Source organism: Bos grunniens, chromosome 11 (genome assembly GCF_055505025.1).
Source record: "Bos grunniens cultivar Pamir isolate PY7600 chromosome 11, Bosgru_T2T1.0, whole genome shotgun sequence".
Taxonomy (NCBI): Eukaryota; Metazoa; Chordata; class Mammalia; order Artiodactyla; family Bovidae; genus Bos; species Bos grunniens.
The window spans coordinates 42,484,352-42,628,530 of NC_141175.1; the positions used below are offsets into that span (position 1 = coordinate 42,484,352).

General features: G+C 40.1%; 1 protein-coding gene across 6 annotated transcripts; it reads right to left on the minus strand.

Annotated features, from left to right (window-relative positions):
* Positions 1–19,495: 19,495 nt before the first annotated feature.
* Positions 19,496–92,834, minus strand: LOC147362998 (uncharacterized). 6 transcript variants are annotated; one of them, XM_086323655.1, is made up of 6 exons: positions 92,686–92,834; positions 65,488–65,600; positions 24,216–24,241; positions 23,075–23,134; positions 21,615–21,663; positions 19,496–19,886 (listed from the first exon to the last, which is right to left on the minus strand). In XM_086323655.1, exons 1-5 carry the CDS (start codon positions 92,801–92,803, stop codon positions 21,630–21,632), a joined length of 351 nt encoding a protein of 116 aa, XP_086179781.1. In that variant the 5' UTR covers positions 92,804–92,834; the 3' UTR covers positions 19,496–19,886; positions 21,615–21,629. The 6 variants fall into 6 exon arrangements, 2 of the variants coding, with proteins under 2 accessions (XP_086179781.1, XP_086179780.1); XR_015135859.1 differs by lacking the exons at positions 19,496–19,886; positions 92,686–92,834 and adding exons at positions 20,228–20,813; positions 84,649–84,767; XM_086323654.1 differs by lacking the exon at positions 19,496–19,886 and adding an exon at positions 20,228–20,813.
* Positions 92,835–144,179: the final 51,345 nt, after the last annotated feature.

The window sequence follows — 144,179 nt, forward strand, 5'->3', positions numbered from 1 at the left end:
CTGATAATCCTATGTGTAGGGCGGCAAAGGAGACACAAAAATAAAAAAAACAGACTTTTGGACTCAGTGGGAGAAGGAGAGGGTGGGGTAATTTGAGAGAATAACATTGAAACATATACATTACCATATGTAAAATAGACAGCCAGTGAAAGTCTAATGTATGGCTCAGGGCACCCAAAGCTGGTGCCCTGTAACAGTCTGGAGGGATGGGGTTGGGAGGGAGGTGGGAAGGTGATTCAGGACAGAGGGGACACATTTATGACCATGGCTGATTAATATTGATGTATGTAAAAAACCATCACAATATTGTATCATCCAATTCAAATAAATTAATTAATTAAAAAGAAAAAACAAGCCCCCTCCCTTTTTTTTGTGGGGCAGAACCCCATAGGTTTTCCAGTGGAGTCTGCACTGTTGCATCACTTGTTTCTATGTTTAAGGTTTGGTGTTTTTTTTCTTTTTTTGATGTGGAGCATTTTAAAAATCTTTATTGAATTTGTTACAATACTGTTTCTGTTTTATGTTTTGTTTTTTGGCTGAAAGGCATATGGGATCTTAGCTCCTTGACCAGGGATTGAACCCACAGCCCATACACTGGAAGGTAAAGTATTACCCACTGGACTGTCAAGGAAGTCCCATCACTTGTTCTTAATGGTCCCTTTTCATCTCTCTGATCACTGAGCATCAACAGAAAGTCAGGTTCAACAGACAAGCTTGCAAAGTAGCAAGTTCCAGAGTCACAGATTCACAACTTATTGGTGATTGAGACTTCAAAGGCCCCTGACAAACTGGGATGCCTGGACCTGACTCTATTGGACTGATTAAAGACGGAGGCAGTAAATGACTTCTTGCCAGGCTTGCTTTCTCTTTTTTCCTGCACTTAAATGACTTGCCCTTTTGGAGTGCCAGTACTAAGACCCCAAAATTAAAGCATATGATTGGCTTTGCATCTTATTAGAGTAGCATCATAACCCAGGCCCAATTATCTATGCTTTTTTCAATAACTACTTGTAAAGTACTTTTAAAATTTCTTACTTGATACTGGTCTAAATCACATTGGTAAATTAATCATTATGCCTGTGATGACAAGCATTCGCAAAATCAAGTAAGCTATTCATTAGCCTCCCTCTGTCCTTCTTCCTAAAATTTCCTACAAATTCCATCAACATTTTTGTGAATGTTTAAGACGGTTGAAATTCCAGGTTCCAGACTGCACCTGTTAATATTATCAGCAGTCTTTGAGAAACAGGTTTCCAGTGGGATACAGGCTTCCCAAAGATGGATGCATATCAAAGAGATGCAGACATAGAGAATGGATGTGTGGACACATTAGAGAAGAGGAAGTTGAGACGAATTTGGAAGAGTACAGTTGACATCTGTACACTACAGTGTGTAGAATAGATAGCCAGTGGGAACATGCTAAAAAGCACAAGGAGCTCAGCTCAGTGCTCTGCGATGACCTAGAGGGATGGGCTAGGGGGAGCGGAAGGGACGTTCAAGAGGGAGAGGATATATGTATATAGATAGTTGATTCACTTCATTGCACAGAGGATACTAACACAACATTATAAAGCAATTATAATCTAATTTTGAAAAACCTAAAAAAAAAAAAAAAAAAGATTTAAGTACATAAGTTCAGCATCCCAGATGCTGTGTTGGGTAACAGCCACACACAGTCTTCCCTATATAAGCATTATACAATTAACTTGAGGCCCCTAAAATTGAAAGTCGCTCAGTCGTGTTCATTTCTTTGTGACCCCCATGGACTGTAGCCTGCCAAGTTACTCCGTCCATGGAATTCTCCAGGCAAGAATACTGGAGTAGGTTGCCATTCCCTTCTCCAGGATATCTTCCCAATCCAGGGATTGAACCAGGGTCTCCTGTATTGGCAGGGAAATTCTTTACTGTCTGAGCCACCAGGGAAGCCCTATGATACCATAAACTTAAACTCCTTCACTAATGACCTCTAAGATTTCTCAGTAACAAATGACACCATCTTTGGAGAGCTGCTAAACATCTGGAACCCTGAGCTTCCCCAATATTCCCTCCAAAATTTAGTGCATTTTTTCTGATTCTAGGCAATTCCTTATTGGTCTCCTCCAATCTTCCCTCTCCCAGGTTTCAACCACAAAGTACCAAACCTACAAGGCATGAAACTTCTACTGATCCTATGAGAGAGTCCCTTTTCATTTGTTTTGTTTTCAGACGTAACTCTATATTTGATTATCTCACATTTATCAGTTTGCCAAGCGTACATGTGTTTGCAATGAAGAGTGGAGGTAAGAAGATCAAAGATACTCAAGTAAAGAGAGGCTGATCTGACATGGATAAACTCTATCATATGGCCATATGTTTTGTCTTTCCCAACAATGTGCCATGTGGACTTACTATTAAATACTTTCAGGGTAAAAAACATAATTTTGAAACAAAAGCATATGAACAGCTAGTGCTTAGCATGGAGACTGACATACAGTAGGTACATAATACTCAATAAATTTATCAGTGTCAGAATATTTGACCAAAATTGTAGCCCAAACTTACATGCTATTTTATCCAAAGAAGTAGTTACCAAACTGTTTTAATGGCATTCCTAACGCATACACGTTTGAGCGTGCAACACAGTGTGCACAACTAGACAAATATGATTTGTTTTTTATAAAGCATCAGTTCAGTTCAGTTCGGTTCAGTCACTCAGTCGTGTCCGACTCTTTGCAACCTCATGAATCACAGCACGCCAGACCTCTCTGTCCATCACCAACTCCCGGAGTTTATCCAAACTCATGTCCATTGAGTTGGTGATGCCATCCAGCCATCTCATCCTCTGTCATCCCCTTCTCCTCCTGCCCCCAATCCCTCCCAGCATCAGGGTCTTTTCCAGTGAGTCAACTCTTCGCATGAGGTGGCCAAAGTTTTGGAGTTTCAGCTTCAGCATCAGTTCTTCCAATGAACACCCAGGACTGATCTCCTTCAGAATGGACTGGTTGGATCTCCTTGCAGTCCAAGGGACTCTCAAGAGTCTTCTCCAACACCACAGTTCAAAAGCATCAATTCTTCGGTGCTCAGCTTTCTTCCCAGTCCAACTCTCACATCCATGTGTGACCACTGGAAAAACCATAGCCTTGACTAGACAGACCTTTGTTGGCAAAGTAATATCTCTGCTTTTTAATATGCTATCTAGGTTGGTCATACTTCCAAGGAGTAAGCGTCTTTTAATTTCATGGCTGCAGTCACCATCTGCAGTGATTTTGAAGCCCAAAAAAATAAAGTCTGACACCGTTTCCACTGTTTCCCCATCTATTTCCCATGAAGTGGTGGGACCGGATGCCCTGATCTTCGTTTTCTGAATGTTGAGCTTTAAGCCAACTTTTTCACTCTCCTCTTTCACTTTCATCAAGACACTCTTTAGTTCCTCTTCACTTTCTGCCATAAGGGTGGTGTCATCTGCATATCTGAGGTTATTGATATTTCTCCTGGCAATCTGGATTCCAGCTTGTGTTTCTTCCAGCCCAGCATTTCTCATGATGTACTCTGCATATAAGTTAAATAAGCAGGGTGTCAATATACAGCCTTGATGTACTCCTTTCCTATTTGGAACCAGTTTGTTGTTCCATGTCCAGTTCTAACTGTTGCTTCCTGACCTGCATATAGGTTTCTCAAGAGGCAGGTCAGGTGGTCTGATATTCTCATTTCTTGAAGAATTTTCCACAGTTTATTGTGATCCACACAGTCAAAGGCTTTGGCATAGTCAATAAAGCAGAAATAGATGTTTTCTTGCTTTTTGCATGATTCAGCGGATGTTGGCAATTTGATCTCTGGTTCCTCTGCCTTTTCTAAAACCAGCTTGTACATCTGGAAGTTCATGGTTCACGTATTACTGAAGCCTGGCTTGGAGAATTTTGAGCATTACTTTACTAGCGTGCATTTGTGTGGTAATTTGAGCATTCTTTGGCATTGCTTTTCTTTGGGATTGGAATGAAAACTGACCTTTTCCAGTCCTGTGGCCATTGCTGAGTTTTCCAAATTTGCTGGCATATTGAGTGCAGCACTTTCACAGCGTCATCTTTCAGGATTTGAAATAGCTCAACTGGAATTTCATCACCTTGACTAGCTTCGTTCATACTGATGCTTTCTAAGGCCCACTTGACTTCACATTCCAGGATGTCTGGCTCTACGTGAATGATCACACCATCGTGATTATCTGAGTCATGAAGCTCTTTTTTGTACAGTCCTTCTGTGTGTTCTTGCCACGTCTTTTTAATATCTTCTGCTTCTGTTAGGTCCATACCATTTTTGTCTTTTATCGAGCCCATCTTTGCATGAAATGTTCCCTTGGTATCTCCAATTTTCTTGAGGGGATCTCTAGTCTTTCCCATTCTGTTGTTTTCCTCTATTTCTTTGCATTGATTGCTGAGGAAGGCTTTCTTATCTCTCCTTACTATTCTTTGGAACTCTGCATTCAGATGCTTATATCTTTCATTTTCTCCTTTGCTTTTCACTTCTCTTCTTTTCACAGCTATTTGTAAGGCCTCAGAGTAACAAAAGTGGAATGGAGTTTTTTAAATATATAAATAGAAGTTCTAGTATTGGAACCAAGATATTAATCATCTGAAATAGATGGGAATATCATGCTAGTATTTGAGACTCAAAATTCAACTTTGGAATTTCTAAATCAATGAGGAGATGTACATCAGAAATCTAAAGTGTCAAATTGACTAAACATGTTATATTTTGTTTGAGGGCAGTTTTAAAGATAGCACTTATATTACGAGGATGTCTAGGTTTCTAGAAAGTTGCCTCTAACAAAACAATAAACACTAAGATAATATTGAGAAGTCTTAATTTAGGATGAACTCAGAAAATGACAACTTTTCTCTATTTTTCTCCAGGGGGTTCAGCTCTTTAAGTCATTAATTTTTTTTTATGAACCAGAAAATTTTAAAAATTAAAAGTTTTTTTTTTAATTCAGTAGTTTTCAAGTATAAGTCACACCAGTTTTTAATCTTCCTTCAGGATGGAATTCCTGGAGAAAGAAATGGCAACCCACTACAGTATTTTTGCCTGAAGAACTCCATGGATAGAGGACCCTGGCGGGCTACAGTCCACGGGGTCACAAAAAATCAGACACAACTTAGCCACTGAAAAACAGCAAAAAGCAAAGTAAAATTGGTGGACAACATGAATACATAGAAGAAGTAAGATATCAAAAAGAGAGGAAAATAATACACTGTCATATGCCATTGGGCTGATGACTAGCAATCATTTCCAAAGCCAAATCTCTTAGAGGTCCATTACCCAAATAGTTCAGAACTTCATAGAATTTCTTTAGAACGAGAAGCACCTTCAAAATTATTGATCCAACTCCCCCTTTCTACAGAGGAACCCAGTTCCTAAGCAGTTCATGCACACATCTAGTGGTAGAACCAGGACTACAGCTCACATGCTTGATTCTCGTTTAATTCACTGTGCCATGTTGCCTAAATAGTGACTTGATAAAAAATAAATATGTGCTTAACCACACATCTTTTGTGGCAGGCACTTTTCCAAGTGCTTCATAAGTTCTAGCTTCATTATCCCAATGACTCTATTAGTTGGACTCTATTATTTTATTTTTTCCATTGCAGTGATTATTTCTTGATCAGTTTTATTGAGGTGTAATTGGCCAGTAGAATTATAAGATATTTAAAGGGTATATGATGATTTGCCATAGATATGCATTGTGAAATGATTCCCATCACCAAGTTAATTCACACATTTGTCAAATTAGGTTACAGTACTATCGCCTCTGGTAGAGATTAAGACACTTAAGTGCAAGGAGCTTAAGTAATTTGTCAAATATGACACGACAAGTGAGAAAGTTTGGCTATTTACTACTTACCTCATTACTTCCTTATGAGAAAAAGAAAGGAATGTTTCAAAATCACACCCAAGTCAAAATTAAATAAAAATGAGGTATCAGAATAGCTATTTTCATTGGCTAACATATTGCAGAATTACTTTTTTTTCCTTTCTGGCCGAATTGAATAATTTCATTCTCTCCCTATTCAGCAAGCATTTCATGGGAACTTTTGTGTTTCCTGCTACCATACCGGAACCATGAGGACTCAGAGTGAAACATGCTGGCAGACTAACCTTGGAAGGAGCCTTATTCTACTAATAAAGGCTGAGAAGAACATGATCACAAAAAAGACAAACAAGCTAAGCTGGGGCAGAGCAAGCCCAGAGTGTAGTGGAAAGCCATGGCCCTGTTCCATTGAATTAGAGCAAGCAAGTCAATACCGTCAGGTGATAGTAAGACTTGATAAACCTCTCTATTTTCCTCTTCTTCATCACTAGAGGAAGCTATGGTGATGCAGGAACAGGCACAGGTGAAATACTGTCATTATCAGAGATTCAGACAGACCACCATCCTGGCTCCCTCAGGGGAAAAAATATGGAAGCATGGTTTTCTCTTGTGGGAAGAGTGTTACCTCTGATCTACTTCTGTTAAGGTTTTGAGAATATATTATATCCATGGACCAATGCCAAAATTCTATCCTTGGTTTTCAGCTATGAACCTCAAACCTTGATATAAATAATTGAGGTAGGGTTCAAGGTTCTCTTATTAACTATTCATATATTCTACAACTTGAATTAGTGACTTGAGCAGTGGCTGTGCAACACTGGAACAGCAAGTGGCGGCTGTGAGCAGCACTGGAGCGGCGAGCTGTAGGGAGGAAATACCCCACATCTGAGGTCAGGAGCTGGGCATAAGGGGATACTTCACATCCAAGGTCAGAGAAACCCCAGTAAGATGGTAGGCACTGAGAGAGAGGATCAGAGGGCAGACAGACAGAAACCACAATCACAGAAAACTAACCAATCTAATCACATGGACCACAGCCTTGTCCAACGCAATGAAACTATGAGCCATGCCATGTAGGGCCACCCAAGACAGACGGGTCATGGTGGAGAATTCTGACAAAATGTGGTCCACTGGTGAAGGGAATGGCAAACCACTTCAGTACTCTTGTCTTGAGAACTCCATGAACAGTATGAAAAGGCCAAAAGATAGGACAATGAAAGATGAACTCCCCAGGTCAGTAGGTGCCCAAAATGCTACTGGAGACCCATGGAGAAATAACAACAGAAAGAATAAAGAGACAGAGTCAAAGCAAAATCAACACCCAGTTGTCAATGTGACTGGTGATAGAAGCAAGGTCTGATGCTGTAAAGAGCGATAGTGCATAGGAACCTGAAATGTTAGGTCCATGAATCAAGGCAAGTTAGAAGTGGTCAAACAGGAGATGGCAAGAGTAAATGTTGACATTTTAGGAATCAGGGAACTAAAATGGACTGGAATGGGTGAATTTAACTCAGATAACCATTATATCTACTACTATGGGCAAGAATCCCTTAGAAAAAATGGAGTAGCCATCATAATCAACAAAAGAGTCTGAAATGCAGTACTTAGATGCAATCTCAACAACAGAATGATCTCTGTTCATTTCCAAGGCAAACCATTCAACATCACAGTAATCCAAGTCTATGCCCTGACCATAATGCTGAAGAAGCTGAAATTGAATGGTTCTATGAAGACCTACAAGACCTTCTGGAACTAACAGCCCCAAAAGATGTCCTTTGCATTATAGGGGACTGGAATGCAAAACTAAGAAATCAAGAAACACCTGGAGTAACAGGCAAATTTGGCCTTGGAGAACAGAATGAAGCAGGGCAAAGGCTCATAGATTTAAGCCAAGAGAATGCATTGATCATAGCAAACGCCCTCTTCCAACAACACAAGAGAAGAATCTACACATGGACATCACCAGAAGGTCAACACTGAAACCAGACTGATTATATTCTTTGCAGCCAAAGATGGAGAAGCTCTATACAGTCAGCAAAAACAAGACCAGGAGCTGACTGTGGCTCAGATCATGAACTCCTTATTGCCAAATTCAGACTTAAATTGAAGAAAGTAGGGAAAACCACTAGACCATTCAGATATGACCTAAATCAAATCCCTTATGATTATACAGTAGAACTGGGAAATAGATTTAAGGAATTAGATCTGATAGAGTACCTGATGAACTATGGATGGAGGTTCATGACATTGTACAGGTGACAGGGATTAAGACCATTTCCAAGAAAAAGAAATGCAAAAAAACCCCCAAAATGGCTGTCCAAGGAGGCCTCATAAACAGCTGTGAAAAGAAGAGAAGCAAAAAACAAAGGAGAAAGGAAAGATATACCCATCTGAATGCAGAGTTCCAAAGAATAGCAAGGAGAGATAAGAAAGCCTTCCTCATTGATCAATGCAAAGAAATAGAGGAAAACAGCAGAATGGGAAAGACTAGAGAGCTCTTCAAGAAAATTAGAGATACCAAGGGAACATTTCATGCAAAGATGGGCTTGATAAAGAACAGAAATTGTATGGACCTAACTGAAGCAGAAGATATTAAGAGGAGATGGCAATAATACACAGAAAAACTGTACAAAAAGATCTTCATGACCCAGATGATCATGATCGTGTGATCATGACCCAGATGATGACAATGGTGTGAGCACTCATCTAGAGTCAGACATCCTGGAATGTGAAGTCAAGTGGGCCTTAGGAAGCACCACTGCGAACAAAGCTATTCAGGGTGATGGAAATCCAGTTGAGCTATTTCAAATCCTAAAAAATGAAGCTGTGAAAGTGTTGCACTCAATATATCAGCAAATTTGGAAAACTCAGCAGTGGCCACAGGGCTGGAAAAATGTCAGTTTTCATTCCAATCCCAAAGAAAGGCAATGCCAAAAAATGCTCAAACTACCCCACAATTGCACTCATCTCACACACTAGCAAAGAAGTGCTCAAAATTCTCCAAGCCAGGCTTCAAAAGTATGTGAACCGTGAACTTCCAGATGTTCAAGCTGGTTTTAGGAAAGGCAGAGGAACGAGAGATCAAGTTGCCAACATCTGCTGGATCATGGAAAAAGCAAGAGAGTTCCAGAAAACATCTACTTCTGCTTTACTGACTATGCCAAAGCCTTTGACTGTGTGGATCACAACAAACTGTGGAAAATTCTTCAAGAGATGAGAATACCAGACCACCTGACCTGACTCTTGAGAAACCTGTATGCAGGTCAGGACTCAACAGTTAGAACTGGACATGGAACAATAAACTGGTTCCAAATAGGAAAGGAGTACATCAAGGCTGCATATTGTCACCCTGCTTTTTTAACTTATATGCAGAGTACATCATGAGAAACATTTGGGCTGGTGGAAGCACAAGCTGGAATTAAGATTGCCGGGAGAAATATCAATAACCTCAGATATGCAGAAGACACCATCCTTATGGCAGGAAGTGAAGAACTAAAAAGCCTCTTGATGAAAATGAAAGAGGAGAGTGAAAAAGTTGGCTTAAAGCTCAACATTCAGAAAACGAAGATCATGGCATCTGGTCCCATCACTTCATGGGAAATAGATGGGGAAACAGTGGAAACAGTGTCAGACTTTATTTTGGGGGGCTCCAAAATCACTGCAGATGGTGACTGCAGCCATGAAATTGAAGGACGCTTACTCCTTGGAAGGAAAGTTATGACCAACCTAAACAGCATATTCAAAAGCAGAGACATTACTTGTCAACAAAGGTCCATCTAGCCAAGTATGGATGTGAGAGTTGGACTATAAAGAAAGCTGAGTCCCAAAGAACTGATGCTTTTGAACTGTGGTGTTGGACAAGACTTTTGAGAGTCCCTTGGACTGCAAGGAGATCCAACCAGTCCATCCTAAAGGAGATCAGTCTTGAGTGTTCATTGGAAGGACTGATATTGAAGCTGAAACTCCAATACTTTGGCTACCTGATGAGAAGTGACTCATTGGAAAAGACCCTGATGCTGGGAAAGATGGAAGGCGGGAGAAGAAGGGGATGACAGAGGATGAGATGGTTGGATGGCACCACTGACTTGATGGACATGAGTTTGAGTAATCTCCAGGAGTTGGTGATGGACAGGGAGGCCAGGTGTGCTGCAGTCCATGAGGTCACAAAGAGTCGGACATGACACAGTGATTGAACTGAACTGAACTGATAGCTTGAATTTAAGAACTGTGACAATTTCACAGGAAGATGTTAGCCTTCTCTTGGTTTCTAGAAGCCAGAAGGGATAAGAAAGTGGAGACAGAATTATATGTGGAGCTTAGAAAACAAAGCACCAAAGATTCTCATGGCCCTCTAGACCCTAGGCTGCCTGGAGTATTAACACCAAGGAAGACATCTTTATCCTTAGGTGGACACTGAAATTCAGAAAACTAAAAGCTGTCTACAGCAGCAGTGCAGCATGATAGAGTGTGCATGCATGCTCAGTCATGTCTGACTCTTTGGGACCCCATGGACTGTAGCCTGCTAGGCTCTTCTGTCTGTGGAATTTTCCAGGCAAGAATACTGGAGTGGGTTGCCATTTCCTACTCCAGGGGATCTTCCGGACCATAGGACTGAACTCCTGTCTCTTGCATCTCCTGCACTGGCAGGTGGATTCTTTACCAGTGCGCCACCTGGGAAGCCTAATGTAATGCGTGTCTGTTTATATATATATATATATTCATGCTTTACACATAGAAAAAGATTTTTGCCACCAAGAACAAAACTTAGAATCTCTGATAGCTGCCTATTTCTGAAGCTGTTGGGTATATTTAATTGCTGTTCTTGCTTTTTCCCCACTCAAAGGGAGATCAAAACATCTGAGTATTGATTAAGGCTTTAATTGTTACTCCAAACCATTCATCTTTTAGTGGGGAAACAAGAATTCATGGGGACTGAGAAACTTACCTGCCTGCATTGAAACCACTGCCTTCCAGGGCATCAGGCTGCCTTCCATAACATAAGCCAAACGGCTAGCATATGTGTGGCTTTGAGTAAGATGAGAATGAGTAAAAATGGATATTCCATTCACTGCATCTCTCAAGAACTATTAATATGAAAAGGAATTAGAAATTTTCTTTTATTATAAAAGGATACTGAGAATATTGAGCCCCGGAAAGATCAAGTATCTATTCAAGTTCACGGTACATGCAATGAATAGTACAGCTGGGGAAAATTTGAACTTGGAGTGTTCCCTCCAATTCAACAGTCCATGCTCTGTCTACTATACATACTTATTCTGATGGGTACCCTTTTGGTTTTTCACATCAGACATACATCCGGGGCATGTTTTCCTTTTTCAATCACATCTTTAATGAATTAAATGGAATTTACCTCGTTTTATTTTATTAAGATTATCTGAAAGATTTAGCCTCTGTTTTTGAGTAGGCATGTTAAAACACTTATATATGCTTAAAATATTCCTTGATATTTATATTCCTTAAAATACTAAGAAGGTTAAAGTGTATACAAAGTATTTTGAAGTGCACTGTCACTACCATGCTTGTTGATGACCCTCTGATGGTAGTTATTTGCTGTGTCTGGTTACAGTGTTGCTTGCAACTATGAGCAGTGAGGAAGACACATCTCTGAAGAATCTTGACCTATACAGTACTGAGGAAATGACTCAAGGCTCCAGGATGCCATCCATAATCACCGCTTTTGAAACCAAAGTTGCAAAATCTGAGGGTGGCACTACTAGTGAAATTCCACTGTCACATCTGCCTACGTGACACTATCAGTCCAGAGCTGGATCTCACAGCCTGGCTCTGAGCAATAGCACTAGTATAAACAAGAGCTTTGATGCCTCATAGATTCAGAAAGGTTAAAGAACAGTATCAGATTACCTAGATCCTTCTTCCCTACTTTAGACAAGCATTCGTCATATTAAAAGAAGGTTAATTCATTATTTGTTTCCAGCAAATTTCCTGATAAATTTCATGAAGGACACTGCTAAATAAGACTCTGATCTGTAAGAAACATTGTCCAAACATCTTCTGTCAGAATGAGATAAGATTTTCCTCAGTGTTAAATGCAGAAAATATTGGAAAATAAAATAAATTCCCCTTCCTTCAATCAACTAGAACAATAGTTTTGAAACTGTTTAAGATCCCAGCAGTGGGGACAGTAGCTCAAGAACCACTGGGAAGAGATTGGAGGAAGGACTCTGGGTCTCCCAGCACCTCTGAAGAGAGCAGAGTCATCTACACTTATATTTAATGTTCTACATGAAATTTATTTTGAAAAATGAATGTGGGAGGAAGGAAGGATGAATAAGCAGAGCACAGATTTTTTTTAGGGCAGTGAAACTACTCTGTATGATACTATGATGATAGATCTATGTCATTATTCATCTGTCCGAACTCATGGAATATACAGCACCCAGAGTGAGTCCTAAGTAAACCATGGACTTTGGGTGATAATGATGTTGTTGTGGATAATAATATAGGTTCATCAGTTGAAGCACTCTGGAGTGGGATGTTGATAATGGGAAAGGTTATGTATGTGTAGGGGTAGGATGTATACAAGAAATCTCTGTATCTTCCCCTCAATTTTGCTGTGAACCTAAAACTGCTCTGGACAATAATATCTATCAATAAAAAATAATAATGCTGTGAACTCCTAATATGCTTTGGAATTTTCACCCCCTAAGCAGTTAAACTACTTTTCTCATGCCTGGAATCTCTCCTTTAATGTACTTAGTTAGCACTGTCCTATATTCACACCCCTTATGAGAAAGCAGATGTTGTGCTGGCATATGGTGCCCACTCATAAATTTCTGTAACCTTTCCCTGGTAGACAAATCATAAGCAATGATGGGTTCCAGTGACCGGCCTTCTTAGCTTTCCCTGAGGAGCTCAGGAGCTCTGGTCCCATTTGTTCACCTCGGGTGGGTGAGCCAGTGCCATGGGCATCCGTCCACTGACAGCAGGCCTGTCTGCTGCTGATGGAGGCAGGGAGAAGACAGCAGGCTGGATCAGGCTCTGGGAGCTGCACTCAGCCTTCCACCTGGTAAAGCCAGAGGTGGGAGCCTGTGGTCCTCTGCAGCCTGCAGAGGAACTGAGCCAAGGGCTTCAGATGCATGGGGTACTCTGAGCTAGGTGGCCCTGAAGAAAGGGGGTGAATGGCAGAAAATAGAGCCACTGATTAGTAGATCCTGATGCAAGTGCCAACTGATTAGATCACAGAACACCCAGAAAATGAGAGGAAGCGCTGCCTCTCCTGTCATAATCACAGTATAGCTTCATTATCCCTTTTTATTCTGAAGACTGTAGTGACACAAATAGTCTGATCCTGTATGATCCTGCATTTGCACACATTTTGCTTGTCATTGATTTGTGTCAGTCTTGTCTCCTGATCCATGCTGCAGACAACCTGAGAACACAAACCACGTGTCCTAAAACTGTTCCTCCTTTCTAGAGCACAAACCTGGGCACGTTCTGTGCACTTGTATTCAAGGATGGACGAAATGACAGAGGGAAGGCCACTGTCACGGACTTTTTTCACATCAGTAACAGCAACTAACACTGATGTCACACCCCATTGTGTTTGTACAGTCACAATGGATAATCTGTTTTCATGTGCATTACCTAATTTGATAGGCATGTGCATTGCCTAATTGGCTTGTTACACAGAATATAACACTGAAACTGTTGTTTCAATGATTTGTCCAAAGCCATAGAGATCTGAGATATAAAAGAAGGATAGAATTCATGTTTCCTAACTCATTGTCCAGTTTCAGCTACAGTTAATCTGAACTTTTATTCTAGTATAAGCCAGTTGTTTTTTCTTTACAAAAGAATTCAGGCAGGTAAGCAGTCACATTGATGTACCTTGGTACTGGGATACCATAGAAGTGCTCTGGAAATGATACCCAATGATGAGTATAGAGCCTTATCTAACCTTCTATCCTGACACTCAGCCATATGGTTACATGCCTCTTCTGTTTTGAAAGCTGAATCTGTGGTCCCACAAAGGAGCTTGGCTAATTATGGAGAGCTGGAAGTGTGCACATGAAGATAATAAATGTGTCCTGTCTTTAGTAGCTTATGCCATCAATGAGGCCATGAAGGAAGATGCCTCAAGCTCTGAGAAACCAATGGGGAAAAGACTTCACAGGTGGGTGATTATTAGGCAGGATGGAGTTCAGTTCAGTTCAGTCACTCAGTCGTCTGTAACTCTTTGCAACCCCATGGACTGCAGCACACCAGGCCTTCTTGTCCATTACCAACTCCCGGAGATTGCTCAGATTCATGTCCATCAAGTCAGTGATGCCATCCAACCATCTCATCCTCTGTCGTCCCCTTCTCCTCCTGCCTTCAATCTTTCCCAGCATGAGTTTTTTTCCAATGAGTCAGTTCTTCACATGAGGTGGCCAAAGTGTTGGAGCTTCGATCTCAGCATTAGTCCTTCCAGTGAATATTCAGGATTGATTTCCTTTAGGATGGACTGCTTGGATCTCTTTGCAGTCCAAGGGATTCTCAAGAGTCTTCTCTAACACCAAAGTTCAAAAGCACCAATTCTTTAGTGCTCAGTTTTCTTTATAGTCCAACTCTCACATCCATACATGACTACTGGAAAAACCATAGCTTTGACTAGACAGACTTTTGTTGGCAAAGTAATGTCTCTGCTTTTTAATATGCTGTCTAGGTTGGTCACAGCTTTTCTTCCAAGGCTGCAGCCACCATCTGTAGTGATTTTGGAACCCCCAAAAATAAAGTCTGCCACTGTTTCCATTGTTTCCCCACCTATTTACCATGAAGTGATGGGATTGGATACCAAGATCTTTGTTGAATATTGAGTTTTAAGCCAACACTTTCACTCTCCTGTTTCACTTTCATCAAGAGGCTCTTCAGTTCCTCTTCACTTTCTGCCATAAGGGTGGTGTCAACTGTTTATCTGAGGTTATTAATATTTCTCCCGGCAATCATGATTCCAGCTTGTTCTTCATCCAGCCCAGTATTTCCCATGATGTACTCTCATATATGTTCTCCAGTAAAGAATATTCTGAGGAAACTGAAAGAGGAGAGTGAAAAAGTTGGCTTAAAACTCAACATTCAGAAAACTAAGATCTTGGCATCTGGTCCCATCACTTCATGGGAAATAGATGGGGAAACAATGACAGACTTTATTTTGGGGGGCTCCAAAATCACTGCAGATGGTGACTACAACCATGAAATTAAAAGACACTTGCTCTTTGGAAGAAAAGCTATGACTAACCTAGACAGCATATGAAAAAGCAGAGATATTACTTTGCCAAAAAAGTCCATTGTCAAAGCTATGGTTTTCAGTAATCGTGTGTGGATGTGAGAGTTGGACCATAAAGAAGACTGAGCACTGAAAAATTGATCCTTTTGACTGTGGTGTTGGAGAAGGCTCTTGAGAGTCCCTTGGACTGCAAGGAGATCTAACCAGTCCATCCTAAAGGAAATCAGTCCTGAATATTCATTGGAAGGACTGATGGTGAAGCTGAAGCTCCAACACTTTGGCCACCTGATTTGAAGAACTGACTCATTGGAAAAAACCCTGATGCTGGGAAAGATTGAAAGTGGGAGGAGAAGGGGACGACAGAGAATAAGATGGTTGGATGGCATCACTGACTCAATGGACATGAGTTTGAGCAATCTCTGGGAGTTGGTGATGGACGGGGAAGCCTAGTGTGCTGCGGCAATGGGGTCTCAAAGAGTCAGACACAACTGAGTGACTGAACTGAACTGAGCTGAACTCTGCATATAAGTTAAATAAGCAGGGTGACAATATACAGCTTTGTTTTACTCCTTTCCCAATTTGGAACAAGTCTGTTGTTCCATGTCCAGTTCTAACTATTGTTTCTTGATCTGCATACAGATTTCTCAGGAGGCAGATAAGGTGATCTGGTGTTCCCATCTCTTTAAGAAATTTCCAGTTTTTTGTGATCCAGATAGGATGGAGACAGGGTGCCAAATAGAGTTACAGGCAAAGGAATAACATTAGCAGAAGGTGAGGGCAGGTGCAAGAACATTGCATTTTTGAATAACCGTGGGTTTACTCCAGTCCTCTACTTTGATGTTTTTCTTCTTCATCCATCAACTCTTCCTAAAATTCAATCACTCAACAAATATATATTGAGCTTTATTTTATACTAGATACTTCCCTTCCTTTATTTCCCATCCCCATTTCTGGCTACCTCACACCTGTATGGCCTTCCAAGCTGGTAAAGGATCTGCCTTCCAACCCGGAGATCCAGGTTCAACCCCTGGGTTGGAAAGATCCCCAGAGAAGGAAACTGCAACCTACTCCAGTATTCTTGCCTGGGAAATCCCATGGACAGAAGAGCCTGGCCAGCTACCGTCCATGAGGTAACAAAAAATCAAACACAATTTAGTGACTAAACAGCACCACACCTGTATAACTGCAAGTACTTTCCTATAGTAGATCACAGTCCCTGGTCACTCAACACTGATTTATGAGTACATGTTGATACGTACTTATGTGAGACAAACTGTTGGGTGTTGTACAAAGTCTAAAACTCTATAAAGAAATAACTCTGTCTTCAAGGAGTTTGAACTCTTGTAAGGAAGATTAGACAGGCATGAAAAGAATCATAATTCATAGTATAAGTGCTGCATAAGAGGTGTAAAATGAATTATAGGCATTTGCACAGTGTAACAGAGCTCCATTATGACATGGTTCATTAGTACATGCCTTTGGATATACTATAAATCAATTCTTGATACACACAGAAATAATGAGTGAATCAGTTAGGAAGAGGAATCCTTTTTATTCCAGATGAAGCCGAGATGGCAGAACTAAGATCTAGATTTCAAGTTCAGTTTCAAGTTTCAGTTCATCATCTTTAATGGTGTCATAGGCCTCCTTAAGATCCAAGACAATGGGATTGTGGCAGCTGACACTGAAAGAGGGAGCTGAGACTTCAAGGTCAAATTGCAGTGAGTCATTATCACAGGCAGGGTCAAAGGAGTATGTGGAGTTTTTCTATGTCACACAGGAAGGGGGGAGGAGCACTTAAGAACCAGACCACCACTTGGGAGGGCCACCAGGGCTGAGGTACTTAGAAACTAGGACAGGATTAGTCAGATTCATCCTAGGGCTTACTCACATGGCCACATACATGCTCATGACTTCCACTACCGTCTTTATATAACCTACTCTGACTTCCTCTGAGATCTAGGTTTATAAATTTACCTAGTTATAGAGTGAGAAACCCAAGAACTATTCTGGTCATTGCCCCTCCTGCTTCCCCAGGGCCCAATTGTTACCAACTGACATCAATTTATCTCTGAATTATCTCTTGGTCGCATCCATTCTTACAACTCTGTGGCCTTCCATTTGGTCTAGGAAGTCCAGCAGTTCCCTACTGTAGTTCCCTCCTAGCTGGTTCACTCACAGATATTCTGACTTCTCTACAATCTATTTCCCACACTGCTCTAAGAGACATCTTTGCAAAATGAAATATGACTATGTCACTCCCCTGATATGACATTTCCATTGCTTCCCATTGCCCTGAGAAGAAAACTAAATAGTTAGCATACATCAAGGGTCTCGCTTTATCTAATATAAACTGCCTCTCTAATCTCATTACCCATCTTTCTCCCAAGCCTGCTGTGATTCAACCACAGTGACCTCTCCCTGGTATCAAACATGCCAGACTCCCCCTTTGTTGGGCTGCACCCTGTATGCCTGCTAGCCTTGTAGTTCTCCAGCCTCAAGACTGAAGACAGAGCCCAGAGACAGTGACAGAGACATCAACAGCTTATTGGATAGAAAGTTTTACATAAAGTTCCAGGAGTTACCCCTCGCCACGCACAGCAAATGACGGGCAGAATGTGGCTACAGTCATTGTTACTGGGGAGAAAAGGATTTTACCAATTATAGGGAGAATTGACAGGGGGCTTGTCAATTACCAGGACTTAGAAGTTTAGGTCTCTTTAGAAATGCACTATTTGAAGGGCTTGAATCAGAATCATCAGAAAATCTACCACTTCCTTGTCTTAGCTAAGAATGTTACCTCAATTATGTTTACAAGTACAATGTTATGTCAACATAAAGAACCATTTCATTTATATTTTTCAGTGAAACCAATCAATGTCTGTGAGTGTGATTTATGTAATAAAAATCCATGTATCTCTAGGGGGGATGTTTAACCAAAATATTACTAGTAGTATCCTTAACATATATGTGTTGAGCACCTACCAGACTGCTTTGATTATCACTGGAGATAAGATGGAAAAGATGGAAAGAAAAAGCCGAGGTACCTCTTGTTCTCACAGATATTACAGTTTACACGGAAAGAGAGATAATCACATTGGTAAATGTTAAATTATAAACCGAGGTTAGCATGCTGAAGAGGAAACACAGACCTGGGAGAACATGAATGTAAAGAATTTCACTTATTGAAGTGAATGGGTGAAGATGGAGTTTAGGGAAGCACTTCTAAGGACTTGGGATCTGAGCTGAGATGTCAAAGATGGGTGAGGCTGAAGCAGGAGTCAAGGGAAGTGGCTGCAGAAGGGAGGAGATGACCATACCAGGCTGCAGAACTCATGAGCCAGGACCCTGCACCAGGAGTATATGGTCTGGTCACTCAAGATGGCTTTTCTTTTGCTTTCTGTAATCCCCTGCTCAAGCAGTCCCTGCTCTACTCACGGGACCAGCCAGTTCTTTTAATTATAGGGCTTCTAAGTGAAAGTGAAGTCGCTCAGTCGTGTCCGACTCTTTGCGACCCCATAGACTGTAGCCTACCAGGCTCCTCTGTCCATGAGATTTTCCAGGCAATAGTACTGGAGTGGATTGCCATTTCCTTCTGCAGGGGATCTTCCCAACCCAGGCAGTAAAGCGTCTGTCTACCATGCGGGAGACCTAGGTTCGAGCCCTGGGTTGGGAAGATCCCCTGCAGAAGGAAATGGCAATCCACTCCAGTACGATTGCCTGGAAAATCTCATGGACAGAGGAGCCTGGTAGGCTACAGTCTATGGGGTCGCAAAGAGTCGGACACGACTGAGCGACTTCACTTTCACTTAGAAGCCCTATAATTAAAAGAACTGGCTGGTCCCGTGAGTAGAGCAGGGACTGCTTGAGCAGGGGATTACAGAAAGCAAAAGAAAAGCCATCTTGAGTGACCAGACCATATACTCCTGGTGCAGGGTCCTGGCTCATGAGTTCTGCAGCCTGGTATGGTCATCTCCTCCCTTCTGCAGCCACTTCCCTTGACTCCTGCTTCAGCCTCACCCATCTTTGACATCTCAGCTCAGATCCCAAGTCCTTAGAAGTGCTTCCCTAAACTCCATCTTCACCCATTCACTTCAATAAGTGAAATTCTTTACATTCATGTTCTCCCAGGTCTGTGTTTCCTCTTCAGCATGCTAACCTCGGTTTATAATTTAACATTTACCAATGTGATTATCTCTCTTTCCGTGTAAACTGTAATATCTGTGAGAACAAGAGGTACCTCGGCTTTTTCTTTCCATCTTTTCCATCTTATCTCCAGTGATAATCAAAGCAGTCTGGTAGGTGCTCAACACATATATGTTAAGGATACTACTAGTAATATTTTGGTTAAACATCCCCCCTAGAGATACATGGATTTTTATTACATAAATCACACTCACAGACATTGATTGGTTTCACTGAAAAATATAAATGAAATGGTTCTTTATGTTGACATAACATTGTACTTGTAAACATAATTGAGGTAACATTCTTAGCTAAGACAAGGAAGTGGTAGATTTTCTGATGATTCTGATTCAAGCCCTTCAAATAGTGCATTTCTAAAGAGACCTAAACTCTTACAAATAGAAACCCACTGAGGTGGTGTAAGAGATCATAGAAAGGTAAGGAGATTTTGGATGGCACCTGTGACCTGTGACCAGCCTTCTGTTGATTCCTAGACGTGAGGCTCGCAGAAAAGTAGGGGTGGCTGGGGAGGAAGGCACAGACTGGAACAAAGTCCTGTGTGCCTGTTCAATTTGAACATTTCCCATGATAACTGCAGGATTCCAAGGCGAGAAGCTGGAAGTAAGATTAGCAATTCATTAGTGGCCAAGTTTGAAAAGTCACCATTGTCACTGTCTAATGAGGCTTTACAGTCTAAATCTCCAGGAAAGAAACAAAACATCTCCATTAGCTAGTGACAAACATCCTTGTGCATTTCTGGAACCAAGATTCTGTTGATTGCTGACACTTGAGAGAGGGTTGTGATTCATATTATGAAAAGAACTAGATTTTTTTTTAAGGAGATGCAACTTGGTAACTAATTTTTGTCTCTCTCTGCCAGTGTAACCGTTTGAATGTTAATTTAATTTTACAGAATATCATTTATGTAAATGTAATTAGAAGGGAAACATGATCTGGAGATGCACAGCACCAAAGAAAATTTATTACTCCAAGGGGTATTGCTCTAATCATTCAACTGCAATATTGAGTTTCCCCAGATTTAATCTAAAAGCAATAAATTACAAAAGGCTAATGCCCTGCCCAACAACAAGCTGTCATGAACCCAAGTTTCAGGGAGGGAAACCAGAAAGAGGAAGAGGGTGGGGGGAAAGCCTGAACTTAATTTCAGCAACAGGCTATCAGCAGCTTCACATTTCCTGACATAAAACTCAGGAGAGACAACAGAGCTAGGGAAAAAGAAAAGGCTTCATTTCCTAAACAAGAATAAAATGGTGACTTCCAACCTCCTACTGCTTTTCCATCCAGAAATCTGACCAGGGCTCTTGTTGCCAAACATTATTATAAATGTTCCAAGTTCAGGGCCCCATGTTCCCCAACAACATAGGGAGAGGAATCCAGCCAGGATACAACAGCCTTCCCTCTTCATGTTATTGCGAGGCTGTTCTTTTGCAGAGATGAGGAAAAGACCCAGCCTGATTAATGTCAAGGTCCTCATTGCATTCTGTTGCATGCATGCAGGAAAGCCAGTTCTGCCGAGGCACCCTGCCAACACAGAGAAGCCAAGCCTATTAAAAGAAATGCTCTTCAGTCTTCTACTTTCCTGTCCATGACAAGTGAGAGGTCATAACTGGAAGAACTTGGGGTGGTAAGTGTTCTCTCTGTTGCATAAGTCCCATATCTGAATTTGACTATGACTGAGGCTACCTGGTCCTTTAAAGGTACTCAACAATTGCCATAATGAAAAGAGAAAAAAAAAATTCATCAACCAATCAAACCACCTGGCTCTATAAAAGAAACCCTTGGTGAGGCTACTATAAGCTGGGTTCCACCAAGGAGTGATAAAATTAAGATTTCCATGGTTAGGACTCAGGTATGGGTATCTTTTACATGTTCCCCACTGGTAATTTTAATGTGCAGCCCACAGTAAGGACAGCCCTGGATAAAGGCTTATGGCCTGCAGTGGGATGCCTATGTTCAATATGTCACAGTGTCATAGATTCATTCTCATGGACAGGGATTTCTTGAATGAAACAAAAGTGAAGGGGAAATATGTCTGCTCTCAGAGAACAGAAAGACAACTGTGGCAGACCAGGTAGGCAATTGGAGAAGGAGATGGCGAACCCACCACAGTATTCTTGCCTGGAGAATCCCATGGACAGAGGAGCCTGGAGGGCTATAGTCCATGGGGTCGTAAAAGTCAGACATGACTTAGTGACTAAACCACCAGGTAGGCAGCAGTAATAATCAAGCAAAAGCATATCATTTCATGTCCTTTTAAAACCTAAATATTAAAAGGTCTTATGGTAAACTATTTTGTCTAACATGTTAAATAATATAACTTACCTCATCTTCTTCAAGTCAAGCAGTTTGAGCATTGTAACCAAAGGCATTTCTGGGGAAAAAAAAAAAAACCCTAAAAGAAATTGTACATTTTTTTTCAATACTCAGAAACATATTGACTCTGTTTACTCATTTGTTTGCATTTGCTTGTTTTTTGTCCTTGAGTTCTGTGCATTGGCTGGGCTGTTTAATTCAGCAAAGGGTGTGTTATCTGAGGAGAATGAATATTTTCTGAGTTTAAAGAGAGAACAGAGGCTGTGACTCTATTAGAATTTCTCAATTATACATCTGCAATTAGTGGTACATGAAACATTTATTTTTAACCTTTTTGCTATTTTGTTTTGGTTTCTTTTAATAGGTTTTTAAATTTTTTCCCTTTTTTATTAAATTTATTTATTTTTAATTAAAGAATAATTGCTTTAAAATATTGCATTGGTTTCTGCCATGCATCAACGTGAATCAGTCCTAGGTATACATACATTCCCTCCCTTTCCATCCTCCCTGCCAGCTGTCACCCCTCCCCAGCCCTCTAGGTTGTTAAAGAGTGCTGGTTTGAGTTCCTCGAGTCATACAAAAAATTCTCTTTGGCGATCTATTTTACGTAAGGTAGTGTATATGTTTCCATGCTACTCTCTCCATTCATCATCCCACCCTCTCCTTTCTCCTCCCCCACACGTGTCTAGAGCCTATCTACAGAGTGAGGTAAGTCAGAAAGAGAAAAACAAATATCATATATTAACACATATATATGGAATCTAGAAAGATGGTACTGATAAATCCATATACAGGGCAGCAATGGAGATGCAGACATAGAGAACAGACTTATGGCTATTTTGCTTTTATTCAAATGTTTAGTAGAAGAAATGTAAGCAGCACTTCAAACCTGTGCTTCAGTGGAAAATATTTCTTAGAGTGCAACTAAGGAAGATTTGACTTGATTCAAACCAATTTAGGAGAACATAATAGAGAAGTTCTCTAGTAGAGATGGCAACGTTGATAAATATGGCACATGAATAAAGTTTGTCTATAAACACCCTGATTAAATAACAGAAGAGGAAAACTCACTGTAACCATTGAACATTCAGTATTTTCATTATATTTCCTCTGCTGCTGCTGCTGCTGCTAAGTCACTTCAGTCGTGTCCGACTCTGTGCGACCCCATAGACGGCAGCCCACCAGGCTCCCCCGTCCCTGGGATTCTCCAGGCAAGAACACTGGAGTGGGTTGCCATTTCCTTCTCCAGTGCATGAAAGTGAAAAGTGAAAGTGAAGTTGCTCAGTCGTGTCCGACTCTCAGCGACCCCATGGACCGCAGCCCACCAGGCTCTCCCGTCCCTGGGATTCTCCAGGCATGAACACTGGAGTGAGTTGCCAGATTCTTTAAAAGATAAAGCACGTGTTGATGATGATGTTCTAAAGTCTTTAAACCATAGAAAGAGGCCTGTCCATTGGTTTAACACTCACCTCATAGAAAAATCAGCCATACACTTCAGTGACTGACACAAACTGTCTGGGAATAGATAACTTTTGGTAAAGACAGATGAGAGAGAGAGAGAAAAAAAAAATACTTTGAATACTCATTTTTTACTCCATTTCTTGGAACTATGTCTCTGCTGATACTGGGACTCTTTATTTGCACTTGCTAAACAAAACATGCTGATGGGTCAAGCGGAATTAAATTACCCAAACAAATCAGGTGGAAGAGCATCCTTTGTTACCTGATCTTTGGATACTGTGTTTCAAGTCTCTTCCTCCCTACTTGTGAGTACCCTTTTCCTGTTTTAAGACCATTAGACCTCATGTCTCACTAAACTTTCTCTTCCAAATCACATGTCTCAAGAGTCTTCAACTAACTGATTCATTATCACGGCTCCCCTATATTAAATTATATTACAAATTTAATCAGCTAATTATTTTTAACTTTGCAGATATTTAATTATTAGCTAGTTCTTCTCTTAGGAGTCAACCAAACTACATAAAGATGGGGCATATGTACAACTTGTCTTTCTCTTCTTGTTTCCAAAAGTACTCATAATTGCATCAAAAATCAGCAAAAACCAGACAAAATAAACAATACAAATTGGTTTTACCAGTCATATTATGAGGCAATGGCAAACGTTTTCAGAGGCCTGACTGGGTTGCAATAGTTCATAGAGAAAAGCATAATTTTTCAAATTTGTTTGATTCACATATCAGATCACAGCTAAAAACATAATGTTCTCAATATCACCAGCAAATGATACCAAACAATGTCACCAATTGATGACCAAAAAATCCTTTTCTGTTGAAAAGCAATTGAGAATTCACTCATTTCTAAGAATAGTTTTACATCTGATTCTCAAATGAAGTTGATCAAATGTTCCCAATTCTTATAAATTTCAAAGTAACCATACTGCTGAGTTGAAATGCTGAGCAATTGTTTAGATAATACAGCAAAGCAGAAAATCTGGGAAATGCTGCTCAAGTTTTCATTTCCTACCTTCTTTAATTTTTAGTTACAGGTATTTACTTAGATTGTCTAAACTTTGGTCTCAGTCTCTCAATTCATTCGGCCCATCGAGATAACCTTTGCTGACTAATACATAAATGCTTAGCATCAACTTACCAAGAGGAGAAACAAATGGTTGTGACCTAATGTGGCAAAAAGAAAACACAGAAGTTAGATTGTTCCTAGAATCAAATTAAGACAGCTAAGTCAACTAAGAAATATCAAGGTACTACAAATGGAAAACACCTGAATAATATGAATAGGTTTGGTTGCCTTTATTCCTTTTTGAAATAATGAAGGAAAAACAAAAATATATGCATATCATACTTGTAAACATACAAAGAGATTCAGTCTTTGCCCAAGTTTCCACAGCTAAATACATTAGTGAATAGTGCGTCTGGGGTTTGAAATGAAAGCACTGTAGCCACCTCAAAACCAAAAGTAATGGAAAAGTTTGAACGGACCACTACAAAGGGTGACATTTGGTTAGGTATTTAAATGAAAGCGGCCAGCCATGTGAAGACCTGGCTTGTAAAGTGAGTTTACAATGCAAGGACCTGAGGTGGGCAGAGGCTGTAAGTGAAGGTAAATAGAGAACCCAGGAACAAGCCCTGTTTATTAAGGCCATTGTTGTACAATTGCATTCTAGCATCAGAGATTGGTAGTGGCCACATCCTCCAGAAAGGATGAGTGACCACCTGACCACTTTTCATTCCAAAAGGAAAGGGCTTTTGATTCTTTTGGCATTTCAATCGTTAGTATGTAAGGCAATTACTCGCTGGCTAACATTTGAGCAGGATTGATAGATTTCATTCAGGTCAATGGGTGGCTTCTGCCATCCCATCCTAGGAACTTTGCCAAGATCAGTAGGTTATAGGGCAAATAAATGCCAAAATATGTCAGAATTTCTTTCTTTCTTTCTTTTTTTTTTTTTTTGGCATTCCTCTGGGCTTCTTGTTTCAGGTACTGGAGCCAGGCTAGGAAACAGATGGTATACCCCTAGTTGGGTGCTACACTAGGCACTTAGTAATACTTAGTAAGTGGACCAAGGTAACAGCAGGCATTTTAAAACATCAAAAATGCCCTTCAAACACCTTATTTACTAAGAAATGAAAAGAGTACAAAAATTGTATTTTATAAACTCTATTATCTTTTATGTTCTTTGTTGTTGTTCATTGCTCTTTACTTGCTAGGTCGTGTCCCGACTGCAACATGTCAGGCTTCTCTGTCCTTCACTGTCTCATGACAATTGAGTGTGTGATGTTATTGAACCGTCTTGTCCATCTCCTATTTTTTATTGATATACAAAAAAATACCTGTACATGTTTAATGTATGATGAGTTTGAAGATAATTATCCACCTATGCATCTGTCACTATCTATAGCTCCATAAACTCTCACCTTTAAAAGTTTTCTCCCTCCTGTCTGTTCTTTCGATAAGCATTAAAAAATGTATTATATTTTTAAAAAGTTGAATTAATTAAACAAGGTGGATTTGGAGGAATGGGGTTCGGTGCTGTTTCTGAGAAGCCAAAGAGCCATTTTGGTAGGCTTTTTCTTTCTACTAAGAAGATACGCTTTGGTAGATATAGTCCTGAATCTCAAAACATGGACAAAAAGCATATTAGAAAAGTATTTTACTTTACAGTTGATATAGGCAATGCATTCTGTTCAGATTTATAAGCAAGTTTGTTTGAAACTACGTGCAGTCCAAAAAGTCTGCTTGGATTTCTAGAGCTCATTTTACCTGAGCTCAGGAAGCACAAGTCTAATAAAACACTAAAATACTTCTGAAATTCTGGTATAATTGTTAAGGTCTAATTAATCATTGTGAGGTTATGAAGGCTGCCATGGGGAATGCATTTGACCCAAGTGTAAAGAGTTATTTACTACAACTTCTTCCAAATGCTGCTGTTTTCATTATCCAAGGGCCTTACTATAGCATAGTCATTTATTACAGTTTCTTAATTATTCAGTCCAACAAGGTTTATAATTATAATCCTGCCACTAATGACAAGGCAATATATAATTCCTTAAGGAATCACAGTTTTTATGTGATGCCCACTTATAAATAGAGACTTACCCATAAAATCCACTTGATGTTTGAATTTAATCTTTTCATATTCATTGAAAAACTAGAAGAAATATTCTCTAAAGCATCCAAGTAAGTTCAATGTACTAGTTTTATTAACATTTGAACATACAACAGGTTTATTTCTTGGTGTGAACTCCCTCTACGAGTAATATTTGGGGCATGTCACCAGATCAGAGCTTGAAGGGGGAGGAGGGTAAGATTCATTCTTTTCTTCACCCTAAGAGGCAACTCTCTGTCAAGATTTCAACATTTTTAAATGTTGACAAGCATGCACAGTCTAAGATGTGCTTTTCCCCTGGCTCATTATGTAAATTATATTCATGTAATGCATCACTTGGGTATTCAAGTGCAAGCCCATGGTGTCTAATACATGTCCTCCTTGTCAGGAGCGACAGCACTGTACATTTTCAGTAAAGATAACTGATCAGGGGGAGAAAAAAATAACTGCTATTTTCAATCAGAACTATAGAAAGTGCCTTTAGTCCAAAAAAGATGTGATTTCAGGCTTAGGCTGTAAAATACATCTCTGACCTTATTAGCCAGGTTCCTGTGTTAAATATAGTGGCTGTAATAGAATTTGTATGCCCTAGTTTCTGACAGGTTGCATGTAGCTTAGTGATCCAGGAGTGGGAAATGGCTGCCTGCATTCAAAGGAGATCATAGATTACAGACAATTCCTGGATATTGCAACCAAAGGATGCTGTTACAATGGCCCACAAGAAAAGACTGAGCTTCCTACAGCCTGTAACTGAAGGGGGCTGTATTTGCTGTTACTGTGTTATGATTGACTCTAAAACTATTTCTTTATCTCAAAACTGTTTATTTATCTGTGGGCTGGGAATCTGGGCTGGCTCAGCTGGTTCCTCTGCTTCAGGGTCTCTCAGAGGCTGCAGTCAAGGGGTCAGCCAGGACTGTGGTCATCTCAAGGCTCAAGAGGGGAAGGAGCCTATGATTCACGTTAGAAGCAAGTCACTACGCTTTAGCCCGCATTCAAGAGGTCGAGAATACATTGTCTTAAGTCTCTTAAGTCTTTTTACCCAAAGAACTAAGGTTTCTCAGGTGTCTAAAATATCCCCCCACCCATTCATTATTATGACATACTATCAAGGCACCTAGTGAAATCTGCAAGCCAACAAAATGAAAGGGTAGCACCTTGGATGTCTTCCTACACTCTTGGGGACTGGCAAGAAATGTAATGATGTTATTCACAGGAGGAACATGGCCTAGTGCAAAAAAAGAAATGTATTTTCAATTCCAAATATAAGCCAAAAAAAAAAAAATCTGAAAAAACATTGGTATCAGTACCTGTTTCCTTCATGTGTCTTATACATCCAAAGCCTCTTCCAAAAGTCCAGAGGAAAACCTCCATCAGGCTATGGAGATGGCAGACACAGCAGTGCAGCCAAGAGAGCTGGAGTGCTGCAATCAACTGCAGCCAGCCGCGACCAGCGTTGCACAGAATGTGATGGATGAAAGCAAAGCCTTCAGTGAAAATCACCACTGAACACGCTGAGCCAGTGACTCTACTTTTGTCAAATGCCTAAGCAAGACTAACACCTGACAATAAAGCCATTGAAAGCAGAAGCAGAATTTGCCCAAGCAAGAAGCACAAATGATGTGATAGCAGCCGTGTTTGGTGAATAAAGGAGAACATAGAATAGTTTAGGAACATTCCTTTGGCCATACTGATAAAAAAAAAAAAGCTATCACTAATCCTAAATGGTGAGGAACTGGAAGACTGTCACCACCGTCCACTATGCATTTGTAATATCTTGTGAAGGGATGAGTAGGATTTTCTGAAGGATGACCTTTGAGCTCTTTCTGGCTTGCCTGACAGCTGACCTAACAGGGACTGAGGGCTTCCTTCTTTGGTATGAAGTATAAAACTTTCCATAGGTTTATAAGGAACTGCTCTAAATCACTTCCCAAGGGACCAGAAATCGTAAGATTTCCAGATGCTAGCCATCTGTACTTCCTCAGAACACCCTTAACAATTTTGGTTATAAGTTGAGACTTCTTTAAACAAAGCAAGCCCAGAGTGCCTATTTCTCCTCAAATCTTCTCTCATGATTGCCTTATAAGAAGGGAAATCAGCAGGCCTGACTTTCCTTCAAGGGAGAGATAGCTTCATAGTACATCCCTTGGTGTACTGCCGAAGCACATTGTCCCACGAAATGAGCAGAGGACTGAACACCATGTCTGCTGGCCCTTCTGCCCCTGAGGTTCAGCTGCACCAAGAGATGTTGCTAGTGTCCTCCTGGGAACTTTGCCTCAGGTAAGTGTATGTGTATCAATACTTATAGAAAATATCATATTATTTTTGTTATAGAGTGAGTCTTCAAACAGCTAAGTATCATAATAGAGAAAGCCATGGTCCAGTGTGCCAACTATCAGGATGAATGTTTCAGTGTTCAGAATGGACAACATCTGGCAAGTTGCACATTTTATGAAATGCCTTCTTAACCAGGCTTATTGCAGCATGTGTGTTTTGTGTATAACACTGAAATTTTTATCATCAGTAATTTGATTTTTTTCTGAGTCATTAAAGCTTGAAGGTTGTCTTAGCTTGGATTCCACAAGAAGCAAAATCTCAGAAAAAGGCCATGTGTAAGGAGTTTATTTGGGAACATGATCTCAGGGAACTAGAGTGAAATGGGAGAGAAGAAAGGACAGGCTGCTCGTCCTATGGGACCATAAAATGGAATGTGTCTCTGAATGTTCCTGGGGCACAAGAGGGGACAAAGGAAGAAGCATTTCCCCATTGACTTCCAGTCCTCATTGGTTAACATTTTCCCCAACCTCAAATTAATTCCTCACATTTCTGGGTTGCATGGTCTCGGGCATAAAAGTATGTTCCTAAAGCATCCCATGCTGTGGTGCCAATAAAAACAGCCTCGTGTCTGCCAGAGGCAAGAGGTGTACATAGCACTGGTCTGAAGGGAGCCTGCACCTATTGGAAACTGGCTGGAGCCTACACAGAACTATTGTTGGCAATAATGGCTGACCTAGGATACAGGTGTGACTTTGATGGCCAGAAATGGTGCTATGGTGCTTGCGCACATGCTCAGTCGAGTCCAACTCTCTGCGATCCCATGGACTGTAGCTCACCAGTCTTCTCTATCCATGGAATTCTCCAGGCAAGAATACTGGAGTGGATTGCCATTTTCTTCCTAACCCAGGGATCAAACCTACATCTCTTGCATCTCCTGCATTGGCAGGTGGATTCTTTACCACCACGCCACCTGGGAAGCCTGAAATGGAGCTTAGTCTTTAATAAAAGGTTTTCAGATGGAACATTCTTATGGTGACAAAATCAACCATCAGAAAGCTTACAATGCAAGTGCATAATAGCTTGTTTCTGGGTGGAAATTAAGAAATAGTACTGAAGCTAAGAGACACAATTTCTATCTTTGAATGGCAAGTTTGACTTGTAGGATTCACTAGGTGCCATAAAATGGTCTCATTGAACTGGAGGATTTTGGCCTCTTAGATACCTCAGTTTCTGTGGTACAATGCCTTTAAATACTTCCCCAAACTCCCACCTTGTAGCATTCATGCCCTTGTGTAATCTTCTCTCCTTGTTTGTGAGCAGGACCTAGTGATTTGCTTCTAATGCAAAAAAAAGTCATGGGACACTGAGTTTCAAAATTACTTTATTTACAATTTTCTTTAGGCAAGACAGAATGAGAATGTGAGCTTCAAGAATGCATTATTTGACCAACAATCCTACCACCAGCCATGGGGACAGTGTTTGGCAAATAACAGATGCTCAATTAGCATTTGTTGAATGAATACAATTAGGTGAAGAGGAAGAGAGTAGTGGCCAGTATTTGAATCAAGGAAAGATTAAGCTTATTGATTTTCAAGTGGTGGCAAGAGTAATCAGGACTTTTCCTAACAACCAGAATGAGAAGAGTTTACAGATCCCCACATTATGCTGGAAAGATCATGGGATGAGTACTCAGACAACCTACTAGCTCTTTGGCTAAACTCCTTTGAGCTTTGCTTGTGTGTGTGTGTGTGTGTGTGTGTGTGTGTGTGTGTTAAAGGAAAGAGTAATAACCATGAGCTTGCAAAGTTGGGAGAATCATTGTTTGTTATATAAGAGTATCTGCAGATTCACAAAGCACTGAGCAAGTGTTTGTTGCTATTTGTCTTGCCTTCTCAGGTAGTCACCTTCAAGGTGACTTCCCTGTCCAAGTTAGATCCGTAAGAAAAATTCCAAAGCCCCAGGAACCATTTGTTTTTTCCTCACCTTCCACATCAAATATTTTGGCTTTTTTTTTGGTGAAATGCAAGGTAGAAGCCAAGGTAAAACCAAGGTAAAAACATAGATGAGAATAAAGGGGGAGAAACTAGGATGGAAGCAAATATAACTTGCCGTAAGGACTTAACGTAAAGACTTAGAATGTTGCCAAGAACAAGAATGCAATCCTTTCTCATGTGACACATTTACTGGTTGATTTCTTTTTGATGTGGTCTGATGGAGCCTGAAAGGGAACATGAGAGCCTTTCATCCAAGTTCTAGAATGTCTGGTTTTGGCTTAGGACTTCACATTCCTCTGTGATTCCCATGGATTTTCTCAGCTCCAGTAAACCCAATCTCTTTCTAGTTTTCACCAAAATCATATCTGTAGAAAGGAAAGCAGGTCTGTAGAACTGAAATGCTTAGAGAGAGCTATCAGTCCAATGTCTTTGTGGGAATAGCTTAAACTGTTGTAGGAAGAAGGCAGTTCATTATGCAGTAATGAGGAATAGAATTGGAAACATGAGATATGGGCCAGCAACCTCTTATGAGTCTGTGTTCTTTATAGATGCTCAACTTTAAATGGCAGGATTTTATGTCTTGGACAATTATTGAAATATAGCTGTATCACTTGGTAAATACATGTTACTGCCTGAGGGCCCACCTCCTGCCTTGGATGCCCTGGCCCCTCACCCAAAAGTCTTCTCTGCTGAAAATTCAACAAGTGGGTGGTTAATGACTGGCTCAGCATGGCATCTCCTGGACCAAGTGGGAAGATCTGTTTTTGAATTTGTACCAGTTACTCAGGTTGCATTTGATCTGTGTTAAAGGTGTCTAATCTTGCTCCCGATCAGGGCCAGTCTACACTTCTTCCTCATCCTAATTCCCACTCCCTGAACAGAGTCCATACACATGGATGGATTCGCTTTACCCCAACTCCCCTTTGCTCTTCATTCTGTTAGCACTTAGCTATCATCCCAGGGCTCAACTACTGAGTCTCTTTTTTGGGGTCTAATGATGGCAGAGACTTGCTATTGATGCATTTCCCCATGTATGTCTTATACCAAATTGCTCCATATTCCTGGGAAAACTTAACATTTACAAATTGTTCCTTTTCTGTTGCATTCTTAAGTCTTTCTAAACCTCACTTTTCTCATATGCAAAATGATAGAAATCATATCTAGCTCATGAGGAAGAAAGAAAACAATGTGTGTAAAGAATTAAACCAGTGCCTGTGTATGGTGATTACAATAAATGATCGCTGCTGCTATCATGATACATGATTAATAGTTTAATATTTAAGGTTTTGAGTTTTGTGCCACCATTTCTTTCTGGTGAACCCATCATATTTTCAAAATGGTGTTATGTAGTAATGGACAATAAGAAAATGTTTATTCACTTCTTTTGTTTCTTATATTCACTTTAATTTGTAAAGAAAAGGAGAGGGGTAAATATTCATAGAAGTTTTGGGTTAAATTGAAATTAACTTAGCAGCTGACATTCATAGAAGATCAAGTAAAGTAAGACTCTTTAAAATATGTTCCTTTATAATGTCATATTTCAATTAAATCTCAACTAGCAATTAAAATAATTCCAAGAGTTTCAATTAAGGAGGAAGAGGATTCAAGGTACACCCTCCTTTCTGGAAGGTCAGTACAGATTCTTCTTGCACCTCTTTGTACAACACAAGGGGCATGTAAGGCACCCATTACACTTCCATGGAGGACATTATGAAAATCTAAACTACATCCAAAGTGTATTTTACTCCTAATAATTAGAACTGGATGAACAGCTAGAAAAAAAATATGAACCTGCTCAAACTAAATTGGTTCAGCTCTAACTGATCTAATGCAGTTTTCCAAAGAATAATTGATATTATATAATCGTAACTGCCAGTTTATGTCACAAAAGTGACATTTGACACTTTCCTGCTAACCAGCCTAACATCATCGATCAAAACATCACTTGTGTAATGACATTTCACCAGTCAGCTTAACATCATAAATTATGACATCACCTCTTTTATGAAACTAGAAGATTGAAGAAAAGAGATTGGGAAGACATTCCTATTGAAAACTAGCATTCATCTTTGATTTGTGTTTTCAGAATCTTTTATGCTCTAATCATGGTGCCAGAAAGCTTTTTAATAAGTGAGTATATTAGGAAAGTAAAAAAGAAAGAAAGAAAGGGAGAAAGAAATCTCATGAAATTATAGTGGAAGCCATAAAAACAAATTATACATTTTCTAGCTCCCCTTAGTTATGGTTTCACATCCCTGGATGGTGATAACAAGATTTTATTTCACAACTGAACTATGAAGTGGCCATTCTCAGAAATCCCTGGAAAACAGGAAACAGGAAAGAAAATTTGGAGTTTGGGTTTGAATTTGGAAGAGTATATTCATGTCTCACCAAACCCATTTAAAAACAATTTATATGTCAGGAAGGTTGCATATGACCTATAGGACTTCCAAAAGCTAACTACTTGTTTTTCACCTGAGGCTTATAAGTATGTGCTATAGAAAATATGACAGGAAATAGATCTTCTAAAATGGAAGTCCCTAATCCCAAAGAAGAAACATTCATTTTTACCCATCTAAAAAATTGGATTTTAAGGAAGAAAAGAGCAATTTTCCAAACTATTTACTGAACCCCTGTTAGTCCAATAGCTACATGAGTCAGAGGAGGGGAAGAAATGGGTCTCCCCTTCAGTTCTATAGTCTCCTGATGATCAAACATGAAAATTGCCATTCATGGTACTTCATTTATAAGAGCAAGTAAACAAGTATGTATAGTCTTCTCTTTATTTTACAATTTGGTAATAGAGGGATAAAGATGACGTTTCAATGGCTTAATCATCCATGGGATTCTCCAGGCAGGAATACTGGAGTGGGTTGCCATTTCCTTCTCCAGGGGATCTTCCCGACCCAGCGATTGAACCCAGTCTCCCACATTGCAGGCAGACGCTTTAACCTCTGAGCCACCAAGGAAGTCAGGTCTTTTCATAATTTTCAATAAAGTTCCCAAATAGATTATTTTAAAGTCATTTATATAATTATGTAGATCAATATCACAATAATTTGTGAAAAGATATTCGGTTTTCTTTTTATACCTTGCAAATGAGCAGGGGAAACTGTAAGCAATATGGTAACATTCTTGACTTCCACCAGCATTGGGTTTGGGACATGCTAGAGTCATATATTTCCTTCCCAGCTAACCTGTGCTTAAAAAAGAAGGGCTATCCAAAAAATGTGTTGCCAGGCAAATCATGTTAGAACTCTCAAATCTATCTGGTACTATCTATCTATTGGTACTTTTTAATTCTTAAGTTCCATCTTTAAATTCATTGGATTAATGGAGTTTCCCACTAATGGTAAAACAATAAAACAAGGCAAACAAAAATTAAGGCAAAAAAAAAAAAAAAAGCTCCTTGCATTTGAATATCTTAACTGCTTTGCATAGAATTAACAAATTCTACTTTATCCTGAAATTAACTGTGACAGGCAAGTTCAGGTCTTGACAGTCATTGGACAAAATCCCATGATATCAGTTCACAAGGTATGGCTGCTGGCACCGTTTGGTTGGTGATCGAACACAAAAAGTACCAAAAGTTCTCATTCATCTTGAGCTGGTTCTCCGTGGATGTCTTACCCTGACAAGAGAAATTTTTAGTAGTTTTCTTAAATCTTGAGAAGATAAAGTACAAGACTGCTAAAACTCTTCCTTTGTTTATTGCTTCTGCAATTGTAGTCACATCATGAGATTTCTGTGTGTTGATTCTTAAAGGAAAAGTAACCTTTTGAGAACTTTATTGGGTTAAATGAGATAGAAACTAACTGATGTTTGTGATAAAAAGGTAAATTACTGTTATTACTAATTAATGATGCCATTTATAATTTAAAATACCAAACATCTTCATACAGGCACACATATTTGGGTAAGGGACAGTGTTATTGATTTTATAGAATTTATAAGTTTTAGAATACATGAGAATCCATGTTGAAGAGCTATTTAGACAGTTTTGATCATTAATGAATTCAATAGCAGACTTCAGGGTGTAGGACAAATCCAAAGCTTTCAAGTAATTGTATATAAGTTGAGGCATGCTTGACCACATTGGAATGTGAATAAATCTTTGAAATTTTTTTAAGGACCAAAGTTCTGGAGAAGGAAAGATGCATCACAAAGAATAAGAAGAACTTGAAAAGCTCCGGGTGCACCTGCCTTCTTCTCCAATGAGCAAAGTATGAGTGAAGCAATTAAACACTGGCATAGAGATGTACTGGTTGCCATGAAAAGAGATCTTAAACAGCAGTGTAGAATTTTAAGCAAATCCATGTAAATTGTCAGAGCATATCTTAGTCATCTCTACAGGGGGCTGTGATTTACTTAGTCTCCTTTTCGGACTTTTTTTTTGAAAAGTTTTGGCTATGAATATTTATGCCCAGACTCCATCTACTGACTGAATTTCCACTCTATTGGAATTATGCATCCCCATAGTGCACCCAAGAAAGGTGAGCAGTTAGAGGTGAGGAAAGAGATTTCCTGACCTTTTAGAAATAGCAAGCTACACTGGATTAAGTACAGCCTGAGTGAGGTTACTTGCCGGTTGGTGGAGTGTAATTATCTCAGAATTATCTCAGTGAAACAATTAGTGCACAATAGTCTCAGTACCAGATCTGCCGTTGTTCTGAACTTTTGTTAAAGTGTCTCACTCCATCCCCATATTGGGCAATTTATAATTCTTACGGTAGGTGCCAGTGAAGGATGCCACAGATCCCTACTCCTGAGTGTAATCTTATTTACAGCTGGTGCTTGTTAAATGAGTTGTAGTGGGAAGATGCTAGACTTGCTGTAATGGGAGTGTTTCCTTGGTGATAAAGCATTTTCCAGACAGGTTTCCTGAACCATCAGATACGCTGCCAACAGGGAAGCCCATTCTCACTTCAGTCCTCGCGTGTGCAGGCTGAAGGTGCTGGACTTCTGGCTCTCAGTCTCCCACAGCTGGTTCTTTTAAAAGCAGAACTTTAGACAAAAGGAACACAAGCTTGAACACCTTGCAGAAGTGTACATTTTTGGAAGTCATTTCCATTTACTCTCTGCATTCTGACAAAACTGCCTCAAGTGGAATGGGCGGGTTTATTTCACCTTGTTTATGTTTCTGACCAAACTTATAAGGTATTTTTTAGGTTAACCTACTGTCCGAACCTCAAGGATGGGTTAGTCATAAGTAGGCAGGTTGTTCAGAGAAGGCAATGGCACCCCACTCCAGTACTCTTGCTTGGAAAATCCCATAGATGGAGGAGCCTGGTGGGCTGCAGTCCATGGGGCCGCTAAGAGTCGGGCACAATTGAGCAACTTCACTTTCACTTTTCACTTCCATGCATTGGAGAAGGAAATGGTAACCCACTCCAGTGTTCTTGCCTGGAGAATCCCAGGGATGAGGGAGCCTGGTGGGCTGCCGTCTATGGGGTCGCACAGAGTTGGACAGGACTAAAGCGACTTAGCAGCAGCAGCAGCAGCAGACAGGTTGTTGTGGCTGCTGTTTAAAGGAAAAGCTGCCATTTTCCTTTACAGAAGCTTTTATGCAGCTATTTCTTTAAATAGTTAAATAAGTTAGAAATCGGTGAGAAATCCCAGTGAAATGGGGTTATTTTTCAAAATTATCTTTCATAAATCGATTACATATAAAACCTGAAGGTGGGGTTTGTGTAGAGTTAAGATAAAGGGAAGGTACTAAACGAATATTTATATTTCATAAGAACAACAGTTTCTTTTACTTAGTAGAAAGGAAACAGTATTGTCCTTGAGTAGTAAACAGATACATGCAGTTACATAAACAAGAGCGGCTTATTCTGCCACTTTAATGGAAATCAACTCATACAAAAAGATCACCCAAAAAGGTGTTGGAAGGATGGTAAATGTTTATAGTTGTCGAATAAAAAGGAACATAACATTTAAAATACCTTTTTGTTCATTTTCCCTGTCTATAACAACCTGGATATACTACAAAGTAAGTTGAGGTAGAAAGAAAAATGTCTAGAAGAGGACTATTTACTAGGAAAGTCATTTATTGATATTTACTAAGTACCAAGTACTGTGTTAAGATTTCATATATTGTAACTGTCTTTTATTTTACACAACTCTTTATAAAATCATTCTGAGTCCCAGATGAGATGTCTGAGCCTCAGAGAAATCAAGAGACTTGGAAACACCATACAACCAAAGCATCATAGGGCCAAAGCATAAGCCTAGGTTCAATTAGAAAGATACAACTTCTTTTCACTCTTTTATTGATTGATAAACTTTCTGTTGAGCGATACTAACTGAAAGAGAGAGGATTCTGTTAACATTCATTATAGGGGTGCTAGAAGTTTAAGCTGATTCTAAATATAGAGTGGAAAATATTGATATGCAATAGTTTAAGGGTTATTCATAAGGCGATAGGGGATGATCAAATTCCCTGGGATAAAAAGAAGTCACACTTATATGCTCAATTAATCTATTTAGTTTAACATTAATTATCAAGACTAATTGAAAACAACTCATTAGTCTTATAGAAGCCTTTTCAATTTCTCCTTTGTTGTTGTTCAGTCACTCAGTGAGTATAACTCTTCATGACCCCATGGACTGCAGCACACCAGGCTTCCTTGTCCTTCACCAAATGGAGCCTACTCAGACTCATGTTCATTGAGTCGGTGATGCCATACAACTATTTCATCCTCTGTGATCTCCTTCTCCTTCTGCCTTCAATCATTCCCAGCATCAGGGTCTTTTCCAATGTGTCAGCTCTTTGCATCAGCTGGCCAAAGGATTGGAGCTTCAGCATCAGTCCAATGAATGAATATTCACAATGAATATTCACAGCTGATTTCCATTTAGGATTGACCAGTTTGATCTCCTTGTTATACAAGGCACTCTCGAGAGTCTTCTCCAACACCGCAGTTTGAAAGTATTAATTCTTCAGCACTCAGCCTTCTTTATGACCCAACTCTCACATCCACACATGACTACTAGAAAAACCATAGCTTCGGCTATACAGACCTTTGTTGGCAAAGTAATGTTTCTGCTTTTTAATATGCTGTCTAGGTTGGTCATAGCTTTTCTTCCAAGGTGCAAGCATCTTTTAATTTCATGGCTGCAGTCACTGTCTGCAGTGATTTTGGAGCCAAGAAAATAAAGTCTGTCACTGTTTGCATTGTTTCCCCACCTATTTGCTATGAAGTGATGGGACCAGATGCCATGATCTTAGTTTTTTGAATGAATTTCAAGCCAGCTCCTTCAATCTCCTCCTTCATCTTCATCAAGAGGCTCTTTAGTTTCTCTTTGCTTTCTACCATGAGGGTGGTGTCACCAGCATATCTGAGGTTATTGATATTTCCATTTCCTCCTCACTTTAACACAAAGCTTCCCTAAGTGGAGGGTGCAGCTTTGCTTTGTCTTACTTTTGCTTCTGATAAAACTGAAATGGAATTTCTCAGGCTAAGCTACTGCCAATACAACCTCCAAGATCAATGGTATACTAATATGCAATTGCAATACTTATACATTCTTACTTTTTGTTAGAATAAGATTTGGGCTAGTGTTTAAGTTACGACTCTTCTCACAAATTCCCTTTATTTTTTAACTGTAAAGCAGGGCAGCTGAACTTGAAATGGATGACTCTGTTAGCCTCAGCCCATGACCATCTTAGTTGGGTTGATTGCTTCCTGGCTCTAGGTTTCCCTTTGCTGATCTGTCAACAGAATGATCTAGAAAACCTCATTCAACTCTAAATTCTATCTCCACTAGAAAATTTTGCTTTTGGAAAATGTGTTACATGACTATGTAATCCAAAATATATTCATAAGTGAAAACTGAAAATCTAACCCCTTAAGGTTCAACTCTTTATCATTATGCAGAGCCCATTCCTGTTATTTTTTTTACTCTTAAATGAGCTTTGATGAGATGCACTATTTAAATTCAACACTAGCTTTCTAAATGTTTTTCAGAATGATTTTTACTTGGACAAACTGAATTAGGAATATCATTCAGCACTGGTGGTGGTGGTGTAGTCACTAAATCATGTCCAACTCTTGTGACCCCATGAACTGTAGCCCATCAAGCTCCTCTGTGCATCAGGTTTTCCAGGCAAGAATACTGGAATGGGTTGCCATTTCCTTCTACAGGGCATCTTCCCAACCCAGGGATCAAACCCTGGTCTCTCTTACTGCAGGCAGATTCTTCACCATCTGAGCTACCAGACTACCAGAGTACCACCTGAGCTACAGAGAATTCAGCACTATTCTCTTCTGAAACAAGCATTTTGAAAAAAAAAAAAAAAAATTCAAGGACACTCTGGGGTTGGCAGGCTCCTTATGTTTGTATTATGAGTTCCACCTACATGAGGAACTAGAACACATCTTCCCAGTTTGAGATGTTGACGTTTCTTCTGCTGTTCCCAACTTCTAAAGGACTCCAAATTTTATTTTGTTTATGCTCACTTTCTGGTGATCTCACTCCCACCTTATTTATACCATTTATAATGCTGATGACTCCCACATTTTTGTTTCTAGACCAAATCTCTCTGCTAACTTTTGACTATCTCATTGACATCTAACTGTTTACTGGACTTCTTCACTTGAAAGCTGTTATGGGTTGACTCATCCCCCCAAAACGATCTGTTGGAGCACTAAACCCTAGTACCTCCGGATGTGACCTTGTTTTGAAGTAAAGTTTTTACAGAGGTCATCAAGTTAAAATGAGGTCATTATGGTGGACTCTCATCCAATATGACTGGTTCCTTCTGGGAAAAAAAAGGAAATTTAGACACAGAAATAGACACACACACAGAGTGAATGATGTGAAGACACACAAGGAGAAGATGGCCATGTGACTGGAATGATGCATCGACAAGTCAAAGAACACCAAATGTTGCTGGCAAACGCCAGAAGCTCAGAGAGGAAATAAAGGATCCCTTCCCAGAGCCATTACAGAAAGTATGCCAATGTCTTGATTCAGATTTCTAGCCTCCATATGTGTGAGAAAATAAATTGCAATTGTTTGAAGCTACCCACTGTTGGGTATTTTTTTGTAGCAGCCTTGAAAATTAATACAGTTGCCCAATGAACATCTCAGACTTAAAGTGCTCCAAACAGAGTTGCCGCCCCATCCCCTCCCCTGCTGCTTCTCCCCTTTTCTATCCATGGGCGCTCTATTTTTCTGGTGGTTCAAAACTCTTTAGAATTATCCTTCCTTCTTATTATTAATGTATAGTTGACATATGATATCATGTGTTTCAGGTGTACAGCTCAGTAAATCAACATTTAGATACATTAAAAAACCATCACCACAGTAAGCCTAGTTACCATCTGTCACACATGAAGTTATTACAATAGTATTGATTATATTCCCTACATCCTTGTGATTTGTTTATTTCTTAACTGGTTACATGTACCTCTTTATTCCTTTCACCTAGTTTTGCTCAACATTCCTCCTTCTGGTAACTGCTAGATTATTCTCTGTATCTATGAGTCTATTTCTGATTTGTTTTCCTCGTTCATATGCTTTTTTTAGATTGCATGTAAATGAAATCCACATAAGTGAAATTCACATAAGTGAAATAATAGTGTTTGTCCTTCTCTGCCCGAATCATTTCACTTAGCATAATACTCTCTAGGCCCATGTCCATGTTGTTGCAAATTCCAATAGTGTAGTATTTTTTGTGGCTGAACACTATTCCATTGTATATAAATAGGTAGATAGGCCCCATATTCTTTACCTGTTCATCTTTTTTTAAAAGGGTTCTTTTGAATTGTACTTAAGGAACCATGTGCTATTTATTTATTGGCCATCCTGGCTCTTCGCTGCTGCACGCTGGCCTTCTGTAGCAGTGGCAAGCGGGGGCTACTCTCTAGTTGTGCCGCACAGTCTTCTCATTTTGGTGGCTTCTCTATTGGCAAAGCATGGGTGCTAGGTCACATGGCTTCGGTGGTTTCAGCACGCAGAATCAATAGTTTCAGTATGCAGGCTCTAGAGTTGGGCTTCAGTAGTCGTGGCGCATGGACTTAGTTGCCCCTTGGCTGTGAAACCTTCCAGGACTGGGGATCCAACCCATGCCCTCTGCATTGGCAGGAAGAACCACTACACAACTTGGGAAGTCCTTGCATTCATCTTCTGATGAACACTGTCTCTGTGCTAAAATTCAGAGCAAGTGAGTCTGTGTATGACTCCTTCAAGAAAGGAATCTCAGTTTTCCTCAGCCCTCTGGTTCCCCCATTGATTTTCAGAGCCAGACATTATGGGGGCTTGTCTTCTCAGTGCAGGTGCCCTGGACTGGGAAGACTAATATGGGGCTTGGACCCTTTACTCCTTGGAGAGGACCTCTCAGGCGGTGATTTACCTCTCACTTACAGCCTTGTCTTAGTTCTCCATACCCATACCTCTGACTGGCGCATAGACAGTACATAGTGAACATATGCTAAATTTTTAAAAAGTAGTAAAAGTGGGTTAAATATAGTGAACTATTAAGTTTCTAGAGAACTTTGTGAGTACAGTAAGAGACACTAGATATCTTTTCTTGGATAAACTCTTCAAATTGCATCCATGCTACAGAACTAGTGTTGGATGAATAAAGATGACCATTAAAACAAACACACCTCCACCTGTTCTTCCCTGCTACTGATACTTACTAAGACCCTAAGGATAAGAGCATAGGGGAAAACCAGAAATGAATGCTACTCAATATTTCTGGGTTTAATGGATTTCTTGCATGATGTTTGAATGAATGGATGATGAGCTGTCAGCATTCAGAGTGCTCACAGTGATCAGAAACCTATCAGTCCACCGACATACCAAAGGTCAGTTTTTCTAGGAAAACTCCCTTGATCATCCCAGCTCACATCTATCTCTTTTTATGATTTTATTCCCAACAGGCTAAAGAATACTCTTACTTGATTCTATTACTTCTCTACATGCAAATCTTCCTTTCAGTCTTACTGCACACTTCTGAAGAAGAAGAACCTCACCACCTATCTATAGAGTATCTTCCATCATACCTAGCATAGAGCTATATCCATTTGGAAAGGGATAAAATTTGAGGGGAAAAAATGGACCATATTAGCAGTTAATGAGGGAATCAATTAGATGGGTCCCACAGAGGAGATAGAGTCTTCACAGGGATAAGCCTTAGACAAGGCATTTGGAAGGTCTGCTCGCCAAGACTCTCTGATTAGAGGTCATTAGCTCTATGGAGAAAGCAGTGAATACCAATCAAATCACTTTGAGGAGAGCTAAGTCTGTCCACCTTTTCCTCCTATTTTAGGGTGATTAGTAAGAATAGAGGGACCTGCCTTCAGCACACTTACTCTTAGAGGTACTCTGTAGGAGACTATAATTTATGGTTCTGGAATAAAGTTGGGTAGATATTACTCTCCTAGGTGATTTTTCATTATAGATAGAGCCAGCTTCATTTGGACAATACTATCAACTATAACTCTAGCTCTAATGAACTTCTCTTTTTGGCTTCAGGCTATATACACTTATAGAAATTTCCTAAAATCCTTCCTGGGAGAAGATATCTATTGGCAAATGCCTACTTGAAGATAATTTGAGTTATTATCAAAATCAAACTTAAGTGACATATGCTATTTAATTTTTCACCCTTAGTTCTATATTTTCTCTTGCTATTCTTCATTTAATCCATTTTTTAAAATAAAAATAATATTACACTTTTAGAAATTATAAACAAAATACATGTTTATTTATGCTTGCATAAAATGTTTAAGTAATAAAGGAATTATTTAAGAGTCCTATTTAGCTGGAACCTTTCTAAACAATTTCTACCTTTAATATGTAACTATATATTTACCTGATGCACAGTGGTTGTAGGGCTTCCCTGGTAGCTCAGCTGGTAAAGAATCTGCCTGCAGTGCAGAAGACCCTGGTTCAATTCCTGGGTCAGGAAGACCCTGTGGAGAAGGGATAAGCTACCCACTGCAGTATTCTTGGGCTTTTCTGGTGGCTAAAATGGTAAAGAATCTGCCTACAATGTAGGAGATCTGGGTTCAACCCCTGGGTTAGGTAGATCTCCTGGAGGAGGGCATGGCAACCCACTCCAGTATTCTTGCCTGGAGAATCCCCATGGACAGAGGGGCCTGGTGGGCTACACCCAGGCCACCAACATGCTGGGCTGGATGAAGCATAAGGTGGACTCAAGATTGTGGGGAGAAATATCAGCAACCTCAGATATGCAGATGACACCACCTTTATGGCAGAAAGTAAAGAAGAACTAAAGAGCCACTTGATGAAAGTGAAAGAGGAGAGTGAAAAAGGTGGTTCAAAACTCAACATTCAGAAAACTAAGATCATGGCATCTGGTCTCATCACTTCACGGCAAATAGATGGGGAAACAATGGAAACAGTGACAGACTTTATTTTCTTGGGCTCCAAAATTAATGCAGATGGTGACTGCAGCCATGCAATTAAAAGATGCTTGCTCTTTGGAAGAAAAGCTATGACCAACCTAGACAGCATATTAAAAAGCAGAAACATTACTTTGCCAGCACAGGTCCATCTGTTCAAAGCTATGGTTTTTCCAGTAGTCATGTATGGATGTGAATGTTGGCCCATAAAGAAGGCTGAGCACTGAAGAACTGATGCTTTCAAACTGTGGTGCTGGAGAAGACTCTTGAGAGTCCCTTGGACTGCAATGAGATCCAACCAGTCCACCCTAAAGGAGATCAGTCCTGAATATTCATTGAAGTGGCTGATGCTGAAGCTGAACTCCAATACTTTGGCCACCTGATGCGAAAAACTGACTCTTTGGAAAAGGCCCTGATGCTGGGAAAGATTGAAGGCAGGAGGAGAAGGGGATGACAGAGGATGAGATGGTTGGATAGCATCACCGACTCGATGGACATGAGTTTGAGCCATCTCCAGGAGTTGGTGGTGGACAGGGAAGTCTGGCATGCTGCAGTCCATGGGGTTACAAAGAGTCAGACACAAGCAAGTGACTGAATTGAAATGGAAAGACATACCATGGTCATAAACTGAAAGACACAATATTATTAAGGTGAAAATTCTCCCAAACCTACCTATAGATTCAATACAATCCAAATCAAATCCCACCAGAATTTTGTAAAAATCAGTTGACTGATTCTCAAAATCATACAGAAATGCAGGGTACCTAAAATAGCCCAGACAACACTGAAAAGATAAAGCTGAAGAATTTACAGTGCCTAACTTCAAGATTTATTCAAAAGCTAGAGTGTTTGTGATGTTGACATCAACATATACAAACAAGGCATTGGAAAATAATTGAGAAAAAATAAACAGATTTATGCATATAAGTCAATAATTTTCAACAAAAGTATAAAAGGCTATTCAATAGAGAAAGGATAACATTTTCAACAAATAGTGTCAGAACAATTGTATATCCATTTTAAAAATCTTTGATCAATATAATTTACTGTAAACAAATATTAACTTAAAATGGATCATGCATCTAAATGTAAAATCTAAAATTTCTAATGAAAGAAAATAGGAAAAACACCTTTGTGAATTAGGTTGGACAGGATTTCCTAGATGTAACACCAAAATATAATTCATTAAACAAAAATTTGATAAATTAGGATTCATTGCAATAAGAAATTCTTCTCTTTGGCGGACACTGTAAATGAAAAGATAAGACACACTATGATAAAATATTTGCAAATCACATATCTGATACAGAACTTGTATCCACAATATAAAAAGAATTCTACGATAAATTCTATTCAAATTCTACGATAAAAAATGTCAAATGAATACTCAATAAGAACGAGCAACAGACTTAACAGACACTTTAGCAAAGAAGATATGGATGACAAAACATATGAAAATGCTCAACATCATTATTCATTAGAGAAATGCAAATTCAAGCCACAAATCATCTTACCTTTTAAGATAAGTAAGTAAGTGCTAGTCGCCCAGTTGGGCCCGACTCTTTGCGACCCCATGGACTGCAGCCCACAAGGCTCTTCTGTCCATGAGATTTCCCAGGCAAGAATACTGGAATGGGTTGCCATTTCTTTCTCCAGAGGATCTTCCCGACCGAGGGATCAAACCCAGGTTTCCTGCACTGCAGGCAGATTCTTTACCGACTGAGCTACAAGGTAAGCCCCAACCTTTTAAGATGGATAATGTTAAAAAGACAGATCTTGCCAAATGTTGGCAAATATGTGAAGCAACTGGAATTCTCATATACTCCTGGTGGAAATGTAAACTTGTACAACCACTGTAGAAAAGAGTTTGCTGGTTTCTTAAAAAGTTAAACATTCCCCCTTTCACCTGACCCAGGCTTGTCATTCCTACACATATATCAAGAGAAATGAAAGCATATGACTAGACAAAGACTTCTACATGAGCATTCACAGCAGTTGTAATTGCAAAAACTGGAAACACAAGTGTCTATCGTCAGGAGAAGGAATCAACAATTTGAGAAATAGTACTGAACAATAAAGAATAATGAACCATGCAACAACATGGATGAATCAGAAAATAATTATGCTGAATGAGAGAAGCTAAAGGAAAAAAGAAAAAAAGAATACACCCTGTATGTTTCCATTCACATAAAATTCTAGAAAATATAAACTGATCTATAGTGACAGGAGCATATCAGTAGTTTTCTGGGAGTTGATGGGGGATAGGCTGGGAGGAGGGCTGAAGAGTGGTGAGATGAGAAATTAGGAAGGAACACAAGGAAACTTTTTGGAGTAACAAATATTCATTATCCTGATTATGATAATGATTTCACAGGTGTATATATGTCAAAAATCATCATATTATATAATTTGAATATATGCATTTTATTTTGTCACTTACATCCCAATAAAGCTGTTAACATTTTTAAAAGGTGTTTAACTAGAGGAGTAGAAAGTCCAATTCATTCAGTAAAAATTGATTGGATTTTAACTATTGATCAGGTTTTTTAAAACAGGAAATTTAGAATAATTATCTAGACTGATTAAATGCAGATAAATTTGAAGTTGAAGAAACCAGAAAAGGAATAACTAAATAAAAAAGTATAGCCTCTGCAGTTAAAAGGATAGAGGTTCAGATCTAGGCTCTTCCACTTAATGCCTATGTGACCTTTGGAAAGTTGACTAACTTCTCTGAGTTCTGTTACTTCAGCTGCAGAAGAAAGAGGCATATATCTGAAAGTCATCATGATGTTTAGAAATCATGTACACAAAGTATCTAGTGTAAAGCCCTTAAAAGAGAGCAGGTATTAATTACATTTGTGAACAAATAAGAAATATATTGTTGGTCAGATGTAAGGTTGTAGAGGCCAAAATCAGGGAAAGGAGACAAAGTGAAAGATGTAAAATACCTTGTTGTTGTTCAGTTGCTAAGTGTTGTCTGACTCTTTGTGACGCTATGGACTGTAGTACATCAGACTTCCCTGTCCTTCACTATCTCCCAGAGTCTGCTCAAACTCAAGTCCATTGAATCGGTGATGCCATCCAACCAGCTCATCCTCTGTCATCCCCTTCTCCTACTGCCTTCAATCTTTCCTAATATCAGGGTCTTTTCTAATGACTCAGCTCTTTGCATCAGGTGGGTAAAGTATTGGAGCTTCATCTTCAACATCAGTCCTTCCAGTGAATATTCAGGGTTGATTCCTTTAGGATTGACTGGTTTGATCTCCTTGCTGTCCAAGGGACTCTCAAGAGTCTTCTCCAGCACCACAATTCAAAAGCATCAATTCTTTGGCACTCAGCTTTCTATGTAGTCCAAAATACTTTTGAGTTTTATATAAAAAGACAAGATGTTGTGACTAGTTTGGTTTTGGAAACACGGGAAAGGCAAGTATCAATTACTAGAAGAATGATAGGTCCATCACCAGAAGTTTTTCTAGTAATCAGGAGGAAGGGTCAAGGTCTATAGGAGGATGATTAGAATAGTATAGACTAGATTATCCACACATAGATCCTCGAAGTGTTGGATGCAAATCTGAAGTTGAGTCTAATATATGTTATTGATAATTAGAAATCCCCCTGGCTTCAAGCCTCACCAGCTTCTGTGTTCCTGCAAGGGCTATCACAGCTCCAAGATCCAGCACTGACTAAACTGGGCATCTCTGGGAAGGTGCTTCCCTGCTGCAGCTGCTGGAGACCAGAATCACCACATTCTATGGCTGCCATGGCAACCACCGGCAACTGTGAGTAAGCACTGCACTGGGGCGGGAGAGGGGGGTGCCAGAAAAAGGTCCTACCTCTCTCCTGCTTTCTGACCACCCCATGGTGCCTCTACTGCCCAAGTTAACAGAAAACCAGCTATTGAGAAAGCCGAGGGGAGTGAGAGTTTGCTGATCCTCAGCCCTGGCAGCACAGAGCAGAATATTAAAGGGGACAGACAGGTAAATAACCAGCACAGCATCTATAGGAGTCACTGCAGAGAGAGAACAGGGATGAAGCTAGAAATTGCAGCAATGGAGAAAGAGAAATGGTTAGAAAGAAGTGAACCAGAAAAATTAAGTGTCCCAAAAGTCCAATGAAGAGAGAATTTGAAAAGGCAGACATTCAAATGTATCCACTGCCAGAGAGAAGGCAAGTTCTAAGAGAAGGCCACTGGGTTTGACGATTAGCAGTCCTACTTACCTTGAAAATCCACTGTTAGTTTCTCAACTAGATTTGCAGGAGCAGATGCCAGATTTCTTAAAAGGATCAATTTCAGTATATAAGATGGTAAGCATAAACTGCTCATCGTTAAGTTTAGCACGAAGTGTGAGAAGTCAACTGACTTATACATCTTTCTCAGAAACTGTACTCTAATAGGGTGTGCAACCTTCTGCATTTGTCTAGAACTTTTGCAGATTTAGCTTGGAAAGCTCCTGGTCCCAGGACCCCTCAGTTCCAAGCAAGCTGAGATGGCTGGTGACCGTGACCCTGTCCTTGACCTAGGCCGTGACCTGCCCTAGAGAATGTGCTCAAATGAGCTATGTTCAGACTTCCACAAAGGATGTGGAATATTTGGTTACATATAAGTTCTAATGCATTTCCAGAATAACCATTGTTTTGCTCCCTGGTTCACTAATAGTGCAGTCATTCCACTTGACTTTAAATGTGATTCTTCTTCATCCAGGTCTCACCCTCTTTAGTCTGTCTACTGCCTGCAATGACATCCCAAGAGAAACATTCTCCTACTTGGCTTTTTTCAAGCTCAACATTTTCACGACACCCCAGTTAATTAATATCTGCCCTGGGTCAGCCTGGAGGGAAACACATTGAGCTTGGAGATTTCCATTTGAACATTGAACCCCAGGAAGGAGCAAGGCAAATTTATACCAGTGGATCTAATTGCTAGAAAAGTAATTCTGCAAAGATGGAAATCAGCTGAAAGATTAACACTGCTCTACACCAGCTTGAGTGCCCTGGCTAACAGAGAGAAAATAATGTTTCAATTAAATGAAAGGATACTGAATTAGGTAGAATACTCAGGAGACCGGTAATGGAGTCCAGAGCCTTTCACCTCCAGGTCACCATCAGCAATCTGGTCCAGGGCAACTCTAGACCATAGTTTTGAGGGGCTGATGGCTCACCCCAGCCCTTACTGTCTGCAGCACTTGATGAACTGGTTTCCCAAAGCACCTGCATCAGCCTCACAGGTCACTGTGGTTCACTGAAGATGTAAGAGGAAGCAAAGCCTCTCTTTGGAGGGGAGAGGCTGACCCTGAGGGTAGCCAAGGGCCACTACAGGGAAATTAGGATGGGGAGATAATTCAAGATGGGGAGCCACACAGAGAGGGGGACTTATATTTCAGTTCATACTGGAGGCAGTTAACCATTTCATCTGAATTTAGAGTTGAAATAGAAGTGAAAGTGGTGATGATGAGTTTGCTTTTTGTGTATGTTGGGAGGGAGTGGCAAGGGATGAGATTTGCATTTAGAAGTCAAAACTTCACTAGAGGACAGAACACAAGCAAAACTGAGTCATGAAATCACTTGTTATCACCCATTTAACTATGTCCCAAGGCTTATCTTATTTCACAAAATATTACCACAGATGAATAAAGTCCAATATGAGGAGATTAGCTTAATTCCTGATGCCAGTGTAACAAAAGTCCTCCCCCATAATGGAACCCATATGTCAGCTGAGGTCTCTGGGTCCTTCACATTCCAGATAAGACTGTCTCAAACTTTATATTCCATATTTTATGGGAATCTAAAAAGTCCCCAAGATTTCTGCAAATTCTCAGAGGCTGCCTCTGAATCAAAACTCCTGCATTTCTTAAACATGTTCAGTGGACAGTTTATCCTACCAATCTGGGCCTGCTGTATTCGAGAAGAGCTAAGCGAGAAACAGCTTTTTCCTTCATCTTTTATGATTATTGTGTTAATATGCACAGAAACTCCGTTCAAAAATGGGATACGGGGTGTGGATGGGGCGGAAGCTGTTTCTATCATAGTAACATAGATCACAAATGGATGCGGCCCCTGATTTTTAAAGTCTGAGAACATCCCACCGTAGGGACATTCTCCTGGCCCCGTCTCTCAGACTGTTACTATCCAGCTGACTTTCTCTTTTCCCCTTGACCCTTAAGAGTGCCCCGGAAACCCTACATTCTTATTTCCTTCACATTTCTTCCCTCAGCGTCTCTGGGACTGCTTCATTGAGCCTCTTGGCAAGGCAAAAGGGCTTCTAAGTCAGGAATCTGCCCTGTAGAGGATGTGATCTGGGTTTTAAGAAACACTTTTTTCCCTTCCCATTACAGAATTATACCAAAGAACTATATCAACAAGAGACAAAATTCTAATTCAAAAAGATACTCACACCCCTGTGTTTATAGGAGCACAAATTACAATGGTCAAGACATGGAAACAACCTAACTGCTCATTAGTAGATGAGTGGATAAAGATGTGGTGTATACACACACACACACACACACACACACACACACACACACACACTGGAATACTACTCCGTCGTAGGAAAGAATGAAATAATGCCATTTGCAGCAACATGGATGAACCTAGAGATTACGTCTCATACTAAATGAAGTAAGTCAAAGACAAATATCACTTATATGTAGAATCTAAAACATGACATAGATTATCTTATGCATGAAACAGAAGTAGACTCACAGACACAGAGAACAAACTTGTAGTTGCCAAGCGAGTAAGGGAACGTGAAGGGGTGGATTGGGAGTTTGAGGTTAAGAGACGCAAACTATTATATACAGAATGAATGGATAACAATTTCCTACTGGATAGCACAGGGAACTTTATTCAGTACCCCATGATAAATCATAATGGAAAAGAATATGAAAAATAATATATATATACATACATACATATAACTGAATCACTTTGCTGTACTAACATGACATTGTAAATCAACTATACGTCAATAAAATAATTTCTTTTAAAAGCCTGAGGAAAGGAACTTCCCAGTTCAGCTCAATTCTTAGGACATAAAACAGAAATACATAAATGTAGTAACAGTCAAATACATTGGCAGATTGAGTTCCCCCAAGGAGGATGTATGACTAGAATTTTGGCACTTTGAAGAAGAATTCCATGCAATACTGAGCAGGGATTGCTGTGACCATGCTACTAGACATGAGTGACCCGACAGTAATTCCAAATTGATGAACCAAAGCTTTAATAAACACGGTTTGGGGACATTTGGCTTGAGAGGGACTGCTTAGGGTTGAGTGTCTTGCAATGTGTTTCTGATGGTGGAGTGAGGGGAAACTCGTTACTTCACTAGAGAATGCAGGTTTATCATCACTGGCTGTTGGAAAAATCTATAAGCTTCAGTGCTGTTTTCTAAAAGTATAGCAGTTATCAGTATACAGTCTTTCACTTTCCTATTAAATGCTATAGCAATGTGTTCTTTAAGTATAAGATACTGTTGAAAATACCTACATTCTCCTCTAACTCAAAGCTTCATTTTATAGATAAGTAAACTGAGACCCTAAGAGGCTGATGGGCCTGGGGCAAGCAAAGGGAGCTTTTCTCCCTGTATGCCCATGTTACCATCCCCCGAGGTCTCATGCATTAAAGCCTTGTAGATTTATAAGAGCAAAAATGATTTATGGATCCTGGGGAATGACAACAAGGAGAATTTTTTAAACATATGTTTAAGTATCCTGTGCCCTTGATTTGATGGGAGATGTAACAGAGCAGGGGTAAGTTGACCTATAGATCATTGGGATGATCCAGCTGAGCCAAATAAGACAGCTTTTCATTAGCTGGGTACTTTGGAGTAGCTGGGATACTTTTATTCTGGTAATGGAGAGATAGATATGGCCTCTGGGAACACTTCTTGGAAATTGTACTTTCTCCAGATGCTCAATTTGGGTGTGGGACAGATTGGCTTCGAGGCCAAGAGCAACAAACATTACCACAATCCCACTGGTCAGAGAGCTGAGGCTCTTCAAAGGTCTGGAGGCTTGCCACGAGACCCTTGGGTTTTTGTCATCAGTCTGTACAGCGACCTTAAAATTCTTAGGACAGCAATAGCCATCAAAGCTGATGGTCAATAGAGCCTGCAGAGGCAGAAGTGAGCCATGGCTCTTGAGCTCTGGTAGTTAACATCCCTCTCCAGACACTCACTCCATCAGGTTCCAAGATCCAAGACAGGCACTGAGTAAGGTCAGTCATTTACCTAATGATTTCCTAGCACTAAGCGGGAGGTAATGAAGTCCCTCCTGCCTCGGGCTGCCACATTTACTGGTAGAAACTAGTGAGATAGAAAATATCTGGGAGTATTTTTAAGTATGTGATCTGATCCTGATAAGTGGTTATCTCAGTAAAGTCATCTAATATTGAGTTTATTGAATCTTTTCAAAAGCACATTTGGAAGTGGGGAGGGTGAGTAATACACGACATCAGAAATCTATTATAGGGCAAATATAAACATCAGCCTCAGTAGTAAATATGTATGAAGGTCCACACATTGGAATATAGTATATTGGAATATTAAAATATAATAATGGAGAGTGTAGACAATTCTTACCCACATCTGTATGGCAAGTCTGTAGGGAAATAGAGTATATGCAAATCAGTAAAAAATAAATAAATAAATAACCTCTATGTGAAGCAAAATACATACTCACAAAACATGTCATTCTAGTGTCAAAAAATTTCATCAGATAATTGCCCTCTTCTTTGTCTGACTTTTCATATACATCAAACCCTCACTTATGGTATGTTGGCACTTGCCTTAATCTGGATAAATCTGAATTCCAGAATTTGTTGGAAACAAAGCTGTTTTGCTAGTTTTAAGAATGTACTTACCTGTGTATTTCAGTGAACTCTCTTGCAACTTGCTTTTAAATTGAGGTAACACTGGCTCACATTGTTAAACATTTCATGCGTACACACTATATTTTGACTTCTGTATACATTATAGAGCATTCACCAATAATTTAGTTTCCATCTGTTACCATACAGTTAAGCCTTTCCTTAAGCCCCCTTCCTCTCTGGTAATCACTACTCTGTTTTCTTTATCTATGTGTTTGTGTTTGGTTAAGTTTGTTCAGTTATTTTTTTATTCCACATATGAATGAAATCATATGATATTTGTATTTCTCCTCTGACTTATTTAACTTAGCCTAATATCTTCAAGGTCTATCATGCTGTCACAAATGGCAAGATGTCATTCTTTTATCTGGATGAATAATATTCCAAATGTATATATATAGAGAGAGGGAGGGAGACAGAGACAGAGAAAGAGAGAGAATTATTTAAATACCCAGAAGTGGAATAACTGGACCACATGATACTTCTAATCTTTTATTTGAGGAACCTCCATACTATTTTCACATTGACTGCACCAATTTTCATTCTTACCAACAATGATGGTTTCCTTCTATCCACATCCTCTCCAAAATGTATTAATTCTTGCCTTTTTGATAATAGCCATTCTAATGGCATGAGGCTATTATCTCACTGTGGTTTTGATTTGCATGTCCCAAAGAATTAGTAATGTTGTATATCTTTTCATGTGCCTGTTGACCATCTACATAGCTTCTTTGGAAAACTGTCTATTCAGATCCTCTTCCAATTTCTTAATTGGGTTATTCATATTTTGTTGTTGAGTTATTTGAGTCTTTTATATGTTTTGGACTTTAACCTCTTTCTGGATATATGACTTGCAAATATCTTCCCTCATTTAATAGGTTATTCTTTTGTTTTATTCAGAGTTTTCTTTGTTGTGCAGAAACTTTTTGGTCTCATGTAGTCCTATTTGTTTATTTTTGCTTGTTTCTTTTGCCTGAGGAGACATATCCAGCAAGACACTACATGATTTATGTCAAAGAGTGTACTGACGTGACACACTGCTAGGATTCTTGTGGTTTTATTCTTACATTTAAGTCTTCAATCCATTTTGATTCCATTTTTACATATGGTATTAGAAAGTGGTCCAATATCATCCTTTTGTCTGTAGCTGTCCAGTGTTTTTTTTTTGTTGTTGTTGTTGTTGTTTTTTGTACAAAAACCACGTATTATCCCCCCCCTCACAAAATCGGGTGGCTGTATTACAGGAACAAAACCAGATCAAAGACATAAAAAGAAAAAGTCACCACTTATACTGAAACACAACAGTGTTAAGAATTCAGGTATTCTGTAGAATTATTACCAGCATAGTTAAAATATTTCCACCTAGATCTTTTAAATTTGAAAGTGATCACATTAAAGACCTGAGGTTGCAAGAGACCAGAGTATGAACCTGAATTCCATTTTCCTTTAAAGACCTCAGTGGAAAAGGTATTTGGAATGAGTTTCCTTTGAAAGACTGGCGGGAAAATACAGAAAACCCTGGCCATTGTCCAAAGGCACTGGGATTTTTCTGGAGTCAAAAGCAATGGAATTAAACTCCAGTAGGAGCAAGCTCATTTTCACTCCAAGCGCCTGGAATAAACTCACTAAAGGAACAAGGTCTCCTTGGTTCCAGTACTCTGATGGTGACCAGGGCCACCTGCTTAGAGGTAACACCTGAGGGTTTGAAAGGCAAATCTTAAGATGCCCACTGTTGCAGCCAGCATCCACCCCTCTGAGAGTGGCCCCACCCCTCCTGGTATGCCTCCAATCCCAGGAAACATCTTAGGACCCCGGGTACCCCTCACGGCACCTAACGGCATGTAACCCCCTCCGCCGCAGCAGCAGCCACCACCTCCAGCACCTGCAGACGGAGGCCCTCCGTCTCCCGCTCCTGGCCCACCAGCCTCGGCTGCGCCCTAGCCCGAAAGACACAGGGGACGTCCGCGCCCAGCACCCCCAGCTGGAGTGGGGATGACAAGACTTGTGTTCCTCCGCTTCCTTGGGTTTCTTTCAGGAGTTTTCTTCTCACAGCCCCAAGCACGCACCCTGAATTGTCCCCATTCCTCTTGCCACCCGCCTCCGTATTCTGATGCCTGCTGTGTTAGGTCCTCCTCCAGCACTCAAGGGGGAAGCCTGTGGTGCCAGTGTGCCCGGTCACCCTGAAATACCTGGCGTCTCCCTGACCCTCGGTGGGGTATGCTGACAGTGTATCTGCAGGTCCTGTCACGTTAGTGCTCTATGTCTGTATCAGTTTTTGCTCTCCTGCAATTTTGTTCTGTTTTTGCTTTGTCTTACGCATGTATGGATAATGCTTTATAATCATTATCACTTTTCGTTTTTTTTTTCTTTTGTCCAGTGTTTTTAATTTCTCCTTGAATTTCTTCATTGACCCAATGCTTGTTTAGTAGCATGCTGTAATAATCTCCACATATTTGTGATTTTTTAAGCTTTCTTCATGTAGTTGATTTCTAGTTTTATATCATTATAATCTAAATTTAAAAATAAGTTGTTCATCCTTACATATGAATTTATATGATGATGATTCCAGCCATTTTATAATCTAAATTCTTAATTTTCTTCTCATTAATATAAAAATAGACATTGGCCTATTTCCTAACCAAAGATATACCCATTGCACTGAGTTTTCTACTCTTCTCCCCTGCTTTCATTGCACTTCTAGTGGTTTTTATCTTTCTACTTGACTTACTTTTTTCTTGTTTGTTTGTTTTGTTATTTTTCAGGAACATCTTAAAATTGAACTAAGATGATTTAAATGAAGAATGTCAAAGCCAATTTTGGATTGACTGGAAATAGTTGAAGATTTGATAGATATGATGTAATAAGAGTTCTCCCCCACAAAGAACATGCGTTTTTTCCAATTGATCTCATTATGAAGATGGCACAACTTCTATATAATTGACGTATTTTATAGGCAGGATGGTGAGTTGAACTGAAGGACTAACTGCTTTCATCACTGTCAAGTCACCACAGATGTTCTGCTGAAAAAAGAGAAATAACCTTGCTGAATTGGTTTGAGACAGAGACTAATAGGCAATTAGGGCTTGGTCTGGTCTGATGGCGTGGTGTAGCGAATGCTGGGAACCAGTGTGTTGTAGTAGTGAATGCCCAACAAATGAAATGGTTGCATCACTCTTCTTAGGCTGCTCATTGAACTCCAGCATCTACCAGAAGCCAAGGGAGAAAAGACCACTTATTGCTAAAGATCACAAACTTTTAGCAAACATTAACGTGCAAGTTGGAGAAGGCAATGGCACCCCACTCCAGTACTCTTGCCTGGAAAATCCCATGGACTGAGGAGCCTGGTGGGCTGAAGTCCGTGGGGTTGCTAAGAGTCGGACATGACTGAGCGACTTCACTTTCACTTCTCACTTTCATGCATTGGAGAAGGAAATGGCAACCCACTCCAATGTTCTTGCCTGGAGAATCCCAGGGACGGGGGAGCCTGGTGGGCTACCATCTATGGGGTCGCACAGAGTCAGACACGACTGAAGTGACTTAGCAGCAGCAGCAGCAGCAGCAATGTGCAAGTGTGATGGAAAATTGTGTCTAATGAGTTCACCTAAAACAGAGCTCCTATTTCACAAACATAAAGGATATTTCATTCACCTCAAAGTCTGAAAAGACTATGGGGCTTAGACCCAGAAGATCTGCATCAGGTCTGGCCCCGCCAATAGATAGCTGTGCAATTCCTGATTTGGTAGCGTCTACATCTCCAGAAGTTGCATCCATGAAGTGGCTCCAATGGTAAAGAACCCGACTGCCAATGCAGGAGACATAAGAGATGCAGGTTCAATCCCTGGGTCGGGAAGATCCCTGGAGGAGGGCGTGGCAATCCATTCCAGTATTCTTGCCTGGAAAATCCCATGGACAGAGGAGCCTAGTGGGCTACAGTCCATGGGGTCGCAGAGTCAGACACTACTGAAGCAACTCACCACACACCATGTACATCTCCAGGAGTTGCATCCATGGTACAACTACTGGGAGAGGGAAGGCATTAGTGCCTGGGAGGTAGAAGCCTTTGAGTTCCCTTTTTGGTTGTTGGTCTGTCAGAAAAAAAGATGTTCATCATCCTGAACCCTCCCTTGTGCCTCCCTTTTTCTCAGTTTCAGCCCTCTCAAATCTTTCCTCTGCTATCCATAAACACAGAATTCTAAAGTGAGAGGCTTTCAGGATATATTGTACTAATACATCATCAACATTGTCATTATGATGTATTAACACAATGCATCATCATAGACCTGTCAAAGCTGTGATTTATGACTCAAAAGTGTTGTGGTGTAGCAAGGCAGCAGGGACTTCATTGACTGAATGCTTGTTTATTTTTACACTTAAGGGCTTTGAAAGTAAGTTTCACACTACTTTTCCAAAAAGAAGAATTAGGGGAAGACTTTGAAAGGAAGACTCCATTGCAAAACACTGAAGGGGCCAATGGGTCACACTCAAGATATATAAAGGTTTGTGTTTTCCCAGACCACTTTGAATTCAAAATCAGACTTCCACACTCCAACTCATTTGGTTCCCACTGGAAGAATCTAGCTTTTCCATGCCTTTCCACCCCTCTATTTGAACTCCCTTCAGTTAAGTGTGTGAGGTATGGTAGGAAAGGTATACATTAGAGGCTTTCTTTTACTGCCAAAAGTAATAAGGATAGTGTTATATTTTATGAGAGTAATTAATGTAATTTTGCAGGGAAAATCTGCTAGCTGTAATGCCAGCTAGGGGCTGGCATTACACATTTTCTTTCTGAGCATTAAGTTCTTTCATAATGTCCTTCTCAGAGTATTAAGCACATACTGCATGAACCACATACACCATTGAGCATGGTGCCAAGAGAAAGACAGAAGAGTTAGGTGGAGCCATTGCAAAGAAAGAAAAAGATATAAGAAGGGAATTAAAGCCAGCTAAGGAGAAATATACAGAGACTCCCCTGTAGCTCAAATGGTAAAGATTCGCCTGTGAGGCAGGAGATCAGGGTTCAGTCCCTGGGTTGGGAAGTTCCTCTGGAGAAGGGATTGGCAATCCACTCCAGTATTCTTGCCCGGAGAATTCCATGGACAGAGAAGTCTGGTGGGCTACAGTCTGTGGGGTCGCAAAGAGTCGGACACGACTGAGTGACTAACACACAAGGAGAAATATTGTATCACTCGAATTATAATAGCCCCTTGAAAATGACTGAGATGGAAGAAGATTCATCAGAAAACGCTTCTGAAAAGATGAGTCATTGAGCAAAGTCCTATGTTAAGGAAGAGATGAGAAGGATGTCTGATTGTTTCCAACTCTAGGATAACAGTTCTTTCCAGAATATAGTCATTCCTTGGCATCTGTGGTGAGTTGATTCCAGGACCCACGTGGATACCCAAATCCATGAATGCTCAAGTTCCCTACATAAAATGGTGGAGTGCAATTGGCGATTGGAATTGGCATCTGTACACTTTCCCCTACTTATTCCCCAGAGCCTGGTTTCTTAAGAGCTTAAAAGATATTAAAGCTGGAGTCTAAAAAGTTGGTTTGACTGAGGTCCTTTTAGCCTCCTCTGTAGAGCTCACCTTCACCTTTCAATTTGTCTAGCCAGCAGCATTATCACTTTCACAAGTAGCAAAATCTTTAATTATCAGAAAGGTAGAAAGTGCCTTTGGCCAAGTATTTTTATTGGATGCAAGGAACTTAGGCCCAGCCCCCAAACTGGCAGATCAGAGTGAATGTCACCTTAAGGATATCTGTACACTATGACACAATTTTTCTTATTGCAAAAAAAAAAAGAAAAAAAGTGCTTAATGAAATTACAGCCAGGCCTGGTTTATCCAGGCTTATTCATCCCCATGTCTGGGGAGCCGGAAATGTAACTAGCAAAGAATTCACTAGCAGGAGAGGCAGGGAATTTGCCAAGAGTTTGTTAATCTAAGGGTTTATTTTTTTTATCCAAATGTAAAGGGAGTTTGCAAACTGATTCAGATTAACCAGGTCAAGTTGTATATTTTATTAACTTTAAAACATTAAAAAAAAATCCTTTTCACATTAAAAAAAAAGAGGTGCCTAGAGTTAGATGGGGCTGGTAAGGGTGAAGGAAGGTTGTCTGCTTAATAAAAGTTATAATATAAGGAGAGATGTGTCAGCTGCTTCATTTCCACTTTCTGGTTTCAGCCAGAAACAGCTGCAAAATGTCTATTCTAACTCAAGCCTTTTTATGACTTTTACTAACTTCTTATTCAAAAATGCCTTTTATTGATTTTTCTAAGGAATCTCACCACCGTGGAGAGAAGAAAGAACATATAGAATACTTTATGCCTCATTCACCATCACAGATGAATCAAAATATTCAAGATAATCTGGTTATTGGCTTCAGGCATTTTTGTTGACTTTTGTATTTTCCAGAAAAGCAAAATTACCCAGGTTCCTCATTGCCTGCATTCTAATCACTGAAATGGCTGCCATGATTGAAATTCATCATTGAAGCCCTATTGTCCCCAAGATAGCATCTACCTCCCTGGTATGGATTCAAATACCTTCATGAATTAGTCTTTCTTTACCTGTATCCTCCATTATTTTCATGCCTAAATTCTTGCTATCACAAATTATTGCCTGTTTTATACTTGGCCAGCCTCTCTCTTGTCTCTGAGAATTGCACGTGCCATTCTCTCCATCCTTCTTGCAGCAGCTTGCCCACATTTTGTCCGGCTCACTCCTCTTCCTCTAGGTTGCAGTTTGGGCACCACTTCTCCCAGGATGTTTTCATTATCACCTTAAGACAAGAACTTGTTGCTCCATCTGTGTGCTGTCATGTCAAAAGTTGCCCAGATGATCAATTTTTGCACAGTGATCATACTGGAGTGGAATCATCCTACTTGTATTTGTGTTCCTGACCACACGGTTGGCCCTTCCAGTTCAGATTGTGTCTGAATCTTGGCTCTATCTCCCCATAGTACATGGTGGCTGTACTATTCATACTTCAGATAAATATTATCTGTTGTAAAATGAGCACAGATAAATGAATGAAACACATATATCAATCCCAGGTCTTGCTGCAAACCTTGCATTAATTTACATGACTTTATGATCCAGGAAGATCCCCTGGAGAAGGGAATAGCAACCCACTCCAGTATTCTTGCCTGGGAAAGCTTATGGATAGAGGAGCCTGGTGAGTTATAGTCCACAGGATCGCAAAGAGTTAGATATGACAGTGACTATGACTGAATGACAAAAAAATTAATACATTAATTTATTTTAAGCCATTTACACAGTAGTAAGATCTCTTATCTTCATCCCAACACAAAGCCTTGAACACAAGTGCTCAATCAGCATTAAATGATTGACTAATGAACAGAAGCTCATTATGCCCAGTGGAATAACTGACATCTTTGTTAAGCAGAACCAGAGACCTTGCCTAGTACCCTGTGCTACTGCTATTTGTATCATGTTGAAATTCTTGATTATTGAAACACTGAACTTTTTTTTTTCCCAGTTAAGCCAATTTAGACATAAGCTCCTTGAGTATTTACTGTCTTGATCAAAATTTGATTCATCATAAGGAAGACTTTGGTCTGGTAAAGATTTTATTTTAAGAGACCCTAGAAAAAGGCACAGTTGTCTCTTTATTACCTTTTCTTAAGTGTACTGGCTTTAAATGTCTAATGAGGGCTTTACCATTTGAGTTCAGGGCTTTGATCTCCATAAAAATGTTGATGGATCCTGGCAGAGAGGTTCTTGGTCTGCTTAGTCACCAAGACCCTGACATTGGCAACAACACCCTAACCTCCCTTAGATAGGTTTGTTATCTTGATTAAGATCCCTAGAAGGCTAGACAATTAATCCAGTAGCAATGTCTGCAAAGCCACAGCCTCATAACACCATCTGGCAGAGAGCAAAGTCCAAGGTCATGGGCTTGGGAGTGGTAAGATTCGACAAGGGGAGGATGCTTGGGGAATGCTCAGATGATTGCTCTGACCAATGGTGGTGCTGTTGGTCAGAGCATTTAGTGTGCAGCCTTGGGATACAGATGTCTGAAATAGAGTCAGACCTGGAAGGGTGTAGAAAAAGGAAGGAGAAAGGAGAGGAGAATGCAACACAAGCTACACAAACTTTAGAGTTTCTAACTATGCCTCAGCCAGAGGTGGCATTTGGGAAAAACAGCAATGCTAACCCTGGTAACCACCTTCAGCTAACATAAGGATACCATAGCAGCTCAGTGGAAAGAGTGGGGATATTTGAATCAGAAGGATTCATGCTCCCTTTTGTAATTAGCTGATCTTAGACAGGTCATCTTAAAGACTAGGTTTCTTCATCCCTAAATAAGAATCGCAATGCTTATGTCATAAGCCATTCTGAGAATTGGAAGTAATATACACCTGACAAATACTGGGTGTTTAGTAAGTTTCCTTCCCCTTCAATGGGATTGCAATGCCTTTAAAATTTGGCCTCTAATTCTGAGCTATCATCACTGTCGGCCAATAGAATGCTGTTACAGCCTTTTTACATAATGAGAGGAAAAATAGGGAATATCCATAATTGAGAACCCAGATGTAGAGGTGCTTGTTACCAACACTATAAAGTGAATTCCATCTTTCTCTTGTCCATGACACTGGAAAAAAAAAAAAAAAAGTGAAAATTCAGCCAATTAATTGTTCCCTCTATCTCCAAATATCCAGGTATTTAGTCATTTGAGAGAAACAGTATATGACCTGATGACTTTTTCATTGATCATCCATACAGCTTGGCCTTTTAGAGGAAGAGTCATCAATATATATACTAATGTTATTTTGAGTCTTCAGAAGACTCAAAGATTTTTGTCCTCATCAGTCCAGATCATGGGCCAAATTACTGACTCTTTCTTGCACCCTTAGAAGGTCCAAGTGTATAAGTTTGTTAATATTTTAATAAGTCTTTTTGTTCTATTTCAGAGCAAGGTTCTTTAAAAAGAAGATTTTTTCTAAATTTTAGATTTTTTAAGCTACATTACTTTGTTTTGCTAACTTCTGTTGGACTATTTTAAAATTCTCTGAGTGATGATATTTTTCATGAATATCACTGTCTTTAAACTCATACTTTCTTGGCATGTTTGGGATGTCTTCTGCCAAATCACATGTAGAATTGCCAACAGTTAAACAGGTTTTTTTAAGAGATGAGTCAGAGAATAACTAATCAAAGATTTTGAGAGATGAAGGAACCTCTGATTTTCTAGCCCAATTCTTCACTTCACAGATGAAGTTGAGACACATAGTGGTGAAACGATTTGCCCAAGGTCACATAAATAAACTATGGCAAAACCGGGATAAAACTCAGCCTTTCCAAGTTCAGTTTCCTTCCTCCTAAAACAGAAACAAAATCCAAAAGTTGGGAAAGAAGCAATAGCTAGCACAGTCATGACAAACTACTGGGGGAAACTGGGACAGGGTCTGCACCAAAGAACTACAAACAGCAGTTTTAAAGAACACAGGGAAGATGTTCATCAGTAAGTAGTGGTACGTGCCCCGCAGTTCACTGCAGCGCTATTCACAATAGTGAACATGGAAGCAACCGACGCGTCCATCTCTAGATGAATGAATAGCGATGTGACTTATATGTATATAATGGAATACTACTAAGCCATTTGAAGAATGAAATAGTGCCCTGGGCAGCGTCATGGATGGACCTAGAGATTATCATGCTAAGTGAAGTAAGTCACCAAAGAAATATCATGTGATATCACATATATGCAGAATCTAAAAAATGATACAGATTAGCTTATTTATTAATTGTTGTTCGGTCGCTAAGGTGTGTCCAACTCTTTGTGACCCCGTGGACTGCAGCATGCCAGGCTTCCCTGTCCTTCACTGTCTCCTGGAGTTTGATCACACTCCTGTCCATTGAGTTGGTGATGCTATCTAACCAGCTCACAAAATAGAAACAGACTCATACACATAAAGAAATAAACTTATGGCTACCAAAGGGGAAAAAGAAGAGATGGTGAGATAAATTAGGAGTTTTGGATTGGTAGAAACAAACTATATGAAATAGATAAGCAACAAGGTCCTACTGTATAGCACAGGAACTATATTCAATATCCCTGGTAGCTCAGTGGTAAAGAATCTGCCTGCAATGCAGGAGACCCGTGTTCAATTCCTGGGTCGGGAACATCCCTTGGAGAAGGAAATGGCAGACCACTCCAGTATTCTTGCCTGGAAAATCCCATTGACAGAGGATCTGGCTACAGTCCACGGGGTTGCAAGAGTTGGACACAACTTAGCAACTAAACCACCATCACCATAATAAATTATAATGGAAAGGAATCTGAAAAAGAATACATATTTTATATATTTATGAATCACATTGCTGTACATCAGGAACTAAAACAACATTGTAAATGAATTATACTTCAATTTAAAAAACAATAAATTTTAAAATCTATAAGCAGTTGGGGAAAAATTCAATAAAAATAAGTAATGGTGAGCCAGAAAAAGCAGCACATCTGACAGTTTTAAAACTCTTATAACTTACACTAATGCAATGGTTCACAACTAGGGATGGTTTTTGTCCCCCACGGCATATCTGGCACTGTCTTAAGAAATTTTTGGTTGTTATAACTTGGGTGTATATCAGGGGAATATCCCTAGCATCCAGTAAGTGGAAGCCAAGAATGCTGCTAAGGATCCTACAAAACACAGGATAGATCCTCACAACAAATAATAATCCGACCCAAAATATCCATGCTGCCAGGGTTGAGAAGCCCTGGGCTAATAGTCTGCAATTTTAACAGAACCAACATCTACTTCTTATAACCACTTTTACTATCTAGAAATGAAATCCATATGAATTATATGCATCCCTGACTAAACGTAAAGGAGAAATAAAAGCATAATAGTTTATAAGAAAATTATCTATAATTCAGTTTGTGAAACTAAGAGACAAGGACACTGGAAGGTGTTTGGACTTCTCACTGAATCACCACTAAGTATGCTACCTACGGAGAGCTGCAGGTGGTGCAGGTACCATAAATGATTTTGCTGCCAAAGATATGACTTTCTGAAATGATGATCAAATCTTGATAAACTTGGAACAAACTATGATAAAATAGAATCTTTCACTAATTTTAGTATCAGTTCAGTCATCAGTCATGTCCGACTCTTTGCGACCCCATGAATCGCAGCACGCCAGGCCTCCCTGTCCATCACCAACTCCTGGAGTTCACCCAGACTCATGTCCATCAAGTCAGTGATGCCATCCAGCCATCTCATCCTCTGTCATCCCCTTCTCCTCCTGCCCCCAATCCCTCCCAGCATCAGAGTCTTTTCCAATGAGTCAACTCTTCACATGAGGTGGCCAAAGTACTGGAGTTTCAGCTTCAGCATCATTCCTTCCAAAGAAATCCCAGGGCTGATCTCCTTCAGGATGGACTGGTTGGATCTCCTTGCAGTCCAAGGGACTCTCAAGAGTCTTCTCCAACACCACAGTTCAAAAGCATCAATTCTTCAGTGCTCAGCCTTCTTCACAGTCCAACTCTCACATCCATACACGACAAAAGGAAAAACCATAGCCTTGACTAGATGAACCTTTGTTGGCAAAGTAATGTCTCTGCTTTTGAATATGCTATCTTGGTTGGTCATAACTTTTCTTCCAAGGAGTAAGTGTCTTTTAATTTCATGGCTGCAGTCACCATCTGCAGTGATTTTGGAGCCCAAAAAAACAAAGTGTGACACTGTTTCCCCATCTATTTCCCATGAAGTGATGGAACCGGATGCCATGATCTTTGTTTTCTGAGTGTTGAGCTTTAAGCCAGCTTTTTCACTCTCCTCTTTCACTTTCATCAAGAGGCTTTTGAGCTCCTCTTCACTTTCTGCCATAAGGGTGGTGTCATCTGCATATCTGAGGTTATTGATATTTCTCCCGGCAATCTTGATTCCAGCTTGTGTTTCTTCCAGCCCAGCGTTTCTCATGATGCACTCTGCATATAAGTTAAATAAACAGGGTGACAATATACAGCCTTGACGTACTCCTTTTCCTATTTGAAACCAGTCTGTTGTTCCATGTCCAGTTCTAACTGTTGCTTCCTGACCTGCATACAAATTTCTCAAGAGGCACATCAGGTGGTCTGGTATTCCCATCTCTTTCAGAATTTTCCACAGTTTATTGTGATCCACAGAGTCAAAGGCTTTGGCATAGTCAATAAAGCAGAAATAGATATATTTATGGAACTCTCTTGCTTTTTCCATGATCCAGCAGATGTTGGCAATTTGATCTCTGGTTCCTCTGCCATTTCTAAAACCAGCTTGAACATCAGGAAGTTCATGGTTCACATTGCTGAAGCCTGGCTTGGAGAATTTTGAGCATTACTTTACTAGCGTATGAGATGAGTGCAATTGTGCAGTCATTTGAGCATTCTTTGGCACTGCCTTTCTTTGGGATTGGGATGAAAACTGACCTTTTCCAGTCCTGTGGCCACTGCTGAGCTTTCCAAATTTGCTGGCATATTGAGTGCAGTACTTTCACAGCATCATCTTTCAGGATTTGAAAGAGCTCAACTGGAATTCCATCACCTCCACTAGCCTTGTTTGTAGTGATGCTTTCTAAGGCCCACTTGACTTCACATTCCAGGATGTCTGGCTCTAGGTCAGTGATCACACCATCGTGATTATCTGGGTCGTGAAGACTTTTTTGTACAGTTCTTCTGTGTATTCTTGCCATCTCTTCTTAATATCTTCTGCTTCTGTTAGGTCCATACCATTTCTGTACTTTATCGAGCCCATCTTTGCATGAAATGTTCCCTTGGTAGCTCTGATTTTCTTGAAGAGATCTCTAGTCTTTCCCATTCTGTTGTTTTCCTCTATTTCTTTGCATTGATCACTGAAGAAGACTTTCTTATCTCTTCTAGCTATTGTTTGGAACTCTGCATTCAAATGCTTATATCTTCCCTTTTCTCCTTTGCTTTTCACTTCTCTTCTTTCACAGCTATTTGTAAGGCCTCCTCACACAGCCATTTTGCTTTTTTGCATTTCTTTTCCATGGGGATGGTCTTGATCCCTGTCTCTTGTACAGTGTCACGAACCTCATTCCATAGTTCATCAGGCACTCTATCTATCAGATCTAGGCCCTTAAATCTATTTCTCACTTCTACTGTATAATCATAAGGGATTTGATTTAGGTCATACCTGAATGGTCTAGTGTTTTTCCCTACTTTCTTCAATTTAAGTCTAAATTTCACAATAAGGAGTTCATGATCTGAGCCACAGTCAGCTTCTGGTCTTGTTTTTGCTGACTGTATAGAGCTTCTCCATCTTTGGCTGCAAAGAATATAATCAAACTGATTTCGGTGTTGACCATCTGGTGATGTCCATGTATAGAGTCTTCTCTTGTGTTGTTGGAAGAGGGTGTTTGCTATGACCAGTTTAGTGTCAGTATATGTTAAAACCATGCAAAAAATGCTTTGTACTTAACATTAATATGTGTAACAGAGGAGGTATCTAGTGCATTGCCTAGACGTCCTGCAGGTCATGGCCAATGGCATTTTCTGTAGGACTCTCCAGCACATTGTAGAGCATACCACATTCCTGACTCCCATCTGATTGCTGCCAGAAGCACATGCCAAATATTTTCACAGTTCAAACCCACCCCCACACATATCTAAAATACCTCTGAGAAGGCAAAACTTCTTTTAAGCACCACTAAGTTGGACAATAATGTAAATGTAGGCATATCCTAGTGTCTCAGTGATAAAGAATCCACCTGCAAAACTGGAGACATGAGTTTGATTCTTGGGTCTGGAAGATTACCTGCAGGAGGAAACAGCAATCCACTCCAGTTTTCTTGCCTGGACAATCCCATGCAGAGGAGCCTGGCATGCTGCAGTCCATGGGGTCTCTAAGAGTCAGACATTGCTGAGTGACTAAACAAAAACAAATACATAAATAAGTTTAATAATTGTCTTGAATATAAAACAGCTTTTTAAACAATAACTTTACTCTTTCCTTGGTAGGTCCTTCTTTGGTTTTAACAAAAAGCCAGATTGACTCCTAAAGCTTCCTGTGCCCATATTCTTTCTTTCTTAAAAAAAAAAAAAAAATCACATAGCATCTATTTTGCAATAATAAAAAAATGGTGGTTTCTCTGATGATCTTATTTCCAAATAAGTGCATTTTTTTCTTAAAAATGTTTCTTGTTAATGAAAGAACTTCGGATTTTTTTTTTTGATGAATTCCACAATGTTTAGTTATAGATGTGATAAGTAAAGCATAAAGCAACAACAAAACTATCCATTTTCTTAAAAACTGCTTCTTCAAAGAGTGATAAACATAGTAATTTCTCTCCCGTTAGAATGAATGTGTGTGGATTTTAATAGTGCAGTGAAGGACTGTATTTCCTTGCCATAATAAGATTTTACAACAGCAAAGCCTCAGCAGTTGATTAACTTCTGTTTTTCAAGCCAAGACACTATTTAAAAACACCAATTGCTACTGTTTCTCAGATTCCTAACTGATGTACAAATTGGAAGATTTAAGTGGTCATTTCATAGATCTGGTGGAAGAGAATATTTTCCAGGACTTTTACTTATTCTTGACTAGATACCTTTAAATCTTACTAAAAACAAATCATTGACAACATCTTAAACCATGGCCCAAACATGTTATGTGTGCCTTAAAATAGAGGGTGGTGATAGGAAACTGGATGAGCTTGTGAAGTTTGTAGGTTATTTATACTCATAATCCTTCACCTAGAGCCACATCAATTTTATCTGCTTTATTTGTATGCTTCTGCTAGAGTTTGTTCTAACAAAGGATTTCTCCATGTAAAAAAATTTGAGAACCACAGCCCTACTGAAAATTAGCAACAGACGTAAAGAAATACAATATAGGTCAAATTTCATCAAAACAAACATTATTGTGTCAAAAAATCTCCATCTAGCAAAAGATTTCTTCAGTTCAGTTCAGTCACTCAGTCATATCTGACTCTTTGCAACCCCTTCACTTCTCTTTGACTCTTTGCTCCTCTTCACAGCATGCCAGGCCTCCCTGTCCATCACCAACTCCGGGAGTCCACCCAAACCCATGTCCATCGAGTCGATGATGCCATCCAACCATCTCATCCTCTGTCGCCCCCTTCTCCTCCTGCCCTCAATCTTTCCCAGCATCAGGGTCTTTTCAAATGAGTCAGCTCTTTGCATCAGGTGGCCAAAGTATTGGAGTTTCAGCTTCAACATCAGTCCTTCCAATGAACACCCAGAACTGATCTCCTTTAGGATGGACTGGTTGGATCTCCTTGCAGTCCAAGGGACTTTCAAGAGTCTTCTCCAACACCACAGTTCAAAAGCATCAATTCTTCACCACTGAGCTTTCTTCACAGTCCAACTCTCACATCCATACATGACCACTGGAAAAACCATAGCTTTGACTAGATGGACCTTTGTTGACAAAGTAAAGTCTCTGCTTTTTAACATGCTGTCTAGTTTGGTCATAACTTTCCTGCCAAGGAGTAAGCATCTTTTAATTTCATTGCTGCAGTCACCATCTGCAGTGATTTTGGAGCCCAGAAAAATAAAGCCAGCCAATGTTTCCACTGTTTCCCATTCTATCTGCCATGAAGTGATGGGACCGGATACCATGACTTAGTTTTCTGAATGTTGAGATTTAAGCCAACTTTTTCAATCTCCTCCTTCATTTTAAGCATTACTTTACTAGTGTGTGAGATGAGTGCAATTATGTGGTAGTTTGAGCATTCTTTGGCATTGCTTTTCTTTGGGATTGGAATGAAAACTGATCTTTTCCAGTCCTGTGGCTGCTGCAGAGTTTTCCATATTTACTGGCATACTGAGTGCAGCACTTTCACAGTGTCATCTTCAGGATTTGAAATAGCTCAACTGGAATTCCATCACCTCCACTAGCTTTGTTCATAGTGATGCTTCCTAAGGCCCTCTTGATTTCACATTCCAGGGTGTCTGGCTCTATCTACGTGAGTGATCACACCATCGTGATTATCTGGGTCACGAAGATCTTTTTTTGTATAGTTCTTCTGTGTATTCTTGCCACCTCTTCTTAATATCTTCTGCTTCTGTTAGATCCCTACCATTTCTGTCCTTTATCGAGCCCATCTTTGCATGAAATGTTCCCTTGATAGCTCTAATTTTCTTGAAGAGATCTCTAGTCTTTCCCATTCTATTGTTTTCCTCTATTTTTCTGCATTGATCGCTGAAGAAGGCTTTCTTACCTCTCCTTGCTATTCTTTGGAACTCTGCATTCGAATGGGTATATCTTTCTGTTTCTCCTTTGCTTTTTGCTCCTTATCTTTTCTCAACTATTTATAAGGCCTCCTCATACAGCCATTTTGCTTTTTTGCATTTCTTTTTCTTGGGGATGGTCTTGATTCCTGTCTCCTGTACAATGTCATGAACCTCCATCCATAGTTCATCAAGCACTCTGTCTATTAGATCTAGTCCCTTCCACTGTATAATCTCACTTCCACTGTATAATCATAAGGGATTTGATTTAGGTCATACCTGAATGGTCTAGTGGTTTTCCCTACTTTCTTCAATTTCAGTCTGAATTTGGCAAGAAGGAGTTCATGATCTGAGCCACAGTCAGCTTCCAGTCTTGTTTTTGCTGACTGTATAGAGCTTTTCCATCTTTGGCTGCAAAGAATATAATCAATCTGATTTTGGTGTCGACCATCTGGTGATGTCCATGTGTAGAGTCTTCTCTTGTGTTGTTGGAAGAGGGTGTTTGCTATGACCAGTGTGTTCTCTTGGCAAACCTCTATTTGCCTTTGCCCTGCTTCATTCTGTACTCCAAGGCCAAATTTGCCTGTTAATCCAGGTGTTTCTTGACTTCCTACTTTTGCATTCCAGTCCCCTGTAAGAAGAAAGATTTACTAGCTCTTGGCAATAACCCATTTGTCTTAAAAAATATACAACAAAAATAAAATCACATGGACCATGTTTGTTTGTTTGTTTTTAACAGTGGTCTTTGACTAGTATTCTTTGCAATGCAAAAGAGGGAATCTGTAAATTGGAATTCAGTGTTGTTAGTTTCCTCTAGGTGTAACCACTTCCTTTTCTATCTGCTTGATGTCTGCCAAATATTTATTGTGAAATAAAATACCTGAGTGGTTAAAAGGCCACACCTAGAAGTGTGCTTCATAAACTCTTAATTATTACTCAACTTTGGTGGCAAGAACAAGAGGAATGATAATCATAAAAGAAACACGGAGGCCCAACGTGATTAGGAGAGCAGGTTGCCACCCAGTTTCTCCTTCTTCCTTGTGATCCAAAACCTGATTTTACCTGCAGACATTAGCATCTGACATACTGCCTACTTTTTCCAGCCTCCCTGGATATTCAGTATAATGAATGAAATATACAAGTGTTGTGTGGGTCTTTAGAAAATGTCACTTAAAAGGAAAAGTCTATTAAAGAAGAATTACCACCTCCCTTCCTTTTTCTAGAAGTTAGTAATAATGGCTAGAATTTCCTCTACCATCTGGGAAAATTAGTTGTCCTTGAAGATGAAAGCCATGTGTTGTGAAGCAGAAAAATAGAATCTTGAGTTCTAGTGATTTCAGAGAGCCACCAAACAGCCCTGGACTGCGTATCTCTGAACCACTATTGCAGAAAAGAATAAATGCTTGTTAGATTTATCCTCTAGAATTGGGATTCTGTTACTAGCCGTCAAATAAAATTGATATATCATCCTATCCTAACTGGTATATCCTTCTTTTCTGCATACTTTGGGATTATATTGCTTTTATTTGTCTATTCAGTCAAAATATACCATGCACCTTCATGATGACCCAGGATCTGCACTGAGACTTAAGGTGTTAGCAACTGAGATAAATGACATGCAACTTTGTTTCATGCAAATACCTCTAACTCAAATCATTCTGCTAGACAACATTATAACCTTAATTGAGGTTATAAGGCCACACTGAAAAATGCCTTGAAACTGTAAGTTTCTTATGTGCTAGTGCTATTTCTTAAGAACTTACAATCATTTTCAGGTTGACTGAGGTATGATTGATACAATAAGCTGAACATTTTAAGGACATAATTGAATAAGGCTTGGAATATGCACACGTCCATGAAATCATCCACACAATCAAGATAGTAAATACATCCATCATCCCTATATATTTTATTGTGTCCTAGCAAATACTTCCCATCAACCTTTCCCACCTTCAACCCACTCCTCAGGCAACTATTAATCTGCTTTCTTTCCCTATAATATTAGCTTGTGTTCCACTTAATAAAGTTTTATATCAATGAGCTAGTTTTGTTTTGTTTTTTACCAAGAATACTGATGGTAAGGCACATGGCATATACTCGCATGTTTTTCTCTCTCCAGAGTGCTCATCTGTTTTCCAGATTTCTAAAATGGCAAGCTATTCCATTATTGTTTGTTTTCCATAATTTATAGGACTATACCTGAGGTTAGCTACACATAGATAAGAAAGGAGGAAGCTTTGATGTTCATCCTTTCAACCATATGCATGATCAATGATAAATATTCTTATTTATAGGTATGGATGAATGCCAAGGTGAGACTTATATTTTATGATTGCTGGAACAGGGAAGTTACTAACAAGAATTCCCAGTGAATTCAGGGTTCTTCCTGGCTTCTAGACTCTATTTGTATCTGAAGGTATTAAGAGTGTGTGCACATGTACACACACATATACACCCGTACACAACTTTAACTTTTTAAAAGAATTTCAAATATCACAAATAAAAGGAGTTTTATGGTATCATATATTTTTTCCTTAATGATTTCAACTTGTATATTTGACGTACAAATAAACTCTTGGTTCAAATGATAAGAAGCCAAATCTTTCATAGTACTTTTGGGATAAAATTTCTCAAGATTATTTTTGATAGAAGGTACTTTTTAAAGGAAGGGGAACCCCTTATACTACACAATAAGGTTCTGGAAATTGAAAGATGTCTAATTCCTACAGTTTTCTAGCTCTGGAGAGCTTGCACGGTGCCAGGTTAGGAAACCCGATTTGAATGGATTTGACTAAAACTCATAAACGATTCCATCCCATGCAATGGGGAAAACAACTTAAGAAAGCCTCCTTGTAAGCTGCTACAGACCATCACATATGACCCTACCTCCACCCAACTTCCTGCTTCTTCCAGGTCATTAGCCACTGATGACTGCTATGCCAAAGACAGCAGACGAGGCAGGGTGGGGGGAAGTAGATTTTTGGAGTCCCTTGCTGCTACTGCTGCTAAGTCACTTCAGTCGTGTCCAACTCTGTGCGACCCCGTAGACGGCAGCCCACCAGGCTTCCCCGTCCCTGGGATTCTCCAGGCAAAAACACTGGAGTGGGTTGCCATTTCCTTCTCCAGTGCATGAAAGTGAAAAGCGAAAGTGAAGTCGCTCAGCCGTGTCCGACTCTTCAGCAACCCCATGGAATGCAGCCCACCAGGCTCCTCCATCCATGGGATTTTCCAGGCAAGAGTACTGGAGTGGGGTGCCATCGCCTTCTCCATTGGAGTCCCTTATTCTTGAATATATTAATATTTCCTTCCTACTCTTGGACCTCATTCTGAATTCCTTCAAGCAGCGTTGTTTAGATGTTTGGATTAGACTCCCATACTGCCAACAGCACATCTGTTTTCTCCCTCCACTAAAGAAATCAAGTGTAGGTTGGAAACAGCTCATTGACTATGTAAGAAGATAGGTCCCTGCAAACCAGAGCAGAGCCCAAACCATTAAGCCATTACATTTTGTATTCTCATGTTTTATAGCCCTCTTATCCACCCTCTGCGGTGGGAGATTTTCAGACGTGTTTCTGACCTCTCAGGGATAAGTCACTGACACTTCGGCCCGTGGAGTAAGCACACAAGGCTCTTTGTTCATTACATAGGCTGTGCCGCCTGACCTTGTGGTCTGGGCTCACGTAGGAAACAAATTAGATGGTGTGATTTGAGGGGTGCTGGGAAATTCTCTCCCTCCTTCTCTTTTTCCTACCCCCCAGCTGCCGCCTTACCAAATATTTAAAATATCTCCCCGACCACTGATGCCTGGTCACCAAGTCATCTTAAACTGTCAAGAGTGCAAGTGGTCCTCACACTGGAAAGGATGACCATTAACATAAATGCTACCTGATTAAATTTACAGGTTAGAGACTACTGATTACACCTCTTAAAGCTGTTAGGCTCTCATCCATTGCCACTTCTTTGATTCTTTCACAGTGCCCTGCATTTAGAAAGTGCTCAGTATTACTTGTTTACTTGACAAAAAAAGATGTGAAAAGAGTGCATGAAACACTAACTGGTGAGCTCTCACATAGTTTGCTAGACACACAGGGACTTACCTATTTCCTGACTGGATGAACACCCATTGTGATATTTGACCAACCTTGCCATAAGTTCTCTTCCAGTGAATTTCTAACCTGAACTTTCCTAGTGTTCACCACATCTTTCCTGTTCCTCTTAGACTTGTAAACACACATCTCCAAAGGTCTCTGGACCCACAGAGCAAAATAATCAGGAACCTATTTGAAAAATAAAGTTCATTCCAGCTCACTCAAGGAAAGACAGTAGAAGATAGTTGCAGGGACGGAAGACTAGAAATCAAGATTTGGAGAGCAATCTATGCTGTGTTGTTCTGAGGCCACCACTGATGGCCGTCATGCAATTTATTGTTCCAAAAGGACAATGAAAAGTGCTCAGAAGAACTAAGCTAAAGCAACAGGTCTACACGGAACCAACCAGAACACAATCTCACCCACAGGCTAGGCAAGTCAAACTCTTTGGGAACTTCCATTTCATTATCTATAATATTGAGAGTCAGACAAGATTATCAGCTTGTTTTCCTCAACTCTAAAGCATTTAGCTGAGATCCAATCTTCATTTCTATTCCTAGCTTCTCAGCTACACTTTCAAATAGAAATACATACTTTGTCTTTTCACTTCTCTTCCGTGTCTATTCAATGTACATTTCTGGCCATGCAAAATCCTCTTGGAGATTAATTTCAGGGGAGTCAGTTTTTCCAATGGTCTGTCTGTAGGTGGGGAGCGGTTTTCAGCATCGTCAGATATGTTGTTATTCAGAAAGCCAGTATTTCCATGAAGTCTTCCCTAAACATATTTTTCATTTAATTATAGCAGGAAAAGAGTGATGGAAACAGTGATGGCAAGACTGTTGCAGGATATTTATTCTTCACAGCTGAACCCAGTTCTATTCCCTTGGACTCTTGTTTTCTAGAACTGCTTTATTTCTGTTCATCACCATCCATCAGCCACAAGGATGCATTATACAATTTTATTCTGAAATAGCCAGTAGTTTATATATGGGCCTTCTTCCCAGACAACAAGAAAAACAATTTATTGCTTACATGTGTATTATTTCACTTGATCCTCACATTCACTCTGTGAAAATTAGATGTTTCAGAGAAAACAAGTACTTATCTAAAGTGACATAGCTAGCAAGTAGTGGTCAGAACTGGATCCCAGTTCAATTTTGTTATGCCATGCTGTCTCTCAGGAAATCCTATGATGGATGAAGTAAAAATATTCATAACGCTTAGTAATTTTCTTTTATAAAATATTGAAATTATTTTTAAATATCAGAAATATGATAGTACGAAGGGCAAAAATATGGTCAAATATGGTCCAGGTGTGAAGTTCTTTTTAAGCAGCATTTAATGAGTTCTTCAGGTTTCCCTTGTGGCTCAGCTGGTAAAGAATCCACCTGCAATGTGGGAGACCTGGGTTCAATCCCTGGGTTGGGAATATTCCCTGGAAAAGAAAGAGACTACCCACTACAGTATTCAGGCCTAGAGAATTCCATGGACTCTATAGTCCATGCGGTCACAAAGAGTCAGACACAACTGAGCAACTTATAATTATACAATGGAAGTGAGAAATAGATTCAAGGGATTAGATCTGATAGACTCAGTGCCTGAAGAACTATGGATGGAGGTTCGTGACACTGTATAGGAGGCAGTGATCAAGACCATCCCCAAGAAAAAGAAATTCAAAAAGGCAAAATGGCTATCTGTGGAGGCTTTCCAAATAGCTGAGAAAAGAAGAGAAATGAAAAACAAAGGAGAAAAGGAAAGACATACCCATTTGAATACAGTGTTCCAAAGAATAGCAAGGAGAAATAAGAAAGCCTTCCTCAGTGATCAATGAAAAGAAATAGAAGAAAACAATAGAATGGGAAATACTAGAGATCTCTTCAAGAAAATTAGAGATACCAAGGGAATATTTCATGCAAAGATGGGCACAATAAAGGACTGAAATGCTATAGACCTAACAGAAGCAGAAGATATTAAGAAGAGGTGGCAAGAATACATGGAAGAACTGTACAAAAAGGATCTTCATGACCCAGATAACCATGACAATGTGATCACTCACCTAGAGCCAGACATCCTGGAATGCAAAGTCAAGCGGACCTTAGGAAGCATCACTATGAACAAAGCGAGTCACTCACCTAGAGCCAGACATCCTGGAATGCAAAGTCAAGCGGACCTTAGGAAGCATCACTATGAACAAAGCGAGTAGAGGTGATGGAATTCCAGTTGAGCTATTTCAAATCCTAAAAGATAATGCTGTGAAAGTGCTGTACTCAATATGCCAACAAATTTGGAAAACTCAGCCATGGTCACAGGACTGGAAAAGGTCAGTTTTCATTCCAATCCCAAAGAAAGGCAATGCCAAAGAATGTTCAAACTACTGCACAATTGCACTCATCCCCCACACTAGCAAAGTAATGTTCAAAATTCTCCAAGCCAAGCTTCAACTGTACGTGAACCATGAACTTCCAGATGTTCAAGCTCGATTTAGAAAAGGCAGAGGAACCAGAGATCAAAGTGCCAGCATCTGTTGGATCATAAAATAAGCAAGAAAATTCCAGAAATACATCTACATCTGCTTTATTGATTAGGCCAAATCCTTTGACTGTGTGGATCACAACAAACTGTGGGAAAATCTTCAAGAGATGGAATTACCAGACCACCTGACCTGCCTCCTGAGAAATCTGTATGCAAGTCAAGAAGCAACAGTTAGAACTGGACATGGAACAACAGACTGGTTCCAATTTGGGAAAGGAGTACATCAAGGCTGTATATTGTCACCCTGCTTATTTATCTCATATGCAGTGTACATCAAGCAAATTGCCAGGCTGGATGAAGCACAAGCTGGAATCAAGATTGCTGGGAGAAATATCAATAACCTCAGATATGCAGATACCACCACCTTTATGGCAGAAAGCGAAGTAGAACTAAAGAGGCTCTTGATGAAAGTGAAAGAGGAGAGTGAAAAAGCTGGCTTAAAACTCAACATTCAGAAAAGTAAGATCATGGCATCTGGTCCCATGACTTCACGGCAAATAGATGGGGAAACAATGGAAACAGTGACAGACTTTATTTTCTTGGTCTCCAAAATTACTGCAGATAGTGACTGCAGCCATGAAATTAAAAGACACTTGCTCTTTGGAGGAAAAGCTATGACCAAACTAGACAGCATATTACAAAGCAGAGACATTAATTTGCCTACAAAGGTCCATCTAGTCAGAGCTATGGCTTTTCCAATAGCCATGTATGGATGTGACAGTTGGACTATAAAGCAAGTTGAGCGCTGAAGAATTGATGCCTTTGAACTGTGGTGTTGGAGAAGACTCTTGCGAGTTCCTTGGACAGCAAGGAGATCCAACCAGTTCATCCTCAAGGAAATCAGTCCTGAATATTGATTGGAAGGACTGATGCTGAAGCTGAAACTCCAATACTTGGGCCACCTGATGTGAAAAACTAACTCCTGGGAAAATACTCTAATGCTGGGAAAGATTGAAGTCAGGAGGAAAAGGGGATGACAGAGGATGAGATGGTTGGATGGCATCACTGGCTCGATGGACATGAGTTTGAGCAAGCTCTGGGAGTTTGTGATGGACAGAGAAGCCTAGCATGCTACAGTCCATATCGTCCCAACGAGTCAGACATAACTGAGTGACTGAACTGAACTAAACTAGTGAGTTCTTCAAGGTTGCTATCCTTAATCCCCAGTTTAAAAAAGTGAAAGTGTTAGTCAGATCTGACTCTCTGCGATCCCATGGACTGGGGCCTGTCAGTCTCCCCTATCCAGGAAATTCTCCAGGCAAGAATCCTGGAGTGGGTTGCCATTCCCTTACTCCAGGGAATGTTTCAGACCCAGGGATCAAACCCTGGTCTCCCACATTGTAGACAGATTCTTTACCACCTGTGCCACCAGGGAAGCCCCAGTAAAAGGGATGCTATAAATATCTCGTAAGTATCTCTTTCTTGCAAGAGAATCTTGCAAGAGATTGGAGCCAACTCTTGCAGAGAATTCAATACTGTTGTATCCTAATTAAAAAAAAAATTTTCTCATTTAACTACATGTAAATGGACAGAATGGGAAATAGTATTCAGTGTTACAATTGCAGATTTAAAAGGAATGAAAAGGATTTCAATCCTTGAACTTTTAAAAGCCATATAAAATACCTCATTTAAAAAATGGTGAACAATTCAAGGGCTTTTACATGCTCATTAAGAGAAAGAAAGTTAATGAGACTAAAGACTCCCTGGAAAACCCCACTGGGCTATTTGAAAGTATCTTCTTGTTCCTCGTTACGACTGCCAAGGAAACTGAGTTAACAATCTCCCCAGAAAGACTTGGGATTCATTTCAAAGTTTAGATGCTTTAAATAAGCATGCAGTATACTCTGATTGATGTTCAATGCTGAAGTATTTATAAATATTTATTTTAAATACACAGTTTTTTAGTTCACCCAGACAGGTGCTGGGATGTATCACTTGCCAATAAACCGTCAAAACTTTTCACAAGGAGTCATCAAATTGTGGCGATGATTTTAGAAGAGCACAGGTCGTTGTGTGACATAAAACCCAATGCCAGGGAAAATTACCAACTCCACTGGCAGTAACTCATTAAAAAAAAGATTTAAAAAGAATTTTCAAATTTCTGCAGATGTCATTTGCCTTGCCAAGAAACGTAGTCACGTAAACCATTACTATGCCTGACTTAGCCTTAAAAGCCACTGGACCTAATAAACGATCAAGGTGTGGGAACCACAGTCTAAATTCTGGTTCTCCAAGCTGGATTATGAGACTATGACAGATTCAAGTAATCTTTGCCAAAGAACAGTGAAGCCACAAGAGATTGGAATCAGAGAGGAAACATGCCAATATGCTTTTGAAGAGTCACAACATAAAACAGGAAAGAGAATAATTGTTTAGAGTGCTGTTGGAGCATTAAATTCATTACATACTTCAAACTAACCCCTCTCATAAGATGTGTTTAGTCTATGGACTGATTCTGATATTTGTTTTATACTTTTCTCAGCTTTAAGCAATAGGTTACCAGGATCAGAGACAAATATGCTCAAAGATCACAGGTTAGTTTCATGTTTATCAGTCAGCCAATAGTTACTACAGACTCAACAAAGACGAGGGGTTCCTGCTAGGAATCAGAGGATGTTTCCTCTGAATCACGTGATACAACAGCAACAACAACTGTGGTGTGACCTTAACCTTAAGAGTCCATCCTCCAGCTGGGGGAGTCAGGTTACCTACCAAGAGAACCCATAAGTAAAGATGATAAAAGGTAAGAGCCAGTGGAACTACAACATAACTGTTGGAGAAGTTCAGGTAAGGAGTAGGTCATTTTAGGAAGAAGTGATCAAGAAACCCTTAATATAAGAAGAAGGTTTGAAAGTGTTCTCTGAAGAATGTAAAAGAGAGATAAGGAAAATAAAATAAAGAAGTACGGAATATAGTGCTAATAAGGGAAACAGCTTAAGGTAAATGAGCAGATGTGAATAATGTGTGATTTGAGTGGAAAGTAGAGAAAGTAGTGAAAATTTGAGTAGAGAAGTTTGATAACAGAGACAAAGAAGATGAGAATCTTTAATGCAGGTTAAATAGTTTGGATTTTACAGGCTTTAAAAGTTAGGGAAGATTTTTGAACTGGAAAATATATACGAGGCCTTCCCTAGTGGCTCAGATGGTAAAGAATCTGCCTGTAGTACAGAAGACATGGGTTCAATCCCTGGGTCAGAAGATTCCCTGGAGAAGAGAATAGCAACCCACTCTGGTACTCTTGCCTGGAAAATTCCATGGACAGAGGAGCCTGGCTGGCTACAGTCCATGGGGATCACAAAAAGTCAAGCACTATATTTAATTACCATATGAGGTTCCAGCTGGATTTAAAATACAAAAGTTAGAGTTGAAGATACCAGGTAAGAGTTTATTCTGAGTCTTCGTTTGAGGTTAAAATTCAAAGAAACAAAATTATGGAACCCATAATCAAAATTATATCTGAATCACTATAGTAGTGGCTCCAGGACACAGAGAATTGAAAAACAAATCACTTTCCTTTGAGAATTAGGAAAAATTACCCTGGAATATCAAAAGAAAGAAAATATCTCTAGCTATGCCAATAAATTCTTATACTCAAGTACAAGACATGAATTCTATGGAACAGGAGTGGAAAAGTCATATGAATAAAATAAAGTGAAAAGAGAGCACAATGGTAAAAAAAAATAAGGACAGAGTGAGGAAATTACAAATATTACAGTAGGAATAAAACATCTTGAAGGTGAAAAGATACAAGAATAAAGAAGAAAAAAGAAAATCTGTGAAATGGTGGACAAATTTAAGAACTTAACTCCTTTTTAAGAAAAAAATGTAATATAAATAATAAAACTTCAACAATAGTATTGACTGGAAAGTACAGATTATATGAACAGGAGCTAAAATCCAAAAATAGAGGAGACTTGAGACGAAATAAAAACTTGCATAATGCCCCCTTTTATATAGTAAGAGATTAAAAACTATAATTTTTTACTCTAAAATTAAAACAAAATAGATTAAAGAATGATTTTGAACAATTGAAAAGTAATCAATAGCTGAATTAAAACAAAATACTCTTCCTAATACACTAGAAATTAATATAGCAAAGAAAATATGGCTTATGTCTTGAATTTCAGAAAATAATAAAATACAAGGAAGCATTATTAAAAGAATTATAGAAAGTGACAGAAGGACAAACATAGCAGTTTTAACAAGTATAAAAGTGTTAAATATTCCCTTTTTAAAAACATTCAGTTTGAAGAAAATAATTTAACTGCTCCAATTAACAGGAACATATCTAAAAAACATACAAATAAGTTAATAGTAAAAAGTTGAACAAAGCAGATTATATAAATAAAAGAAATGAAAGGGTTACAACAGTAACATCGTATAAAATATCAAGGCAAAGAAACAGAAAGAGATACAGTTAATTAATGCCAATACAGGGTTACTAAATGCATTACTATGATTTGCCACATAGGTAATTTTATTATATCAAAATATGATATATAAAATATAAAACAAATATTCACAAATAAATTTTTAAAAGTCAATAGAATTAAGACAATCTTCGATAAATCAAATAGCAAAACATAAATATAAAAAAGATATAATAATATAGATATTTGGTTTGATAACTATATCAGGCTTTGTGTTCACCAGTGAAAGAATAGAAATATACTTTGCTTTTGTTGTTATCCTTGTTTATGTTTGGTTTTGTTTTATTTTTACAATATCCCTGTAAAATTTACAAATTCAATCATTTAATTGGTTATATACATGCATAGACATGCATATACACACACAGACACACACACACACCAATCTCAGCAGATATAGCACACAGAGAGGCACATTCTAAGGTGGAGATTATCATTTAGGAGGTTCAACATTTATGGGGGAGAAGGAAAGGAGCCAGGATTGGAAGAGAGAGTAACAGAACTGTGAGTTGGAGAACACAGACCAGTCTTTGAATTTGGCTCCCCAGGGAAGGGAGTACGGCATTGGGCAGGACAGCCTTTCAGTGGTGACCATCTCCAAGAATTGTGATGTTGCTGTTGTGTTCAGCTTTTTTACAACCCGATGGACTGCGGTTCATCAGGCTCCTCTGTCCATGGGATTTCCCAGACAAGAGTACTGAAGTGAGTTGCCATTTCCTGCTCAAGGCAATCTTCCCCATCCAGGGATTGAACCTGCATCTCCTGCATTGGCATGCAGATTCTTTACCACTGAGCCATCAGGGAAGCCCAAGGATTGTGATAGCTGAAAGGCTATTTACCTGCCTCAGTCTCAGCAGGAATAAATGTATTTTTCCATTCCTAAAAGAAAGTCTAAAGTTTGCATCATAATGTCTATCATAGAAAGTTTAAAAAATTAAAAATAATAAAACAGAAATAGAAAAGGAACAAACAGGCTAAAAATAAAATATAAATTAACTCCTAAAACTAGAGTTTTAAAATCATGTTTCTAAATAAATTTGTTCAGAGAGAAAATCAAAATTGAAATTACTTCATATTAATTAATAATGAAAAGGAGTAATGTACATATCAAAATATAAAAGATGACTAAAGATATCCAAAATAAGATACATTTTTGAAATATTCTGTTTAAGACATATACATCAAAATATTAAGAAATGAGTAAACAAACTGAAGACATGGAAGAAATATTTGTAGTGCATATGTTTGACAAAGGATTTGTATACATAATATATAAAGAGCTCCTACAACTTAATAGTAAAAAGACAAACAACTCAACTTAAAAATGGGCAAAATATTTCAATAAACATTTCACAAAAGATATACAAATGGCAAAAATGCACATAAAATGACTTAGTCATTTTAATGACTTGATATTAATGGCTTAATATCATTAGTCATCAAGAAAATGCAAGTTGAAATCACAATGACATACTGTCTCACAGAAAATTAGAATGGTAAAATTAAAACAATTGAAAATGTCAAATATTAATGAGGCTGTGGATCAAATGGAATTCACATACAATGCTGGCAGTAATGCAGAAGTTACAACCTCTGGAAAAGTGGTAGTTTCTGATAAAGTTAAACTCATTACTTGCTCTATGATTCCTCCAATTCTACTATTAGGTATTTATAGATTACTGTAGGAAAACTTGCAGAAGAATGTTTAAAGTAACTCTACTTATAAGGGCTTAGAACAGGAAAGAGCTAATATTTCATCAAGAAGAAACTAGATGAAAAAATTGGTGCATATTCATACAATGAACTATGACCTGGCAATGCAAAGTAATGAATCATGAATATATGTAACAACATGAATTTCAAATGTATGATTTAATTTATATGAACTACAAGAACGGGCAGGTGATGAAAATCAAAGCACACGCCACAGTGAGGTGGAGCAGTCTGGAAAGTCACATGACAAAACCTCCTGGGATGGTGGAAATGTTTTAGGTCTGGATTTGGGTGTGAGTTACATGAGTTTATGCATTTGAACTGCACATAAAAGATCAAATGCATTCCATTTGGTGCATTCCACTCTCTGCAGATCATTCAGAAAGAACAACAAAAAAATTGTTTTTCAAAACTTCAAGAATTTTATTTCTACGTTATTTAATTTCTAAGCATCAAAAATATGGAAATCCCTTTCATTTTCTAATGTTCTTGTATCTCTGATTATAAAACCAGGTATCATGGATGAAACATACACACACAACCTCTACCAAACTGAATCTAATGTTATGCTAAAAGAATGATAAATTATGAGCAAATGACCTTTGTTTCTGGAAAATGTAAGTACGACAGCAAAATCAAAGTGTTAGAATACACTATTATCTGATAGGTGCCATAGAAGAACTTAATAATAGTTAAATTCATTCTTGACTTTAAATGATAGCTAGATAGGGTAATAAGGCAATTTATTAAATGTTAAAAAGAATATCATAGCACACACATACTCAATATCAGAATAATGTGAAATATTGGAATCATTTTATTAGATTCAAAAACAAGATAAGCCTAATATTTCAAAAATTATTTCTATTCTTCAAGTTCTATTGTAATAAAACAAGAAATAAAAAAGAGTACAAGCTTTGCTGCTGCTGCTAAGTTGCTTCAGTCGTGTCCAACTCTGTGCAACCCCATAGGTACAAACTTTAAAAATGTGAAAATAAGGAACAACTATTAACTTTCTTGTATGTGTGGAAAGGATGGATTCCTTAATAATTTCATTGGTATAACTGCCTAACATTAAAAAAAATAAATTTCATAGCATATCACAAATAAATTAGAAATGTTGCATTTCAAATTAAATGCAAACAACCATAAAGCCACTAAAAATAATTACAGGTTAAAATACACATAATTTTACAGTGGTTGAAAACACTGTAAACTTGAACTTATGGCAAAAGTCTTAAAAAGAAAACAAACAAAATTTGAGCAAATCTCTTTTAAAAAGTCAAAATTTTCTAAAGGATTTTTTATCACAAAAATATGAAAAGCATTTGTTTGTAATTGCTGCAATTATAAGCAAAAGATAATATGAAAAATAGGCAAATGACATGATAGAAAGATGAAAAATAAAAGATAGAAGTAGCTAAAATTTCTTGCTTAATTTCTAGCCAGTAAATTTCATTAACTGTTTTAACCACACAAATCAAATTGATAACATTTAAAATAAAAATTACCATATCAATAATCAGCAATACATTGAAAATGACCTAAATGAATAGAAATTATGTAATTGGCTAAACAAGTTATGTTATGACTGTGTCACGAAAAACTATGCTTCAATTATAATTATATGTTGCATAAGAAAGCATCAGTGAAAATACAGAGAATTATTGTGTCATGAATAAAATGTTACCTAATACCTTTGTAATTTGACATCATTATTTTGAAAAATAAATATTCATTTTCAAAAAGACTAAAGCATATACACCAAATGTTAAAAACATTTTTCCTCTGAGTAATAGAAATAAGAATGAATAATATATACATCTTGGTGGGTTGGTTTTTTTTTTTGGCTGTACTATTTAATTTTGTCTACATCAAAGAAGAAAAGGGTTTTTTGCAGGAAAAAATACCCAAACAAATGATAAAAATCTGTGCCATAAAATTTTAAAGCTAAACATAACCCTGATTAATAAAGGTAAATTTTCTGTTATTCTTCAGCTGAAAAAGACAAAGATGCATTTTCTAATCTTAATATACTGTTTAAAGAAGTAAAAGAAAGAAGGAAAAAGTAAAATAAGGAACATCTGCCTAAGTTCTGACAGTAAGATAGATTAATTTTTTTATTTCAGAGTTTTATGGGTTTTTAATAGCAAAAGTCACAGTGATAGAAAGTATCCAAACTTAATTACTGCTATTGACACTTGGGGAGAAAATAGGAAGATAGTTATCCAGAGCTAGATCCTATAGAACCACATATTTCCCTCATACAAGAAGCAACAGCCATACATTGTAGGTTATTTTTAAAACAAGCTAGGCTTCATCAACTGGTGTGAGTGAAAGTTACATAGACTATAGAAATTTAACATGACCACTAATGTTTTCCAAAAACATTTACATCTGAATCCAACATGAACTATCAGCATGGATACCTGTGCTGGATCCAATTTTCTGTTGGCCCTGGGAAGTAGAAAAATATTCTCCCAAGTATCAGCGGTGTTTGCAAGGTAGTAAGCACAGAAAATAGGAAATAATTTAAAGTGCTTCTAAATGGTACTTGGGAAATGTATTTTAAAATAAATCCTTTCTGACTCTTCATTATATTGCTCAAATGAGAGGCCCAAAAATTATGGCTTAACACCCGTTTTACATTCAAGGTCAGATAGGCAACAATCAGGCGATGATATTTTATTCTCCTACACATATGAAATTCTGTTTGAACTCATCAAAGTGAATTTATAGATGTGCTAAACTATCCAATGAGAAGATCGGGTGGAAGTGGGACAAGTTCCCTACTTGGTTTTCTAATGCAAGTAAATTACTTAGCCAGGCATGATTTCACTTGATATAGAGGGAAAAGTTAATAATTTTTGTCCCAACCTTGACCAAAACACAGGCCTGAATTTTTCAGGACAACAAATTTTAAAACCTTGGCAGTGATCATTCAGGGATATTTCTGAATAGGATACATTCCCATGAAGCCTTTATCCTTTTGCCAGCATCTCTACAACTACTAGGAACTTGGGAGAATGAAAACAAAATATCTGAGTGTAGACTGAACCAGAGTTGGATATTTATCCCCTGCAATTTAATCTGAAGAGATGGTCTTCTAGCATTTAGGGTTTGGCTGATTCCCACAAACCCCAGCAATATTTAGAACTAAAATGGCCCTCTGTCCTTAGTTCACCTCCCAATATCAGACTTATGTGGGTGCAAGTGAATCTCATGATGTCAAATTCCATTTTGACATCCCTTCCATTCCAGCGGATTTCAAAATGGAATTTAACATCTCCTTTGTGGTTGCAATCGTGTTGTATTTTTAATTAGAGGGTTTCTTCTTAATATTTTAGAGGTATAAAGTAATAGAGTCCAAAAATATTCCTCTCTGGGCATAGAGCAGAGGCTCTGAGAAGGAGAAGGACACAGTCTTACAAATGAATAGTCAGCTGAAGAAAATGTTTCGTTAATCCTTAATAGCAAAACAATAGAGGAAAGATTTGAGGATACCCCATATAATTAATAGAGTAGAACTAAGCATACCACACACGCTTCTAAGAAGATCACAGAATGTACTGTGGATAAAAAGCAATACAATGGTTAATCACTTAAGAGAAATCATGCAGAAAGTACTACATGTACCGCATCCAAGATAATGACCAAACCTCTTCAAAAATCATCCCATCTGGTAAATCTCTTCCAAAGCTCCAATTGCACCAGACCATCCTTTATCCATCCTTGACCCTTCAGGCACAGAGAGCTAATTTTACTTCCACTGCTTCAGCAATGAAAGCAACATGCAAATAAGCAACAACAAAATCCTCTTGATCATCGTAAAGACTCAAGAATGTTTGTAAGCTTAAGAATGAAGAGGGGAAAGGTTGGCAAAATACCAACGTGGATTTTCAAAGGGGCTGAAATGAGACAATGGCGTTTGGGTCACACTAAGAACACACACACACTGACCTCACACACGAGGAAGATGATCCAAACTCAAATCAGAACCAGGCGTTTCAGAACACTCTCAGGAGCGATACATGATCTTCTGGAATAATGGAACTAAGAGCAAATGAGTCATAATCATGCTAAATATTTATGGTTTTAAGAAACAGTCTTTTCCATCTGAATTATTGGTAAACCAACCATCCAACTCTAAGAGAGATTTTACATCTCTGTCGTAATTCTTGAAATCACCATTGCTATCCAGTGTTACCCAAACTCATAGGATTGAGCTGTATGATTTTAATTGAATTTGCAAAGTGGCGTATTAAGAGCAGATCTAACCAAAGAGACAAGGAAGCAAGAGGGTGAGGCTTAAAAGAATATTAACAGCTAGTGTTTTGTGGTTTCTCTTCAAATATCAAAGGAGATTAAATTGGAGTGAGGGAAATATTGGCCAATAAATTTCCAGAGGGAAAAGAAACTACCTCTATCTTCAACCTGTGAGTATGAGGGTGAGGAAGGACTTCAGTTAAGTGTTGTTTATAATGTTTCTCTTAAGTTTCAATTCAGCAGAATGAATTTGGTGACACCCCCAGGAGTTCTGTAGCAAGGTTAAATTTTGCACCCAGGATATTTTATGTTTACAGCATGCACTTAGAACTGAATTTTATTAAAATATGCATAAAAAATTCAGAGGAAAATGCCAATAGAGTCTTAATCTTGGAGGGCTAAGGGTACACCACTGTCTACTTCAAAATATAGACAGTTGAAAATGCTAAACAAAAGGTTACAGGTCAATTTTACTTCCTTTTTCTTGTAGCTCTTAAACAAGTTACACACATAAGTGATACTATCTGCATAAGATTTTGCATTTAGTTGCAATGTCAGATTTGTTTATAAAAATCATATTTTTAACCACTGGCCCCTGGGGCTCTGTTTTGGGCAGTTACAAGTTCCAGCCAGTTCAATTCTGATTTTTAAAAAGATAGTTCTTGTTTCCATGAACTTCCAATGGAGACATTTCAGGCCTTGGCTCAAAACTTTTAGTTTATACTTTCTGTGGCCTTACAAACTTACAATTAAGTTTATTTACTTAGCACAGAAAGCGCACTTCTGTTTGCCATGACTGGCGGGTGACCGCTGCCAGGCTTGGGGAGATCTGTGGAGTTTTTATTCCTTTTCTTTCTCTCTCTCTTTCCTTCCTCTGCTCCGCCCCAGGTCTGGGCAGCACTACTGTGAAATTTTCTTCCTAGTGCTTTTGAGTGTATTTACCACATATTTTGTTCCTATTCAGAACTTTTAACTCCATTCATAAAATTAGTGGTCCCACAGTAGTTAATAAGGGGCAGAAATCTTTATAGTCTTTTCCACTGTGGTTGAAATCGTGGCTTCTGTAATTTATGCCCAAGCATAACAAACTCATAAGCAGTTGTGGAAAACAAGACCTTCCATTCCTGGATTTGCTGCCACTTCAAGGAAAACACAGAGATGTTGCTGAATATTTATGAGAAATAAGTCCTTGTACTTGCTTTGCAGTCCACTCTAACATGGCAACACTGTGGAGTTTTTGCTTTGGTCTTAACCACAGAACTTAAATTAACATTTTTCTCCATCCATTCCCTACCCCCCACCCCCTCCTCTTTTTAGCTTAAGAGCACCAGAGCATAAAGTAAACGTGATCATTATGAGGTTCTAGAAATATATTGTAGCTGGGCTTCCCAGATAAGATGTTCATTAAAGGGCTAGCCTTTTATGTTATGAACACTATGTGGATTTCTATAATAAGTCTTAAAATGTCAATATGGGTTGGGGGCCAAACGGTCATGCCTCTCACAGCTAATTACTCATACTCAGTCCAGGAAGTACTGTTGTTTGCAATGTGTCTTAAGCTAGTATAAACTTGATTCTTTGATATTAAAGAAATTATCCAGGGCAAAATATGTGTGTGATGCAGCTCCACAGGGTAAGTGTTCAGCTTGCATTGACTCAGGGAAATGGGAAGAATGGAGACCTTTCTCTGGGCCCCTGTCTATGCACCTCTCCTGAAGCCTATCCAGAGAACTCTAGAATATTACCTGAGTTGCTACTATTTACAAGGCAATCCCTGAGTAAAAAGAAATGTCATTTTTTTTATATGGCAATTTCTACAACCTCTGGAACTGAGTTGAGAGGTGGCGCTAAATGCACAAGGCACCATCTGTGATCACTCATTTCATAACGCGGTATTAGACCTCACAGCTGTGTCATGGAAGCACAGCAGTGGGGAGGCCAACAGGAGTTTATCCAAGTCTATCAGTGCCTCCTGGAAGCCTCCCAAAGTGTAGACAGTTGTCCATCATCTTACAAAAGACCAGTGTCAACATGATCAACCTCATCACCAATTTCAACCCCAGCATAAAAGACTATTTACAAATGTCTGCTTATCAATAGTACCAGGATAGCCCTCTTATTTAAAATATAAATAAATAAAATATATGAGATGTCACCATTGTCCATTAGAAAAGCCCAATCTAAGACACTGTAGTGGATAACCATATATTTTTTTTAACTTCATGCCCATTTCTTCTTCTTGGTAGTTCTTAGGTATTCTCTGGAAGAAACTATTTCTTTTCCATGCAGAGTAGTTTGAGCAGGATGGTAAAGCAACATTCTGCTAGAGAGATGAAGAAGTCCTTGGATATTTTTTCCTCTTTCATTCTCTCAGGTCTTAATAATGATCACGTCACACAACAATCCCCATGAGTATAAGCTAAAATTTTTGGAGACATTTTCATTTCCTGATATCTCATCTCCCATAGCCATCAGACTCTGTCAATCAGTCTGTAAATATTTCTTGAATCTCCTTTTTATCCCCATCTCTCCTGCTACCAGAGTTAGGGCCCTTGACATGGGTCCCCTTCATTAATGGGATGGTCCTCTCAATAGTATGCCTGCCTCCCATCTCTCTACACTCCAACTCTTTGCAGTAATAGAAGTAACTCTTTAGTACATGATGCCTTATTATGGACCAGCTTAAAAGTGCTGCTGCTGCTAAGTCGCTTCAGTCGTGTCTGACTCTGTGCGACCCCATAGACGGCAGCCCACCAGGCTCCCCCGTCCCTGGGATTCTCCAGGCAAGAACACTGGAGTGGGTTGCCATTTCCTTCTCCAGTGCATGAAAGTGAAAAGTGAAAGTGAAGTCGCTCAGTCGTGTCCGACTCTTGGTGACCCCATGGACTGCAGCCTACCAGGCTTCTCTGTCCATGGGATTTTCCAGGCAAGAAGAGTACTGGAGTGGGTTGCCATTGCCTTCTCCTTAAAAGTGCTAAGCACTTTTAAAAATCTAATCTTCATAACTCTCCTGAAGTAGATACTTCTTTTCTCATTTTATAAACAAGAAAACCAAGGCTAAGAGATATTAAAAACTTAGTTATGATCACACAAGTACTACCTATTCTAGCCAAGATTTAAATTCACCTCTGCATGTTCCAAATTCTTTGTTTTAAAGGACATATAAATAGTCACTTTTTACAAATGTCATCACTTATTCCTCTGTTCACAATTCTGTGTGTGTGTGTGAGTGTGAGCTCAGTTGGGTCTAACTCTTTGTGACCCCAGAGACTGTAGTCCACCAGGCTCCTCTGTTCATGGAATTTTCCAGGCAGGAATACTAGAGTCGGTTGCCATTTCCTATTCCAGGAGATTTTCCCAACCCAGCGATTGAACCTGCATTTCTTGCATCTCCTGTATTGGCAGGTGGATTCTTAACCACTGCACCGCTTCGGAAGCCCCACTCACAATTCTAGTGGTTCGTAATGCATTGCCTGTACACTAAAGTCACAAACAGTTGAGGCTTTCCAGAGTCTGCCATTATTTAGGTTTTCCAACCACCCTTCTTGCTAATCGCCATGGTCACCTGAGACACAGACTTCCAGCCCTCCTGAACTGCTTGGTGTCCTTCAAACAAGTTACATTCTGTCCGCCTAGCCAGCCCTTTGTAGCCACAGCTCCTTTAGTCAGCAGTGCTTGTTCTGTTTTCTTCCATCTGAAAAATTCTCATCTTCAAGATGCATTTAGGATGTGATCTCTCTCTGGGATCCTCCTTGGACCGTCCGGCCAAGTTCATTTCTACCTCCCTGAGGTATTCATCACCCTTTGACATTCTCCTCCTGATTCTTCCTCTGAGCACTGTACTCTGAACACCTATGGGCATGTCTGTTTCTTTGTTAGGTTGTGGTTTCTTCAAACATGTGGGCTTCACTGGTTTCCCTATGCTTCCTGCTTCTATTCTGTCGCACCTTATTCTCCGCATATGTCAAGTCATATCATTCCTCTATTCAAAAAGCTCCAACAATTGCCCATTATACTAGAATAAAACCAGAAACACTCAACAAGTGCATGAAGCCTGATGTCACCTGAACTTACCCTCACCTTCCATGCCTCGCCTTCTCCAGGTTCAGCCACATGGCCTGCAACTATTTCTTGAAGAGGCCAAGGACATGCCTACTCAGAACTCTGACACTGACCACTCTCTCTGCCTCAGAGGCTCTTTGCCCAGAGGTCTACCTGGACATTCTTCTCACTCTTCAGACCTCGGGCAAATGCCAGCTCTTCAGAAAAACCTTCCCAGATCAGCCACATCAAATATAGAGAATCACAGCCACCACCCAACCCCTCAGTTCAGTTCAGTCACTCAGTTGTGTCCGACTCTTTGTGACCCCATGGACTCCAGCACACCAGGTCTCCCTGTCCATCACCAACTCCTGGAGTTTACTCAAACTCATGTCCATTGAGTCGGTGATGCCATCCAACCATCTCATCCTCTGTTGTCCCCTTCTCCTGCTTCTTTCAATCTTTCCCAGAATCAGGGTCTTTTCAAATGAGTCAGTTCTTCTCTGCAGGTGGCCAAAGTATTGGAGTTTCAGCTTCAGCATCAGTCCTTCCAATGAATATTCAGAACTAATTTCCTTGAGGATGGACTGGTTGGGTCTCCCTGCAGTCCAAGGGACTTTCAAGAGTCTTATCCAACACCACAGTTCGAAAGCACCAATTCTACGGTGCTCAGCTTTCTTTATAGTCCAACTCTCACATCCATACATGACCACTGGGAAAGCCATAGCTTTGACCAGACGGATCTTTGTTGGCAAAGTAATGGCTCTGCTTTTTAATAAACTGTCTAGGTTGGTCATAACTTTTCTTCCAAGGAGTAAGCATCTTTTAATTTCATGGCTGCAGTCACCATCTGCAGTGATTTGGGGGCCCAAAAAAATAAAGTCTGACACTGTTTCCACTGTTTCCCCATCTATTTGCTATGAAGTGATGGGACCAGATGCCATGATCTTCGTTTTCTGAATGTTGAGCTTTAAGCCAACTTTTTCACTCTCCACTTTCACTTTCATCAAGAGGCTTTTTAGTTCTTCTTCACTTTCTGCCATAAGGGTGGTGTCATCTGCATATCTGAGGTTATTGATATTTCTCCCGGCAATCCTGATTCCATCTTGTGCTTTATCCAGTCCAGCATTTCTCATGATGTACTCTGCATATAAGTTAAATAAGCAGGGTGGCAATATACAGCCTTGACATAGTCTTAGCACTGACCATTATCTATCATTCTGCAACACATTCAGGTGTATATCTCTCTGCTGTGTCCACTGAAGTGTAAGCTTCATGAAGTCAGGCCTGTGTCTGCTTTCTTCAGTGCTAACCCCCACAGCCTATGCCAACTGCTACTAAGTAAGCACAGATGAATTAAGCGAGCCTCTTCTCAACTTTCTAGTGTTTACGTTACCCATCACACTGAAGTGGCTCAAAACATACTTAGTATACAGGAGTGGGTGGTGGTGCAAAGTACAAAGAATTGCAATGGAATGTCTCCTTACAAACTTGATACGTCAAAGCTTCTTAATCCAAAGGGACTAAGCAAATTTCAGAAGCAAAGAAATGATAAGAGGATGCTGACTTGACAGACAGTTGAGACAGAAGAGAAGGCAAAGAGAATTACAAAATAGAACTCATGGAATTTTTCAGAGATGTCATATTTCAACATCTTGTGATCCACCCTGTCACAAATGTCTTCTTTATATCTAAGTTCTTCCTGGCGTCATCTCCAGATGGAAAGCAACTTCTCCTTGTTAGCCCATGAACCCCTTCACAGACTGGAATGTTCTAAATCAGGAATTCCTAATCCTTTCCTCTCTAAGTGAAACAAAGCTGGTGTTCTCATCTGGGACCATGTCCCAGAAGTGCATTTAAGTCAATTGCAGCCTAACCTTTGAGCTACCATTAATTCTTCTTGACCTTTAAGAAGCCAGGTGTCATGAGAAAATACCTCTTTTACTGTCTGCCATGATTTTCATGATGTATTAGGAGACTCTAAGATCCCATCCCAAATTTATTCTTTCCTATTTTCTAAATGTCCTGATGTGAGTTTGGTATAATATATTAATCCTTCATCTGTAAATGACTCCAGTTTTCTCTTTAGCAACAATGCTACTAACTTGATATTTACTTTTTATAAATATAAAATATATTCTATATATTTCAGTTCTCAATTCTCTCTCATGCACATGCACCATTGATAATTAGAATCTGAATGATTTGTCACTATATCAGAAAGTCTAAAAAGATTGGGAGAGAGATTAAGTTTTGAAGGAAAGGGGATGGATTTTTGTTTTGAACATTTAGATTTCAAGATGGTTTTGGAAAGTTAAATTCAACTTCTCCAGAAGCAGATAAATGTTGGTGCCTAGAGCTCTAGTCATACTCCCTGCCATTTCCAATTCACCCCAAACAACAATAAGAGACAATTCTTGCTCCAACATACCTTGGTGATCTCTCCTCCACTACTAAATGAAAAAGAAAATTCCCCATAATTCCAAAGATAAACCAATCATACCCAAACCTAGGTACTCTTGTGTTCTGGTATCGTCCTTAAATTTTTTATATATGCAAGGGCCAACATAGTTCCAATCATTTAGTAGTCACTCAATAAGTATTATAAAAGTCAGTCTTTAATTCTAAGACTGAGACTTTTATCATGTTGAGGATGGGAAACCCTAGCACTTAGCATTCAAGTCTCATATGTTAACACATCGTTTCCAAGTCTTGAGTTTTTGTCCCCACAGACTGTGTCGCTCCCAGGTTACACAGCTTGCTCCAGCTGCCTCAGCCTGACCTCGGATGCTCTCCTGGCTCCTCTCCTCAGTCTCATCCTCTCCTCAGAATCCAAGTCCCAGCCCTTCCAAGGGACAGCTCTGAGCGACCCCACTGTCTCTGATCTCAATGGGCTCTAAAAGTCTGGCCACGGCTTCAACATTTCAGTATATGCCCTCACCCACCTTTTGCTCTTTCATGTGATCTAGTCATCCCTCTTTGACTCGAGTGCTAATTCCTACAAAACAGCAAACCAGCCTCTAATTTCTTTTGAGCTTTAACCTCTTTTTTCATAGAACTCCAGGAGTACTGGTTGTTGAAATGAGCCACCAAAGTCCCCAATAGAGCCATGTGTATTTGAGAGGACAGAGCACTTATGTTCTGATGGAATTATCCCAAATAAGCTCTTGTTCTAAATGAGTTGCCACAAGTGACTCCCTAGACTAGACCACAAGGAATAGGTGGTAGACTGGCTGGAGGAGCTCCCTCTTGCATCAGCAACTTGGTGGGGAAGGTTCTCCAGTCCATTCCAACCTGGACTGAGAGATGGCTTCAGCAGTACCTGGAAAACTGGCCTAAGGGAGGTGTCAGCCAACACCCTTGGTGGGTGATTCTGGGCTGCCTCACTTTCAGCTGAGTCCCAGGAGATTGCAGAATGAACTCAGAAAGGAGGGGCCCCATGGAAGAAGTGTTCCAACACACGCCACATCCTCAGAATCTATTTCAAGACTGGCTGCTCACCCATTGCCCTGCCCAAGCTCACTCCATGCCCATCTGTCTAGGAGCTTCCTTATTCCTCTCAACTCAATCTGAAAGAAAGGCTCCAGGTCATTTTGACAAATGGGAGAATCTTTCTCCTTCATTTTACCTACCTCTCCTCATTAGAATGCTTTTTACCTCTTTCTCTCCCCTCCCCTTCCCCTCTCTTACCTTCTTTCTCCTCTCCCCTTCTCTCTTCTCTTCTCTCTTTCCTAATCATTTCTGTGTTCAAACTCAGCCTTCTCTCTAGCTCACCTTCAGCACAATGACATTTTCTTCCCAATGGCATTGACAAGACTTGTGTTTGTCTTTCCCACCTGTTTGTCAAGTTTTCCAAATTGGACTGAACTCTCTCCTTCTATTTGCTTTTACAACATCACAAGGCATGCAGGGTGAGGTGAATGACTTGGCAGCATCCCTTATAACTCAGGGAAAAAATCAGCACAGGGCTAGCTCCAGCCAGCTGCTCTCTGGACTGACCTCATTCACCTTGAAATCAGGGCGCTGGAAACAGGAAGGGGAGAGGCAAGCCATGTGCATGGCTGTGTCACTACATACTCTGCTAGAACGTGTCTGCATGTAGTGGGAGTGAGGAAAGATCTTTACACAGAGAGGAGAAAGCTACAGTAGTGGGGTGAGAGGCAGACCCACCTTTGTGTCTGTGACAACAATCAGGAGAAATATTCCGCTCAAAAAATTTCTCCTGTACCTGCACTGGAGGATGGCTAATTCTATCCTACAGCATGAGTTGCCTCATTCTTGCTGATTTATAATGTTAGGTACATAGGCATGCAATTAAGATTTTCCTGGAATCACCCCACTTAACCCAATGACAATGGGGAGCAGGATTTCCCCATCTTAACAGCTAGTTCAGAGCCCAAGTGGCAGTCCACTAGCAGCCAACGCTAGAAGAAGCTGAGTGGCAGTTCTAATTGACCATTTCTACCCAGGCTCCTCTTAGGAACATACAATATGAGCTGTCACAATCTCCTGCCAATCACAAGAAATCTGACCCAGAGAAAGCCCCATCTCAGAGCGAGGGCTGTTTATACATCCAATGAATTCAGTTTCCATTGCGTGATCTTATTGTTAGGCCATGGCAGAGAAAAGCCTGCCTAATCATATCATAAAATCATGAACTTAGTAGATTATAGATGATAACTTCAAATCTAAATCTGTCCTCCGGCTGCCTAAACAGGCGGCCACTTAACGTTTGACCTCATCAACTCTTAGAGCTCTAAGTCTGTTGTTGGGGGTTGCTCAGGAGCTTTCGCAGAGTTGCAGCTTACCAAATACTCAGGAGGCATTGCTGTTTTATGACACAGAAAAAAGAAAGACAAGTCTGCATTTTGATGCACAGTGAATAGAACTTCTAAACGAGCTGTTTTCCTGAAATGCAAGGGATGAAGGCAATACAGGAAATTTATACAGACACATTCCATGCCACATTTGCCTGTTTTTCTCTCAGTCAAGGAGAGATTTTTTTCACTCTGACACCATTTCAACAACACACATGTCATAAGCAATGGGGGCTGGAAGGAAAGAAGCCCGCAAAGGCAAACTAACTAGACAGATAGCAGCTCATTGGTGGCACATATGCGTGCTCAGCTCTGGTGGAATGATCTGGCTGTAATAAGGCTAGACACATGAATTTCTAAACATCTCTACAAGTGGTTAGTTAGCAAGGTGGCCACACAGTCACAGATGCACTGACAGGGGAACTACAGGAGAAAACATGGTATTTCCGTTTGCAGCTGTCATCTCCACTCCACTGGGGGGACACAGCCAGTGTCTTCTCTCCCCAAGTTAACAGGAGGCTGTGGAAAAGATAACAGAGCTTCAGATTCCCCACCCACTCAGCAGGAGGAAAACAGGGGTGATGAGACCAAGAAACTGCTTCCGAATTCTCCATCTGTGGACGGACACACACAGCTGTGCCTCCATTTTTCAGGCTTACATCATTCAGCTTGTTTCTGAGCATTGATGAATTCTGCAAGGAAAATAACAATGGCAGCATAAGTTACTGTTTCCAAACACACACAGCCCCCTCCCCGCAGGAAAATCATAGTTCAGTCCCTTATGGACAGGGCTTAGCCATGCAACCAACTCTAACCAGTGAAAACTGTGGAAAGTGACTGATATGCAGAAGTTTTAGGGCCAGTATATAATGCCCAGGCTCTCTTTTTCCTTCTGCTTAATGACCAGCAGTGCTCCAAAGAGGAATTGCTCTATTAGTCTGGGTCCTAGAATGAAGACAGCACAAAGTAGTATTAACATGGACCCGAGATGAGTATGAGCAGGAAAGGACTTTCATCGTTGGGAACCACTGAAATTTGGGTGTCCTTTGTTACTGAAGCATCGAAGAGCCTAGCCAATTCTGAGTCAATTTAAGAAAGCTAATGGACCACCTATAATAGATAGAAGGGTGGGTGACATCCTTGCTTGTGAATGTCACACATTTCCTTCCTCTTGTCATGATCTCGTTCTTATCTCTAGTCAGTCAGTGTCTGGTTTAGTTCTATCCTTGATTTATTCACCTGATCTTCCTCAAGTGCGGTTTCAGGCTGGGCAACTCTCTTGGGCCTCAGGAGTGAACACATTTTAGGCTGATGCTACGACTAATTCAACTGGAAGAAGCAACTGTGGATCTGACTATCATAGCATGTAATTATCGTCTTTGAACATTGGCTTATTATCTTTGCAATGGACACATTTATCCAGTTTTACACAAAAGTACGGCTCAGTAGTAAAGAATCCTCCTGCCAGTGCAGAGGCTGCAGGAGACACAGATTCAATACCTGGGTCAGGAAGATCTCCTGGAGAAGGGAATGGCAACCCACTCCAGGATTCTTGCCTGGAGAATCCCATGGACAGTGGAGCCTGGCAGTCTGCAGTCCCTGGGGTCACAAAGAGTCAGACACGACTGACCATGCACGCACATGTGAAAGTATACAGATGTTATCTCTTAATATTAGAATGATGTGGTCAGAGAGCTACATGACAAAAATGACCTATCATAATATAACATAATCATTTTAGAGACTATATACAAAAAAAATGTTAATATTAAAATGGGAATCAGGAACATTCTAAGAATCAGAGTAAATGGTGGGTTTCTAGGCATAAAATCCACTGCATCTTAAGGTACTTTTATCTTATTTAATCCAATTACTATACATCAATTACCTTCTATGGGCACATCATTATACTTTTTCAGGAAGGAGTTTTGAGGCTCACCCATGTCCTTTATTTGCTAGCAAAAGGCAATGGCCACTTATATCTCACCCAAAGCTCATAAAATTTTATCTTATTCTTCTCCTTCAGATTTTAAGAGTTAAATCACCTCACCAAGGAGATCTAGATTTGAGTGGGTAAGGATTTCTCAGGGTTTAGAAATTACGCCATTAATTATAAAAGACAAACAAAGTTAGAAAAAGTTAATGGCTTGACATCACAGGAAGCAATATTCTAGAACCATGGAATATTGGATTTGACCAAGAGGAAGTATATGAGATCCTGAGACACAGAGAGGTTCAGTAACTCAAAAACAGTAAGCCCAGAGCTTCTATGTCCTCCCCAGCACATTGGTGCTTTGCTGAGGATGTGCTAAAGAATCCCATTCGAGATGAAATTTGCTTCAAAAAGAACATAGAGAATAGGAGAATTAAGAATATGGGAATTACAAATACAAATAATATCCAGAATAGGTGCTCTATTTAAAAAAAAAATCCCTGACAGTCTTAGCCTTTGCTTGGATGCAAAATGACCAGACACTCCTCTATTCTGTTGTGGGACCTTACTGATTAGTAATAAAAATTAGTAATAAAGCCCACCACCTTCTTAGTGGGCTTTTCTACAAGCTGGTAATAGTTCTACTTTGTTCTATAAGATTAACCTAGTCCAGTGGTTTTGAAACAAACAGAGGTGCCATTTTGTCCCCCAGAAGACATTTGGCAATGGGTAGAGACATTTTCAGATGTTACAACTACCAAATTATTACTGACAGGAATACTAAGTATTATATAATGCATCAAATAATGCCCAAAATAAACAATTATCTAGCCTCAAATGTCAATAGTGCTGAGACTGGACTAGATTTGAGCTGGACATGGAACAACAGACTGGTTCCAATTAGGAAAAGGAGGACATCAAGGCTGTATATTGTCACCCTGCTTATTTAACTTCTATGCAGAGTACATCATGAGAAATGCTGGGCTGGAGCAAGCACAGGCTGGAATCAAGATTGCCAGGAGAAATATCAATAACCTCAGATTTGCAGAACACACCACCCTTATGGCAGGAAGTGAAGAAGAACTAAAGAGCCTCTTGATGAAAGTGAAAGAGAAGAGTGAAAAAGTTGACTTAAAGCTCAACATTCAGAAAGTGAAGATCATGGCATCTGGTCCCAACACTTCATGGCAAATAGATGGGGAAATAGTGGAAACAGTGGCAGATTTTTTTGGGGGGGGGTGTTCCAAAATCACTGCAGATGGTGATTGCAGCCATGAAATTAAAAGATGCTTGCTCCTTCGAAGGAAACTTATGACCAACCTAGACAGCATATTAAAAAGCAGAGACATTACTTTGCCAACAAAGGTCTGTCTAGTCAAGGCTATGGTTTTTCCAGTGGTCATATATGGATGTGAGAGTTGGACTATAAAGAAAGCTGAGCACCAAAGAATTGATGCTTTCGAACTGTGGTGTTGGAGAAGACTCTTGAAAGTCCCTTGGACTGCAAGGAGATCCAACCAGTCCATCCTAAAGGAGATCAGTCCTGGGTGTTCATTGGAAGGACCGATGTTGAAGCTGAAACTCCAATACATTGGCCACCTGGTGCAAAGAGCTGACTTATTCGAAAAGACCCTGATGCTGGGAAAGATTGAAGGGTAGAACGAGAAGGGGATAACAGAGGAGGAGAAGGGGACGACAGAGGATGAGATGGTTGGATGGCACCACCGACTCAATGGACATGGGTTTGGGTAGATCCCAGGAGTTGGTGATGAATAGGGAAGCCTGGTGGGCTGGGGTCACAAAGAGCTGGGCACAACTGAGCGACTGAACTGGAACTGGAACTGGAATTCCAATCTAGTCCAATTCCTTTTTGAGACAAAGCCCTTCCCATATTTGAAAGAGACTATATTATTCATTCTAAGCCTTTTTTGTGCTAAATACCTTCTCATCATTCTGTATGTGATGCAGTTTCTCTATCCTGTGGGAACTTTGTTGGACATACTTCAGTGTGTCTCCATTAATTGTCTCACCTGGAAGGGCACACAGTTAGCTAGATCAATCATTGACCGACAAGATTCTTAATTCCATGATAACAGCACCATGTGTGCTCAATGCACAGAGAAGCACCAATAAACCATCACTAGAAGCATGATAGGAGTCTGGTGTCTTAGATCAGAGTGTGGACTCAGCAAGACTTTGTGGTTTTTTTACATGATGGTAGAAAGAGCAGTAATTGCAAAAATAATACCTACTACATATCGAATGGGTATCTCTGGTTCAGCTCAGTCACTCAGTCATGTTAGACTCTTTGCTACCCCATGGACTGCAGCACACCAGGCCTCCCTGTCCATCACCAACTCCTGGAGCCTACTCAACCTCTTATCCATCACATTGGTGATGCCATCCAACCATTTCATCCTCTGTTATCCCCTTCTCGTTCTACCCTTCAATCTTTACCAGCATCAGGGTCTTTTCCAATGAGTCAGTTCTTTGCATCAGGTGGCCAATGTATTGGAGTTTCAGCTTCAACATCAGTCCTTCCAATGAATATTCAGGACTGATTTCCTTTAGGATGGACTGGTTGTATCTCCTTGCTGTCCAAGGGACTCTCAAGAGTCTTCTCCAAAACCACAGTTCAAAAGCATCAATTCTTTGGTACTCAGCATTCTTTATAGTCCAACTCTTACATCCATACATGACCATTGGAAAAGCCATAGATTTGACAAGATGGACGTTTGTTGGCAAAGTAATGTCTCTGAATAGATTGGTCATAGCTTTTCTTCCAAGGAGAAAATGTCTTTTAATTTCATGGCTGCAGTCACCATCTGCAGTGATTTTGGAGCCCAAAAAAATAAAGTCTCTCACTGTTTCCATTGTTTTCCATCTATTTGCCATGAAGTGATAGGACCAGATGCCATGATCTTAGTTTTCTGAATGTTGAGTTTTAAGCCAACTTTTCCACCTCCTCTTTTACTTTCATCAAGAGGCTCTTTAGTTCTTTGCTTTCTGCCATAAGGGTGGTGTCATCTAAATATCTGAGGTTATTAATATTCCTCCCAGCAATCTTGATTCCAGCTTGTGTTTCATCCAGCCCAGCATTTCACATGATGTACTCTGCATATATATGAAATAAGCAGGATGATGGACTCCTTTCCCAAATTGGAACCAGTTTGTTGTTCCATGTGCAGTTCTAACTGCTGCTTCCTGACCTGCATACAGATTTCTCAGGAGGCAGGTCAGGTGGTCTAGTATTTCCATCTCTTGACGAATTTTCCACAGTTTATTGTGATCCACACAGTCAAAGGCTTTGGTAAAGTCAATAAAACAGAAGTAGATGTTTTTCTGGAACTCTCTTGCTTTTTCCATGATCCAGTGGATATTGGCAATTTGATCTCTGGTTCCTCTGCCTTTTCTAAATCCAGCTTGAATATCTGGAAGTTCACAGTTCATATACTGTTAAAGCCTGGCTTGAAGAATTTTGAGCATTACTTTGCTAGTGTGTGAGATGAATGCAATTGTGTGGTAGTTTTAACATTCTTTGGCATTGCCTTTCTTTGGGATTGGAATGAAAACTGACCTTTTCCAGACCCATGGCCACTGCTGAGTTTTCCAGATTTGCTGACATACTGAGTGCAGCACTTTCACAGCACTGTCTTTTAGGATCTGAAATAGCTCAACTGGAATTCCATCACCTCCACTAGCATTGTTCGTAGTGATGCTTCCTAAGGCCCATTTGACTTTGCATTCCAGGATGTCTGGCTCTAGGTGAATGATCACACCATTGTGGTTATCTGGATCATGAAGATCTTTTTTTAATAGTTCTTCTGTGTATTCTTGCCACTTCTTATTATCGTCTGCTTCTCTTGCTGCTGCTGCTGCTGCTGCTAAGTCGCTTCAGTCGTGTCTGATTCTGTGCGACCACATAGATGGCAGCCCACCAGGCTCCTCTGTCCCTGGGATTCTCTAGGCAAGAACACTGGAGTGGGTTGCCATTTCCTTCTGTTAGGTCCATACAACTTCTGTCCATTATTGTACTCATTATTGCATGAAATATTCCCTTGGTATCTCTAATTTTCTTGAAGAGATCTCTAAAGAATCTGCCTGCAGTGCAGGAGACCCAGGTTCAATCGCTGGGTCTGGAATGCCCCCTGGAGTAGGGCATGGCAACCCATTCCAGTATTCTTGCCTGTAGAATCCCATGGACAGAAGAGCCTAATGGGCTGCAGTCCATAAGGTCACGCAGAGTCGGACATGACTGAAGTGAGTGAGTAGCAGCAGCAGCATGTATTGAATGTTGATAATACAGCAGATACCTTCATAAGGTATTTATATACATTATCTTAATTAATTCTCTGCAAAATCCCATGTAGTAGGTTATGTTATCATTTTTACAGATGAAGAAACCAATTCCTAGATAGGTTAAAAAAAATTGACTAAGAAAGGCAATGCCAAAGAATGTTCAAACTACTGCATAATTGCACTCATTGCACACACTAGTAAAGTAATGCTCAAAATTAATTAATTAGTTAATATGTGAACCGTGAACTTCCAGATGTTCAAGGTTTTAGAAAAGGCAGAGGAACCAGAGATCAAATTGCCAACATCCGCTGGATCATCGAAAAAGCAAAAGAGTTCCAGAAAAACATCTACTTCTGCTTTATTGACTATGACAAGGCCTTTGATTGTGTGGATCACAATAAACTGTGGAAAATTCTGAAAGAGATGGGAATACCAGACCACCTGACCTGCCTCTTGAGAAACCTATATGCAGGTCAGGAAGCAACAGTTAGAACTGGACATGGAACAACAGACTTGTTCCAAATAGGAAAAGGTGTACATCAAGGCTGTATATTGTCACCCTGCTTATTTAACTTCTATGCAGAGTACATCATGAGAAACGCTGGACTGAAAGAAACACAAACTGGAATCAAGATTGCCGGGAGAAATATCAGTAACCTCAGATATGCAGATGACACCACCCTTATGGCAGAAAGTGAAGAGGAACTCAAAAGCCTCTTGATGAAAGTGAAAGTGGAGAGTGAAAAAGTTGGCTTAAAGCTCAACATTCAGAAAACAAAGATCATGGCATCCAGTCCCATCACTTCATGGGAAATAGATGGGGAAACAGTGGAAACAGTGTCAGTTTATTTTTTTGGGCTCCAAAATCACTGCAGATGGTGACTGCAGCCATGAAATTAAAAGACGCTTATTCCTTGGAAGGAAAGTTATGACCAACCTAGATAGCACATTCAAAAGCAGAGACATAACTTTGCCAACAAAGGTCCGTCTAGTCAAGGCTATGGTTTTTCCCAGTGGTCATGTATGGATGTGAGAGTTGGACTTTGAAGAAAGCTGAGTGCCGAAGAATTGATGCTTTTGAACTGTGGTGTTGGAGAAGACTCTTGAGAGTCCCTTGGGCTGCAAGGAGATCCAACCAGTCCATTCTGAAGGGGATCAGCCCTGGGATTTCTTTGGAAGGAATGATGCTAAAGCTGAAACTCCAGTACTTTGGCCACCTCATGTGAAGAGTTGACTCACTGGAAAAGACTCTGATGCTGGGAGGGATTGGAGGCAGGAGGAAAAGAGGACGACAGAGGATGAGATGGCTGGATGGGATCACCGACTCGATGCACGTGAGTTTGAGTGAACTCCGGGAGTTGGTGATGGACAGGGAAGCCTGGCGTGCTGAGATTCATGGGGTCGCAAAGGGTCGGACAAAACTGAGTGACTGAACTGAACTGAACTGAACTGAAGCTCATGAAGCTAGTGATCATATTGACCAGACCCAAACCCAGACCTGCCTAATCTGAAAACCGAGGCTCTTAATCCCCCAAAATGTGCTCTAACCCATCCTCCTAAAATATGGATAAAATGGCACGTTTTACCAAAGAGTAGCAAACTACCATGAATTAGCTAATGCAACCATCTTAATATGCGTGCACACATCTTGGCAGGAGGTCTCACTTCTTTGCAACCTAAGACCAGAACATATTTTGCAAGAAAACAAAGCTCCTAGGAGGAATGCGTCTCATATTTTAAGCGTCAAAAGCTTTGTTTTCAGTAGTCTCTTTGGCAAAAGCAAATCAACAGCAAGGTGAAGAAAAGAGAGGTTTCCAGCATTCTCATGATTCTCTGTCCCACTTAAAATGGAAAACTCTGGTCTGGCCCATGCCAGATTCATGAGTATCCAGGGACCTTCCATTAGTGAGTGATGGTTACAAATTGTCGTGCCTTCAGCATATCAGGTTTATTTTTGTTTCAAAGGAGTTTGCGTAGTCTCTGCTCTGTGCTTCTACATTTGCACCTTAAAGACTGGAGCTTTTGGGCTTAAGACTCATGGATTTTTTTTCTTTAGAAAAGGGTGGGCTATATTTTTTTCTTTTGGCAGCTCTTAAATTAGTCAAGTTACCATGTAATCTTTGAGTTTCACCAAGTGGCTTCAAGGATTAGATACTGAAAGCGCAAGAAAAGTGCTTGGATTACCAACTTTCAATATGTTGCATCTTAGAGCTGGTCTTTTCTTTCTTTTACAATCCAGGAGTATATTTCTATCATATTTATATAGCATTTTCCTGAAGACAAGAAAAACTCTGCTAGCAGAGGTAAGGGAGGAGTCACCTGGCATTTAGAGGGTGAAGCTCTTTTGGCAGAAGAACTCACATTAAAACTCATCATAATTTCACTTTCATTTTTAAAAGTAAGAGTCTTTGATATTGGTCTCTTTTTGTCAGTGTAAATGTCTCCTCTTTCCTTACTCCTGGGATGATCTCAGTTCTTCTCTGTAGAGGAGAGAGAGAACTTTCTTAGAATGTACTTCCAAAAAGATGTCTCTTGCTTTCATCGTTTATCTACTCCCACATCCCCAGATGTTTCTTCAAGTTGCTTCTCCCAGTGCTTTTCCACCTACCCCTAGTGACTTGTTCTCACTCTTCCAAAAACAAGGCCTGGATCAACGATAACAGAAGGGAGAGTTGATTCAGCTCAGCACCATCAAAGACAGGCCAGAGGACTTGCCTGGTGGTCCATTGGTAAAGGATCTGCCTGCCAGTGCAGGGGACATGGGTTCAATCCCTGGTCTGGGAAGAGTCCACATGCCACAGGGCAACTACGCCCACGCACCACAACTACTGAGTTTGTGCCCAGAGACCGTGCTCTGCAACGGCTGAGCCTGCCCACTGCAACTACTAAAGCCCAGGAACCGTAAGGCCTGTGCTCCACAACAGGAGAATCCACAGAATGAGAAGCCCACACGCGCGACAGAGTAGCCCCCACTCACTGTGACTAGAGAAAGCCTGCGCATAGCAACAAAGATCCAGCTCAGCCATAAATAAAAACAAATAAAGTTAAAAGAGAAAAACCAGAAAATCCAAGCCCTTCCTAAATAATGCCAACTCCTCAAACTGCCCAGTCGGATTTCAAAGTCTCCAGTAGGGATCAGAAAACTTTCCTTGTAAAGGCATGCTGGCCATGAGATGGAATAATTATTGCTCTTCTGTACCATGGTCTTCCCTGCCTGACCAGCAATATCAGATAGGTTTTAAGAGAATTAATTGAGATATATGTCTGAAATCTTTTAAATCATGGTAAGATGGCTCAAAATTCAAAGGATGAATATTATTACTAAGTAGGAGACCATGATCAAAACAAAAATCCCATCCAAGTAGATGTGAAGAGAAAAGATGAATCAAGTAAACAGCCCTCAGACCAAACACTAACACTTCTTGGAAACAATTCTTGAATCTCAGACTTAGCTGAATCACCCTCACCTGGATTTTTCCAGTGAACTTGCACAGCACTTCTTGTGTGTTCTCTCATAGCAACGATTGGGGATTTTCTCATCTGTTCCCCTATTGTATTAAAAGCTCCTTCTGGTGGACAGAAGCTCATTTGTCTCTGTCCCCAGTGCCTAGTGCAGAGTCTGCTATATAACAGGCACCCAATAAATGCTCATTGATTTAATTAATGAGTTAGCTAATTAATAATTAACACAAGCCAGCATTTACTGAGTGCCAAATAATAGACAAGGACTTCCCAGGTGACTCAGTGGTAAAGAATCCGCCTGCCAGTGCAGGAGATGCAGGTTCAATTCTTGAGTTGGGAAGATCCCCTGGAGAAGGAAATGTCAACCCACTCCAGTATTCTTGCCTGGGAAATTCCATGAACAGAGCAGCCTGGCAGGCTGGGGTCACAAAAGGGTCAGATATGACTTGATTAAACAACAATAATTAATATAATTCAAAGGATGGCTGGTAAAACACAAAATACGTTAGTAAGATAAAAGATTTATAGAATAGTTTGGAATTAAACACAGGGATGAAATCCATCAATCCATTCATTCAATAAGTAGTTCATCTTACTACAAGACAAAGAAATGCATAGACTTGGAGATTCAGTTTCAGGGATGGGAGATGGCACATGAAAACCTTGGGAAATCCTAAATATGAATATATTTAAGCAATGAGCAAAGAGGTTTGTCTTTAGAAGCAGGCTAGTGTCAGATGGTGCCTAGCATGAGCTGCTTGGCTAAAGAGTTTGTGATTTCTTCTACAAACCACAAGAAGATAGTTTGCAGAAGGACAAGATAGATGGGTTTCAGACAGCAAGTGCTAGAGGCAGGGAGACCTGTTAGGAGGATATTATAGAAAGTCACGGAAGAGGGAATGGCAGTCTCCATGATTAGGCTACTAGGTAATTATCCCCTGGGGTCTCTCTCCCTGTCCTAAATTAAGTTGTAGATGCTCCTGCTACGACATCATGCTTAGTTGCTTTTTAAAACAGAACCTGGGCAAGAAGAAGAGGAATCTGTGGGTATAAAAGCTAAGAAGCAACATTGAATTCAAGGCTTCACACTATTTCAGCTTGGGGGCGGCATCACTCAAGTGGTTAAGGAGACTGGTAAATCCTAGGGGTAGCTATCAGCTCTCTCCTCTTTTAGGCTTCCCTCTATAGAAACCATGAACATCTTAGTTTGAAAAGACACATATTAGACAATGACGGTGCTCATTTTCAATTACATCTTTATTTCTGATTGGAATTAGATTACAAATATTCCTTGATATAATTCATATGTTTACCTATTCATTCATTTTCTACTAGGATGGTGAAAATGAATAAAACATAGACCTCCTAAATTATTAATTTTCCCTTGAAATTTAAAAAGCAGAATTGATCCTCCCAATGAAACACTGACATGATTATTATTACTTGTATCTTATAAAGTTTGTATTAGATAAAGTTTATAACCAATTCATGCATATTTTTAGAATATTTGGAGTCATTCAAGAAATGTCTCAATATATTTTAAGAAAATAAAATTTTTCCTTCTCTTAGCAGTTGGGTCAAGTGACAGAAATACCCAAATCAAATGACAGCCTTATCTTCCCAAACATTTTCCAAAAGCCTCTTGCATTTGGGGTCCAACAGTTAATTCTCTGTGACTAGTTCTCCTATGTCATTCCTCCATTCCTATTTTTACTTTAAATGCCATCTCTTTTTGCTGTTTCCCACAATGGTTTTAGCCTTTCTTGGTAATCTAATGCCCCAGCCAATTTCCTGAGGTAAAGATGTGTTTATATAAAAATTGCTATCAGGAAACAGTTCAAGTATTGAGAAAAGTCAGTGTACATTTTAACTGACAACCCCATAAATAGATGAAGATGGAGTCACATTTCAGGATCCTGAATTGCTGGGTACATTGCCTGTCCCCTTGCCTGGACCTAAGCCTAGATTTGGTTCCCACAGAAATTTACTCATTGGATGTTTTCTGAGTGCCTACTATGTGCTGGTCAATGAGGCTGCATCAAGAGGCAAAGTTGTAAATTGCCACGATGGGTGCTGCTTGCTAACTTATACTTTATCTGTTGATACACAGGAATTATGCTGGGTTAGCCTAATGGTTCATTCGAGTTTTTCTGTCACATCGTATACAAAAATTTGAACAAACTTTTTTAACCAAACCAATGCTTTCCCAACTTTCGATTTTAAGTTCTGAGAGGGCAGGGACCATGTTTCATTCATGCCTTATTTACCTCTGCTTTCCCTAGACTAGGCATGGACTAGATAGCAACAAGGAAAATCAGAATTTCCTTCTCTAGTGATGTCCCTTGCTTAGAATTCCTCCAAAATGTCTACATCTACATGAGTTGTCAAATCTAGGCTTTGACATGCCAGTAAGAGTTGGCTCTTTACACATGCAGAAGTTCACCTTTCTCAGCTCATCTCTAACGACAGGTGTGCTCATTTTAGGTGATTATCTTGAAGCTTGAATAATAGAATGGCCCAGTAAAGCTTTTTGTAAATTCTTAATAACATAAATGTAAGAAATTATTTTATTTACTCTTAAGACGACTTGGAATTGTCCTTTAGTTGTTTCAGAAATGAAAGCTTTAGCTCTTTAAATAAAGCACAAAGGGCTTCTCTGGTGGCTCAGATGGTAAGGCGCTTGTTCCCTACATCAGGAAGATACCCTGGAGAAGGAACTAGTAACCCACTCCAGGACTCTTGCCTGGAAAATTCCATGGACTGGGGAGCCTGGTAGGCTACAGTCCATGGGGTTGCAAAGAGTTGGACACGACTGAGGGACTTCATTTGCACTTTCACTTTTAAAGCACAAATCTCTTCGAAGACTATGTTTCATATCACCCAAGGCAATGGTGGGCTTATCAAAAAACATGGAAGGGGAGAATGAATGGGTGAACGCAGAGTATTGGTTCCATAGCGTGGTAATATCTAGTGGAGAAAGACATGCACACAGAGCTGCCAAGAAGAACATGAGTGTATTTAGAGAGCAAACCAAGCAGGCAGTGAAATATATAGTCTCAGTTAACTCATATGGTTGCATTTAAATACATGTTACACATGAACCAATGGAATGTGGCTAGTTGGTGAACTGAATCTTTAACTATTGACTTGTAAATAATTTAAATTTAAATAGCCACCTGCAGCTGGCTACTACTCCAATTTTCAATCTCAGCTTGGCCATTAGTTATGCCATTAAATCCTGTGCGACTCTGGGAAAATCAGTCACCCTCTCTGGGCCTCAAAGTCTCAGAGGAAAATAAATTAAATCATCTCCCAGGTATCTCTTTCAGGCAAAATGTTGTGTGAATCAAAATACAAGAATAATATTTAAGACACAAGAACAAGTCTCAGCTTCCTACAGATTTCCTAGTTGCATGGAGCACGTGAAAAATCTGTAACTGCTAGTTTAAAGCATGTACCTCTCTGTGCCTCTGTTTTTTTCTTCTATAAAAAGGATATAGTAAGAAAAACTACCTCTTAGGGTTATTAGAGTTAAATAATTTAACAAATAGAAAGTAATAACACAGTTCTTGGTACACAGCAGTAATAAAATGTTATAATAAACATCTAAGTCTGTTTCACTTTCTCCATCACAACTGCAAAGGCTTTCATAAGAATAAAACAAGATGATACAGACAATCCAGGTGAAATGCTGAAAAAAGGAAGCAAACATTAGTTCTCTTGTTTTTTACAATCATGAGTTTAGTTATGCTTAGAGGCTCAGTCATGTCTGACTCTTTTTGACCCCATGGACTATAGCCCGTCAGGTTTCTCTGTCCATGGGATTCTCCCAGCAAGACTACTAGAGTCAGTTGCTAAACTTTAGATTAAATTCAATCTCTCCTCATGCATTCAACATATATTTATAATGTGCCTACTGTGTGCTAAGGACTATTTTTCAGGCTAAAGTTTATAGTAGAGAGCAGAACAATGGCCTGCCCTTGGGGAGTTTGCTTTCTGATTTGTGGGCATGAATGTGTCTGTGCTCACACACACGTGTACACACACACACACACATTCTTTCTGTCTTCTATAGGCTGCCTTAGTTTGAATCCTAGCTCTGCTACTGACCATCTGTGTGATTCTAAGCAAGTTGCTTAACTTCTTTAAGCCTCTATTAGCTTCTCTGCAAAAGGAAGGTAACAATGAAAATTTTAAGGATGAAGTGAAAAAGAGTGTAAAGCCCTTAGCACAGTATCCAGCCCTCTGTAAGGGGTACATAAGTTATTGTTTTTGTTATCATTGCAGAGAAAATTTGCTTTCCTCCCAAGGCTCAATTCTTTGCTGGGTTGTGGGTAATGCATGTGAAGTAACAGCTAAGAGGCCATAGGTGACCCCGTTTCTTGTTTTCCATGATCCTCTGCAATTTCTGATAGAACACTCAGAAGTACTAGGTTTTGAGTTCTTTGGATAGTTTTGAAGGAGAGGGATCCTGATCTATTCTGCCTCGGAAAGTGAGTCTTCCTAGGGAAGAAAGGGAAATGGGGAGAAATAAATAGCATGAGCATTAAAAGGGGAGAGGGAAGTACATGGTAAAAGCGGAGGTGCTTACTGCCTCCTAGTCTGTGATCCCCTTGAGAAGGAAATGGCAACCCATTCCAGGATCCTTGTCTGGAGAGTTCCAAGGACAGAGGAGCCTGGTAGGTCCAGTTCCTGAGGTCACAAAGAGTCGGATAGGATTGAGCAACTAACACTTCACTTCAGTCCATGCTGATCAATCTCTGTATTTCCCCAGTTGTTTCCTGAGCTGCTTTTCATGAACTAAGTCAATGCCTAGAAGAGAAACCTATAGGGGAAATAGAGGCAGTTCTGCCAGCTAGTTATTAAAATAATGGCCCTTGACTCGCTGAACAGGCTGCTAGTAACACAGCAGCAAAATCAACCATGAGGACCCCTTCTCTTTTCCATATTTGACATAAAGAATCTTTTTTGTGATGTTTTCCTCCTTTTTATGACTCAATTTGATTCTCGTTTTAGTTTCATTTTTTTCAATGCATGCAAAGAAGTGGGAGCTGAAGAAGGAAGTACCTTCCTAAAAGATGATGCAAAATCCTTGCTACTGTCAAGAGAGCTTGGGAGTATCCGACTCCCAAAATCCATGACAAATCAACAGAGCTGTGTCCTGGGAACAGCCAAGCCAACTGTGCAGAGGTGGCTGCTGGGAAGCAATGTTTCCAGAGCTAACAGGAACCTAGAATGTACATATCACTGTTTATATCACTGTGCCCGTGTCGACAACGTCACCATTGATTCTCTCCTTTGAATCATGGCATTGAAGACCTCAGATAAAACAGGAGACTTGCCTGGGAATTGAGCTATGAGACCTCCTCAGTATTCATTCCTCAGAGGTCCTCAGACAAGAGGACTTGGATGTGGGAGAAAACTAAGGTGATGGGTCCAGGGAAACAATGAAGGGCTGCTCAGGTGGGTGCTTTTCAGGAGATCAGCCTCAGGGGGGCCTGATTGTGAGGCCTTAAGTGCCTGGGTCAGGTAAGGACAGGTACAAAATGAGGAAAGAAAAAATGTAGGAAGGAAAGAGAAATTCATCTCTAAAATCATCACCTTCACTATTTTGCTAAGGGAGCAGCTAACTGCCTCATTATATAAAGGACTGGTCAGGGTAACCCCATAATTCATGGAGTTTATTTTTCCTTTCTGGAAGTTGCAGTGGTGCACTTCGGAGATCTGGCAACAGGAGGCAAGGATGCTGCCAGTGGGAGGAAAGATCAAGTGCAGCCCCACATGGGCCATCACTTGCTCAGATCTTACAGAAATCTTGCCTTGTATGGCTTTGGAGCCATGGCTCTCTTTCCATCAGATCAAGTCCTCCCTTAATCCCTTGTCTGCGTCTCCAGCCATGCACTCCATAAACGATCATAGGTGCTCCACAGAGTGTTTAGACAGCAATGGAGCAGGGGCTCAAAGCCTGTGAGAGCACGGAACTCACTCACTCCCCTCCTTGAAAGCCCTGGGCTTAAACTTCAGGTTCTGCTCCCAATGTCACATGTGGATACCAGCCCCCTCCTGTTGGGATAATTTAGTAAATCTCTTTGCCCCCAGTAAAACCATTTGGGAGACTTGAAATTTCTCAGCAGACACTTGTAGTTAAACAAAGCATGTCACACTCCTCTAGGAAAAAGATGACATTTATTTCTTTATTTTTCCTTATTCCTGAAGCAACTTTCGTCTCAAGGCTGAGAATAGAGAACAGTTCAGAGAACAGGTTCAGAGAACAGTTCCAACATGGCAGAGCTCACACTGCGTTAAAGCTGAAGATGTCACCCACAATAAACATGAACTGCTGTGACAATGAGAAGGGAGGGGAAGAATTGCCTCTCTGAGCGGGGTGGGGGTGCTCAAGGCAGGAGAAACGGAAAGATGCATTTGATTGTGTTTACAAGATTCATTCACAGCCCAGCAGGCAGTATTCACACTATAATATTCACCCTAACACAGATAATTTGATTTTCAACCTGGTTATCATGCATTCAGACATAGCAATACATGAAAATATATGCTTTAGCAGTGCATTTTAAACAAGGTTGCACACTTTAAGTCGGAATATATTAGAGGTGAGTGCTGAAGTTAGTGATTGTAGAGGTCTCAGAAATCTCCATTCAGCACATGGCGTAGGTTTTGAAATGACTCAAAGATTTTTTTACATTCTGTTCCAGCTGCTAACTATATTTTTATATCAATCTACATACAGAATGCAGTGAAAATGATAAACTTGCTTGCTTTTTAAATGTTTCTTGGTTTGAAGAGTCTTTAACTTTCTTAAGAATCTCAAAGCAAAATGGAAACGTAACCCCACCCATACACCTTGAAATGATAACCATTACTATTATAACTAAGTAGGGGATGATGGATTGTCAGGCCCGCCCCCTCATGCTGTGAAAACTGAGCAGGAGGCTTTATGTGACTTTTCCAAGGTCACACAATTAATAAATGAAGAGTTGAGGTTCTACTCTGTCCCTTTCTGCCATCCTGCCTTTGGAATACACGCATGCGTGCTAAGTCGCTTCAGTCGTGTCTGACTCTGTGACCCCATGGACTGTAGCCAGCCAGGCTCCTCTGTCTGTGGGGTTCTCTAGGCCAGAATACTGGAGTGGGTTACCATGCCTTCCTCTAGGGGATCTTCCCAACTCAGGGGTCGAACCTAGGTCTCCTGCGGCTCCTGCATTGCAGATGGATTCTAAAGGCCCTGCCTTCGGAAATAAATAAGTAAATTTACTAAGTGAATAAAAATAAATAAATAAAACATGAGTGATAATGTATTTTAATCATATAGTTAAAATCAAAGTTTTCCTCTATGGCCCATACGCACCAAGGCTCCATCCAGCCTGGCCTCTCGACCTCAACCCAGAGAGTCGGCCAATACTCTCGAAAGATTAATTCACTGCAAAGATGACATCCCCAGTGCCTTCATTCTTCCACCACTATTCTGTTAGTCAATCACGGATATTTCTTGACTATGGCGAAGCCAGAATGGATAGCACTGGTCTTGGAAGACCTTGGTCTTTTACCACTATATTGTGACCTTCTGAGATGATTCGACTCCCAGAGAAATACAGCTTGAAGGTCCACCAGATTGTTTTGTCTTTTCAGGCATGATAAATCTCTTTGTCAAGTGTGGTGACTACAGATCTTGATTTGGGTCCTGCGTCAAACACTGGCCCTCCGCAAGCTGAAGATAATTCCTCCCTAATGTTAACGAAGCGGATAGATGGCTGAGACATATCAGGAGACAGGAGACTTCAGGAGGAAGGGGGCACCTGGGCAGGGGAAGGGGAGGCCCTCGCCTCTCCCTGATCCACACATTCTGGAGCTTTCCATACTCTGCAGGAGCCACATTGCCTTCACATCACAAACCACTGAATTAATTTGCTCTCAGACTTCTGAGCAGTTAGAAGTCAATAGTGGGGCTGGACATCACCCAAGAGGCTCGGGGAGCCACTGAAGTTCGTGAGGACACAAGACGGGGTGGCCCAAAGCCTCCATCTCCATGAGGCCTGAGTGAAACCTCTGGGGGAAATGATGTAGGCCACTTGGGAAAAGAGAGTTTTCTTTTTATGCCTGTTGGAAATAGGCATTTTAGAATTGTCAGGTCACAAAATGTTTTTAAAATGAATATGTTTCTAAACAGTCTAGGAGGTAAATGAATCATCTATAATTGTTCTCCTGAGCAAGCCCTTAGCATCCATGGACTTTCTGCAGGCTGGGATGCAGGCTGGTTTGATTGGCCTCCAGCATCTGCTCACAGTGTAGTCTTTGGGAAGTTACTGAACCTCTCTCTGTGCATCAGATTCTCCACCTGTAAAACTGTCATCTCTCCCTTATTGGGTTGTCAGGATTTAAATTATCTCATTAGAATATAGTATTTAGAACAGTTGTTGTTATTGTTCAGTCGCTCAGTTGTGTCCAACTCTTTGCAACCCTATGGACTACAGCATGCCAGGTTTCCCTGTCCTTCACTCTCTCCCACAGTTGGCTCAAACTCATGTCCACTGAGTTTGTGATGCCATCCAACTATCCCATCATCTGTCGCCTCCTCCTCCTGCCCTCAATCTTTCCCAGCATCAAGGTCTTTTCCAGTGTCTGATGCATATTGAGCACTCAGTAGAATGTTTGAGTCCATTTGTTATTCTACTTTGATACAAGGGTTAGGCCACAAAAAACAAAATGTCAATGGTGTTTTTTGTTTTTTTTTTTAACCTCAATTTATTCATAAATAGTTCCAAGAACCACCAGGCTGTGGTATTTCTTCTGGCTCCACCCTCCAAAATACCCTGATAGTCTCTCAAATTGCATCTTGCTTTAGAGAGTTCCAGAAAAACATCTATTTCTGCTTTATTGACTATGCCAAAGCCTTTGACTCTGTGGATCACAATAAACTGTGGAAAATTCTGAAAGATATGGGAATACCAGACCACCTGACCTGCCTCTTGAGAAATTTGTATGCAGGTCAGGAAGCAACAGTTAGAACTGGACATGGAACAACAGACTGGTTCCAAATAGGAAAAGGTGTACATCAAGGCTGTATATTGTCACCCTGCCTATTTAACTTATATGCAGAGTACATCATGAGAAATGCTGGACTGGAAGAAGCACCAGCTGGAATCAAGATTGCCGGGAGAAATATCAATAACCTCAGATATGCAGGTGATAACACCCTTATGGCAGAAAGTGAAGAGAAACTAAAAAGCCTCTTGATGATAGTGAAAGAGGAGAGTAAAAAAGTTGGCTTAAAGCTCAACATTCAGAAAATAGATGGGGAAACAGTGGAAACAGTGTCAGACTTTATTTTTCTGGGCTCCAAAATCACTGCAGATGGTGACTGCAGCCATGAAATTAAAAGACACTTACTTCTTGGAAGGAAAGTTATGACCAACCTAGATAGCATATTCAAAAGCAGAGACATTACTTTGCCCACAAAGGTCCGTCTAGTCAAGGCTATGGTTTTTCCAGTGGTCATGTATGGATGTGAAAGTTGGACTTTGAAGAAAGCTGAGCACTGAAGAATTGATGCTTTTGAACTGTGGTGTTGGAGAAGACTCTTGAGAGTCCTTTGGACTGCAAGGAGATCCAACCAGTCCATTCTGAAGGAGATCAGCCCTGGGATTTCTTTGGAAGGAATGATGCTAAAGCTGAAATTCCAATACTTTGGCCACCTCATGTGAAGAGTTGACTCACTGGAAAAGACTCTGACGCTGGGAGGGATTGGGGGCAGGAGGAGAAGGGGACGACAGAGGATGAGATGGCTGGATGGCATCACTGACTCGATGGACGTGAGTCTGGGTGAACTCCGGGAGTTGGTGATGGACAGGGAGGCCTGGCGTGCTGCAATTCATGGGGTCGCAAAGAGTCGGACACGACTGAGCGACTGAACTGAACTGAACTTAAAGGCTATAGGGCATTCGTGTGGTGGGTTAGAGCATGCTGCCTGCCTTGTACCACACAATTAATAGTGTTTTATGACCACTGATATTAGGATGAGAGCAGTGACAATAAAATGAAAGGAGAGCAGACAATATCAGCCAGCCAAAAAAGGAAAATGCAAATGCCATACACACACCTAAAGGCAGAGGCAAAGCCATCTTTCCTCTTTCCTGTTTTATTGGGCTCCTTCCATACTCTGAGCTCTACCAAGACAAAAGAGAGAATTGTTCCATGTAAAATGACAGGCTCCATGGCTGCTTCCAACAGGGCGCCCTCATTTTTCTAGAATCAGAATGTGGGCTTAGCCAAGCCACCGTCTGCTCCTGGAGAAGGACTGCCCAGGAGGCTAGCGTGGGCCCAGGCTCACTTGGCTCCTGCTGTGCTCCTGCAGCCTCCCTCCTCCCCCCAGCCGCCCCGCCCCAATCTGAGCAACCCTTGGCAGGCCCCACGTTGCGAGCCTGCCCCTCTGCATAATGTGGAAAGCATTGACTCGGCGGCAGTTTAAGTGCAGCAGCAATGCTTTCATCAAAGCCTCTGTTCCCACTGTGCGCTCAGGAAAGCAGCTGGTGAACGTCGTGTCCTGTGCTACAGATGGACCGGTGGAGGCAGGCCCAGTGCTCAGCGCATCGACTTACACAGGTGTTTGAGTCTGCGTTTTCCAGGTGGCCAGAAGGAAGCTGATCATTTGGTGAAAGAGGAAGTCACGCGGGAGAGGAATAGTCCCCTCGCACTGGCAAGAGCACAGAGCCAGCCACTTGGCTTTCATCCATCTGTTCACCAGACATGGTCTTAAAGCCAGCACATGTTCCCTTGGGGGTTCATTCTTCCTTTGAATTTTAATGGCGAGTAAGGGGATTCTGCTGTCAGCTCCCGCTCTTTCGGTGAGAATGGTCTTTTGGTCTGGGGAGTTAACCAGGTCACCAAGATTAGTGGCAGCTGGCATTTCCAGTCGGGGCATCTCAGCTCCATCAGTCCAGGCTGCCAGGTGTGCTGTGAGAAGCGGAAGGAGATGCATGGTGTGTTTCTCCCTGCCTTTGTGTCCACCTTCATGAGTAGAGGGCAGTGCAAGGGACACTTTCTGGCCCCTGAAATGACAGATGCCACCCACAGCTAGCCTAGCCAGGAAACCACAAACAAAGACGAAACAGCTGCTCCTTGGAAGGCAGAAAGCAAGGACACATCCAAGAGCTTTTTTGCAGCAAGAAGATTCACAAATGATGTTTCTGTATAATCAGAAGCAAAGGGGATCAGTAACCCCCTCTATTGGGGGTTCCAATGACTTGAGCTCCCATGACTACACAAGGTAAAAATGCCCCAAATTTCCAAGGTGAACCCAGGAAACCCAAAGGGCTAATTAGAAGAATTTAAGGGAATGATAACAAGGGATTATTTGTATCACACAAATGATACAATTTAAGGGAATGATACACAATGATACAAGGGAAGGCTCACAAGTATAGAAATTAAGACCAGAAAAATCCCCCAGGAGGACTTCCAGAGAGAACAAGGAGGGGAGAAAGCAAGCCTGCAAATTCCTGAGAACTCCTATGAATGAATTTGGCACTCTGAAACTATCTTCAAGGTGGGGAGGTAGAATCACCTTTCTTAAGTTCTGTCCAAGAGTTCAGGGTAAACGGAGCACATTTGTCATAACAAAACGGGAGAAAGGGGGTGGGAAGGGGCCTTCTCATAAGGCCACCTGCCCCAGAGCTGGCACTGTGAGGCTCCGGCTCTTTCTGCTTGAGTCTCGTGGGGGGTAGGAAGGCAGCTGTCAGTTTTCACACAGCACTCAGTTCTGGCAAGAGAGCAGATTCAGTGGAAGCCAAAGCCTTGTCAGGAGTGTCCATCAGCCCCAGGATGCTGCAGCCTCTGCTGACTGGTCATGGGTCACAGGACTGTGGGAGCTTCTGGCCTCTTACCTCTGACCAGAGAAATCATACTCCCTCCCCCTGGAAAGCCCAAGGAAGCCTGTTTCTGGGATTTGGGGTACAGAATCAACCTGTCCAAATAAGTGAGAGTATCCCAAAGATCAAGGCTGGTGCCATCTATTAGCATTTATTTATAACTCATATTCTAAACTGTTTCAAAAGAGATCAAAGAATAATAAGGTCATATATACACAACTGGGCTTCCCTAGTGGCTCAGATGGTAAAGAATCTGCCTGCAATGCAAGAGATCCGGATTCAATCCCTGGGTCAGAAAGATCCCCTGGAGAAGGGAATGGCTACTCACTCCAGTGTTCTTGCCTGGAAAATTCCAAGGACAGAGAAGACTGGTGGGCTACAGTCCATGGTGTCACAAAGCGCTGGACCCAACTGAGAAACTAAGTACATATATACACGTGTGCACAGGCTGGTCTGGTTAAAATGAGGGTGGCACTCAGCCATGACACTCTTAAAATTTGAGTTCACATAGCTCTTTGTGTGAAGCCTGAGGGGTGTCCTGCACATGTAAGATGTTTAGCCACCTCCCTGGCTTCTACTGGGAAAGATTGAGGGCAGGAGGAGAAGGGGACAACAGAGGATGAGACGGCTGGATGGCATCACCGACTCGATAGTCATGGCCTTGGGTGGACTCTGGGATTTGGTGATGGACAGGGAGACCTGGCATGCTGCAGTTCATGGAGTCACAAAGAGTCGGACACAACTGAGCGACTGAACTGAACTGAACTGGCTTCTACCAGCTAGATGTCTCTACTTGAGATTTACTAGATTAAAATGAAGATGGTAAATAGATATTGTAAGAGATATACAATGATCAAAAGTTATAGACAGAAATAAGGATTCTGATGTTTTTTTTTTTAATTCACATTAACTTTAGCCTGTTTAGGATCAGAAGGAAGGAAGCCAGCAAAGGCAGGAGCTGGGTTCCAACAGTCCTAGTGTTGTTGATGTTCCAGTGTTCTTGCATGAACTCACTTGGTCCTTACTATTATCCCTATTTTACCAATGAGAAAAATGAGGCTTAGAGAGGTTAACTAGCTTTTCTAAGGATGACCAGCTATTAATAAAAAGCAAGAGGGCCACAATATGGCCAGCTGGGTTGACTGAGCTGCTAGACCTACACTGTCCCACAGGAGAGCATGAGGCATGTGTGGCCACTAAACATATCATAGTCCAAAATGAGAAGGGCTCTAAGCATCTTAAAAAGCAGAGACATTACTTTGCCAACAAAGGTCTGTCTAGTTAAGGCTATGATTTTCCCAGTAGTCATGTATGGATGTGAGAGTTGGACTATAAAGAAAGCTGAGTGCCGAAGAATTGATGATTTTGAACTGTGGTGTTGGAGAAGACTCTTGAGAGTCCCTTGGACTGCAAGGAGATCCAACCAGTCCATTCTAAAGGAGATCAGTCCTGGGTGTTCATTGGGAGGACTGATGTTGAAGCTGAAGCTCCAATACTTCGGCCATATGATGCGAAGAGCTGACTCATTTGAAAAGACCCTGTTGCTGGGAAAGATTGAAGGCAGGAGGAGAAGGGGACGACAGAGGATGAGATGGTTGGATGGCATCACCAGCTCAATGGACATGAGTTTGGGTAAACTCCGGGAGTTGGTGATGGACAGGGAGGCCTGGCATGCTGTGGTCCATGGGGTCGAAAAGAATCAAACGTGACTGAGCGGCGGAAATGAACTGAACTGAAGTATAAGAAACACTCTAAATTTCAGAGATCTGTTGAAATGATATTTTGACTATGTTTGATTAAACAGGATACATTGTTAAAATCCACTGTGCCTTTAACAAATTTTTTAATGTGGCTACCAGAAATTTTAAAAATACAGATGTGGCTTGCATTAAATTTCTATTAAGCAGTGCTGTGCTAAATAATACTATCTTCCCTTGGATCAGTTTTAAGAAAGGCTGAAAAGGAAAAGAATATACTGTGGGCCAAGATGTAGATACCCTTAGCAATGGAACCAGTATCATCACCTTTGGTCACCAAACCAAACATAAATACAAGTCAACTCAAAGAAATCTTTTCTTTGAAATAAAGTTATCTGTAAAGTTGGTAAAGAGTCAAATGAGAAAAAATAAAAAGAGTTTCAAAGTCTTTTTTATCAGGTTCATACATCAGCAGTTTTCCTCTTCATTGATATCAAATGCTAAGTACTTGGCCCCGAATCAGCCCTGAGTAGACCTGCTGCTGGGCTGGCTTAAGCACACCCTCTCTTCCTCCTGATCATTCTACTAACTTCATCTTTGTGCATTTCAGCTGGTCCAGGGCAAAGGGAAATTTCCTATTATCATATAGTTCCAGTCACTGGCAGATTAAAAAAAAAAATCTTCCATGGATATATCATTCAGAATGAGTCTCAGGGGCTTTCTTGCTATTTGTTCAACCCATAAGGTCCCTTGTGTCTTCTCCCCTTGTCTGGAGATACCACCTTCCATCACAATCCCACGTCTTCTCCAAGGCTAGACCACATGCTCAGTAGGTAAGCTGGTAGATTGAAGTGTCCTGACTCTGTTTCACTGTGATCAGGGACCAGATCCACAAAATGGGCTTGATGGTAGTACCAACTTCATAGTGCTGTTGTAAGGATTAATATATGAATGCACATACCACGCGTGGAACACTACCTGGAGTGAGAGCACTAAGTGCTTTCTAAATTCAGTTGCTGGCATTTTCAGTTGTCTTTGCATTGAAAGGGAACTGAACTATGTAGGTGAGGAAACTCCTGTTCCCATTTACCCATGAACCTGAGCTAACTGTCTGAAGCCCTGGGGAGCTCAACGTGATGGCAGAGAGCAGGCAATGCACCAGGGATGGAGCCACAGCAAGAAGAAAGCTGCTCCTACCACATTGTTATTAGTGCCTGATGAACAACTCTGATCATCACACAGTTTAAAATTATGGGATTCGGGGCCAAAACCAAGGGATTTGTTTCAAATCGGTAAATCCCCTGAAGAGGAAGTCTCCAAAGCAGACACCAAGAGAGCACACCCAGAAGGCTCACACAGAGAGCTGCAAAGGGCTTTGTTGGAAAGGGATGGAGGTTGTGATCTATTCCAGTACAGGATAGAACAAAAGCAGGCAGGCAGGATATGGAGGAATGGTACCCCACCTCCCTCTTCGATCAATAATGGGAGATGGATGATGGTACCCGCTGAATAACCTCACTTTACAACTTTTATGCGAAGGTTTGACAAATGACACCAGCAAAAGGTACAAGGGAGTGATTAAAACCAGCCCTTGTGAAAGGCAGAGATAACTGTCCTGGGGCTCAAGTCTCCTTGAGTTCCCCCCATTATCACCCCCAATCCCTGACACTGCCATGAGTTTTCCAGAGTTTTCCAGAACCTTTTCATCTAATCACATCCTTCATCCCTCCCTTTACTGCTCTCCATACACTAACTTGTCTTTAGGACCATTTTATCCAGTCCAGTCTGTCTTGCTGGACTTAGAATAAAAGCCTTCATTCATTTGTTCATGCATTCAATGCACCAAAATACTCATCAGCTTGCTATCGAGGCAGGAATTTTCTGTGTGTGTTTAGCAGTAACAACGTTCCGGAAATCCTTACAAAGACTTTTTCCTATTGGGGAAAATCACCTGGAACTCCAATTAGAAACAGATTCTCAGATCTCAAAGGAGATTTACTGAATCAGAATTTCCCTGGGAAATGATGCTCTCTGGGAAGACCCAATGAGTCTCATCATCTGGGAAGCCCAGAGACATGGGCTGAGCTTTCTTGTGCCACTTCATCTGCAGGGACTTGTTGCTTAGGGTGGGGAAAGTCACTTAAGCTCCGATCTTTAAGCCCTGACCCTTACTTGACTGAAACTCTGAGTCAAACTCTGATTCAAATGGTGATCCATGAAATAGACAAAACCAGAGATTTTTTACCAGCTGAGCCACCAGGGAAGCCCATGAAAGAGGCAAAACCCATCAAAGGCAAAATTGCAGGGATCCAGACTTGCAGACATGTGAACGGCTCCCAGGGATGGAAATAAACCAGATCAGAGCCATTGCAGCTGAGGGCTGTGCCTACAAAGAGGCCAGGATGTGGCAAGAAATGTCAGAAGGGATTCTGACATGGAGAGGAAATGAATTATACTCAGAAAAGGCAATCTTCAACATGGTCTTAGTCTTCTCTGCATTACTCAGAGGTGTTGGAAAATGTCACCCTACCTGCTGGTAAATGTGCGTCTTTACTTCTTTCTACTACACTCATTGGCAGGAAAACAATTCACACAAGCCCTGTTTTTTAGCATGTTCTGACCTGCTTCCCGGAGTGAGAAGAATATGGAAAAGAGCTGCATATAAACACCTTGAGAAAATGTGCTTAGGAATCCAGGCCTAAAATAACAAATGACTTGACTCCAAATATGTGGGCAGCTTGTCAGAAATCAAGCCCCCCTCCTCCCTTTACCCTGAGTAAAAAGAGACACGGACTATGCTTAAAAAACCTTTCCTTTGTCCAGGCAGAGGCCTCACTGGGCGCCACATTGATTATTTCCCGCAAAAACTTGGCGGACGATGCTAAGATAAGCCAGAGCTAGGTTTAGCACGCAGTTTATTGATACTGGCTCTTAAAAATAAATAACAAAGTGAGTCCTACCAACTCTATCTTCCCTGTCCCCAACTATCTCCATATGCTCTACATCTGCTGTATTAAACATAATACAGCTATTATTATGTGTCAGTACATGCTCAAGAAACCCTGTGGGAAGGGGCAGGAGGAATAAGAGAGCACCCTTCCAGGGTGGCCCATGGGACATGAGAGGACAATTAAGGCATTAAGAGAAAGGATCAATGAGCAGGCTTCTCAGGAGGCCCTTGTAGCTGCTACAGTTGTCAACACCTATACAAGCTAACATGAAAAGTAATGGAAAGGTAAGATGTCTGAAATTAAGAAACACTTGCTCTTTGGGAGGAAAGTATGACAGACTTAGATAGCATGTTAAAAAGCAGAGGCATCATTTTGCCAACAAAGGTCTGTATAGTCAAAGCTATGGCTTTTCTAGTAGTCCTGTACAGCTGTGAGAATCGGACTGTAAATGAGCACCGAAGAATTGATGCTTTCAAATTGTGGTGCTGGAGAAAACTCTCGAGAGTCCCTTCAACAGCAAGGAGATCAAACCAGTTAATCCTAAAGGAAATCAACTCTGAATATTTATTGGAAAGACTATAGTTGAAGCTACAATACTTTGGTCAAATGATGCAAAGAGCCAACTCATTGGAAAAGACTCTGATGTAAGGAAAGATTGAAAGCAAAAGGAGAAGGGGACGACAGAGGATGAGATGGTTAGATGGTACCATGGATTCAATGGACTTGAATTTAAGCAAACTCCAGGAGATAGTAGAGGACAGAGGAACCTAGCAGGCTACAGTCCATGAGATCTCAGAGAGTTGGACAGGACTTAGCGACTGAACAATAAGAAGGCAATGGCACCCCACTCCAGTACTCTTGCCTGGAAAATCCCATGGATTGAGGAGCCTGGTAGACTACAGTCCGTGGGGCTGCTAAGAGTCGGACACGACTGAGCGACTTCACTTTCACTTTTCCCTTTCATGCATTGGAGAAAGAAATGGCAACCCACTCCAGTGTTCTTGCCTGGAGAATCCCAGGGATGGGGGAGCCTGGTCGGCTGCCATCTATGGGGTCGCACAGAGTCGGACACACTGAAGCGACTTAGCATAGCAATAACAAAAACATTCCTGATCCTTAAAAGAGAGGCCAAACTTGTTGAAGGTGACAGCTGTTAATAATACAAATGTTTATGTCACTTTTTTGCTTGTGTGCTAAGTCACTTTAGTTGTGTCTGACTCTTTTTTGATTCTGTGGACTGTAGCCAATCAGGCTCCTCTGTACATAGGATTTCCCAGGCAAGAATACTGGAGTGGGTTGCCATGCCCTCCTCCAGTGGATCTTCCCGACCCAAAAATTGAACCCATGTCTCTTAAAGTCTCCTGCAGTGGCAGGTGGGTTCTTTACCACTAGTGCCGCCTGGGAAGTCTTTCACTATTATGGGAGGGGGTTAATCTTAGGCATTGGAATGGGCAGGATGACCTGGAATACAGAGCAAGAGCATTACAGGAGCCCCAGCTCTACCCTTGGAACAAAGAGACAGCCACCACATGCCTCAGACTGTGGGTCACAAATGATCACTTTGAGAAATCCAAAGAAAGAAAACTCCCGGGTAAAAGAATGAGCTTGGTGTTAGCTGCCTAGTTGACGACCTTTTCCCTTTTATGTATTTATTTATCTTTAACTGTCCTTCAAGGGGACAGAAAAGCAATTTTCATGCTATGGCCCTAAACATCAGTTTATTCCTCCAACAGTGTTCTGAGCATGCCCAGTAGGAATGATTTAACACTGCGCTGACGACTTGCTACAGAAGAACGTCATGTGGAAAGGTAGTCTGCCACAGCTAATGGGCTCTTGTTTCAAAGGGATGCTGTGTGTACATTACCAGTGTATGGAGAAGGTGCAGAAAGGCCCAGGCAGCCATTAGGAATGGAGTGTTGTTGATGATGAAAAGGCACTTTGCCGGGGAGGGATTGGTGGGAGAGAGAAGGCTTATCTGTCTTTTTGATTAGAAATGCATGCTTCCTTTCATCATCTGAGCTGAAAAATTGGCTTCTGCTCTTGGTTTATGAAACCATTTTTCTTTTTCCTTTCTTCCCAGGTTTGCAAACTGCTTAATAAATTAGTTACTGTGAGGTACATGGGTGCCACAATAACCTTAGAGGCTTTTCCCAAATGCACCCTTAATATTTTATAAGTATTTAAATAGATTTATTCAATTTGAGCCAGCTGATTTATGAAAGCTGGCATTCTGGCATGAAAAGGGGGTTCAATGCAGATTAAAGCTGATCCAAACAAATTTAAGAGGTACTCCCAATTCATATGAATTTTTTTTTCCCTTAGGAGTTAGAGTAAAACTTTTGGATAAAGTTGATTGTGCAAACAATGTAAAGAAACAGCTAAGGCTAGAAGCTTAAAATGGGAGCATCAGGCCTGTGGTCACATAGAACATTCTGAACAGTTCGTTCATTGATTCATTCAATCAACCTAACAGAGAACACTGGGAATTGTGCTAGGTGCTGGTGCCTTTCTCTCCATCTGTTTGGTCCAGCTTTAAAAGTTTATATGATAAAATGAAAGTGTCTATATAGCTCTCAACTCATGGAAGAAAATAACAGTCAGATCATCTTATATGAGTTACCATTCTGAATTGCATATATAAGTTACCACCTCACCCCACCCTCTCACCCCATTTGATGGAAAGGACAGCCAAACCAGTGAAAGTGTAAGAGTCTGCTAGGAGTTCCTATGAGAAGACTCTCAAGCAGGTCTGGGTTACACAACACCAGTCACCCAGTCATATATTAGGCATCATTATATCCTCTGCTGGAACTAGTGCTTCCAAAGAACATCCAGAGCCTCTCATCAAAATCAGATTCCAACTGATTCACTTTGCTGTACACACAAAGCTAATTCAACATTGTAAACCAGGTTGTTGTTCAGCCCCTAAGTCATGTCTGACTCTTCAACCCTATGAACTGCAGCACACTGGACTCCCCTGCCCTCCACTATCTCCCAGAGTTTGCTCAGGTCCACTGAGTCGGTGATGCCATCCAACCATCTCATCCTCTGCTGCTTCCTTCTCCTCTTGCCCTCAATCCTTCCCAGCATTGGGGTCTTTTCCAATGAGTTGGCTCTTCACATCAGGTGGCCAAAGCACTGGAGCTTCAGCTTCAGCATCAGTCCTTCTATTGCTATTCATGGTTGATTTCCTTTAGGATTGACTTTGTGATCTCCTTGCTGTCCAAGAGACTCTCAAGAGTCTTCTCTAGTACCACTGTTCGAAAGCATCAATTCTTCCGTGCTCAGACTTCCTTATGGTCCACTTTCACATCTGTACATGACTACTGAAAAAACCATAGCTTTGACTACACATATCTTTGTCTGCAAAGGGATGTCTCTGCTTTTTAATACACTGTTTAGGTTTGTCATATCTTTTCTTCCAAGGAGCAAGTGTCTTTTAACTTCGTGGCTGCAGTCCACAGTGCTTTTGGAGCCAAGAAAATAAAATCTGTCACTGCTTCCCCTGTTTCCTCATCTATTTGCCATAAAGTAATAGGGCTGGATGCCATGACCTCTGTTTTTTGAAAGCTGAGTTCTAAGCCAGTTTATTCACTCTCCTCTTTTACCTTCATCAAGAAGCTCTTTAGTTCCTTTTCACTTTTTGCCATTAGAGAGGTATCATCTGCATATCTGAGGTTGTTGATATTTCTCCCAGCAATCTTAACTACAGCTTATGAGTCATCACATAAACCAGCTATACTCCAATAAAAAAATCAGATTCCAGACTCCAGTGGCATCACTCAAACAAAGTCTCTCCCTGTATGTCCAAGTAATCTATACAAAACTAAATTCTATGCTACGACTAAAAAACAAAGCAGACTTGGAGATTTCTATCACGTCACAAAAGCTTCAGACAGTGTTGTGTGTGTGTGTCTATGTCTGTGTGCATGGATGCCTAGTTGCTAAGTCATGTTTGACTCTTTGTGACCCTATGGACTATAGCTCACCAGGCTCCTCTGTCCATGGGATTTTCCAGCCAAGAATACTAGAGTAGTTTGCCATTTCCCAACCAAGGGATCGAACCCAAGTCTCCTGTGTCTCCTGCACTGGTAGGCAGATTCTTTACCAATGAGCCATCAGGGAAGTCTCAGAGCATATTAGCCAGAATTAAAGAAAATATAAATCATCTTCTCAAAATATATTTTTTGTTATTTACCAAATGTCTACAGACATAATATTTGTCAAGTTTTAAATCTAAATACTCAAATCCAATCGTAAAGAGGATGAAATATGTTAGAAAGTACACAATGATCAATTTCAAGCAGCATAATAGATAATGCCCCAGTGATCCTTTAGAGAGTATATGAACAATTAAGGTAATTATCCATATCAAAAACTATTTTATGGAAATGTGCTTCAAAGAAACAAAATTACATTAAAGTCTAAATGATCAGAAAGCAGCAGCCACGTGGGCAATCTTTCTAAGGCCTTACTTTTTCTTTTCTCTACTACTATCTGTTTGACTAAGAGAGCTGAAAATTATACCATTTGTGTTAGTATCAAATGCAAATGGAATAATTGTCCCTTCTCTAATCAAAACACATTTGTGGATTGAAATACCACACAGGGCAATTTTCAGTTAATCATGGATGTTAATAAATATGACTCTAAGCTCATAAACAAACATTACTTTGACTAATATAATATAGGAAATTATTGCTAAGCTTGATCAGACATGTAACAAAAACTGAACTTTGAAGAGAGTCAGCAAATTAGCTATCTGAAATAGAGATAAGCAGCAACAGTAATGAAAGATTAGATTTAGCTAAAAAGCTTCGACAAATCATGCATTAGCACTAGGAAATATTTAAAGCTGGCTTTGCTGAAAATGGCAAATATTAAGTATTATTAGAGTATTAGCTTCTTTAAAGAGCAAAACCCAGATGCTTAGTGATTGGAGATTTAAAAACTGGAAAATCAGGTTTATCAAAGTCAGTTACCCAGAGCTTGAATTATATCAAAGCCCCTAACAACAAACAGTGTTTTCAAATGAAATAGAAATATTTAATACTCATTCTATTTCCATCACTGAGCTTAAAAACCAATATGAGATTCCTTCCTTTAGCCTTTTCTAAATGTAAAATAGGTATTTATTTTGGTGACAAAATATCTTAAATGTCTATAAAAAGTATTCCAATCATATATAAGACAAGGACTAAATTCAGACCTGTAGAGACAGTAATACAAGAAAACCTTATGGCACTATTTCTGCCTCCTGCCACATATTTAAAACACTAAGCTTAAATCCCAGACTTCTTAGGTATGCTAAAGCCAAAAGATCTTTTTTCTAGGTTTACTATTTCAAATTCTAATGTTTCTTTAGAACAGTTCTAATATGAGCTTTTCTCATTTGCAAAAGTGAGGAAGCCTCCACTTGCTTTATGGGTACCCTCTGCAAAGTCTGCTGTTAGGTCACAGGAGAGAAATGCCCTTGAAGCAACAGTAGGGTAAGCAAATATTAACATATAGGTTTTAGAAAGAAGAAGCGGTGTTTTATCTGTTACAATTTATTTTCATCTCTAGGTCAATCTGCAGATTAATCTCTACAAATCTAACCAGATAAGTGAAGTATAAGATCATATTCTAAGCATCTATGAAATGCAAGCTTTCATCTGAAAAACTGCAGTAAGGAAACCCCCAAATCAGCACTTCCTTTGGATGATTTGGGTAGCTATCTCACTCCCTTACTTTTATTGAAAATGTAGACGAACATCTAGCATTTCCTGGAGCCTGAATTGTATCAAAGCCCCTAACAACAAATGGTGTTTTCAAGTGAAATAGAAATATTTAATACTCATTCCATTTCCATCACAGAGCTTATAAACCAATATGAATAACAAATGAGTTCATACTAAAGGGGCCATTTTCAATATGTGTGGAATCATTTTATGAGCTACTTTCCACTTTTTTAAAAACTCCAATATTCTCAAGACTGGCAATCAATCATATGATTGGTAAGAATAATAATTGTTTCTATTTACCAAACATTACATATTAATATATATCAGGCTTTGTGTTTCTGTTGCTTTAACTTTCTAAACACAACAATCCTACCAGAAAGATACTATTATTTAACCTTCATTTTTGAGATGAGAAAACTGAAGCTTAGTGTGGAAAAGAAATTTATCCTAGTTAATGGTCTAGTTGGGATTTGAACCTAACCAGAATTTGGAACTGCTAGTGACAATTAGTGAAAGCATAACCTTTTTCAACATACGTTGTTAGTATTCTGAATTGCTTACATTGAAATATTCTGGGCAAACCAAAATTGCAAAATGTCCCCATTCTACACGGAGTAAGAGAAAATAATTACCTCTATTTAAAAAAATAGAATTTCTGTTTTTAGCTTTAGAATCACAGCTTGTTGCCCCATTTTCTCCATTATCAAGGAAATAGAGTAAAAGAAATATTTATTGTGCTGTGGGTCCTTGCCTGAGTCCACTTGTCCTACTTCCTTACTGAAAACCAGACTAAATATTTTGACTGTCTATATTTTTATATTTCCAAAAGTAAGGAATAAATTTTATCTGGAATTCTCTAACCAACTCCCCAAATGGTTAGCAGGCGTTGCATTCTATTGATATAATTGCACCCATGCACACTCGTGGCCTGACTCTTTCTGGGTCCATCCATCCTTGGACATTTCTGATATGAAATCCATGAAAAGTGCTGGATGCTCTGAAATTCACTGTTGGAAGACCATGAAGAAGGCAATGAATTTTCAAGGCAGAGGATCTTAAAGGACCTATAAATGAAATAGGTCAAGGATGAGGCACATAAGTGGCTAAGGAAAAAGAAATCTCCATTTAGTTTATACAACTTCAGCTTCCCTGTCTGTTCAGATTCCATATAAGGAATAGTAACTTTTCAAGCCAGCGGGCCTGGACATATTTCTTGGCCTTATAATTCTCACAGTTCTAGACATTCCAAGGTAGAGGGTCATTCAAACACAGTTGTAATTTCTTGTGTATATTTATTTCCAAAGTATCTTATGCATAGTTTCCCAATGAAGTCATAGAAGGGGGTTGGGGAATGTTAGCTGGGTTTTTTCCAATCATGCCCAGAGGAAACAGTCAAAAGGACTGCTCTGGGCTCCTCAAGCAAAAGGGCCAGACTGGAATTTCTCCCATGTCCCATTCACTTGAACTGCAGCTTTTGTCTTGGAGATGATGTAAGAAGAGGAGAGAGAAGAAAGGCTTTCATGAGATTTAAGGAATAAACTTCCCTACAAACACTTAAACCAGACTGCTAGGCTTATGATAGAGTCCAACGCAGATATGCTAAGAGTCCAGCTACTGGCACTCAAGCAACTCCTCAAATTCCAACCACTCACTGCCTTCATGATTGGTCACCTCATCTGTGAAACAAGCAGGACAGATCAAGATGGCAGCAAGTCACTACATTTTCGAGAAACTCTTCCTAATTATATGACAGAGACTACAGAGAATATAACCTGGTTTCGGAAAGCATGAGTGAGTGAGTGAAACTCACTCGGTCGTGTCCAACTCTTTGCAACCCCATGGACTAGAGCCTGCCAGGCTCCTCTGTCCATGGAATTCTCCAGGCAAGAATACTGAAGTGGGTTGCCATTTCCTTCTCTAGTTGGAAAGTTAAGGTGTAGACATTTATTTTTGCTGTGACTTTGAGCAAATAATGAACCTGCTGGAATTTGAGATGGAGAAAATCTAGCACAGATTGAGGTACAGGGATATTTCGGTGCAGGGAATCCTCAGTTGTATGACATAAGCAGCTGCCTCCATCTGCTAGTATGTTCAGCATGGAGGTTGCTGAGAGGGACATTATACAAGTATCCCTGGTTCCCAAAGCTGGGCCCATGGCCAGTCAGATCTAGCCTCGAAAGGCAGGATCAGGCACCATGCACGTTAACACTCAGCCATAATGTGGCCCTCTTCTTGCATGTGTTTGGCTGCTCTACACCACCCCCACCCTCAGACTCCTACCTTTTTGTTACAAGGACTGCAGGATACAAGATAAGACTTTGTCTTAGAAGACTCCCTAAGAAGGCTTCCATGCTGAAAGCAAGCAAGTTTCCAATGGAGCCTAGAGGGCACGTATCTATGATATCCAATTAACTGGGAGTTCATTTAGCAAACACAATTCCCTTTATTTGATGTGGTTTCAACGTTGCTTACGAGCTATATCCTACTCAGGAATATGAACTCTCCAATTATTTGCCTTACATTATGAATCATTTATCTAGTCAATCTAATATTCTTCCCTTATGCATCTTAATACCTCAATTAACTATTATGAGTCATTTGTTATTTGTATACCAGAAAACTGCTTTTCGAGTTATTACTTATTGGTCATAATCAATTAGGGAAGTTTTAGACTATGGCTGTCTTATATAAATACACTGGTAAAGTTCAACTCCTATGATTTCTGACAATTAAATTGTTCTGTCACTTGGGGACTCTCATTAATCTCAACTTGTCATCCTTGTTTATGCAGGTTATAATGGGCTATGTGTGCAAGTGAAACGAGATGCTAAAAGCCTTGGGCTTTTTAACTCTTTGATGAGAGTAGAATTGAAATACTTTCTTAAAGTGGTCACTTTGATTAGTAGAGTCTGAAGAAACTGTGTTATGGATAGCAGCTCATCAATTCTACTATAATCCACGGCAATTTTTATGTAGATTTGTGACTAAGAAACCAGAAATAGATGAGTCGGCTCCTACCAACCTGACGCTCTTTTTTCTATTTCTTTTTGTTTTATTATTTTTTCAATTGAAGTATAGTTTATCTTGGGGCTTCCCTAGTGTATGAATGTATATTCTTTTTCAGATTCTTCTCCCTTATATGTTATTACAAAATACTAAGTATAGTTCCCTATGCTATACAGTACCAAAGGGGAAAGGGGAGGGGAGGGATAAATTAAGAGTTTGGGATTAACATATATAAGATATATAATGAACAAAGACCTATTGTATAAGCCCCTAGATTCTTGATGCTTGTATGTCCAGAAAAGGAAATCTCAGAAAAACATCTCAGAAAAAATACCTACAAAAAATCAAATTGTATTGCTCTCTGTCTTTACCGGTCAACTTCTAAAAGCTCTGGATATAACTATTACACAAGTGGGTGAAAGAAAAGAGGCAACAGAGTGGTCAGAAAGGTCCTGGGGAAAAAATGTAGATGCCAAGTGTCATCAAAAAGGATTTGATCCATGGCTGGGATTTAAATGCAGGGAGTTGTTATGAGGGCTACTACGGGATTAGTATTAAGATACAATTTATTGGACATCATTATTTATGATGTGAAATATGCAAACAGTGCACTAATTAAATTCAGGTGTTCCTACCTATAGCAAAACCTCTGACGATAATTAAATTATACAAAGTGACCCAAGTCAACAGATTAGAAATCTGAACAGAAATCTAAGAGCTTTAATAAAGTCATAAATCACTGTAAAGGAAATGGTAGGTATTATTATTACATTGAGAGTGAGCCTGAAAAGAATGTGTAATAATAGAGCTGATGAAAAACGGATCTGAAATAGAACTGTAAGGAACAAGGAGAGTTCATTTGCTCAGATCAAGCTGCTAATCAGAAATTGGTTTGAAAAAAGAACAATTTGGCAATTTTTTTTTTAAATTTTTTAAAGAGTCCACATTCAGCACTGCTGACTTCCCAAGAAAATTCAAGCCGTCTCATGTTTATTAAGCATGGTAGAGAAGGACCAAGTTCATTCTTTGGGCCAAGCTTTAGTAAGAGTGTTCTGAGTGCTGTAATACCTTTGGACTCATTTCAGAAAAGCAGTCCCTCTTATGCAAGGACTTTGCTCCCAAAGTTGGAATAAAATCGCTACTTAACATCAAACATCCTTTGTTAGAATTCTGTGATTCTATCTTACTATTCTGTTCCCTCCTGTACACAATGCCACTAGTGTCTTTCCTATATCAATACAGCTATCATTGATTGAGTGCTTGTTATATGCCAAGCACTGTACTATATTCTAATTTATCTGCACAACAACCCTAAGAAGTAGATATTCTTATCATCCCCATTTTGTTCTCAGATAGGAAGGTTCAGTAAATTGCTCAAGGTTAAGGCAAGGATGTGAGCCCAATCTGCCTTCCTCCAGACTCCAACTTGAGCCACTCCACTAGCTTGCCTCCCCTGCCTAATTTACCTTTGAACCCCATGTCAATCCCCACTGACCCTTCCTGAATCTAAGGACCTTAATAGCAGCTGAGTTATCTGTGGTGTCAAGTCCTTGTCAACAAGAACAGTGCCTTGTTTACTCTTAAATCTCTCTCTCCCACAGCACTAAACCCAAAGCGGTTATTGATAATACTGGAGGGAGATAGTGAAAGAAAGAGGCGGCTCACAAGAAGGAATTGTTGAACTTAGTGACAGTGTACCGATTCAGCATGGAAGGCCCTATGATAAAGAAATGCAATGGAATATCAGTTAGGAAACATGGTGGCTCACCCACCTCTACTACTAGGTGGTGTGCATTATTGAACAATTTAGCTTATCTTGGCCTCCATCCCTCATGTATAAAATGAGGTGTTGGCCCAAGTGACCACTCTGATCCCATACAGCTCCAACATGCTCTGATCTCATATTCATTTAAAGGTGTTTCTTCACAGCCCCACCAGTGACCAAGATAAACCTGTCTTGTATGAAATTGTTTCCATGTTCCAAGCACTTTGTATACATTATCTTCCTGTTATCCTTGTAACAGCTCTGTAAGGATAGTATCATTCTTCTCCAGCAGAGAAAGTGAAACTTAGCAGGTTTACAAGCTCAAGATCAGGTGGTCAGTGAGTGGCAATAAGGTAAGCCTGATCTCATACATTTAGACATTTACAAGTCTACCAGAGCTTGAGAATTGTTGAAACTCTTAGCTAGATGGCTTCTTAGAAAGCACAAAATACCATCCTGTGACCCCAAAAAGTTTCCAATGTGTTTTCCTCGGTCAACAGAAAGCTGGGACTTGACTTGAGAAAATGAAACAATCACTGAAATGTGATTTTTGGAATTGCAATGTGCACAGTCACAACTACATCTCTAACCCTGGGCAAGCATCTCACAAAAACATCAGATCACTGCGAACCTGTCAACACTTGGCTGTCTCTTCCATGTCTCCAAAGGCTGGGCCCCAAGGGTACTTTCTGTCTGTACTATTTGGTTGTCACTTAATCATAGACTCCCTCATCTAGCCAGTTGCTTCACGCGCCTTACTCTGGCCTGGCCAACACAAACACATGTTCCTTAAGAACAGAAACTCAGCTTTGTATTTTCTTCCAGACTTAGAGTATCCACAAGCAAGTTGAGCTCATTAAGTGGTCTTCCCTTTCATCCAACCTATTCATCACATTTTCAGCAGAGGATTGAGCTACATGTTCCTGCTCTGCCCCAATTCTGATGCCCCAAGAGTACTAGCAAGCCCACAGTTCACCTGTTACTTAACTGGAAATCACCACAAAGGGTGTTTGGCATCACATCGTGCTGCTGAGCCTGGCATTTGAGTGCCAAGGAAAGCATGGTGTCAAGGTGAGAAAGTTGAGAAGAGATGCCTCCTGCCTTCCAGAGGGGTTTGGTTTTAATAGTGTTCTTCAGGTGATAGCTTCTTATCAGTTCAAGGTAAGCTTAAAAACAGGCCCAAGAGATATAGAAGATGATGGAATCATCCCAAGATCTCAGGGAATCCTGCCAGCCCCTTCCTTTCCATGCTGTCCCCGCCTTACTCCTATCCAAGCTGAGGGCAAACAACCTGAGATTCCTTCTACTTGGCAGTACAGATGACACACTGCCTGACTTCTGGTTGAACAAACGGTGCACAGCAGAAAAATTCTTCAAGAATCTTAAGAAGACAGGATCCCAGGTTTTGGTTTTTGTTTTTTAATGTATCCACTTAAAATCATATCTCTGCTTGTAGAGCAAATGGGGCTTGGGGTAAAGGTCTTCGAAGACGATGAGCTTTGCAAATCAAGGGAGAAAAGTCTTAATCCAGGAAGATTCTGCAGTATGACAACAGGCAGTTGTCAGTTGTCACATAGGACAAAGTTGTTTGATTCCAATAATAAAATCAGGGAGATCTTCAGGATACATCCTAGAGTGTAACTGCTTTCTTCCTCACATCTGGAAAGTTCTGGTGCAAAATATTAAGATCTATCATGACAGTTGTAAAACAATTTGTAATTTTATTCACCAAAGAAATAGATATCAACTGAAGACCAAAAGATGCTAGAACCAAGGATGCTCAGTAAAAATAGTTACTGTGTGCTAAGCATATACTATGGAGAAGGCAATGGCACCCCATTCCAGTACTCTTGCCTGGAAAATCCCATGGGCAGAGGAGCCTGGTAGGCTGCAGTCCATGGGGTCGCGAAGAGTCGGACACGACTGAGCGACTTCACTTTGACTTTTCACTTTCATGCATTGGAGAAGGAAATGGCAACCCACTCCAGTGTTCTTGCCTGGAGAATCCCAGGGACGGGGGAGCCTGGTGGGCTGCCGTCTCTGGGGTCACACAGAGTCGGACACGACTGAAGCGACTTAGCAGCAGCAGCAAGCATATACAATATGCCAAGCTCCTTAATATGTATATTTTTTCATTTAATCTTCGCAAAGACCCTATGAAGTAAGATCTATCCTGTTTTTGTACATGAATACTTCAGAGACCTCTAGTCATAAGTGATAGACCCTGCATTCAAATCCAGACCCTTCCACTTCCAAGTCCAAGCTGTTAATCACCAAAATTCAGTCTGTGTCTATCCTGACAGATGATCAGACAGATGATCAGACTGATTCTGGTGTTTGATTTGCATGATTAATAAAGTTGAAAGGATAAGGAATGATTGCCAACTTCCCTAGACACCTCCACTCTGCTGAGCAGGTGCCGTGGATCTCTGCAGATTTGCTAGTAAAGGAATAGTGCAGTGGTATAAGGCTGGAGTGAAAGGGGAGGCTGGGAGTGCTGACTTTGAACATGGTCTTTGAAAGTGCTGTTACTTGAAAAAGTTTCACAGTGTCAGGGCTGAGCAGGGATCCAGCTGTGAACAGCTCTCTGAAGAGTGTTGATAGAATCTGCTCTGTCCAGCTGTGGGGGGCCCGGAAGTGCTTGAGAAGGTGACAAGCACTGGAGTCCTCCCTTAGCCCTTCCCGGCAGCTGCGGTCATGAACAACAGAAGCTGCAGAGACTCCCTGCAACCAAAAGCCACAACCACTGCACTGTCAGCCTCACGCCTCCTTCAGGAGCCAGAAGTTACCCCCACCAATCATGGCAGACACCAAATAGCTGCTCAAGGTACAAAGATGACCCTAGAAGTGTGAAAGGTGCCCAGACAACGGACCACAATAACAGCATCACCCCATGAGGAGTATCAGAACAACAAAACCAGAAATGAAACTCTTCCTTGGTCTCTCACCATCTCCCGGACTTGGTCAGTAGGTGAAAAGTGAAGGTAAGGATGGTGAAGGGTGCTTGCCAACCAAGGCTATAGTTGAAAATGACATCCCATGTATATGATGCAGAGGAATCAGCTGGGACCTTGGAGTCAGGAAGGCCTGGGTTCAAATCCTGATGCCCCCACATACTAGGTATGCAATCTTGATAAAGTAAAGAGACTTTCAAGCCTCCCTGTTTAAACCTTTAATGAGAATAAAAGTCATCTCCTGTTAGAGTAATGGAAAAGTACTGTATGAGATAAAATATAGTGTTATCAGGGAGGGTCACAGAAGAATCATGCTAAAATGCTCAGAAATGCCTTTCCAGGTTTAATTATTTCAGATTCCTAGAATGGTGTAAGCATCTGTGGGCCAAATGATACAACACAGAGAAGACTTCCAACGCCAGCAACCTTCGAATTGATAATTTACCCTAAATGGAAAACCATGTTCAATACTGTCAAATGCAGAAGTTGGTATGCAAATTACAGTGTTTGAAAACTATGACTCTATCTTTACCTATAAAGATTCTATAATCTTTGAAATTCAAGCTCCATGATCACATGCTCTGTTCCAAGTGGCAGAAAAATCAACTTAAACTGGTTTAAGCTTAAATAAATAAATAAACATGGTTCAGGACCTCCCTGGATAAGAATCCGCCTGCCAATGCAGGAGACATACGTTCAGTCTCTGGTCTGGGAAGATTCCCCATGCCCTGGAGGAACTAAGCCCGTGGGTCACAGTTATTGAGCCCGCTCTCTAGAGCCCTTGAGCAGCAACTACTGAGCCTGTGCTCCGCAACTGCTGAAGCCCATGCCCTAGAGACTGTGCTCAGCAATAGAAGCCATGGTAATGAGAAACCCATGCACTGCACGAAGAGTAGCTGCTGGACCCCGCAACTAGAGAAAACCCACACAAAGCAATGAAGACCGAGTGCAACCAAAAACAAAATAAATAAGTAATATATATATATAAAATAAACAAAAAACATGGTTCAGTTCCAGATTAATGCAGACCCCAAATGATGGCAGCAAGATCCAGGCCTTTGCCTGGCTTCTCTGTGCTGGCTGTATTTGAGGATCTGCATGGTGGCCCACAGTATTTCTCTGCTCCATTGGTCAAAAAATCCAGTCCACCAGCAGAAAGCAACTTCTTCCTGGATGGCGAAAGAGAACACATAGGTCCATATTGGAAACTTGAAGTGACTGGTGAACTCAGCTCCAAATGAGTAAATTGGGAGATTAGCTTCCTTATAGCATGTGATTCCACAGTTGGCACATGGGCTGAGAGTGAAGATGCATGATAATTCCAAAGCAAGTTGGGGTATTGCCCTTCATAAAAGTAGTGTGTATACTGCACAGAGAAATCAACCAAAATCTGCCATTACATCCAAGCCCCAGAGAACAATGGCCTTATATCCTGTACACATTTACTAACTTTCTTTGCATCACTCATATAGTGTTTATGAACTTGGTATTTTAGGTGAATGATTAGTGCTTCAAGGGCAGAGATTGCTTTCAATGCCTTTGTCTTCAATCACATTGTCTTTCACAACACTTTGCTCACAGTAAGTAAATTAAGGGGATTTCATAGAAATCAATGAATTTAACACACACAACCATTGAACATGAATAATTGAAGTCAAAAGTTGAAATAGTTGACCTGTAGAAGAGATTAAGAGGAAACAATGTTAGCTTATAGGATTTCTGGAGGAGTGGAAGGAAAGGAAGTCAGGAGCTCTTTATTCAAAAATTATTGTCAGAAATCCCCAACTTCCTTAAGGAATTTATTAAAGAGATTGAAAGAGCACATTGCTCAAGACCACCAAAAGTCCTCCATGGAAAGGAAAGAGGAACATTTCCAGTCAAACCATCAGGATAAATAACTAAAGAAAAATATTTCAAAAGGTGAAAGAGGCAAGTGAATTAATTGGAGTGGAGAGAATAAGGAGTAGGGAGAAGGCAAAGGCTCTGAAACAATTTCAGAAAAAAAAAAAATGGTTTTCTGTTAACTCTATCAAGAATTTGAGAGGGAAAAAAACTCAGATAAGAAAGAAATTTACTTGCAAAATTATCCAAAAAGTCTGTTTGCAGGATTAGATCTGGTCACCATCAAATCCTATATAGAGGAAGTCCTCATAGCTACATGAGACAGAAATGTTGATTAAATCTCTTAACTACATTCACACTCTTTTTTAATTAACCTTTGGGCCACCAGGGTCATGGAGTGTAGATTGCTTCTATTTTATTAGCAGTCACGAATTTTACCTTGTCAGGACTGCACAGCACACGAACAAGTGTAAGAAATTCATCACAGCTCTATTGTTGAGAAAGACATTTCAACTGAGAATCTCCTTTTGAGAAAAAAAGCTTTAATATGTCTTTGGGTCAGGAGAACACGTGGCTACATAGAACAGGAAATATCCAATCTGTGTCCAATGGGTCAAATTCAACTTGATGTCTGTTTTTATAAAGTTTTATTGGCATACAGTCATGTGCATTTGCTCACCATTATCTAATGGCTGCTTCTAGTGCCTGTATGGACAGAGTGAAATAGATGCAATAAGGATCATATGGCCCAAAAGGCTTAAAATATTTATCATCTAGACTTTTTACACAGTCTGCTGATCTTGCCATAGAAGAAAGGGAATCCCAGCCTACAGAAAATGAGTGGTTTTTCTACTAGTTCTCAAAGAATCAGGCATGTTAACAGCAAGATAGTGGCAAGAGAGTTTGTCATCCTCAGTAATGACTTAAGCACTGTGAGTAGAAAAGCAAAAGAGAGAAAAAGAATACAGGAGGTCTTGTTGCTGGAGAGAAGGTTCACTGAGAAACAAACATGGAGCAAGATACAGGAGCAGAAGGGCATGTTGGACCTCTTCAGAGAAAGAGAAAGAATGGAAAGAGCAATTAGTAGAAAAGCATCCAGAGCCTTTGTCTGCCTCAAAGTGTTTCTCTTGCCTGCTCCTGCTGCACATTTGAATGTTTTATTTCTTCGACCCTCCGAGCATTACCAAACAGTTATTATCTGAGCTTCTAACAAACAATTATTCCAGCTTCTAATTTATATTTCAATCATTTTAACTACTGATCTTATGATCACATCCAGGCTCTGATCACATTAGTGTCTATTAACTATGCAGCAACCAATAAAATCTGCATGAGAGACTTATTTCATATATACTCCCTTAGAGCAATTTATTAAAATAATGTAGACTATTAACATTTAAACTAAATGTAATATATATATTTAATATAAAAATTCTCATTACTGTGATTAATAAAAATTTTAGTGTAAGCTGATATTTAGTTAGAGAAAATGAACAAGTGAAGCCAACTGAACTATTTCAGTTACATTAATTTAATTAAATATGACTTTTACATGATGTAGGATTAGGGACATACCACTGATAACTCTAACATATTTAAAGGATCAAAAAGTTGAATCCCACTATCAAAGTTATAGTCAAATCACCAAAGGTCATTCTAGATAAAACGTTTGAACTTCTCTCACTGAAGCACACTCACTTTTCTTGATATGCATCCAAGAATTCCAGAAATTAAAAAGTAATGTAGTAACACGGCACGATTTTCCTCCTTCAAAAGTTTCGTTGTTCAGCTTTTTCTTGTGAACTGCACTAGGGCCGTGTGTGTGTGTGTGTGTGTGTGTGTGTGTGTGTGTGAATGTAGGGAAGAAAGATAGAGACAGTAACTCAGAGATAAAGACAAAAACAGATTTCATTCTGGTTCTTAGAATTATCTCCATTTATATAGAAATATTTCCCAAAATGATTTTCTAGGAAGTATTGGCTGGTCAAACACCACTTTCTCCCATCAGAATTCCCAGAACCACCTTGATGTGGGCTGGTATAACTGCCCTGACACTTCCTAACTTCGCAAACTTTGGCAAATAACTACTTCAACCCAGTGTCTCTATCAGGAAAATAGGAATGAGGGATTGTTAGGTTAGAAAAAAAAAAAAAACAACTTACATCTGAGTGCTATCCCTCAGAACTGGGTGTCTTTGTGCCTGCTTCAAAAAATGTGGGCTTCCCTAGTGGCTCCAATGGTAAAGAATCTGCCTGCAATGCAGGAGACACAGGTTCAATGCCTGGATCAGGAAGATCCTCTGGAGAAGGGAATGGCAACCAACTCCAGTATTCTTGCTTGGAGAATTCCATCAACAGAGGAGCCTGGTGGGCTACAGTTCATGGGGTAAGAAAGAGATGGACACAACTAAGCAACTATCACCAAAAAAATGTTATGTTTTATTACTTTTTCTTTCATATTTTCTACATTTCAAAACTCTTTCTTAGATTTCCAAGACCATGAACCCATCTTTCCTTTCTCCATCTTAATCTTTTTCTACTTTGTCTTCTATGCTGTTGGTATTTTACTGACACCTAAGTTGTCCTCTGACCATTTGGGGCTAAAAGGTAAAAAAGGAGATTGAGGAGAGCATGAACACAGAGGTATGGTGGATTTGTGTTCAAGTCCCAGTTTACTTGCTACAAGGCCTTGATTAAGAGCTGAGTCTTTTTAAGTCTTGATTTCCATCCCTGTCAAATGGAGATGGTCAATCGTGATACCTACATACAGGGTTAGTGTGAATACTGAATAATTACTACCAAGAGTGCTTTAATTGTGTCTGGCTCATATTAAGAGCTTAATAATAACACTATCAATAATAATGGAGATGGTAATTCTTAGAATAAAATTGCTGCTCTTCTAGAGACTGGGTTACACATTCCTGATGAGTTCCAAACATGAGGAGACCCAGAAATATCTCTGCAACCAGCAATGTACTCTGTGACAATTCAGCTCCCTAGATGGGAGAGAGAGCTTTTTCTCTATTATCCCAAGGACAGTCACTGATGCCTCCTCCTTTGGCTTGAGGGGTTTATTTCTAAAGTGTGTGCTTGAAAATGATTGAAGATACTAGTACAGCTAGAAATACAGTCCCTTTCAAAGAGAAATATAAAAGCAAAATGAAGAAAACTGACCCTAAAATCTCCCACTGTTGGAAATGCACTAAGAGCCCTGATGTCCAACAATCTGGTTTCATACACAAGGCGAGGTGCTTCTGCCTCTGCTGCTAAGATGGACAGGATGATGTGCAAACAAAATGCTGACTTTTAGGCCTATGATCAGCACTCATTATTGCAATTCTGAACCAGAACCCAGGCTGAATTATCACCCAATCTCCTTAATAAATGTGGACAGGGAAATCTCAAGAAGGGTGCTGGCTAATAGGCTGGAACAGATATTCCCACACCGAATCCATCCCAATCAGGTGGATTTATTTGGAAAGGACAGTCAGGCAATAATGGGAAGCAATTATTAAATGCACTGCAGCGAACTTCTGGAGACAGAGAAGAGCCTGTGGCTGCTATTTCACATCCTTCCCTGAAAGGCCTTTGATCACCTGGCCACTCGGTTCCTCCCCTTCATTTAGCAATAATGTAGACTAAAGACAGCATTGTTCAGGTGGAGCTCTCAGGCCTAACAAGTCCTCTCCTCCCCTTCTGTAACAAACTAGTTAATAGGACTTGTGTCATCACCTTTGTCAATTTCCCCTGCCCAGTGATCCATATTTTATTTCAAAGTTATGTTAGAAAAACTTGCTCTGCCAATAAGCCCATTAATTTGAGGAATCTATCTCTCATTGGCAACTCCATTAAAAGAAGTTGTTTAGGGACCCATGACATGGAGTCAGACTCCCTGATTTGAACTCTGGACCCAACACATATTAGCTGGGAAGTATGACTTAAACTTTCTGTGCCCAGGGTACCCATCTGTGAAATGATGACATAGTACAAGCTACATTGCGTGTGTTGTACAAATGATTCATGAAAGTTAAGGACAAGTTAATTAAGTGAATGTCTTTCTTATAAAAAGTGCTCAGGAAATTTTAGCGATCATTGTCATCATCACTGTCACCATCATAATAATTATCATTATTCTGGGAGTTTTGCATTTGAGACTCCATATTTCTTGGAATTTGGGAACAGGGAAAAGAATCTGACGCTGGGAACGATTGAGGACAGGAGGAGAACGGGGCAACAAAGGATGAGATGGTTGAATGGCATCATCAACTCAATGAACATGCTGCTGCTGCTGCTGCTGCTGCTAAGTCACTTCTGTCGTGGCCGACTCTGTGCTACCCCATAGACGGCAGCCCACCAGGCTCCCCTGTCCCTGGGATTCTCCAAGCAAGAATACTGGAGTGGGTTGCCATTTCCTTCTCCAATGCATGGAAGTGAAAAGTGAAAGTGAAGTCACTCAGTTGTGTCCAACTCTCAGCAACCCCATAGACTGCAGCCTACCAGGCTCCACCGTCCCATGGGATTTTCCAGGCAAGAGTACTGGAGTGGGGTGCCATTGCCTTCTTGGCAATGAACATGAGTTTGAGCCAACTCCATGAGATAGGGCAGGAGAGGGAAGCCTGGTGTGCTGCAGTCCATGGGTCACAAGGAGTCATACATGACTGAATGACTGAACAACAACATCATTTAAGATCTTCTTAGAAAGGTTTACATGGGATTGTGGCTGAAGCATTAGACTGGGTTTAAAATACCTGACCCTTTGTAAAATGTACATAAATAGTTATTACAGGGAACTTAAGGACCATCTTATTCAGCTGTAGAACAAGGACAGAGAATTAAGTCCACTGAATCAAGTTTCAAGCCTCACATGTTTTCCTTGGTCTTCTCTGCACTCAACCACTCATTTTTTGACTAGGGTGAAGTATACGGTCTGTGCACATGATCTGGGACCAGCATGGTCCACTTCCACCTAAATACGACTATGCCTTGACTACTGGAGCAGTCAAGACATAAACTCCACCAAGCTAATCATACCCTCCACCAAGAAGCCAGAACCTTGGTTTCACAATCTTTCTCAGACTTTTGTCTCACTGTCCTTCATGGTCATATTACTATTTGGCTTCCCCAAGATGCTTCATAGGACACTTGAGTTATTTTGCAAGAGGAGGATTATATCAATCATAAAAAGAAGGATCCATTTCAACAATAAATACAAAGTAAAAGAAGAAAAAACAGCTGTCTCAAAAATCAGACATTCTTAAAACCAGTTCTGATTTTATGAATGTACCATGATTTTCAAAGCTAGCAGACCTTGTTTCCTGTGCCTTGTTGCCATCTGCCAAGTTAAAGGCCATGAGGAGCTTTGAACCATCATCAACAAGATGCATCAAGACCTGAAAAACACCATGAAACACCATCTTACAAAATCAACCTTCCCCAGAAAGATACTCAAGTCTTTACCAAACTTAATCAAACTTATATAAATAATCCAATCTCAGTAGCTTAGTGCCAGAGAACTTCCTCTTACCAAAATCCATACAGGCCCAGATATCATAACAGGATTAGGACCTGCTTTTCAGTAGATAAAACATGGTTTTGTTTCATTAATGGAATAGCCCTGTGTTGTCTGAAACAATAAAGAGAGAAATTACCTTGGTCTAGGTGGCAGTTTGAGCCCGCATTTTGAAAAGCTGTCTCTTAATTTCACTCTGAGTTTAAAATACGACACACCTGGACACTCTGGTTCTCTCCAGGGAACATACTAACTCAGGGTTGTTTTATGCATTTGAAGTCTACCATATGGAACAACTGTGTCATTAAAATGGGCATTAAAAAGATTTGTTCACTCAGCTAGATTTAGACAGATAATAATACTTGGCACTTACATAGCACCTTTCACCTGTCCATCTCAAAATAAGCCATTTGTAAACATGTATTATTACAAACTCTTTACAAAACAAGACTCTATTTGCCTTTTTCTCTCTGCAGAAAACATTTCCAACATACCATACAAGAAGTCCACACCAAGATAAAAGAAGGTACAAAAATAACAACAATGACAACAAAGCCATCCAAGAATATTAAATGTGTATTATATTAAACAGTAATTACAATCTGTCCACCCCTGGCAGACAAAAAGAGGTTTTGCATATAGCGCAAGAATTTGTTTTCTTTTGTCTCACCTTGGACCCTTCATAATAATGATGAATTCTGTTAGTAATACTTAAATTAGCAGTGAATACAATTGGTGGAAATCTCACCACCACTTTCACTTTAGTAATTCAGTGTTTTGATGGCAAGAATTAATAGGATATCCATTCAATTTCTATTTGGATTTTCATAACTGTCATACCATTTGTATATCTAGATCTTTAGGTTTATTTCTAAAAGGTCAGGACTCAGAGGACTATTCATTGCACCTTCCAAACTGTTAATATTCCTCCTAGATTTAAATATATGTAAAATTTATTTACATGTATATTTTCCCCCCAACCCCAGTCTCTGTGATGCCCATCTTCTCCTAATTTGCCGTCTTTATTTGTGACTTCTTCACTTGCATGGCACAAAAGATTTCTCATAAATAAATATTATAAAACCAAGAAAAAACTCTGAGCTTCAAACAGCTCACTTATCAAATCATATGATACTATAAATTATAATATATATAGATAGATTTAAAATCTATCCTATATATGTACATCAGAGTTTGTCAGATGGGATAGGACAAAGATCATTGTATAAAGCTCAGCTACTAATGCATGCAAAGGGATCAATGACAACAGTAGAAGCTTGTATGCAATGGAACATTCCACAAAATATAAATGGATACAATAAAACAGCCAATCATAAACTATACCGGGCAACAGGAGAAGAGCCCTGTAAATATAGTCTAGTTAATATATGTTTAATGTAAGAATCTTGTATTCAGTGCACTTCAGTCTCTCAGTCGTGTCCAACTTTGTGCAACCCCATGAACTGCAGAACGCCAAGCCTTCCTATCCATAACCAACTCCCAGAGTTTACTCAAACTCATGTCCATTGAGTCGAAGAGCCATCCAACCATCTCATTTTCTGTCTTCCCCTTCTTCTCCCACCTTCAATCTTTCCCAGCATCAGGGTTTTTCACATGAGTCAGTTGTTCACATTAGGTGGCCAAAGTATTTGAGTTTCAGCTTTAGCATCAGTCCTTCCAATGAATATTCAGGACTGATTTCCTTTAGGATGAACTGGTTGGATCTCCTTGCTGTCCAAGTGACTCTCAAAATTCTTCTACAACACCACAGACCAAAACCATCAATTTTTCAGTGCTCAGCTTTGTTTATAGTCCAAATATAACATCCTACATGACTACTAGAAAAACCATAGCATTGACTAGATGGACATTTGTTGGCAAAGTAATGTCTCTGTTTTTTAATATGCTGTCTAGGTTGGTCATAACTTTTCTTCCAAGGAGCAAGCATCTTTTAATTTCATGGCTGCAATCACCATCTGCAGTGATTTTGGAGCCCCCCAAAAAATAAAGTCTGACACTGTTTCCACTGTTTCCCCATCTATTTGCCATGAAGTGATTGGACCAGATGCATGATCTTAGTTTTCTGAATGTTGAGTTTTCAGCCAACTTTTTCACTTTCCTCTTTCACTTTCATCAAGAGGCTCTTTAGTTCTTCACTTTCTGCCGTAAGTGTGGTGTCATCTGCATATCTGAGGTTATTGATAATTCTCCCAGAAATCTTGATTCCAGCTTGTGCTTCATCCAGTCCAGCATTTCTCATGAGGTACTCTGCATAGAAGTTAAATAAGCAGGGTGACAATATACAACCTTGACGTACTCATTTCCCGATTTGGAACCAGGCTGTTCCATGTCCAGTTCTAACTGTTGCTTCCTGACCTGCATACAGATTTCACAAGAGGCAGGTTAGATGGTCTGATATTCCCATCTCTTTCAGAATTTTCCAGTTTATTGTGATCCACACAGTCAAAGGTTTGGCATAGTCAATAAAGCAGAAGTAGATGTTTTTCTGGAACTCTCTTCTTTTTTCGATGATCCAACAGATGTTGGCAATTTACTCTGGTTCCTCTGCCTTTTCAAAAACCAGCTTGAACATCTGGAAGTTCACAGTTCGTGTACTGTTGAAGCCTGACTTGGAGACTTTTGAGCATTACTTTGCTAGCATGTGAGATAAGTGTAGGTGTGTGGTAGTTTGAGCATACAATGGCATTGCCTTTCTTTGGGATTGGAATGAAAACTGACCTTTTCCAGTTCTGTGGCCACTGCTGAATTTCCCGAATTTGCTGGCATATTGAGTGCAAACTTTCACAGCGTTATCTTTTAGGATTTGAAATAGCTCAACTGGAATTCCATCACCTCCACTAGCTTTGTTCATAGTGATGCTTCCTAAGGCCCACTTGACTTCACATTCCAAGATGTCTGGCTCTAGGTGAGTGATCACACCATCGTGGTTATCTGGGTCATGAAGATCTTTTTTGTATAGTTCTTCTGTATATTTTTTCCACTTCTTAATACCATCTGCTTCTGTTAGGTTGTGCTGTCCTTGATTATGCTCATCTTTGCATGAAAATTTCCCTCTTATCTCTAATTTTCTTGAAGACATCTCTCATGTTTCCCATTCTCTTATTTTCCTCTATTTCTTTGCATTGATCACTGAAGAAGGCATTCTTAGCTCTCCTTGTAATTCTTTGGAACTCTGCATTCAAATGGGTTTACCTTTCCTTTTCTCTTTTGCCTTTCACTTCTCTTCTTTTCATAGCTATTTACAAGGCCTCCTCAGACAATCATTTTCCCTTTTTGCATTTCTTTTTCTTGGGGATGGTCTTGATCACTGCCTCCTGTACAATG

Excerpts from the sequence above, each read along its gene's own strand:
- LOC147362998 (XM_086323655.1), bottom strand. The coding sequence starts at position 92,803 with ATGCCATTGGGAAGAAAATGTCATTGTGCTGAAGGTGAGCTAGAGAGA. Across the intron at positions 24,242-65,487 it reads ATTGCTGTTTCCTCCTGCAG|GTCACAACCATTTGTTTCTC; the intron begins GTAATCTTCCAG and ends TTGCCACATTAG. Across the intron at positions 23,135-24,215 it reads ACCATTTGTTTCTCCTCTTG|TTATCTATTCCCAGACAGTT; the intron begins GTAAGTTGATGC and ends CTTTACCAAAAG.